At 47.4% G+C, this 122,091-nt stretch overlaps 3 protein-coding genes across 6 annotated transcripts in view; 1 reads left to right on the top strand and 2 right to left on the bottom strand.

Moving 5' to 3' along the window:
- Positions 1-37,451: 37,451 nt before the first annotated feature.
- Positions 37,452-61,454, top strand: Ankdd1a (ankyrin repeat and death domain containing 1A). 4 transcript variants are annotated; one of them, XM_057769057.1, is made up of 15 exons: positions 37,452-37,501; positions 40,447-40,550; positions 42,527-42,625; positions 44,703-44,801; positions 47,105-47,209; positions 47,886-47,984; positions 48,951-49,049; positions 49,716-49,814; positions 50,016-50,114; positions 51,623-51,721; positions 52,639-52,737; positions 53,881-53,976; positions 54,492-54,696; positions 56,077-56,279; positions 58,259-61,454. In XM_057769057.1, exons 1-15 carry the CDS (start codon positions 37,468-37,470, stop codon positions 58,415-58,417), a joined length of 1,698 nt encoding a protein of 565 aa, XP_057625040.1. In that variant the 5' UTR covers positions 37,452-37,467; the 3' UTR covers positions 58,418-61,454. The 4 variants fall into 4 exon arrangements, with proteins under 4 accessions (XP_057625040.1, XP_057625043.1, XP_057625041.1 ...); XM_057769060.1 differs by having other exon boundaries at positions 56,148-56,279; positions 58,259-58,425; XM_057769058.1 differs by lacking the exon at positions 51,623-51,721.
- Positions 61,455-72,485: 11,031 nt separating this feature from the next.
- Positions 72,486-106,092, bottom strand: Spg21 (SPG21 abhydrolase domain containing, maspardin). Its single transcript, XM_057767230.1, has 9 exons — positions 105,873-106,092; positions 101,254-101,340; positions 98,165-98,326; positions 94,959-95,039; positions 92,188-92,333; positions 80,787-80,895; positions 78,961-79,068; positions 75,269-75,409; positions 72,486-73,127 (listed from the first exon to the last, which is right to left on the bottom strand). The coding sequence occupies exons 2-9, from the start codon at positions 101,314-101,316 to the stop codon at positions 73,011-73,013; spliced, it is 927 nt and encodes a 308-aa protein (XP_057623213.1). The 5' UTR covers positions 101,317-101,340; positions 105,873-106,092; the 3' UTR covers positions 72,486-73,010.
- A 7,600-nt stretch (positions 106,093-113,692) lies between these two features.
- Positions 113,693-122,091, bottom strand: part of Mtfmt (mitochondrial methionyl-tRNA formyltransferase) — an 18,942-nt gene continuing 10,543 nt past the window's right edge. Inside the window, 4 exon segments of the mRNA XM_057767734.1 lie at positions 113,693-114,124; positions 114,127-114,288; positions 117,324-117,406; positions 118,233-118,311. Coding sequence (XP_057623717.1) covers positions 114,092-114,124; positions 114,127-114,288; positions 117,324-117,406; positions 118,233-118,311 — 357 coding nt within the window. The 3' untranslated portion in view covers positions 113,693-114,091.

Below are 122,091 nucleotides of genomic sequence, written 5' to 3'. Positions count from 1 at the left end.
ACATATGGGCCAGTATACCTGTTGTGCCCTAACACCTCAGGCTTTTTTGTTTTCTTTTTCTTTTTCAAGATTTATTTATATGTACAGTGTACTGCCTGCAGGCCAGAAGAGGGCACCAGATCTCACTGTAAATGGTTTTGAGCTACCATGTGTGTGCTGGGAATTGAACTCTAGACTTTTGGAAGAACAGCCTGTGCTCCTAACCTCTGAGCCATCTCTCCAGCCCTTGTCTTTGTTTTTTTTTTGTTTTTGTTTTTTTTTTTTTTTTGAGACAGAGTTTCTCTGTTTAACAATCCTAGCTGTCCTGGAACTCACTTTGTAGACCAGGCTGGCCTTGAACTCATGGAGATCTGCCTGCCTCTGCCTCCCTAGTGCTGGAATTAAAGACATGTGCTACCAGTGCCTGGCCCCTCAGGCTTTTTTTTTTTAACATTAACTCACTCTGACATTTTAACTCAGCTTGTAGATGAGGATGAGTTTAAAACCCTGGCCTTCTGCCTCCACATCAGAAGTGCTGGGTTTACAAAAATGTGTGCTGAGATGACAGCCACTCCTCCCCCATTAGTAATAGACCTCTTTTGGGTTTGGGATTTTGTCATGATTAAGTGGAAGTTAGAATTCCCAACTGCAAAATTATGTGGGTGCCAACAGTCTTTCTCAGGGTATCCTGTCTGGAAACCCATGACATCTGGTGCCTTTCTCTCTCTTTCATGGTGTTGGGGGTTTGCATATGTTTATGTGACTTCACCTATGTTGTAAGCGTCCTTTCCACCATGGAGCTCCATCCCCAGCCTCAATGTTTATTTTGATCACCTGGACTATGAGTCTGATTTTTTTTTTTATTCCCTGCTGTGTAATTGGTGTTTTTCTTTGTTTTAATTTTTCCTTTTGCAACTAGCAAAGTGCTCTGGGAGGTATGGAAAAGCAAGCACAATATGTTGGACCTCACTGCAAAGTCCCCCAGTGTCTACTGATGATGCTTGCAGAACAAGTGTTTGCCCACAGTAATTCCAAAATGCTGGTTCTGTTTAACCCTCAGAGCTTGGGCCTGGTTAGGGATGAACCTGGACCCCTGCCGTCATAGCCCCTTTGTGTTTAGGGAAGCCCTCTGCTAGATCTCAGGTCAGGCTGTCAAGGTGTAAATCCTACCCAGGAACTGCCCCTGAGCCTCAAGCTTTAAGGAGGAATCTCGTTTTCCTCACCCACAAAAGGAGCTTGCGAAGCTCTCCCCCTTGTGTGGGAAGCACCACTGAGCTTGCCAACGCTCGGCTCCCGTCCTCCTCCGTGACCCTACTGGACAGGCCCTGTGGCCAGCATAACAGGAAGCACCTGACCAGGGATGTGTGAACTGTGGCCATGACCCTTGTGAATTCCCCAGCCACCAGCCTGGCATGTGACGGCCGTGAGGAGTCAGGGGTCTACAGGTGCAGGAGGCCTCAGATGACACTTCACACGTAGAGCCCCTCAGTCTGGGAGGGGCTTCTTATTGATGGGAGTCTCTGGTTAACCCTGACCCAGGAACTAGCTTGCTGGGATGGTGCTGGTGGCTAAGGAAGGATGTGGTAAGAACTTACTTTCCCTCTGGTCTCGGGGACTGGGGCCTGTGCAGAAAAGGTGAGCCTTTCTTTTGAACACATTCTGCTGTCACCTTGGGCGCCTGAAGTCCTGTGGGCAGCTCTGCAAACCATGACTTGGTTTCTTTTGCATAGAACCCAGCAACAAGAGGAGGTCCTGGTGAGCGGGGATGGTCCTCTCCATTTGCACGCACACTTAGGCCCTGGAAGCCCCGTGTCTGGAGCCACACAGGTTTTTTTTTCCTCCAAGTCTCAGGCCTAGTCAATTGGGCTGTCAAAATGTCAAAACAAAACAAAAAAGGCCATAGAAAATTCACTCTAACCAAGCATGTTGGTAACATATCTTTGTTGGTTTTGTTTGTTTCTTTGTTCATTGAGACAGGATTTCTTCTGTGTAACAGCTCTGGCTGTCATGGAACTCGCTCTGTAGACCAGGCTGGCCTCGAACTCACAGAGATCAGCCTGTCTCTGCCTCCCTAGTACCAGCACTGCCTGGTCAATAAAGCGTACCTTTGATCCCAACACTTGCAAGGCTGAGGAAGGCAGATCTCTGTGAATCTGAGGCCAGCCTGGTCTACAGAGCAAGTTCTAGGACAGCCAGGGGTTTTACACAGAGAAACAAACCCTGTCTCGAAAAACCAAAATGACAAAAACAAAATTCTGGAGGAAACAGGGTCTAAGGAGAACAAAACAAACAAGGATTTTAGATTTGGAAGTGAATATACCTGGATTCAACTTCCAGGAATGAGGCTGAGGATGTAGTTCAAGCCTTCAATTCTATCCTTGGCACTAAATAAAACCCAGCCAGGTGACATATAATCCCAGTGTTCAGGAGGTGGAGACAGGGATCAAGACAAACTGTATCTCAGTTCAAGGCAGAGACCCCAATTCTTCCTGTCTGTAATGTGGATGATTCTGGGGGTGCTAAGTCTACTACAGAGCACTTAATAAACCCCAGCTCTATCCTCACAGAGCACCTATGTTTGCTGAGCCTCTTGAATTTTTCTCATTGCAGAACCCTCATGAGAAAGACATAATGTTATCCCGCTTGACAGCCTACATTAAGGATTAAGCAATTTGCCTAGGAGACCAGTTATTAGGACCAGGGGATCTGACCCTCTCTCTGGCAGGGCCTAACCTGGGCCCACGACTGGAGGCTTCCTTCTAGTTCTCTAGAGGGTCTGTGCTTCAGGTGGATGCTCGGCCTAGACATTTGGGCTTGGGCCATCTTCATTTCCCACATCTGGAGGATGCCCTAAGGCCCGGCCTGGCTCTTCACCAGCAGGCCACGGGCAGAGAGTGTGCTGCTGCGGCTCAGTGGGCCTTCCCTTATAAGGACAACAACTTAGTTGTGATGAAACCTCACCGTCTCCAGCTGGGTGGGCGGGGGAAGGGAAATGACTGAGAGCCCCAAGCCTCTGCAGGAACCCACCCACAAGCCTCTCTTGTCCCCATCCTGTGTGAGCTGCTCAGAGTGGGGCTTTCCACCAAGTCCCACTGGTAGGACTGGGGATGAGAGGAGGGTCCAGGCAAGGCCTGGGAGACTGGGAGTGGGAGGGTTGGCTCAGAGAAAGGAACGGACATACTAAACTGAAGCAAAGAGAAGTAACAGAACCCATCTGGAGCAGAAAGGTGGGGGTCCGGACCCCAGGTTTTAGGCCTGGATGGCTGCAGCCCACTGATGCTTAGCTGGCTAAGTTCTCATTAGAACTTAGCCCCGAGTAGGGTTCAGGGAGGTTCCTTGGCCGGGAGAGGGCGGGTACTGGTCAGATGATAGTTTCACCCTGTAGCCCTCCTGAAGTTCATGTCCCCAGAATTCACCAGCCCCACTGTCCAGCTGAGAAACCAATCATGGAGTCACAGGATGTGGGGATTGATAAACATCTTACAGACCATCTCGTCTCAATTACCAGTTTTAGATGAGGAAGTAACAGCTATGAGGGAGGACCCAAACTTGCTTATCTGGTGTGCTAAAAACGTGTGTGGTATGTGTGTATATTTGGCTTTTCTTTGGTTTCTTCAAAGTTCCTTTTAAAGAAATCCCAAACCAGAACGAGGCGTGATGGTGCATTCCTGTAATCCCAACACTTGGGAGGTAGAGGCAAGAGGGTCAGGAGTTTAATGTCATCCTAAACTATCCGTTGAGTTTGAGGCTGGCTAGGGCAAAATGAAGCCATGTTTCAAAACACAAGAAAAATAATCCCCAATTAGGTTACACATGGGTGCCAGTGATAGAAGGCTCACCTCACTTGTAAAGAGACCCTGGAGTTGATCCCCAGCACTAAACAGAAAAGAAAGAGGAAATCCCAACCTGATAGCTACACAGAAGCAAAAGGCTTTGCACACTCAGCTCTAGTTAGCTGCAGGAGTGGTGTGTCCTTGGAGACTACATCTGGGGGTCAGGGGGTCAACATTGGCATGAGGCCATATCTCAAGGGAGAACCATGTGTGACAGAGGATTGGTTTCCAGCAGCAGTGTTCATAAGCTGCATGGACAGGCCTGGCTGCTCAGCCCCTCTGAATCTGTCTTATTTCCCAAGGAGGGATTTTTTTTTTTTTTTTTTTGAGGATCATTTTAGTAAGGCATCTAGCCTAGGGTCTCTCACACAGTAAGGACTTAGTAAATGGATAATCATATACTCAGTACCAGCATTGGTGTGTAGATGCCAAGTACGAGAAAATAGGGCCCTCCTGAATATTGCTTCCTGCCACTCAGGAGACGGTAAATGCAGTGGGGCATGTTCTTCATTAGATGTTCAAATGCTATAGCAAAGGGCAGAGATCCTTGGCTGCTTTGGGTGGGGGAATGGGATGTGGCCTCATGGAGGAGGTGACCTTTTCCTGGGATATGTAGGATGACTAAGAGTTCACCCAACAGGAGCAGGGAGAACATCTGAGACAGGTGAACAGGTTCTAGACCTACGGTGAGTTCACTGGGAGGCATCCTGTAGCGGAGGCCTCACTAAGGGATGGAGAGGGACCAGACAGTGCAGTAGGAGGAGGCTGAAGGTTAAGATGGTCACCCAGAATGCGTGGACTTTATCCTCGAAGGTGTCAAGGATGGCAGGTAAAGACGGAGGGGTGGAACCTGGGCAGAAGGAAACCCACTAGGAGGCGGCCAGAGTAGAGTGGATGAGGGGCGGTAGACCTCAGTGGCGTGGCTGTCTTGGAAGTGGCGTTGGGAGGGTCCTCTTAGGAGCAGAATTCGGTTTGCAAGGGAACTTGGATACTCTATGGAAGTAGAGGGGATTGAAGTTAGAAATGCCTATTCCAGTTCTGAAGGGACGGGCACTACTTTTTTTTTTTTTTTTCTGGGATAGGGACTCTGTAGGAGAGCGAGATAAAGGATGATGGCCATGTGGAGGGGTCTGGTGGCACCAGAACTGGCCTAGACAGGGCGGGCAGTCCCAGACTTCTGGACAGTGGGGAATAGCACATTGAGTTTTGTCTGTTACTTAGGGCGACAGTGACCTTTGGCTCCTGGAGAGTTAGGCCAAGCTCATGTCTCTCCTCTGCAAATCCAGTTGTCTCATGCCAGCCAGATGGCTCAGAGGGCAAAGGCCCCTGCTGCCAAGCCTGAAGGCCAGCATTTGATCCTGGGAACCACATGCTGGAAAGAGAGGTTGTTCTCTGATCTGCACACACGTGTGCTCCAAGTTCTCTCTCTAAATAAATGAAGGCTACAGGAATGCTTGCTCAGTGATTAAGAATACATCGTGCAAACAAAACAAAACCAAACAAAAAACAAACAAACAGAAAAAAAAATACATTGTGCTCCATCAGACAACCTGAGCTCAGCTCCCAGCATCCACATCAGGTGACTCATAACCACCTGTCACTCCAGCTTCGTGGCGTCTGGTGTCTCCTCAGGGCACCGCACTTACGTGCACATACCCACACACATTCAGAAACATTACTAAACATAATACAAAATTTTTAAATATTAAAAAATGTCAGAGCACGGTAGCCTACACTTGTTTTTTTATTTATTATTTATTTTTATTTTTATTTTTTTGGTAGCCTACATTTGTAATCCCAGCACTGGGGAAGTAGAGGCAGGAAGAGAGCCCTGGGGCTTGCTGGCCATCCTAGCTGCAATCCACAACCTCTGACCTAAAATGTCAGTAATGCTGAGGTTGAGAACTGTGACCTACACGGGCAATGTATGGTCCCTTTGCCATAACTGGACGGATTGTAAAGTGAATGGCTCGTCTTGTCTCTATGAACTGGCAAGATTGTCCCCCGCAGGCTATGATGTCAGGATTGTTCAGCAGCCGCTCAGACCATCAATCTGGGGTTCTGTCAGATTTGTCCCGGCTTGACTGGTTCCCGCTCTCCCACAGCAGCAAAGAGGCTTCGTTTGCTCTCTTCCTCCAGCCTGTGCACACTGCACAGCATGCGCACACACACTTAAAAGATTTTTTAAATTTAATTTTTATTTATTTATTTTTTGAGACAACCCTTCAAAAGAAGATTTTAAAAGATTCAGGCAACTTGCATTGCCTTGCCTACCAGCCATCCCATAGCTGCTGGTAAAAACAAAGCCCTGTATTGTATGCAGCACAGCAAGTTCGGCTCCAGTCAGCCTTCCTAGGTCTATACTCAGGACCCTCCTTGCCCCTCTCCTGTCCACAAGCTGGCCTAAGCAGCCACAGGATCTCTGCGGCCCTGAATTTGCAGAGGCCAGGATAGCTAAATGGGCTTTGCCCAAGTAAGGCCAGCCCTTCTGGTGCCTCCCTCCATGAAACCTTCTAGCCGAGTCAGCATTCTGGGACCCACCCACCTCCATTTCCTTCCTTGCCTGTGGCCTTGGGTCTGAAAGGAAGCTGGCCTGCCCTGCTCTAGTCAGTGCCAGGTTGCTCAGAGGCTGAGGTCTGCATGTCCTCAGAGTCCCTGGGGCCTGATGCGGCATTGAAGTGTGCCGTTCTGTGGGCTAGGGAGCATGTTGTTGGCTCAAGAATGCTGAGAAGACCCACAGTATGGAGGGTCTCTGGTGTGGGGAAGCAGAGGACACCCCAGGCCCTCTGTTCTTCCCTGAGAGGAACTCAGCTCAGAGACACCCATCAGGCCGGAGCCAGAGTCAGCCATACAGAGGTTCTGTGAGGCAGGATCTCTGGGAACCCAGGGTTCAGTCCCTTTCGGGGGAGCCCCAGGGGGATCCTTGGAGTTCTTCAGCCTTCTTAAAGTGTTCAAGCTCTTCCACAGGACTCAGTGGCAGGTTGAATTTGTGGCATGGACCTTCCAGCTCTGTGATCTTTGACACTTTACCCAACCTCTCTAGTCTAGTTTTGTTTTTCTTTCTGTAGAGTAGGAGAATAATATCCACCTAAGGCTTGAGGACAGAATGAGACCATACCTGATCAGCACCTCGGCAGTGCTGGCCCCAGGGCTTCAGGAAGCCGTAGTTGTCTCTTTTGCCACAGTATTATCTTTTTTGTTTTGTTTTCTGAGACAGGGTTTCTCTGTGTAACTGCTCTGGCTGTCCTGGAACTCTCTGTAGACCAGGCTGGCCTTGAACTCACAGAGATCCACCTGCCTCTGCCTCCTGAGTGCTGGGATCAAGGTGTGCGTTACCACTGCCCAGGCATGCCACTGTATTTATGAAAGCACCTCTCTGGAGAGCCTGTCCCTCTCGGGCGGCCTGGGCATCTCTAAGACGCTGTCCGTACTCTAAGACAGAAAGTCTACAGGCTGCAGAGGGAGCGTTATCAGGAAGTGCTACAAGCCCGTGAGCTCCATTTCTAGCACCGTATTATATAAAACCACAGGTAGTGATGAGCAAGCCCCGTGATCCCAGTGCTAGAGAGGTGGAGAAACACACAAGACAAAGTGTAAGGCTGGACCTCAGAGGCCTGCACGCCACAGCCTAGGACGAGGCCCAGCAGAGACACAGTGATGAATACTTACTTTACAAGCATGAGACCCCAGAGGTGGTGGGTGATCCCTGGGTTTAATCCCAACATTGTGGGGGTAGGGGAGAAGAAATAAAATAAATGAGAAGAAGCAACCAAGCTACATTTTACGGATGGAGAGATCAGGGAAGGGTCTTGGCTAAGGTCACACAGAAGAAGCCAGAATGCACCCTTTGCATTCATCTCTCTTCCCATCAGGGCATTAGCCCAGCCCTGACATTTGTACTTTGGGAGTAAGAGCCCCAGATACCAACCGGCTGTTTCCCTCCATCCAGGCCTGGAATCAGGAAACAAGAGATAGGAATTGTCCTTCCTGACATCCACTCACAGGCCTTGGCTTCCTGAAACACAGCTGCGGGATTTGGCAGGGCAGTTAGCGTTCGTTTAAAAACAGTCTATGGAGCTGGCCGTGTGGCTCAGTTGGCAGGGCAGTAGGAATGCGTGGAACTCAGGGTTGGATAGCGCAGCACAGCATAAAACTAAGGGCGGTGACTCTGTCCTGCAGTCCCAGCACTCACGGAGTTCAATGTCATCGTTGGCTGTGCAGCAACTTGGAGGCCAGCATAAGACCTTGTCTTTAAAGATAAAACCAAAACCAACAAAAAAGCCAGGGGCAGCAGGGCACTCATGAAATGCCCCGGGATAACTGGTGGGAGGGCCTGGAGTTTTCCGAGCCTACAGGAAAGAAAGCTAATGAACTTTCTGAAAGCAAAGGAAACGCAGACACACAAGTCTGCATCTTTCAGGGCCTCTGGTTCTGCCCCCACAGTAAGTTCTAGATTAAAAGTTGCCCAAAGAGATGGGCAAGGTTGCCTGTAGCTGTGTCAGCTGCAGACATCTGTGCCATGTGTAAAAAGACCCCGCTGAGTTTGTGTTGCTGCAGCCCAGGGAAGCGCAGGCCCAGAGAAGACCTGGGATCTCCCCACAGGCAAGCAGCAGAGAGAGGAATCCAGGCATCCCAGAAGCCACAGGCTCTGCCCGGCAGTGCAGCGTCCACTCTCAAACAGTTTTCCTCTCACATGGCCTTCTGAGCTCCACTGTGGTTGCCAAGACAAAGTGTGCAAATCACATCTAAAGCAGAAGCAGGCCTGACGCCTGCTTCCCCAGGCAACTTCCTGTTTGGAGTTCAGTGGAGTCATATCCAGCTTTTACCCAGATCAAGTGGGCAGAGAGCCTGCCTCCACGGGCATACCTTGGTGTGTGACTTAGGGAAGGGGTGAGGCCGAGTGTGTGGCAGGGCCTACGGCTTATGTGGTTCTCCCCATCTGCCTGAACTCTCACCACTGAAGCTCTTCCTCTGTATCATTTCCCCATTGGATTCCTGAGAACTGAGACACATCAAATCATGTAGCTATGAGTCCTAAGATGAGCTATGAAAATGCTTTATAGAGCCGGGCGGTGGTGGTGCACTTTCTTAATCCCAGCAATTGAGAGGCAGAGAAAGGAGCTCTGTGAGTTCAAGGCCAATCTGGTCTACAAGGCCAGCCTGTTCCAGGACAGGCTCCAAAGCTACAGAGAAACTGTGTCTCAGAAAACCAAATAAAATAAAATAAAAAAGAAAATGATTTATAGTTCCTGAAGTACTTTCACACCAACATGGGAAGAAGGTTGTTTTTGTTTTGTTTTCTTCAGGCTACCCCTCAAATTTACTACATAGCAAGGATGACCTCAAAGTGCTGACCTTCTGGCCTCTGCCTCCCAGTGCACCTGTTTGCACTGCGCTGTAGTTCAGGTCCAGGGTGTCCTGCATGGCAGCTCTTTCCCAGCTGAACCACATGCCCCATTCCTAAACACAGTTATAAGCGTGTTACAGCTGGGCTTCATAGTGTGTTTATAAGCTGGGTGTGGTGGCTCGTGCCTATTATCCCAGAATCGGGGCGGTCAGTTAACTCAAGGCCATCCTCTCCTACAGAGTGAGAGCAGCTTGGGCTACATGTGAATGAGACTCAGTTTTTTGTTTGTTTTGTTTTGTTTTAATTTTTCACATCTTCTCAGACATGATGGTGAAAGTATTTAATCCTAGCACTGGGAAGACAGAAGCAGGTGGATCACCGGTGAGTTCAAACCCAGCCTGGTCTACATAGAGAGTTCTAGTCTAGCCAGGACTATGTTGCAAGAGCTTGCCTCTAGTGAATAAAACTGTATAGTCTTTCTGCAGGGTTGGGGATCAGGCACAGGCGCGTGAGAGTGCTGGATACGTTGTCTGTCACCAGTCCATCCCTAAAACTCTTCTAATTTCTAATTAATACATAATAATCGATGTTCTGACACGTGTATAATATGCGATGATCAGATCATGGTAATTAGCTTTTGTTCTTAGACATTTTATTTTATGTGTGTGAGTGTTTTTGTCTGCATCCGTTTGAGTCACCTCATTATGCTACAGAACAGTGGAACATCTAAGCCCTTCTGTGTGATTAACCACCATCTCTGTCCCCCCTGCCCCCAGCTCTGGTAACCTGGTCGACTGGGTTGTTCGTTTGTTTTTAATATTTATTTTCATGTATGTGTATTTATTTATATCTGTGTGGCTGGATGCCCACAGAGGCTGGAAGAGGGTGTCAGAGTCCTTGATTAGACAACTGTGAGCTAGCTGTTCAACCCCAGTGCTGGGCACTAAACTCAGGTCCTCTGAAAGAGCGTTATGTGCTCTTGAGCCTTGGGCCGTCTCTCTGGCCTCTTTGAAGTCAACTTTTTTTTTTTTTTTTAAATATTTATTTATTTATTATTTAATATTCTGTCTGTGTATATGCCTGCTGGCCAGAAGAGAGCACCAGACCCCATTACAGATGGTTATGAGCCACCATGTGGTTGCTGGGAATTGAACTCAGGACCTTTGGAAGAGCAGGCAATGCTCTTAACCTCTGAGCCATCTCTCCAGCCCCCTGAAGTCAACTTTTAAGAATTTCATTTTTATTATTTTTAATTACGTGTATGTGTGTGTCAGTGTCCAGGTGTCTGTAGAGGTTAGAGGTGTCAGATCCCCTGGAGCTGGAGTTACAGGTAATTGTGAGACATCCTGTGTAGGTCCTGGGAACCGATCTCTGGTCCTCTGAAAGATCAGTACTCGATCTTAACCATCGATTCATCTCTCCAGCATAAAATCAACTTTTAAAAAAATATTTAGGGTCAGGCATGATAGTGGACATCTTTAAATCCCAGCACTCAGGAGGCAAAAGCAGGCAGATCTCTATGAGTTCAAGGTCAACCTGGTCTGCAGAAGAGTTCCAGGTCAGCCAGGGATACATAGTGAGACCCAATCTGAAAACAAGTATTTTTTTGAATTATATTTTTATTTATTTGCGTGGGTGGGTGGGTGGGGAGGCACCTGTGCCATGGGTACATGTGGAGGTTAGAGGACAGTTTTTGAGAATCAATTCTCACCACATAGGTCCCAGGAATGACTTTTGTCGACAGGCTTGGTAGTAGACACCTTTACCCACTTGGCTATTTCGCTGGCTCTAAGAGGAACTGTCTTAGCTTCAGATAAGAGACAGGTGATTCTTTCCTTCTGTATTTGGCTTATTTCACTTACTATGCTATCCCTCGGTTCTCCTTGTTATGGTTGGCATTTGTTCGGTGTGTGTGTGTGTGTATACGTATACATGTGTACTTGCTCACCCATGTGTATATATAAACCAGAGGTCCACACTGGGTGTTGTTTACATTACCTTTTGAGATAGGGTCTTAAACTGAACCTGAAGGTCACTGATTGGCTAGGCTAGACAGTTGATCCCCGGAGATCCTCTTATCTCCATCTCCCAACACGGGACACGAGGTCATGCCATCACAACTGACTTTTTCCTCCTCTCTGGGTACCAGTGATCAAACGCAGGTCCTCAAGCCTACACACCAGACACCTCAGCCTCTGAACTATCTCTCCAGCCCGATGCCCTCCAGTTCTATCCACGGAGCTACAAATTATAGAATTTCATTTTTTTATGCTCAAAAAATGTGTGTGTGCATGTGTGTGTGTACGTGTGTGCATGTGTGTTTGTGTGTGTTCCATTTTATTGTATCCATTCATCCATGGATACCTGGTTGATTCTGTAGCTTGGCTCTTGTGGATAATACAGTAATTCATGGGCGTGTAGCCATCTCCTTCCTTCCCTCTGGGCACACAGCACAGTGAGATAACTGGATCATATGATGTCTATTTTTAGTTCTTGAGGAACTTCCATACTGTTTTCCATAGTGATTACACTAATTTCCATGTCCACCAACAGTGTACGGGAAGCGACATCTCATTGGTTATCTATTTACTTTGGTGTTAGTCGTTCTACCTGGTTCGAGATGATTCCTCCTTGTGGTCAAACTATTTCTGGTTCTCTTAACAGCAGTGAAAGGTAGAGAGGCAATTTCAGCGTGGCCATGGGACAAACGAGGTCACTGAGGAAGGCAGAGGCCTCTCTAGCTAACCAGTGCCCAAACTTAAACGTGGCTCTTTCTGCCCTTGGTCTGTACCATGTGCTGCAGATACTGATGGAATCTGACAGACAGGTCTGGGAGGGGCAGGCTCTGGGGCTGAGAGGATGGCTGGATGACAGAGCTTGGCCAAAGGAGAGAGAGCCTGGGTGCAGGGTCTGCAGGGTCAGCTAGGAGGAGCTGTATGGATAGAAGCTCTTCTCCAGCTTCCAGCTGTCTTCTGTGCTCTGAAGACGCCACCTCTGTTGGCTGACAACAGCTAGGCGCTCAGCAGGCTCCTTAGTCTGAGCACTGGCTGAGTCATGGGCTCACAAATGTGCTCCTCATGTGACCTGCGATGAGTCAAGAGGGGAAGTGGTGGGAGGGGATTCCCAGGATACAGGCAGCTGAGGGCCTGGGGGGGCGGGAGTGGGGGGAGGCCTTGAGATGTGCTGGAGGCGGGGCCTCTGTACTGCTGGGCTGTGGACCAAGGCGAAGGATATGAGCAACTTTGAAGTGATAGCTCCCCTCATGGGCAGCTTCAGTGTGAGAGAAACAGAAGCCACTGGTTATGGAGAAAGACCTGGCTTGGTGCCAAATGGTATAACCACAGCAAAAGTCCAGGCCCGGGCACATGGGCCCCATTTCCTGAGACCTTTTGCTAGGCGCTTCCTATTTGCTAGGCATCTATGTGCATAGACATTCAAGCAGACTCTACATTTGATATACTCACCTATAAAATAAATCATAGGACTGGCAAGATGGTTCGTCAGGTAAAGGCACTTGCCACTCGGCCTGCAACCTGAGTTTGCTCCCAGGGACCCGCATGGTAAAAGGAGAGAACGGATTACTTCAAGTTGTCTTCTGATCCCCACAGAACACAGACACATCATTGTACATGCCCCTCTTCCACCATAAATAAGATAACCTAATTAAAAAAATAAAATAAAATAAAAAACAGTAGAAGCTAACCATGATGGCCCAAACCTGTAATCTCAGCACTTAGGAAATGATGGCAAAAGGATCAAGAATTCAAAATAATCCTCAGCTTCACAGTGAGTTCGAGGCCAGCCTGGGATATATAAGAATCTGCCTCAAAGAACAAACAAACAAACAAAATACATGTTTGGGTTATGAATTAACTCAGTGGCAAAGAATTTGCTCAGCGTGTGTAAGGTCCTGTGTTTGAACCCCAGAATTCCCTCCAAAAACAATAACAACAACTAAAAATTCCACTAATAATTGTTGGATGACTACATTTTATTTTATTTATACATTTATTTATTTATTTTTGTTTTTTCAAGACAGGGCTTCTTAGTGTAGCCCTGGCTGTCCTAAATGCTTGAATTCACAAAGGTCCAGTGTATGGGTTTGGGCATGCGAGTTCAATACCCTCACAGATCAGAAGTGGGATTCCCTGGAAATGGGATTAACAGGCAGTCAGTTGTGAGCCACCTGGCATGGGTGTTGGGAACTGAACTCCCATCCTCTGCAAGAACAATAAGCAGGGTTGGAAAGACGGTCCAGTGGTTAAGAGCACTGACAGCTTTCCCAAAGGACTTGGGTTCAATTCCCAGCAACCACGTGACAGCTAACAACTGTCTGTAACTCCAGTTCCAGGGGACCCAACACCCATGGCAAAACACCAATGTATATAAAATAAGAATAAATAAACTTTTATTTTATTTTATTTTTTTATTTTTTTATTTTTTTTTTTTTGGTTTTTCGAGACAGGGTTTCTCTGTGGTTTTGGAGCCTGTCCTGGAACTAGCTCTTGTAGACCAGGCTGGTCTCGAACTCACAGAGATCCGCCTGCCTCTGCCTCCCAAGTGCTGGGATTAAAGGCGTGCGCCACCACCGCCCGGCAAATAAACTTTTAAAAAAAGAAATGAACACACGCCTTTAGTCCAGAACTTGGGAGGCAGAGGCAGGCCGATCTCTGAGTTCAAGACTACCGTAGTCTATAGAGAGTTCCAGGACAGCCAGGGCTACACAGAGAAACCCTGTCTCAAAACAAACAAACAAACAAACAAACAAACAAACAGTAAGCACTCTTAAGCACTAAGTCATCTCCAGTTCAGGTCCTGATTTTCTTTTTTCTTTCTTTTAGTTTTTTAGTTTTTTTTGAAACAGGGTTTGTCTGTGTAGTCCTGCTGTTCTGGAACTCTGTTTGTAGACCAGACTGGCCTTGAACTGACAGAGTGCTGGGATTAAAGGCCATTTTCTAGTCACCAGAAAGCTGAGAGCATTCTGGTTAGTGAAATGCAGCTCAGCTCCGAGACTCTCAGCGCTGACCAGTGAGCAATCCATGGCTCGACTCTCCAAGTGCCTGCTGCTAACAGTCCATCCCAAACCTTCCGCAAAGCATTGACATTGTTTAACTTCGCATTGGAACAACCTGGAGCTCTCCCGTGTTTTTCTTCATACACATGCAGTCACCATGAAACAGTGCCGTAAGAGGAAGAGTTAAAGGAAACGAGGAATGTTGGCCAGAAAAGAGGTGGATGTTGAAGCATTTGGAGGAGAGGACGTCAGATAGTCCCCACCCCAGCCCCTGAGCATAGCTTGCTTAGAACTCACTCTGTAGCTCAGGCTGGTATTGAACTCATGCCGGCACTCTCGTTTCAGCCTGCGTTTCTGAGTGCTGGGATTCAAGGCATGAGTTGCCATTTGGGAAAAGGGATGTGAGATTGGAAGTGAGGACACCTGGGGAATTTCTCAATGGCCTGCTTTATCCTGTAGCTTCCTGTACCTGTGTGAGTCCAGGGTCCTCACCCTACTGCCCATGCTGCTGTTGGAAAATGGGGTGAGAGAGGCTTGTGGTGGGGACAGAGTGGCTGGGAGCAGTTTCTGGCGGAGGCACCTTTCTCAGTCTCAGTTTCCTCATGTGAATGGGGAACAGTGATGTGTGTTCCTCTTGGCATGGACTAGATGATGTGGTCATTGGGGAAACATTTGTGATCTGAGGCCACAGTAATCATTAGCTCGCTGACACCGGGTACCTGCAGCCAAGAGCACTGTGGGGCTGGCATCTCCTCCAGGGGTTCTGGGCTTGTTTTGAAACTGGCAATCAAGTTTAGATTGGAACTGGGTGTGGTGTCCCAGGCCCGCACTCCCAGAACTCAGGAGGTTGAGGCAGGAGGATTGGTAAATTCGTCCTTGGCTATAGAACAAGTTCGAGGCTAGCCTAGGCTATATGAGACCTTAGCTCCAAAAGAAAGAAGGGAGGGAGGGAGAAGAGGGAGAGAGAAGGAAGGAGGGAGAGAGAGGAGAGAAAGAGAGAAAGGAAAGAAAGAAAAACCCAGATGATTCACTCCTTTTGAGACAGGGTTTTTTTGTGTAGCCCTGGCTGTCCTAGAACTCACTCTGTAGACCAGGCTGGCCTCTAACACACAGAGATCTACCTGTGTCTGCCTCCTGAGTGCTGGAATCAAAGTTGTGCACCAATACCAACTAGTTGTTTTTGTTTTGTTTTGTTTTTTCTTTAGACAGGGTCTCATTGTGTAGCCTTGAATGGCATTCAACATACCAAGTAGATCAGGCTACCTCAAACTCACACCCTTTTGCCCCCTCCTCCCATGTGTGGGATTAAAGATGTGTGTCATCACTCAAGGAGAGCCTCCATCATGAGCTTTCTTTCTGACAGGCAAGGCACTTCTCTGGAGGCTCCCCTTGTGTCAAGCCTTGGAAAGAGTGTGCCTGACATTCCCATTGGCCTGTCCCTCCAGGGATGACCGAAGACTGCAGGGTCAGAGGGTCAGGCTCTGGTTGAGCCCTGAGTCTTCCCTCGGTCCCTGGGGCCCAGAGGTGGCTGGCTGCCAGTTTTGATGTTCAGCTTCATGCAGTTGGATTTCTGACCAGGCCTCGAGTCCGGTGTAGGAGGCCTAGAAATGACCTGCCTCTTCAGGAAGGCCCAGTGTCTGTCCCTTGCCTTTGGTGTCACAGTGAGCAAAGTTGAAACTAAGCCTGCCAAGAGACTAGGAACTGGGACCCAAAATGAGGAGCTCAAACTGAGAGAGGAAGGGGCACCCACACAGGGCAGGCCAGGAGCTCCCACCCCTTTCCAAAGCCAAGTCTGGGTAGCCATACTTTCAGCCCCAGAGTCTAACCCTTTTCCCCTCTGCCTACCTCAGGGCAGCAGCTGGTTCTTACCCTGTCTCCCTGGGCTAGCATTACCAAGGATGACCTACCCCCACATACAGGTTGACCATGTTTTCGAGCCACTGTGCATGGCAACTGTAGGGCCCAGACAGGATCAGGTAAGCTGCCTCGGACTCGATGGGTTCTAAGCACCATCGTGAAACTTGAGCCATTCATTCACTGCTTTCCGGATGTTTTGCTCCCTAAATTATTATCCATTTAATATGTCCCCCACAGCCAGCTCTTTGAAATAGCTTAGGTGGAACACGGTGTGTACACCTGTGATCCCTACAGCCTGAAGACCTCAGTCCTCAGGAGGCTGAACTAAGGATTGTGGAGGGTTCAAAACCAGCTTGGGCTACATCATGAAACTGTCTTTAAAATGCTAACAATAATAATAAAGACCATCCAGGGTGGTACATGAAACATGAACTCTCAGCACGCTGAGTAGAGTCAAGAGAATCAGAAGTTCAAGGCCAGCCTCTGCTACATGAGATCCTGTGGTTTCCCCCCAACACACCCCAGACAAATTTTGGGCAGGCAAGAGAGCTCACTGTTGGGTAGAGGGCCTTGCTGCCAGGCTTGATAACCAGAATCTGACCCTGAGACTCACAAGGTGGAAGGAGCCGGCTCCCACAATTGCCCTCTGACCCACACACGTAAGGACTCCCGTACACACTCATAATTGCACTCACAGAGGGCTATACAACATCTGAGCCCATAACCCCAAGCTATGCTGTCTGTCTGTAAAGTCATTGCTTAAGGAGCTGATTTGTTTTTTCTGATTATCGTTTGAATCAATGTATGGTTCACCCACAAACTTGCTTTGTGGATCTTCCCCGCCTCTCCCCCATTTATTTGTTTGGAGCAGAGTCTCAGGCAGTCAAGGCTAGTCTTGAACTCACTACTTAGTTGAGAGCAACCTCAAGTTCTAGATCCTCCTGCCTCTACTTCTCAAGGGCTGGGCTTACAGGTATGAGCTACCATACTTGGTTCACTGTCTGTCTTTGCTTGTTTTGTTTTAAGACAAAGTCAAATAATGTAGCTCTGGCTAGCCTGGAACTGTATGTAGACCATGCTGGCTGGCTTGGAACTCAACAGAAATCTGCCTGCTTCCTTAGTGCTAGCGTTGTAAGGATTATGTGCACCTACAGGCCTTGTTTTAAAGTTTACCTTTTTCTTCTTCTTTTGACTGCTGGGAATTGAACCCAAGTCCTCTGGAAGAGCAGTTAGCGCTCTTAACCACTGAGCCATCTCTCCAGCTCCTTTAAAGTTTATCTTGTGGTCCATGCTTTGGGAATGAGTGGAGAGAATAAAGGTCCTGGTGTCATGCCACATAGGTCCCTCTGTTTTGTTGTGTGATCTTGTCTTGGGAATGTTGCTTGGACTCTCTGGAATTCACTTTCCCTCTCTCTCTCTCTCTCTCTCTCTCTCTCTCTCTCTCTCTCTCTCTCTCTCTCTCTTTGAGACAGGGTTTTTCTGTGTAGCCATGGCTGTCCTGGAAGTCACTCTGTAGATCAGGCTGGCCTCAGACTTTCTTAATTTACACAATGGGATCCTTTCTCCCCCTTCTGTGGCAGGGTACAGTGATTCTGAGCACACAGCTTGGCCATGGGTGCTTTCCTCCTGCCTCAGGCTCCTGCCGTTGTCCCTGCAGGGCATGTGAGCTGGTAGCCATTGCATTCCTCTGAGGTCCTGCTCTACAGTATGCCAGCAGGAGGTGAGCATGCCTCTGCTTTTGTGCCCAGGTATACCAGTTCCAAGGGGAAGTGCTTCCTGGTGTCCTCCCTAAGTGTCCCTGCTGCAGCGTCAGCTCCTGTCCTAGTGTTCCTGTTCTCACTGGACGTGGGATTGGGTCCGGCCTTTTCTCAGGTGGGTTGACTGGAGCCCCGCCCTACGCTGGCTCTGTCTTGCCGGGTGCCCTTGAGCAAGCCACAGCCTCTCTCTGGACGTAGGTTTTCTCATGTGTAAATGAAGGAGCCAGCTGTATGAAATGGGCCATTCATCTTCCACCACCTCTCCCTCCCTGCAGAGGCAGGGGAGTCTGGGTAGGGCTCTAACTTTTTCCTATTGCACTGCTGGTTTCTGTTTCTCTTCCGGTTGAGGATTGGGGACCCAGATATGGATGGGGTGGAGAGGAAGTTGCTGCTGAGGGTAGGAGACTAGCTGCCAGGGAGCCCTCCCTGGCTGGAAACTCCCTCACTGTCTCTTCCTCAGACCTCAGAGAGAAGAGTCTAGGTGTCTCCAGAGATGGTGGGGGAGGGCAACACGCCTGGTGTCTCCATCACCAGATGCCCTTCTGGATCCAAATTTGAGTCTCCGTGGAGGGAAGAAGTCAGAGATCATCTGGTGTATACGCGCGTGCGCACACACACACACACACACACACAAGTAGAAGTAGAAACTGAAGCCCAGAGTGTGGTCAGGCAGGTTAGGTCATGCGGTGACTTAGCAGTATTGAGGGGCAAGAACCTAAGTTCCTGACCCTGCTCAGGGGAAACCGTCCTCCCTGCCACCACCCCCTGCATGGCACAAGGAGAGCGGGGCTGCCGTGAAAAATGCTCTGACTCTGAACAGGAAGTGTGGGTTCTTCACGCTGAGTTGACAACCACAGCAGCTACACACACACACACACACATGTGCGCACGGACACGCGCACTCACACACCCTACTTTGAACACAGCTGCATGCACATGCGCAGAGCCACCTGTTGTTCTTAGTGAGCAAGCATACCATAGATGGAAACACAGCTGTAGCTCCCGCTGGTTCCAGATGCCCTGCTGAGGCTGACACCCTGTGCCCTCTGACCCACAGCACATTTCATGGTAGAGAATGGCTTTCAGGAGAGGAAGTGAAACCAGGACACCAGGCCGGCCTCTCGCGGGTTGTCATAGTTTAGAAAGGTCCCCACACACCAGCCAGGCCCTGTGGCTAGTGTCCTCCCATCCTGGAACCTGGAGGATCTTCTCCTGCCCCAGTAGGACAGACTGGCAGGAAAAGCACCCACTGAGGACTGCTCAGGGTGCATACTCATGACCACTCAGTGCTAGACACTGCTTTTGATCCATCTGATAAGAGAGGCCAAAGAAATGGGGGGCTTGCCTGCAGCAGCTCAGCATGTCAGTGGCAAAGTCTGGATTAGACCCTGGGGCCAGATACACTCATCTTTACAGTAAAGCAGCTGATCCAAACAGTGGCACTCTGTGAGCCTACGAAATGTGACAGGAGCAGGGTTCCTGGGAGTCTGGGTGGCTGGGAGGAAAGTCCCAGATGAGATGATATTGGAAGCTGCTTTAAGAATGAATGGAGGGAGCCGGGCGGTGGTGGCGCACGCCTTTAATCCCAGCACTTGGGAGGCGGAGGCAGGCGGATCTCTGTGAGTTCGAGACCAGCCTGGTCTACAAGAGCTAGTTCCAGGACAGGCTCCAAAACCACAGAGAAACCCTGTCTCGAAAAACACCAAAAAAAAAAAAAAAAAAAAAAAGAATGAATGGAGGGCTGGAGAGATGGCTCAGTGGTTAAGAGCACTGTCTGCTCTTCCAGAGGTCCTGAGTTCAATTCCCAGCAACCACATGGTGGCTCACAACCATCTGTAATGAGATCTGGTGTCCTCTGGCGTGTTGGCATACATGGAGGCAGAATGTTGTATACATAATAAATAAATAAATCTTTAAAAAAAAAAAGAATGAATGGAATTGCTTTCTGAGGAGTGGGGTGGGAGTGGGGGGGGAGGAGAACTGTGGTTGGTATGTAAAATGAATGAAAGAAAAAGATTGGAATCGGACTGGGATGTGGCTGAGTTGGCTCACCTAGCATGCATGGGGCCCTGGATTCAATTCCCATAATGTGTAGCAAGATGGGACATACCCGTAAATCCCAGCACTCAGAAAGTAGAGGCAGGACGTCAGCCTGGGCTACATGCGAGCTCTGGGGTGAGGCTGAGGTTTTTTGTTTTTTGTTTTTTGTTTTTTTTTTTTTTGGTTTTTCGAGACAGAGTTTCTCTGTGGCTTTGGAGCCTGTCCTGGAACTAGCTCTTGTAGACCAGGCTGGTCTTGAACTCACAGAGATTCACCTGCCTCTGCCTCCCAAGTGCTGGGATTAAAGGCGTGCGCCACCACCGCCCGGCAAGGCTGAGGTTTTAAGGCATCCTAGTAGGTCCTAAAGGAGGGGTGTGCGGTTCTGTCAGCCCCATGTTCCAGAGGTCACTCAAGGAGGAGCTGTTGATGTGTCTAGGACAAGGTCACGTGGCTAGAAACAGGCCTTCGGGAGTAGGAAGGACAGAAAGGAGCGTGGAAGAACAGGGCTGAGAGCAGAGAAGCTGAGGGGACTCCGGTTCCACCAGACAGGGCTTCTGAGACGACAGTGTCCACCTCTAGTCCAGCGCAGGACCCTAGGCTCAGACTGAGAGAAAGTTCCACCCAGACCCCCTCTGTCTGTGTGTCCTACCCTCCTTCCTAGTCACCCCTCCTTCCAGGCAGGGCAGGACTTTATTCTTCTTTCCTAGTTAAGGTGCCACTCTCAACCTCCCCCACAGAGCGAGAGGGACAGGCTGGCTGCACGAGCAGGGAATGAAAAAGCCACAGGCTGTGTTTTCACTGCTCTAAGCCACTGGTCTAGATATTCACAGGGTCTGGGGTCATCCTGGTGATTGACACACCTGGGTGCGTGCCTTAGCTGCAAGGGCAGCTGGAAAGGGGGTGTGTTGTGGTATGGCTCACCTCCAGGGTAGAAGCTGGATTCTTCCTTGAACTGGGAATTTCCCACACCCAGGAAGGACTTTCAGAATCCTTTAGGGCCTTGCCTCATAGGGATGTTGGTGAGAATTAAGCCGTAGAATCCATGTAATGTGTTTTTACACATTACTGAATGTGTAAAACTACTGCTTTAAAAAATCGCTTAAGGGACTGGAGAGGTGGCTCCCTCTGTAAAGGACTTGCTGGGCAAGCTTAAGGGCCTGAGTGGATCCCTGAGACCCTGCACAAAAAGCTGGAGTTGTGTCGTGTGTCAGCTGCTCTTATGTGAACAGATAGGAGCACAGACAGGCAGATCCAAGGAGCTCGCTGGCCAGCCAGTCCAGCTAAACCAGTGAACTGTGGGTACAGTAAGAAACAAAACAAAATAAAACAAGGGACTGGAGAGATGGCTCAGTGGTTAAGAGTACCGACTGCTTTTCCAGAGGACCTGGGTTCAACTCCCAGCACCCACATGATCGCTCACAGCTGTATGTAGCTCCAGTTCCAGGGGACCCAACACCCATGCCAAAACAGCAATGCACATTATAAAAAAATAAAAAAAAGCTGGCCTTTAATCTCAGCACTGAGTCAGAGGCAGGTGGATCTCTATGAGTTCAAGGCCAGCCTGGTCTACAAAAAAAGGTCAGGCTTGAAATGAGTAGTCAAGATGTCCCATGGGGCCAGGATCTACCTTTGATATCCTGGGTCCTTAGTTGTTTGGGCTAAAATGCATTTTAAAAACAACTTGGGCTGGGTAGTGGCAGTACTTACCTTTAATCCTAGCACTTGGGAGGCAGAGGCAGGTTGGTCTCTGTGAGTCTACAGAGTTCCAGGACAGTCTCCAAAGCTACACAGAGAAATTCTGTCTTGAAAAAACAAAAACAAACAAACAAAACCCCAAACCCGTCTTAGGAAGATGCCCTACCTTAACCTTTGATCTCCAAAAGTATAAGTAGCCACACCTGCATGCAAACAGGTATCACACACATTCATTCACACACACACACACACACACACACACACACAGAGAGAGAGAGAATGTTCCATAAATGCAAGTCATCATCCTAGCACACTCTATGTATACTTGCCAGTCATCTTGTCATTTGGGAGGTGGAAGAGTTTGAGGATAACCTGGGCAAGACATAAACTCTCCCCTCCACATGGGCAAGAAATAGACCTGGTTTTTCCCCTGCTTTATCTCAGTGCCTACAATTGTGCCTGGCACACAACAGCTCTGTCCAGCCTTTCTGTGTTTTGTTTGCTTTTATTTATTTATATTCATTTATTTATATTATTTGTCTATCTTCTATCTATCTATCTATCTATCTATCTATCTATCTATCTATCTATCTATCTATCTATCTATCTATCTATCTATCTATCTAACCAACCCAGAGTCTCATGTTCCTCTGTTCTCTTTTTTGGTGTCCTGACTGTAAACTTAGTGGTTTCTGAAAAGGAGACAGATGCTGGGGCACAAGTCAGAGGCCCCCAGCTCAGCTGGACTGCCTGTTTACCAAGTGGTCTCTGAGTCACCTCCCTGTCTCGGCCCAGGCACAACACCCTCAGCTGGCTCAAAAAACGTGAAACTAGCTGCAAATTAGCAAAAGCCTTCAGCCCTCAAGCTGAGCCAGAAGCAGTCGATCAAGCCGCCCTGGGAGATCTGCTTTTGAGGGGAGCCAAGGAGAAAACTTCCCTTTTCCCTCAGTGGGGATGGCTTCCTTCACATCCTATATCCCTGAAGTAGTGTGTGTGTGTGTGTGTGTGTGTGTGTGTGTGTGTGTGTGTACGCACGCACGCACGCCGCCAGGGCCAGAGAACAATGTCAGATATCTTCCTCAATTGCTCTGAGTTGTTTTTTCGTTTACCTACATTTATTTTTTGGTGTGGATAGGGGCCGCATCATGATGCACACACGGAGCTCAGAGGACAACTTGGAGGAGTCAGTTCCCTCTTTTCACCATGTGGGTCCTGGGACTCAAAGCCAACGGAGCCATCTCATTGTTTTGAGACAAGATTTCTCATTAAATCTGGAGTTCGCTAATTTGGTTAAATTGGCTGGCCTGCAAGCTCCAGGGACCTTCCTGTCTCCATTTTCCAGCAATGGGATTACAGTTCACATACCACATAAGCCGTTGCCCCTGCTGCAGATGCTCTGCTCAGGTAAACAACTGCGGTGACCACAGGGCCTCTTCATGAGGGGCGGGTAGGGAGCTCACCTGAGTCCCCAGCTGCTAGGTACACAGGCTGGCACAAGGCTTCGTGAAGGAGTCAGGCTTGTCCCTAGAGATGACTCTCTGCCTTCCACAGCACCTCCTAGAGGGGCTAAATAGTCTTTGGGCCCTAAGCGTGTTTGCTCATCAGGGAGCCTGAGAGGCTGCCTGGCACGCCGCGTTCTCCACTGCGCAGGCTTAGGTGGCTGAAATGCCTGACCTACCCCGAGTTTGGGACTGCGAAGGGAGTGCTGCCTGGTCACTTTGACTCCTGGCCCAGTTACCAGTTCTACCACCGTGCTCCTCAGGCTGTGAGACAGAGGCATCCACAGAGAAGCTCTTTGCTCGCTGGTAGGACAGGAGGCAGCTTCCCAGAGAAGGTGGCATCTGAGTCAGCTTCTAAACAATGCGCAGGGTTTAATGCTTCTGAGGAGGGAGGGAAGGGTGGGCAGGTGACCCGGAGGAACTGGGACTGGCAAAGGCAGTGTGTGGCAGGTTCAGAGGGACACCTGGGAGCCAGCTGGGAGGCCTTGCCTGCTATCCAAGGCTCCAGGTCCAGTTTTGTGGCACCTAGGTGACCTTGGGTCACAGTAATTCTTATTCCTTTGCATATTTGTGAGAGCTCCTCTCCTCTCTGCCTTCCCTTTTCCTATTTAATCCCCTTTGTCCCCTAGATAACTTTACTTCTACTTTCCTTTAACACACACACAACACACACATACACGTATATACATACATGATTGTATATGACTACATAAAAATCTAGAAAATCAGTAGCGGGGGTGGGGTGGCACACACCTTTAATCCCAGCACTTGGAGGCAGAGGCAGGTGGATCTCTGTGAGTTCAAGGTCAACCTGTTGTGTTCCAGAATGGCCAGGGCTGGACTGGAGAGATGGCTCAGTGGTTAAGAGCATCGCCTGCTCTTCCAAAGGTCATGAGTTCAATTCCCAGCAACCACATGATGGCTCACAACCATCTGTAATGAGGTTTGGTGCCCTCTTCTGGTCTGCAGACACAGAATGGCCAGGGCTACACAAAGAAACCCTGCCTCAAAAAACCAGAAAAAAAAATCTAGAAAATCATGAAAGAGAGAAAAACGAGGACTGGAGAGATGTCTCAGTAGCTAAGAACACTCACTGCTCTTGCGGAGGACCAGGGTTCTAATCCTGGCATCCACACTGGACAGCTCACAGCTGTCTGTAATCCAGGTCCAGGAGATCTGATGCCCTCTCAGGCATCCTCAGGCACTTGCATACATGTGGTGTGTGTGCATATATACATTCAGGTACACACACACCCCACACATCTTTTTATTAAAGTGAGAGAAAAACCAAAAAGGGGAGAAAAGCTACAATATTTATCTTTCTGAAACTGGCTTAGTTACTTAGTATGATTCCAGTTGTGTCCACTTTCCTGGAAACAATATAACATTATTTTCCTGTTGTGTACATTTGGTGCATTTTCCTTATTCAATGCTTTGTTGTTGAACACTTAAATTGGTTCTGTAAGTTAGCTATTGTCCCCGCTCCCCAACACTCTTGAGACAAAGTCCTGCTGTACAACCCAGGCTGACCTAAAACTTAGACCTGCTTTGCCTCAGCCTCTCGAGTGCTGGAGTTACACGCATCCCCCACCATAGCTGGTTCTTGTGCCTTTTTATAAAACATATTTATTTATGTGATTATTTAGTATGTATGTGGGGGGAGGGAGGGAGGAGAGAAAGAGAGAGAACAACTTGTTTTTTATTCAGTATCTTATATATATATTATTGATATTTATTGAGCTCTACATTTTTCTCTGCTCCCCTCCCTGCCTCTCCCCTCCCCCCTTCAATCCTCCCCCAGTTTGCTCAGGAGATCTTGTCTTTTTTCTACTTCCCATGTAGATTAGATCTATGTAAGTCTCTCTTAATGTCCTCATTGTTGTCTAAGTTCTCTGGGATTGTGGTTTGTAAACTGGCTTTCTTTTTCTTTTCTTTTCTTTTTTTTTTGGTGTTTCGAGACAGGGTTTCTCTGTAGCTTTGGAGCCTATCTTGGAACTAGCTCTTGTAGACCAGGCTGGCCTCGAACTCACAGAGATCTGCCTGCCTCTGCCTCCCGAGTGCTGGGATTAAAGGCATGCGCCACCACAATCCGGCTAAACTGGCTTTCTTTATATTTAAAAACCACCTATTAGTGAATACATGTGATAATTGTCTTTCTGTGTCTGGGTTACCTCACTCAAAATAATGTTTTCTAGTTCCATCCATTTTCCTGCAAAATTCAAGCTGTTATTATTTTTTCTGCCGTATAGTACTCCATTGTGTAAATGCACCACAATTTCTTTGCTTTTTTTTTGAGACAGGGTTTCTCTGTAGCTTTGGAGCCTGTTCTGGAACTAGCTCTTGTAGACCAGGCTGGCCTCGAACTCACAGAGATCCGCCTGCCTCTGCCTCCCAAGTGCTGGGATTAAAGGCGTGCGCCACCACCGCCCGGCGCACCACAATTTCTTATCCATTCTTCAGTTGAGGGGCATTTAGGTTGTTTCCAGGTTCTGGCTATGACAAACAAAGCTGCTATGTCCTTGTGGCACAATTGAGCATCCTTTGGATATATACCCAAAAGTGGTATTGCTGGGTCTCGAGGAAGGTTGTTTCCTAATTTTCTGAGAAATCACCACACTGATATCCAAAGGGGCTGTACCAGCTTGCATTCCTATAAGCAATGCAGAAATGTTCCCTTTTCCCCACAACCTCTCCGGCATAAGTTGTTATCAGTGTTTTTGATCTTGGCCATTCTTACAGGTGTAAGATGGAATCTCAGAGTTGTTTTGATTTGCATTTCTCTGATGACTAAGGATGTTGAACATTTCCTTAAGTGTCTTTCAGCCATTTTAGATTCCTCTGTTGAGAGTTCTCTGCTTAGGTCTGTACTCCATTTTTTCTATTGGATTATGTGATCTTTTGGTGCCCAATTCCTTGAGTTCTTTGTATATTTTGGATATCAGACCTCTGTCTGATGTGGGGTTAGTGAAGATCTTTTCCCATTCTGTAGGCTGTCATTTTGTCTTGTTGACCATGTCCTTTGCTTTACAGAAGCTTTTCCATTTCAGGAGGTCCCATTTATTAATTGTTTCTGAGAGAGAACAACTTGTAGGGATCACTTTTCTCCTTCCTGGTGCTCTCATCGTAAGGCTTGGTGGCAATGTCGTTACCTGTGAACCATCTTGATGGTCCTTCTTGTGACATTGCTGATTCCATGGCCAACAGTGAACCTAGAGGCCTTCCTGCATGCTTCAACTTGCAAGAGCTTCACCTGTATGGGAGAGACGATAGCCACACCCCTCTCCAATTGTCTCCTCAGGGGTTCTCAGAGAGTTTAAACTTTGGCTTCTGCATTCTTGATCCTGGGCTGAGAACACGTGTGCTTGCCTCCCGGGGTCAAAATGACAAGACAGATGCAGGGAGGGTGGATGATGAGTCAGGACACAGCAAACGGGCCTTATGGTTTCCTGGCTTGTAGTCCCTGCAAGCTACAGCGCTCCCTGTGAGCCCCGCGTCGGCATCTGCAGGTGGAGATGAGTAGCTGACTTTGTGCATGTGCTCCAGGCAAGGCTTCCTGTTAGGCAATACAGAGAGGACTTACGAGGGCCTCTGGTGTGCTCGGGATGCTATCAGACAGGTGAGGATGTGGAGAAGTCATGTGATCGGCCGAAGCCACATACAGATGAGTGGCCGAGCTCATCGTACCCACCGTCCACTCTCATTTACTTTCTTACTTAGGTTTTTTTGCTTGTTTGTTTTGTTTTTGAGACAGCTCAGGCTGGCCCCAGCTTGCTACGTACCTGAAGACAACCTTGAACTTCTGATCCTTCTGCCACCACTTTCTATGTGCTGAGGTTATGGGCATGCATCACCATGCCCAGTATATACAGTGCTAGGGCTCTAACTCAGGATATGGTGGGTGCCAGGCAAGCACTCCACCAACGGAGCTCTGTCCTCAGGTATTTCTTTATTGTGTTATTGACTTGCTCAGGTGTGTGTATGTGTGTGTGCTCAAGCTGTGGTGTATATCTGAAGGTCAGATGACAACTTGGTGGAACCGGGTCAGTCCTCACTTTCCACCACTATGGACCTTGGGGATGGAGCTCAGGTGGTCAGACTCTGCATCAGGCACCTTTACCCTCTGAGCTGTCGAACCAGATCCTTATTTACTTTTGAGTCTTGTTAAGTAGCTCAGGGTGTTCTCCAACTCAAGATCCCCTGACCTAGGCCTTGTACAAGTGCATGCGATTCCACCAGACCCCAGAACCTTCTGCACAGACGCTAGCCGGCCTGAGAGGATCGGCTGTGTGGAGCTGAATGCAGAGAGCCAGTTCTGAGAAAGAGCAGAGTGGTAGTGCTGTTATCAATGGAGGCCAGGCCCCGCCAACCGGAAGGCACTGCTGCCCTGAATGCAGGGTCTCAGGCAGTGGGAGTCCAGCCAGGGTGCTCTAAGCAGAATGCTAAGAAGGAGGGCCCCCAAAATAGGGTTCTGAAAGACTGTATCCAACAAGAGAGGCAAGGGCTGCCCAGGGCCTTGAAATAGGGGAGCTGGGCCACCTCTGAGCAGGTTCTTCATACAAGGCTCAGGAGCAAGTGGAACAGGAAGCTGGTCACACCCATAGATCTAGGCTCGAGGGTAGGAGTTTGGGATTCCCAAAGCAGGGCACTAATGCAGCGGCCAGTTACCTGGGGCAGCCTCTGGGATCAGATATAGGTTCCTTTCTTAGTACCCACCAGGCTGAGTCCATGCCCCATCCCAGACTAGAACCAGGAGGCAGCCAGCCACAAGTAGCGAGGACTGTGGCCCATGGAAGGATGCTTTCCTGGAGAAGGCTGGTGCCTTTCTAGACCTGCGAGGGCGCTGGTCTGGAGAACATAGTCTTGTACATGTGTATACATGTAGACATGTGTATACATAGGTCCCAGAGAAAGAGGTGTTGATTACTGGGCTGGGTGGATACAAGGATGATAGCTAGCAACCGTGCTAGCAGTCCTGAGCCTCGAAGTCACCCTTGCCTCCCATCCCCGCTCACAGCAAAGCCTGTCGATTCTACCTCCACACCAGATGCTTCTTATCCCTTCACACTGCCCTCTGAGCCCCCACTGCCTCTCTTGGGGTACCTCAGCACCACCAGCACCTCTATCCTTGTGCCCACTGTCTGTCCTTACCTAGACAAACTCCGAGTTATTTATAGTTAAAGCTTTGTTTATTTTATGTGTACGATTGTTTTGCCTGTATGTATGTCCGTGTACAAAGTGTGTTCCTGGTGCCTAAAGAGGTCAGGAGAGGGTGTCAGATCCCCTAGAACTGGAGTTATAGGTGGTTGTGAGCCACCATTCGGGTACCGAGAAGCCCACTCAGGTCATCAAGAGCAGCAAGTGCTCTTACCCGCTGAACCATCTCTCCAGCCCCGATCTGTTTATTTTTGATGTAAGGTCTGGCTAGGCTAGAGACAGCATCAGGTTAGTCTATAGGCTATCGAACTTCATATTAGGTGACGATGACCTTGAAATTCTGATCCCCACCCCCCCACCCCTTTCTCCACTTCCTAAAGACCAGATTACAGGTGCGCACAGATCTGTCCTGCCAAATCCATTATCTGATTGTGGAAGGAGAGAGCTGACGTCTTCAGATTATCTTCTGACTTTTCCATATGTACACCATGGCAGCCAGAGCTGTATAGAGACCCTGTGGGGGGTGGGGAGGAAGAAAGGGAGGAAGGAAAAGAAAAGAGTAATGGAGGAGAGACTCCCCCAGCACTTCCTGTGCTGAGTCCCCCATCTCTAAGCTGTTCTAGCCCAGCAAGCACAGACCCGTTCCTTTTTCTTTAGTAGCTGCCCAGCATTGCCTATGTGGCCGCACCTCTCTTTATTTGGATGGGTTCTATTGATGGACCCTTGGGCTGTTGCCAGTTCTTTGCTACAGTTAACAAAACAACCAAGCCAAACCAAACACCTCCTCCCCGCATACACCTGCAGAGACGCAGATTCTCAGGGAGATGTTGTCATAGGAGCATGCATTTTGTTTTCTTTTTCCGGGGATGGGGATTGAGCCTAGGGCCTTCAGCGAAAAGACTACCACCAATCTCAGTTCCGAACACTGGTATTTTCATTTGCACATTAAAAAAATAAAAACATAGACCTGTGAGCCCCTCTCCAGGTGTCAGTACCTGGCACCACCATCTCCTCACCCGCTTGTTTTCTGATGTTGCTGTCACTGACTTGTTTCTCTTTGATGAGTTTTAGGATGATTTGGCTGAATCTGACCAGGCTGTGTAACACCATGACCAAAAAACAACTTGAGAAAGAACACATTGGTGAGTCGGTCATGGTCTTCATCTTAAAAAGGTCACATTCCGGCCGGGAGTTGGGTGGGGATCCTGCTGCTGGGATGGGAGGACAGTGAGGGCTACAAAACCGTCGTATGCAGCAGACTCCAGGCCAGGAGCCTCCAGAGAAGAGCTGTGTCTTAGGTTTGGAGCAATCCGGGAGGAAGCCTTCTAGGAGAAAAAGTTCCGCCTCAGCTTTACGTGGGCTGCAGAAGGCTTTCTGAAAAACTGGGCCATTGAATTCTCCCACAACAACTTCAGGTATTGTCTTAGGGTGTCCATTGCTGCGATGAAACACCACGGCCAAAAAGTAACTTGGGAAGGAAAAGTTTGTTTATTTGGTTTACACTTACCAATTATGGTCCATCACTGAAGGAAGCCAGAACAGGAACTCAAGCAGGGCAGGATCCTGAAGGCAGGCACTGATGCAGAGGCCATGGAGAGGTGCTGCTTACTGGCTTGTTCTTCATGGCTTGCTCAGCCGGCTTGCTTACAGAACCCAGGGCCACCAGCCCATGAATGGCATCACTACAATGGGTTCAGTCGGCCCCTGATCAATCACTAATTAAGAAAATGCCCTATAGACCTGCCTACAGCCTGGTCATTGGAGGCATTTTCTCAGTTGAGGCTCCCTCCTTCCTGATGACTCTAGCTTGTGTCAAGTTGATATAAAACTAGTCAGTACAGGTATTATTAGCATCATTATTTTAAGATTTATTTTTTTGTTTAAAAATAAAAAAAAAATGTCTATGAGTGTTTACCCGTGGGCATAAATGTATACCATGTGCATGCCTGGTTTCCACGGGGATCACAGGAAGAGATTAAATCCCTTGGAAATGGAATTATGGTTACTGGGAACTGAATGGTAAGAGCGATCTGTGCCTCATAATCACTGCACCGTCTCTCTAATCCCTCATTTATTTTTTTAATTTTTATTTTATGTGTATTTTCAAATTATGTGTATGTGTCCATGTCAGCTCATCCATTTTCTAGAAGCATCTCTTTCCCTCTTGCTTGTCAGTATTAGAAATTAGGCTTGTGGCCGGGCGTTGGTGGCGCACGCCTTTAATCACAGCACTTGGGAGGCAGAGGCAGGCGGATCTCTGTGAGTTCGAGACCAGCCTGGTCTACAAGAGCTAGTTCCAGGACAGGCTCCAAAACCACAGAGAAACAAACCCTGTCTCGAAAAACCAAGAAAAAAAAAAAAGAAAGAAAGAAATTAGGCTTGTGGGAGGTTCATTTGGAGCCAGGCATGGTGGTACAGGCCTGTAATCCTAGCTACTCAAGAGGATAAGGAGTCTAAAGCCTGTCTGGGCTAAGGAGTGAGTTCAGGAGCAGCCTTAGTAATTTAGTGAGACGCTGTCTCGAAAAAAAATTAATAAAGGGCAGGCTAAGCCAGGAATGGTGCAGCTATGTAACCAGAAGGAGACCAGCCTGTTCCATGAGAAAACCTATCTGAAAAAGAGCAAAGGAACGAATGAAAGAAAGAAAAACAAAAAATAACAAACAAAAACCAACACAGGACTGGGGAGGAAGATCGGGTATTAGATGAAATCTGGGTCTCAGTCTCCTGTACTCACAAAACCCAGGTCTGGAATCTCAGGCCTTACCATGAAAGGAGGAGGCAGGGGAACCAGAAGTTTGATGCCATACTTGGCTACATTGTGAGATGGAGGTCAACCTGAACTACATGAAGTCTTGTTAAAAACAAAAAACAGGGCCTGCAGATAAGGCTGCCAAGCCAGAAGACCTGTGTTCAATTCGCAAGACACATGTAGTAGAAAGAAGAAACCAAATCCCTGTAAGATGTCCTCTGACCTCCACCGGAGTCTCCTCCTTTACCGATTGATCCATAGCTTCTCCCTCCTCGTGTCCCTGTGGCAGCCCGAGTCACTGTCTTATTAGTGCTGAGGACAGATCCTTGTATGCTTGCTTAGGCATATTACAGCACCAGCAAGCTGCCGCGGCGCTACGTTGACTCTGGCTCCCCCGTGTGTCCAGGACCTGAGCTTCAGCGGGCCTAGCAGGTTCCGCCCTGCTGTGTAGAGTTCTTAGGGGAAATAAGCGCCCCCAAACCCACAGAAGCCTATGGCTCCCAGATGCTCCGGCCAAGATCCTGCACAAGAGTTTATGCTTTTATGTGGTGCTAGAGATGGAAGCCATGGCTTTGTGTACAGTAGACAAGAATTCTACAACCAAGCTATGTCGTCAGTGATTTTTATATTTATGAAAGTAGAATACAGGATTTATTATTTATCCTACAAAACCATAATGGGAGGCCACAAAAACAGTTACTGTGTCAGTTGGGCGAATCAGAATCACCTTTAGGTTATGAGCTTGGATACTCCTGACCTGGCATGGCCTCACACCGTTGTGGACACAGCAAGGAAGAGTGTGACCAAAGGAGGCTTGAGGCTGGAGAGGGACTCAGTGGTCACTGCCTCATCTCCTGAAAAGGATGCAGGGGGATTCTCCCAGAGCGGTCTCAGGGATGTCAGCAGGTAACCAGTAAGCAGCGCTTCTGGCTTTTAGCTGAGACTGTGATGGCCCGAAGTCACTGTGGGTCAACAGTGTCCTCTGCTGGGAAGTAGACCCAAGGAAAGTAAGACCAAGCTGGAAGCCACCCATCACCTCTCTGTTCGTCATCACAGTGGAGGATGACACTTTTTTTTTTTTAAATATTTATTTATTATGTATACAATGTTCTGTGTGTATGCCTACAGGCCAGAAGAGGGCACCAGACCTCATTACAGATGGTTGTGAGCCACCATGTGGTTGCTGGGAATTGAACTCAGGACCTTTGGAAGAACAGGCAATGCTCTTAACCGCTGAGCCATCTCTCCAGCCCCGCCGTGTAACTTTCTAAAAAGTGTCATCCTTGGGGGGCTGGAGAGATGGCTCAGCAGTTAAGAGCATTGCCTGTTCTTCCAAAGGTCCTGAGTTCAATTCCCAGCAACCACATGGTGGCTCACAACTATCTGTAACGAGGTCTGTTGCCCTCTTCTGGTCTGCAAACACACACAGACAGAATATTGTATACATAATAAATAAATAAATAAATAAATAAATAAATAAATAAATATTAAAAAAAAAGAAAGTTACACGGTGAAATTCTGTCTCTAAAACAAAACAGAAGCTCCACTCTGAAGCATGCGGGTATTCTGTATTGTGTGACAAGTAGAGCTCACGTTCCCAAGTATCTAGGACTCGGCATGATACTGCATGGTTGACTTCTGGCCCTCGGGAGACTGAGACTGGGGGATCTTGAGTTCGAGTTAGCTTGGTCTTCCTAGAGAGATCTTATCTCCAAAATAAAATAAAAAGCTAGGCACTTTGGGGGAAGCCTTTAATCTCAGCACTCAGGAAGCAGAGGCAGACGGTTCTCTGAGTTTGAGGGCAGCCTGGTCTACATTGTTAGTTCCAGGACATTCAGGGCTATGAGAGAAACCCTGTCTCAAAACTTAGTTAATTAATTAATAAAAAATTAAAAAAAGGGCCGGGCGGTGGTGGCGCACACCTTTAATCCCAGCACTCGGGAGGCAGAGGCAGGCGGATCTCTGGGAGTTCGAGGCCAGCCTGGTCTACAAGAGCTAGTTAGTTCCAGGACAGGCACCAAAGCTACAGAGAAACCCTGTCTCGAAAAACAAAACAAAACAAAACAAAAAAACAAAAAAAAAGGGGGGGGGCTGGGTCTTTGGCTCAGTTGGTAGAGTACTCGCCTGGTATGCAGGAAGTCCTGGATTTGATCTCCAGCACCACAGAAACTAGACATTGTGGTACACACCTGGACTCTGAGCACTTAGTGGTCAAAGGCAGGAGGATTAGGAGTTCAAGTTCATCCTCAGATTACATAGGGAATTTAAGGCCAACCTCAGCTACAGGAGAACTTGTCTCAAAACAAACAAACAAAATTTTAAAAAAAGGAAATGGAGAAAATATGTGTTGGAATATCACCTCTGTGAAAGCTTCCCAAATATCACCAAGCCTTGTGATTGGGCCACCAAGTTAAGGAGCAGGCAGGGGAGCACAGTAAGTGGTACATGGAGAATGAATGACAGGATCTAGATTGTGGGGTTGGCTATAGGGCGAAAGACTCAATGCCTTTAACAGCCAGGGAGGCTGGGGTGAGGGGAGGACTGAGAGATTAGAAGGAAAGCGAGGGTTGCGGATATAGTTCAGCGGCAGAGCATTGAACCACTGTGTCTGAGACCCTGGATTTGGTCCCAAGCCCTGGAGAACGAGCTGGGGGTGGGGAAGAAGTCAAAGGACATTGGGATAAACCAGGCAAAGGAAGGCAAATAGGACATGTTTTTATTTTCATGGAGAAGAGACAAAGTTGGTTTTAAAGCAGGGACAAAAGTGGTGGTTTCTCGTAGTTGGGCCTGTATTGCTGAGTGCCAGGGTTATACGCGTACACACACATATATCAGATGGAAAGCGTGGATTATAATGTCCTATATCACAGCAGGACAACTATGGCTGCCATAAATAAATCTAGAATGTCAAAATAGCTAGTATATGGGATTTTTAAAAAAATATTTATTTATTATGCATACAATATTCTGTCTGTGTGTATGTCTGCAGGCCAGAAGAGGGCACCGAACCTCATTATAGATGGTTGTAAGCCACCATGTGGTTCCCAGGAATTGAACTCAGGACCTTTGGAAGAGCAGGCAATGCTCTTAACCACTGAGCCATCTCTCCAACCCCTAGTATATGGGATTTTGAACATTTTTAGCACAAAGAAATGATTAGTGTCTGAGGCAAGGGATTTGCCAGACCTTGATCTGACCATGATACACTGTATAAGCTATTGAAGTGTTACAGTGTCCCTTGTAAATTCACACAACTACCATGTGTTTTCTAAAATACACTTAGGCAATTGTGGTGGCTCACACTTTTAATCCCTGCACTGAAGAGGCAGAGGCAGTTGCAGTTCTAATCTGTGAGTTCAAGACCAGTTTGGTCTACACAAGCTGGTTCTAGGCGCGCCAGGGCTGTATGTAAGATGCTGTCTCATATATATATATATATATATATATATATATATATATATATATTTGCTATAATTTTAAAGGTGGCAGATGAAGAGACGGCTTAGTACTGCTCTAGTAGAGACTCTGAGTCAGTTGCTACTTCCCTCATTTGCTCTCCGAAGTCACCCACATACACATGTGTACACACACACACAGACAGACATATGCACATAAATTAAAATTTTTTTTCTTAATTTTTTTGTTTTGGTTTTTTGAGACAGGGTTTCTCTATAGCTTTAGAGCCTGTCCTGGAACTTTCTCTGTAGACCAGGCTGACCTCGAACTCACAGAGATCCGCCTGCCTCTGTCTCCCAAGTGCTAGGATTAAAGGCATTTGCTACCACTGCCCGGCTTAATTTTTCTTTTTTTTTTTTTGGTTTTTCGAGACAGGGTTTCTCTGTGGTTTTGGAGCCTGTCCTGGAACTAGCTCTTGTAGACCAGGCTGGTCTCGAACTCACAGAGATCCGCCTGCCTCTGCCTCCCGAGTGCTGGGATTAAAGGCGTGCGCCACCACCGCCCGGCAATTTTTCTTTTTCAAGACAGGGTTTCTCTGTGTAGATCTGTCTGGCCTGGAACTCACAGAGATTCACATGCCTCTGCCTCCTGAGTGCTGGGATTAAAGGCATGCATCACCACTGCCTGGTGTTGTGGTTGTTTTTAAAACACATTTTGTCTATAGATATAGATAATGGCATTCAGATAAAATGTTTATTAATTTTCTGGACTTGATGGTACACACGATGGTACACATCTGCTCTTCCAGAACTTGGGAGAGCAAAGCAGGAGGAAAGAAAGTTTGAGGCCAGCCTGCATGACATAGTGAGTTCCGACTTGAGTCCAATTTCCAGCACCCATGTCAGTTGGCAGATAGCTGCCTGGGACTCAGCTCTAGGGAATCTGATACCTCTGACCTCACATGCACATAACCACACAAACATACATCAACACATAGTTAAAAACAATAATATGTATCTACACAATATTAAAAATAACAAGAGCAAATCTTTAAAGAACTGCTTTAGGATAACTGGGGAGGAGGAAAGGAAGCTGTCCTTGAGCTGGAGCTGGGTGGCGGCTGGCTGTGTGTGCTCACATTTTGCTCTTTCTAATTTTTTGCACATTTGTCATTTTCTATAACTAAAAAGGCAAGACAGAACTCAAATCTGGGGCTGGAGAGATGGCTCAGCAAGTAAGAACATTTGCTGCTTTTGCAGAGGCCCCAGGACCACCACCCTCCTGGCAGCTCACAACTGCCTTTAACTCCACTTGGAGTAGAGGTGGCCGGAGTCTGTGCCCTCTGTTGGCTTCCACAGGAGCTGCATGCTCATGAGGCACACACACACACCTACCTACATGCAGAGATATAGTCATATATAAAATAACCTTTTAATTAAAAATAACCTTAGACCTGAAATGTGGAAAGTGTTCATGTGTGATACTATTCTTTTATCTCTTCTGTAGATTCGATCTTTTCTAAACAGAACAGTGCAAAAATCACCCCTCTCCATATAGAGACCTTGTCTCAGCACCCCCAAACCATTCGTTTGTCTTTAATTCATCTGTTCAAGAGGGAGGTCCCAAAGCCTAGCACTTGAGGTCCCTAGGGGCCATTCTGAGCAGTCCTTTGGGGCTGGAATAAATCTTCTGGTCACACATCACGAGTCAGAGCATTCCCTCCAGCAAGGGCAGGGTGGGACGAAAATCCAGAGACATCTGGACAGTGTCCAAACGTCACGTGAACAGTGGAACTGCAAACATCTGCATCCGGGCTTCCATCAGGGGGCCATCTAACATCCCCTAGATTTGAATTTCACTTTCCCTCACCCCCGTCCCTTTTCCCCTTCCGTTCATCTAACAGAGAACAAAACAGCACAAAGAGAAGCAAGGAGGAGGGGTCATGAAAGAACTCAGTAAAATACTGCCATACTCAAAAGTTTAACTGGTGTGAGTTTCTGGACTTCTGGGGAAGACAATGAATGGACCAGGGTATCCCAGGATCCTGCGGGGTTGTCAGGGAGACTACACACACTTGTCTCCGGAAGGAAACTGAGTGAGAGATCACACAAGGCCATGTGTTGGAGACCATCCTGGGCAACATAGCTAGATTTGATCTCAAAAGAAAACAAAATACACCCACCAAACACCAATAAAGAAAGAAGAAAAAAAAAACTTCTTTTGTTTCTTTTGAGCATGACATTACAGGGAAATGGGCTCAAAGTGGGGAGCGGTGGGCCTAGTCACAGAATTGTAAGATTGTGGCCATGCTGTAGCAGTTAAAGGCCACTGCGAGTTGGAGAAGTGAAGGCGGGTGGCACCATTAACACTGGGAATGTGACTTCAGCTGGTCTCCATAAAGAATGACCAGGAACTAGCCCGCTGGGGAGTAAGTGTTGGAGATCCAGTTCACGCAGAAAGGAATAGCAGTTTCTTAGCTCAGAGGATGGTTCATTTTGCTGGAGGAATTTTTACAACGTTAATTTTATTGATTTTGTTTAGCTTTGATTTATTTTTCTTCCATCTGGTGAAGAAGTATTACTCCCTCTTATTGCCAGACTGGATTCCAGAAAGTCAGCCTGGGGCTGCTGCCCCCAGCAGAGCACACTTGGCTGGGACAACTGCACCTTCTGCCTTGGCATCTGGCCTTGGTCAGCTTTCTTGGTGTTTTGTTGCTGTTGTTGTCATTGTTTGTTTGCTTTTAGTTTTGGGGCAAGTTAAGTGATGTAATTGATACCCCTTGTCGCTGTAACCTGGTTTTTTTCTCTGATCGTGAATACATCTAACGACTCTTGTCTTATGCCCACAGGCTTGATGGGGTAGCGGGGTCTGAAGAGTCCAGAGTGCTATTGCGACAGACATCAAGGCTGGGAGGGTCCCAGGGGAGTTGCACGCAGGGGACTTAGGGCAGCTTGAAGGCACAGCGGGAGTGGGAGCTAAAGGTGAGATATGGGTGTGCAGATCAGACTCACAGCTGGGCTGACAGCGGGCGGGATCTACGGAGAACCTCTGCCGCCCACTCCCCCCGCCCCCTGCGCGCTCCCGGCTCCGTGCACTCCTAGCCCCAGGCAGCTACGCGCCCAGCACGAGCACGAGCGGAGCAGCGGAATGGAGGAGGAGCTGGTTTGGGAGACCCACGGCTGTGAGTCCCGGTGCCGAGGGCGGGTGGACATGGTGGAGGTCCCAGGCCCATGGGGGATACCACGTTCACAGAGGGCGGCCCAGGGAGAGGCTGGCCCTTCACATGGCCATCTTGGTCCCTGTGGGTCACCTCGGGGTTCTCTGTGACTCCGTGACTCCGGGAGGAACGATGCACAGGCATAGTGGCCGCACATCTGGGACTCAGGGTGTCCTGGGCGGGGCAAGCCAGGGGTGACAGCGATCCTTGTTAATATCTTGCTTTGTGTGACTGGCTTTGAGGCACAGGTCAGGCGGGTCTTTTACCTTTGCGACTATGTGGGTAGGGCCTACTGTCATCTCCATTTTTCAGATGTGAAAGCTGAGGGACAGGATGAGGTCACATGACTGTATAGTAGTAGAAATGCTGAAATCAGGCATGGGGCACAGTTCAGCAGGTAAAATGTTTGTTTAATACCTGCAAGGCCTTGGGTTCCATCTCACACACCATGTAAACCAGGCACGGAGGCACACATCTGTAATCCTAGTACTAGGGAAGTAGAGGCAGGAGGATCAGGAATTCAACATCATCTTCTATACTTGGCTACATGGGGAGTTCAAAGCCAGCCTGGGCTACATGAGACCCTGTCAACCCCTACCGCCCCTACCACCACCCCCAACGACAAAACGAAAACTTAAAGACCCCAGTTCACCTATAAAATGGACTGTAGACAGCATACCTGTGGCCATCTGCTCTCCTGGGAGCCCTTTGGTGCTCTGCCTGGGAGAGGAGAGAAGACTGCGTCACTGTCTCCTCTGAGGCTGTCTAGGCTAAACCCTGACCACTGATCCCAGAGTGCATTCTCAAATCCCCAATCCTGCCCACTGGCTTTCAACATGCTGAAGCCCGCTGTTACTGTCTGCCCAGATGAATGAGAAATGGGTGCTGGGCTCCACTAGGCATAAGTGTTGCTTTTAAGACCTTTACTTTTTAATTAATTAATTAATTTTTGGAGACAGATTCTCTCTGTGTATTCCTGGCTGTACCTTTACCTACATTTGCCTACCACCGCCTCTGAGTGCTGGGTTTAAAAGCATGTGCCTTACTTTATTATCTTTGTGTGTGTGTGTATGCACGCGCGTGTGCACACGCGTTAATGTGTGTGCATGCTTGTGTGTGCTTGTGTGTACCTGAAGATGAAGCCAGAAGGGAGCGTCAGGTTTCCAGGACCTGGAGTTATAGGCAGTTGCTAGCCACCAGATGTGGGTACTGGGAATTGAACTCAAGGGCTCTGTAAGAGCAACAGCTACCATCTCTGCAGGTCATCTCCCCACACCCACCTTTATGACACAGGGTCTCGCGTAGCCCAGGCTGGATTTCAACTTGCTAAACAACTGAGGCTGCCGTGGAATGCACGTGTCACGGCACCCAGAAAAGAACTGGTTATTTCAGAGCGACAAAGGAGCGTTAAGGACTCTCACGATCAAAGGGAGAATACTGAAGTGTTGAGGGTGTGTTGAGGGATTTGGGGCTGAGAACCCAGCGCTGATAAATGCTCAGATGTCAGAGAGCCTGGTGTGCATTATTGAGGCTGGAAATGTGTGGGGTGGAGTGATGGAACAGATAAGGTTTCATTCTTAACTTTGTCACTTCTGAACTTGCTGGCCCTGCTAAGATGCTGGCACCTGTCCCTGGGTGCCCAAATGTTCATGTGTGACGGTCAGAGGACAACTGTCAGGAGTCGACTCTCTCCTTCTACCTTGTTTTCTGTTTGTTTGTTGTTTTCTGATTTCCACATTGTTTTGAGGCAGCATCTCTCTTGCTGTTTCTGCCAAACTGTGGTGCATACTCCAAACTAGCTGGCCTTCAAACTTCTGGGCAACTCTCCTGTTTCTGCCCCCTTTCTAGTGACAAAATTACAGATGCAGTTGGTTCTTCACATGGGCTCCAGGAATCAAACTCATGTCAACAGGCTAGCTTGGTAAACCCTTCACCTTCTGGGCCAGCTTGAGCCTTTCTTTTATATTTATTTATTTATTTGTGTGTGTGTGTGTTTGTGTGTGTGTGGTGTGCCTGTGGTGGTCAGAGGACAACGTCCCAGAGTCAATTCTTTCCTCTTGTTATGTGGGTCTTGGGGATTGTCAGGCTTGGTGGCAAATGTCCTTACCGACTGAGCTGTTTCACTACTCTCCCCCCTTTTAGACTTTCTTTTTGTTTTATTGTGAGTGTGTGTGTGTCTGTGTGTCTCTGTGTGTGCATGAGTGGGGCCTGCAGAGATGGAAAGAGAGCGTTGATCCCCTGAAGCTAGAGTAACAGACAGGCAGTTGTGAGTGGCCCAACATAGGAACTGAACTCAGATCCTTGAAGGAGCAGTAAGTACTCTTTACCTGTTGACCCATCTTTTAACCTACATATTTATTTATTTATTTATGTGTGTGTGTGTGTGTGTAGGTGTGCTTGTGCCATGGTGCTCAAGTGGATGCCAAAGGGCAACTTGCAGGAGAAAATTCCCTCCCTCCATCATGTAGGTCCTCGATCAGGCTTAGCAGCAGGAACCTTTACCCTCTGACCCATCTTGCCAGTCCTGTTTTTTGTCTTTTAAATTGGGTTCTAGGGATCTGAACTCTTGCCAGATCACACAGTTTATGTAAGCCTTCTCCCCATGCCCTGGGGGTGCTTTGAGGAAGGAGAGAGAAGCCTTCAGCTGGGCAAAGTGGAATGGGCCCCAGACTTGGAGGTGAAAAGGTTTAGAATTTAGGGTGAGGAGAGAGGAGACAGAAAAATGAGGGATAGGAAGGTCTAAAAGAGGGAGACCCCACCTCTGGCCCACTAACTCCTCACTGTCTTCTACACTGGGTAGATCTTAGCAAGGTGGTCACTGGCTCCACTGGGAATGAATTCCACCCTTCCCCAAGTGCAACCCCAAGTATGTGTTCCCCTCCTCTCACCTGGAATCTCTTCCTCTCCAGTGCTTCCCCTGGAGAGACAGCTCCATGAGGCCTCACGCTGGAATCAGGTGGGGAGGATGAAGGAACTGTTTGAGAAGAGGGTTAACATCAGGGCGAGGAACCACGTAAGTATGAGTACAGAATGGTGCTGCCGCCAGTGGGACAAGTCACTGCATCTGAGGAGGTGTGTTTGTGTGCACTGACTTGGCAGAGGGGGAGGCCCATGCTCTGTCTTCATCGCTGGAGCTGGCCTAAGGGTCAGGATCCTAATCCAGGCTTTGGCAAGTCCAGAGCTCAGACTTTGAGCCTGTGGGGCCCATCTGGAAGGCCTATCTAAGAGACAAAGGTGGGGAGGTGCATGTGGGCAAGATTCTGAAGACCACGAGGGACCAGACTCCAGACACTGGGGCATGTATGTGAGGTAGCGGTTGAATTCAGCTCTCTTAACAAGCCGTCTCCACTTGTGTGAAAAGCTGCAGGAGACCCACGCTGAGAGTCTAATGATCAGACAGGGAAGCAGGGTCCCTGCTGGGGATGGGGATAGAGGAAGAAGCATGTCTTCTAAGTGGATACTGAAGACAGGCCCGAATACCATGCAGGGTGACCCTTCTCTGACTCAGAACTTCTGGCTTGGAGGAACTTCTTGGATGCTATACTTGATTAGCAGGCATTGAATGCAGGACCCTCGATTGCAGCAGAGGGTACCCTGTCTAGAGGGAGGGGACAGGGGCATGACTTCAGTCTTCAGAACCAGCTTGGGAGGTGTGGGAATAGTAACAAGAATTATAAGTGTGTCTGGTGTGTTCTGGTCTTCATAGCACTCAGTCACCAGCTTCTCGGTGGCTGACATTCAGCCCTGGAGAGCTGAGGAGAGTAGGAAGTATTGGCCCTGTGTATAGTTCAAGGCTATAGTGGGGCAAAGGCAGGTCACTTCAGATCACACAGCACGTGCTTGGTAACTGAAGCTGTGGTCTCAGTTCCTGAACAAGTAAGTACCTGCAGGGAAGCATGGCCTAGTAGTATGATAGTGCTTTGTCTGTTTGTCCATCCATCCATCCATCCGTCCATCCATCCATCCGTCCGTCCGTCCGTGCGCCCATCTGTCCGTGCGTCCATTCATCTACTAATTATGTTTACATGCATATACTCATTGATGTCTTCATTCATTCATTAAGCGTGTTCTCTCATGAACACTGGTTTGTTTATTCATTCATTCACTAAGAATTTATTAAGAACATACCCTATGCTAGTTGCTGGAAACAGAGCAGAACCCATGACAGCTGTGATCCCAGCCTTTATGGAGTCTGGTGGGGGAGCAAAGCCCACAAGCTAACTGTCTCATTCCCACAGTACAGGGTGGGGACCAAGGGGCTTTCTTCCACCTGGAGGTGTTCCAGAAAGCTTCCACGGGGTGAGCTGGGGTGAGGCAAAAAGCAGTGTTCCAGGTAGAGGGGATGGTGTGGCAGAAGCCACGAGAGGAGAGAGCTGGCGTCCAGAGATTGCACTGAAAAGTAGTGTTTCCTTGGCTGCCTCTCATGAACTGAGACGGCAGAGAGGTGGACGATCCAGAGGAGGCTGGTGGCCCAGTCTGCTCAGATGGACAGAGAGCCAGAAACCAGGATAAACTTCCAGGGTGGTGGAGAGCGAACCAGACAGTCAGGCCCTTTCGGCTCATTGTGAGGGAAGAACCAGACACTCGGTCTCCCTTGGGGACACTGAGAGCTGTCTTAGGTCACATGTGGCTTCCCAGTAGGAAGAAAGATTTGGAGCTGGGAACCATCTGGCCCCTCTGAGAAGCAATGGGGGCAGTGCCAGGCCACACAAAGGCTTGTAGGCTCAGGTTCAGGTGTTTGCCCCAAGAGCAGTGGGGAGCCATGAAGAGTTTCAGGCAGGGACAGATGGGTCCAGTCAGTGTATCTTCTATTTGTTTTGACTGTACCATACCAGAGAAAAGGGACCCCAAGAAGGGCTGGATTCCCCAGCCAGCTGGTCACCAGAGCCACCAACAGCCCTCCCTCCCTGCAGGCCAGCTGTCTTGGTAGGGAGGTGCTGGGGACCGGCCAGGCAGGGTGGAATGACAAGTTCCCTCCCCTCCTGGCAGGTGGGGAGAGTGGCCCTGCACTGGGCTGCAGGTGCTGGGCATGAGCAGGCTGTGCGGCTGCTCCTGGAGCATGGGGCCGCTGTGGACGACGCGGACTCGGTAAGGAGTTCTGTGTGACGCGCACCTATCTTCCTGTCTCGGGAGCAAGGACATCCTCATTCTGTCTGGCCTCTGAACAAGTTGTCATTGGTGAGATTGCCACCGACATGCAGATGCTTAGGTACAGCCTGGGCCTAAGTCGGTCTTAGGAGTCGGTGAGACTTTGTCCCATTCCTTTTCCCTGGCGCGGGAAGAAAGGGCTCTCTATTATCAATGGCCTTCAGTTCTGGGAACGTTTTCCGTCCTTCACAATACTACATGATGAGGGAGACTGGTAAGTCATAGAACAGACAGTCACGTGGATCAATGAGGGCCTGCTTAGCAAAGGGGCCAAGAAGAAGGTCTCCTGTGATAGGCCGTGGGACTCTGCCCTGGTCAGCACCTAAGAAACTGTGTCCTGGGTCAGATTGGGCAGATCAGTAGATGGCGCTCTGCTTGAAGGGGAGGGAGCCCTAAGACAGGATCTGCAGAATTGCCGCCACAGGTTTAGAAGGACTGAATCTGGCAGCGCCATTTGGTACGGATATACTCAGCAATGGATACTTAGGACTGGAGGTGTGACTCGGCTGTGGAGTGACTGTCTAGCACGCGTGAGGTCCTGGGTTTTATCCTCAGCACGGGGTGGGGAGGAAGGAATAAAGAAAGAGGAAACCATAGAGTCTCTCGGGGAGCCCAAGCTGGCCCCAAACTCAAGAAAGACCATGAACTTCTGTTTCTGCTGCCTCCATTCCCTGAACGCTCTATAGGGTTGGGACTCCAAGTGTCCAGTTTATGAGGTGCCGAGGATTACAGCCCGGACTTCACGCGTGCGAGGCAAGCTCTTTACCAGCTGAGTTACACACCCAGCCCCCAAGCTAACTTTAAACTAACTCACTAACTAAACACCACGGGGTGTTGTATCTCACGCCTTTAATCCCAACATATACGAGGCGGAAGCAGACGACCTCTGTGCGTTTGAAGCCAGCCTGGTCTACAGAGTGAGTTCCAGACCAGTAGCGAAACCCTATTCAAACAAACAAACAAACAAACAAAGGCAGGTGAGATGACTTAGTGGGCTGTGCAGCCTGGTAACCTAAACCAATCATTCTGTCCTTGGAAGCCACGAAAAGGTGGAAGGAAAGAGCTGAGTAAGTAGAAGGTTCTCTTTCAACCTACACACGTGCTCCACTGCACGTACGTACAGTAAATGCAAGCTGGACGTGGTGACGAACAGCCATGTTTGCAACATTTAGGCGGTGGAGGCAGGAGGATCAGGAGTCCAAAGTCATCTTTAGCTACATAGCTTAAGGCCAGCCTGGGCTACGTGTGAACTTATCTCAAAGCAACAGTAACAACAACGACAGCCAAGCAAACCTGAGGTCTTTTCCCTCCAAGTGGTTTCTTTTAAATGGTCCTTCTACGGAAGTAGCAATGAGAGTAGATGGCAGCTACTTTAATTTTAGGTTTCATCTAGCAAGATAAAGTTTCCAACAGTTTATCAGCCTGGATCTCTGTGAGTTCAAGGCCAGCCTGGTCTCTGGAGAGAGTTCCCAGGACAGCCAGAGATAAACAGAGAACCCTGTGCTGCAAAACAAAACAAACTAGCAAACCTAGGGTTGCAGAGATGGCTGGGTGGTTTAGAGCGCTTGTTACTCTTGCAGAGGACCCACATTTGATTCTCAGAATCACATGGTGGCTCACAACCATCCATAGCTCCAGTTTCAGGGAAACTGTCATGTTCTTCTGGCCTCCTCTGGCACCAGCACACATGTGACGGATGCACTTACATATACATAGCAAAACCCCGCACCAGTACACATGTGGCGGATGCACTTACATATACATAGCAAAACCCCGCACCAGCACACATGTGACGCACTTACACATACATAGCAAAACCCCTATAAATATCTATAAATATAAAACAAAATAAATACGTCTTTTAAAAAGCCAGCAAAACTTCATGGTTTTTAGGTGCCTACAGCTTGGGGCTCTCCGGACTGAGTGGCACCTATAAGATGAATGGTTTGGCCATGTGGACACAGTCACTCCTCTGTCTCCTCCCTTTCTCCTCACTTCCCTCTGTCCTCTCCCCTAGTTTGGGATGAATGCGCTTCTCCTGTCTGCCTGGTTCGGCCACTTGCCAATCGTGCAGATTCTCGTCAACGCTGGGGCCAAGGTCTACTGTGAGAGCAAGGTAAGGTCTCAGCTGGCAGCCCCGCCCCCCAGCTCCCCCCCAGCCCCCTCCCCACCTCCTTCCTCCTCCCTCCGTCTCCCATCTGCTTCTGTCACTGGCCGCGTGCCTGCCCCCTGGAACCTTGCAGCCCCGCTGAGCTGAGCCCTTGGAAGCCCCTCCTAGGCTAGATAGAGAAAGGGCGGGAATATTTTCATCAGACGATTGTCTCTCATTTGGTTGTTCCAGCCCTCCCTGCTCTGGGGTGGAAATTCTCCAGCTGTCTGGCCAGCTGATTTCCGTATTTACAGACAGGGTTGCCCAACACCCTACAGGGCAGTTGGGAAGATGCGCTGAGGCTAGAGGTCTTCCTTAGGAACCCCCAGAATCTAAGATGACAAAAGGAATTTTGCAAAAATAAGATAATAGATGTTGAGATGGGAAGATTTTTTTTTCTGGGCCTCTGTGATCATAGGAGTTCACACAAGAAAAGAGAAAGGCAGAGGGAGGCTGGAGTTTGGGTCCCAGCACCCACATGGCAGTTCGCAACCATCTAGAACTCCAGTAACCATAACTTAACCTTCGCTCCAAGCCTCTAGAAAAAAAGTGCCCTAAATTGGGTGTCTTGCTGTATTGCCCAGGATAGCCCTTAACTCCTAGTCTCAGGTCCTCCCCACCAGTTTCTTGAGTAGCGAGGAGGACTATAGTCATGCGCCATACCTGGCATTTTTCTAAAGTACTTTAGTTGGTGAATTTCTCACTGATGAGCTTTTTGGGGTTTTTACGTATTTTGGATACATTCAGTGTGAATTTCGAGCGTTGTTTATCGCCCTCTAATTACTTCGGCGCACTTATCATTATCTAGAGTTTACTTACAGCAAAAGCCACAGACCTCAAATTCAGACTCACTGAGCTCACAGCTATCAAGATGTAGACCAGTGTTCTGCCGATTCTTAGGCTGCATCAGTGGTTGGTGAGCACTGGAAAACAGTGTTCCAGGGCCCCCCCCCCCCCCCCCGAGAGATGGCTCCATGGTTACGAGCGCTCTCTGACCCAAGCTCATTACTAACTATAACTTCAGGTCCAGGGGGATCTCAGCCTTTTCTGGCCTTTGAGGGAAGGAAGAGCAGGGTAGAACACACACACACACACACACACATTTCTTAAAAAAATCTTTACTTTATGTGTATAAATGTTTTGCCTGCGTGAATGTATGTGTACCACATGTGCCTTTTGAATCCCCTGGAGCTGGAGTTAGGCATGGCTGTGAACTGCCATGTGGGTACTGGAAACCTGGGTCCTCTGCAAGAGCAATAAGTGCTCCTAACTGCTGAGCCATCTCTCCATCTCTAAAAGTATTTTTTAAAAAGAAAAACAGTGCCCAGGGACTCCAACCTTAATGTGGCAGGGGTGGAAGTTCTGGGTCATTTGTCCTTCGCAAATCTCCATCATTTAAATATCACTCAAGGGACCTCTCTCTTCCTACCTCCCCCTCCCTCTCAAAGACCTCTTGACTCCAAATCCAGGGGTGCACATCTGGCCTTTTTCACCCTGGGAGGTCAGGTCTTAGTGACTGTACACTGAGCGCTCAGTTGCTGGCTTCATTTTTTATTCATTTTTACGAATGTCTGTGTGTGTGAGAGAGAGACAGAGAGAGAGAGAGAGAGAGACAGAGAGAGAGAGAGAGAGAGAGAGAGAGAGAGATTATTCGTACCACAGGCATTTAGATACCCTAGGAGGCCCTGGAACTGGAGTGATAAGCCTGTATGAGCCGTTTGATGTGAGTGTTGGGACTTGAACCCCGGTCCTCTGGAAGAGAAGCCTGCTGAGCCATCTCTCCAGCCCTGTTCTTTACACACTGCTCTGTGGGATGTTCTTGGGGCTGCAAGTGCTGCGTCAGCTTACAGTTTGGAATCAAACTGTTTGGTGGCACACACCTGTAATCCCAACATTCAGGAGGCAGAGGCAGGAGGATTTCTATGTGCTCGAGATCAGCCTGTCTACATAGCAAGTTCCAGGCCAGCTAGAGACACTTAAATACTTTTCCTATGCTCTGACTTGGCAAAGACTGAGGCAATCTGTGTGTAATTGCAAACTCGGAGAGGTGAAGGCAATGGGTCCCAAACCAGAGTTGATGAGCGTGGAGCCAGGCTTTTGGCTTCTAGCATCCTGATTGGTGGCTGCCTCCCTGGGTCATGCATGGGCTCTCTTCACCATTGACAGCATTGTTACCATGGCAGCTGTATGCTGGGAAACAGGCAGTGTATAAGAGGGGCCGGCCCTTCACAGACTCCAGCCTCCCCCCCTCCCCACTGGCTTGTTTCCAGGATGGTCTGACCTTACTGCACTGTGCGGCTCAGAAAGGACACATGCCTGTGCTGGCCTTTGTCGTGGAAGACCTGGAGGATGTAGCCTTGGACAATGCAGACAAGGTATCACCCATTTGCAAAGCTATTCAACTCTCCCATTGGCCGGTACTTCACTGGGTGTACCCTGTCAGTTGAGACACTCTTTGGATGTGTCTTATTGGCTCAGGCTCTACTAGGGACACTGCACACCTCAAGTCCATTCTTAGATCAGCTAGGAAAACTATTCTACCCTGAGTGTCCCCGGAGGGGACATGACAGGTATACAGACAGGCAGGATGAAATCAGAACATGGCTGGCTCTCCCCTCCATCAAGGACTAGACAGGTTAGAGAAAAGAGCCTGTCTCTGTTTCCCGGAGAAGGGACGGGGCGGTTAGGGAGGGAAAGTAATTGGAAAGGCTTGGAAAGCATCCTGGAACTTCAAGGGCAGGAAAGAGTTCTGAGTGTATGATTTCTGGCAGGCCAGAATCATGAGAGGGGAAGTCCAAAGGGCAGGGGATCCCCATGGAGCTCTGTTTCAAACCTGAGGATTCTCTCTTCATATGACTGGCAGCAGGGAACCACTGAGGAACTGTGGCAGGAGGAGGATCTCCTCCCAACAAAGGGGCTGCTGTTCAGAACCTGGGGTCCAGTGGCAGGAAGGATGGGGCGCGAGAGGCGAGGAAAGCCCAGGCCTGTGGGCAGGGGCGGTGTGTGCACGGGCAGCCTGCGGAGGCTCACTGGCTCTTGCCTTCTGGTCAGCTGGGAAGAACAGCATTTCACAGAGCTGCGGAGCATGGACAGCTGGATGCTCTGGACTTCCTCGTGGGCTCTGGCTGTGACCACAGTGTCAAAGACAAGGTACCGTGTGGCTGAGAGGCACACTGAACCCCTGACCAGCTGCACTCCCTGTCCTCCTTGGTCCTGGCACCTCCTAGACCTACCTGTTTTTTTGTTTTTTGTTTTTTTTTCAGATTTTTTTTTTTTTTTTATGTGCATGAATGTTTTTCCTGAGGTCAGAAGAGGGTGTCAGATGGCTGTGAGCCACCATGTAGGTACTGGGAATTGAACCCAGGTCCTCTGGAAGAGCAAGTGCTCTTAACCACTGAGCCATCTCTCCAGTGTCATAGAGCCTACTTCTGACCCGAGTTCTGCTTGGGGGAAAGGCTCCGGAAGGCAAAATGTGTCTTGTGTCTGATGTTCTTCCAGTGGGCACAGAGCCAGCTGGTGAGCTGTGAGATGTCCAAGATGAAATTTCTTCTCTTTTTCTCTCTTTCTCTCCATCCCACCCCTTCTTTCTTTTTTTTTAATTGATTTTTATTGAGCTCTACATTTTTCTCTGCTCCCCTCCCTGCCTCTCCCCTTCACCCCCTTCTTTATTTAAGACAGTCTCATATAGTCCAGGCTGGCTGCAAGCTCAGTATGTATCAGAAAATGATCTGGGACTTGTCCTCTTGCCCCCAGCTCCCAAGCGCTGAGTTTCTAGGTGGCACTGCCATACCTGATTTTTATAGTCCTGGGGACTGAACCAAGGGCTTTGTGCATGCTGGGTAATCACTCTACAAACGGATGTACATTCCCAGCCCTTATTTTGTTTTTAAAATAATGCAGCTGCCTTGAATCATAAGGAGCAAGAGTATGTGCAGGACTTTCCTGGTTGTGGCTTTTGGTGGTGACAGGCATGACGCTCGTCAGACTTGTCCTGTAACCCTGGACATGTTGCTCTGACCTTAACTTCTGTATCTGTGAAATGAGGGGGGCAGCTCCAGTGGGGGTTCTGTGACATACTGAAATCTGGGGACTCTGTCATCTGTCTTCTTCCTGCAGGAGGGGAACACGGCCCTGCACCTGGCTGCCAGCCGGGGCCACACAGCTGTGCTACAGAGACTTGTGGACATTGGACTAGACCTGGAGGAGCAGAACACAGTGAGTCATCAGCTGGGGACACAGACAGAGGAGGTGCTTTCTGGCTCTGTCTTTGGAGAACCCCCAGCCTGCGGGGCAGTGTCCTTTTTCTTGGTAGAGAGCTGGGGCAGGGTATGTTCTCACACTGACACCCACCAAGAGGAAGTGAGCAGCCGTCCCAGGGACCTGGCTGAGCAGAGAGCCAGATAGGATTGTCAAAACATGAGCAGGCATGGTGGTACACACCTTTAATCCCAGTACTTGGGAGGCAGAGGCAGGTGAATCTCTATGAGTGAGTCTACAGAGATACACAGCCTGGTCTACAGAGTGAGTTCTAGGACAGCTAGGGCTGCACAGAGAAACCTTGTCTCAAAAAAACATATGCACACACAAAACAAACAAACCAACAAACCGTGAGAAGTCACCACTGCCCGGGTGGTTGGGGTGGCTTTCTGACATAGGAGGGACTAGACTAGTGAGGGCGAAGTGGGTCAGAGGGCAAGGAGAACATGGGTAGAGGCGATGATGAGGTCAGTAGTACATTCAGCGCAGGCTCAGGTAACCGAGCCCTTTGTCCTCACTTGTAGGTGGCTGAGAGCTCAAGGGGACAGAGATAGGTTGTGTGCCCTTAACTCCAGCTCTGGCTTCCGCTTCCCCAGACTCCATCCCTTTCCCTGTGTGTTTCAGGAGGGTCTGACCGCTTTGCATGCAGCCGCTGAAGGGATCCACACGGACTGTGTGAGGCTACTCCTCAGTGCCGGGAGCAACGTCAATGCCCTCACCCAGGTAGCCAGCCCTCCGAGATTGGTGAATAGAGGCTTCTGGGTTCTGGTCTTGGCTTCTCCACAGTTTAGCTATGTAGTAAAGGCCACAGGCCTGGGCCAATCACCAAGGATTCCGGCCATGAGACTCGAGTGGAATATGAATCTCGGTGCCTGTCACATGAGAGATCCTTGAACTAGTGCCCTGATGTCTGTTTCTCTCCAGAAAAAGCTGAGCTGCCTTCACTACGCAGCTCTTGGTGGCTCTGAGGATGTGTCCTGGGCACTCATCAAAGCAGGCGGGTGCACAAACATGGCAGACAGGGTAAGTGTTGGGCCTGGGTTGAAGGGATCCCTACTGAGTCTCCCGTGATTATATTAAACACAGAAGGAGAACTAGGCCCTTCTTGTCCCTTGTGGTTGGGGTGGGGCAGGCACTAATAATAGTGGCATTTCGTTTCTGACGCTTTGTCAGGGACAGTGTTGAAACCGAGCTTGGCCATCCTCCCAGCTGGACTGCCTGCGCCTGGCAATCTTTAATGTTTGCCAGTACAGCCACTGACCACTTAATTATATTCTCTGTCTTTCTGGTGTTTGTGTGTGTGTGCATGAGTGTGTATGTGCATGTGTGCATGCGTGAGTGTGTGTATGTGTGTGTATGTTCGTGCGTGCTTGTGTGCGCGCGTGTATAGAGGCCAGAGGTCAACATTAGAGGTCTTCCTCAATCACTCCCCATATTATTTTTTGAGTCAGCAGGGTCCTTCTGACTGTGCTCCTTAGCCCTGTGGTCACAGGTGTGTCCTGCCACCCGTGACTTTTTATGCGGGTGCTGGGATCTGAAGTCAGGTCCTCATGCTTGCATGGTGAATACCAGCTGAGCCGTCTCTCCAGCCCCGGTGTTCACCCTTTCCCTATTAGAAACCTTCAGGGGCTGTGTAATCCTGTGGTCAGGACAGACGCTGTTATCAGAAACCCCAGATCCTCCTATCTGGTAGTCTTCTCAGCTTTGCTAAATAAATTGGTTTGCTCTGGGGGCAGAGGTTGGGGAGAGACAGAGACAGGAAATGGAGAGAGACAGAGAGAGGCACACAGAGAGAAAGAGAAATAAAAAGTGTGTGTGTGTGTGAGAGAGAAAGAGACAGAGACAGAAACAGAAAGAGAGAAATAACAAACCTGTGTGTTACTGCATGGTGGTGCCGCACGCCTTTAATCCCAGCTCTCAGGAGGCAGAGTCAGGTGGATCTCTGTGAGTTCGAAGCTATTAGCCTGGTCTACAGAATGATTTTTAGGACAGTCAAGGCTGCACAAAGAAACCCTGTCTTGCATAGACCAAAATAAATAAATAAATAAATAAATAAATAATAAAGGAACCTGTGTGTGCATGGGTGGGTATGGGTGAGTGAGAGGGAGAGAGAGAGAGAGAGAACCTGGCCCTGAGGCCCTGGTACTATCTACCACTTGCAAACTGTTTTGACCTTACTAAGCCTGCTTTCATTCATATATATAATATATATAATATATATATAATATATATAATATCATGATATAAAGAAGGAGATATATATTTCAAAAATATACATTTCTCTTTTAAATCTTTTAAATATGCCCTGTACATATACCCAAGGCTGGCACAGTAGGGCCTCTAACCCAGCATGAAGACTACTCCCCTTCTGTGGATCAGTTTTAGGCCTCCAGTTCCAAGCATTGTGGCTGTGCCTGCCTTACGCCACCTATATTGTTTGAGAGACTACACTGGCCAAGTTAACCCCACCCCACCGCCAATCTGCAGTCCTGGGAGGGACTTACTGATTGATCTCCATGTCTCTCCCATAGCAGGGCACTGTTCCTATACACCTTGCTGTGAGGCACAACTTCCCTGGCCTGGTCCAGCTCCTCATAGATGCCCACAGTGATCTGGATGTCATGGACATTGTAAGTGACCTCGGAAACCACTCAGACCCAGGGGTCTCCCAGCATGGCCTAGAGTTGAGAAATTAGTCCCTCTTTTTAGCTTCCCAACGTTGTTGGTTTTTTTTTTTTTTTTTTTTTTTTTTTGATTTTCGAGACAGGGTTTCTCCGTAGCTTTTTGGTTCCTGTCCTGGAACTAGCTCTTGTAGACCAGGCTGGCCTTGAACTCCCAGAGATCCGCCTGCCTCTGCGCCCCCCCCCCAGTGCTGGGATTAAAGGCGTGCGCCACCACCGCCCGGCACGTTGTTGGTTTTTTAAATTTGTGTATGTATGTGTGTGTGTGTACATGTGAGTATCTGTGTGAGTATATGCTACGTGTGTACAGGGGCTCTGGGAGGCCATGGGGGGGCGTCAGATCTCCTGGAGCTGGAGGTACAGGCAACTGTGCGCTACGCATTGTGGGTGCAGGGAACTCAAGTAGGATCGTCTGCAAAAACGGTGCCTGCTCTTCCTATCTATCATCTATCTATCTATCTATCTATCTATCTATCTATCTATCTATCATCTATCATGTATACAGTGTTCTGCCTACATGCATGTCTGTAGGCCAGAAGAGGGCACCAGATCTCATTATGGATGGTTATGAGCCACCATGTGTTTGCCGGGAATTGAACTCAGAACCTCTGGAAGAGCAGCAAATGCTCTTAACCACTACACTATCTCTCCAGTCCCTGTTTATTTTATTTTATTTTATTTTATTTTATTTTATTTTCTGAGACAGGGTCTTTGTGTAGTCCTGGCTATTCCAGAACCACTATACAGACCAGGTTGGACTTGAACTCACAGAGAGCTCCTGAGTACTGGGATTAAAGGCATGCACCACCATGCATGGCTCCCATATGCTTTCTGCATGCTTCACCTTCCCCCCGTCTTCTCTCCAGAGGCAGCAGACTCCCCTCCACCTCGCTGCCGAGCATGCCTGGCAGGATGTGGCTGAGATGCTTCTCGTGGCTGGAGTTGACTTAAGCCTGCGAGATAAGGTACCTCTGCTCTAGGCAGCCTCTCTGCCAGGCTTCCACTGCTCCCTCGGGGTCAGAGACACTGCTACCAATTCCTCGTCCCTGCTCTCATAGTCTCAGTTCCTCCTGTGTAACTCAAAAATCTGTCACTACACCCTTTGTCCTGGGAGTCCTCAACTGTGCCCCTACGGTCTGCTCAGGCTGTGGTTAATTTCTGTTTCACCCCTCGCCCACCAGACTGTTAGTTCTGTAAGTCATGTGGTGGGTGTCAGGGGTAGCAAAACCAGCCAGCATTACACTGCCTAACACCTCCCTGGTCATGCAGCAGAATTCAGGGTGACTCAGGGTGGCCCCTTCCTTAGATGGCTGGAGGCCATGGTGTGGGGTGAGGCTGAAGTCAGCCTTGGGCGGAACTCACGGCTTTGAGCTGAACCCAGGAAGCTGGCTACATCTAAAGAGCAGCTTCCCACGTCCCTGCAGACCCCTGCAGGTGATTGGCCATGTGGGAGGCCTGGAGCAATGGGTCTGGTGCCTGGGGATTGGTAGGCAGGTATGGCAGGATGGGCCGTGCCAACTCTAGGCTCTGATTTCCTCATCTGAGAAACGGGAGTGGGGACATCATGTCGTTGTGGGGTTGAAGAGGGAGTGAAGGCTGCTTGGCTTGATAGGCCCTAGGCCAGTGGCTCTCAGTCTGTGGGTCGCGACCCCTTTGGGTCAGATATTTATGTTATGATCCATGACAATAGCAAAATTAAACTTATGAAGTAACAATGTATGGTAGGGTGCCACCACAACACGAGGAATTGAATTAAAGGGTCACAGCAATAGGAAGGCTGAGAACCACGGCTCTAGGCTTGTATATGCCTATGCTTGTGTGAGTGTATATATCCACGGAGGCCAGAAGAGTGTGTGTGCAGATCTTTGGTAGTCAGAAAAGGTGGAGTTGCAGGTAGTTGTGATCCACCCAAGTGTGGATGCCAGGATCCAAAGTAGTCCTCATGGTAGAATGGCAAGGGCTTTCAACCTCTGAGCCATTTCTCCAGCCCAGCTCTGGGCACAGTTGGTCCTGATGAAAATGGAAGTGGTTGCTGGAATAATAGTAAGTCTAGAGGCTGCCCTGCACTGCCCTGCAGGAGCTCCAGCTTCTCTGCCTCTTCTTTGCAGCAAGGAAAAACAGCCCTGGCAGTGGCCGCCCGCAGCAACCACGTCGGCCTGGTGGACATGATCATAAAAGCTGATCGCTTCTACAGATGGGAGAAGGTAACACCTCTATTCATCTCCTGTTGGAAAGCTTTGGCTGTGTGTGGAGCCTCAACCGATTCTGGGGCCCTGTCTCTAAGTGGGTGCTCATCTCTGCCTTGGGTACCACTCAGATAGTGAGGACCTGGAGATGGGCAAGCACCTGGACATGTTGAAAGGAGGCAGCCCCAATTCTGTGCTGGTGAGACCCTGGCCAAGAATTGAATTGGTTTGGATACATTAATTTCATGGGTGATAGAGAAGTGGGGTGAAAACCGGGAGGTCTCTGGCCGGAGGCTTTGTGGAGGAGGTGCCATGGTAGTGCTCTTTTGACTATGGCATCGGGTTAAAAGTCAAGGAGGTAAGTTCTAGAGGAAGGAACAGTGGTATCCAGTGGTCAAGGCAAGACACATACAGGGTGGCAGATGTGAAGCCTCAGGCCCATGCTGATTCGGCTTCCTGGTCTCTATCACCTGTGTTAAGATCGTGAGGCAGGCCCCAGACGGCTCCTGTACTTTTGGGATCTGCCCCCACAGGACCACCTTTCATGCAGGGACACCAGCGACCCCGCTAGAAAGAACCTGACCTTTAAACAAGACCACCGGCAGGAAACACAGCAGCTCCGTTCTGTGCTTTGGCGACTGGCCTCTCGGGGTCTCAGGCCCAACGAGTGGAAGAAACTGGCATATTCCTGGGGGTTCACGGAGGCTCACGTCTGTGCCATTGAGCAGCAGTGGACAGGTACTGCCTTACCCTGCCCTCCACCAGGGAAGCCAGGTGTGGGGGCATGTGAGATGAGCTCTGAGTTCAGAAGCTCGTGCAACCCACAGCCCACGCTACTTCCAAAACGCTCCTGGCTTTTTGCACAGGCTGTGCATCCCTATTCTATTCCCCGCCTTTATGATCTTAAATTTTGCAGAATCAGCTGGAACCCATACCCCTGGGTTCCATACCTATGGTTTATGCACTCAGCTAACGCTGTTCCCTGTGGGGAAAAAGAGAGGCCACTGTTGGCAGTCTTATTTAAAATCACTTGAGACATCTAGACCCTGGTACAAAGGCATGAAAAAGAAATAGACAAAAAGAATATCACATCAGGGCAATGACTCAGTGGGTGAAAGCACTCGGTGTGCAAATGTGAGGACCTGAGTTCAGATCCACAGCACTCACGTAAAAGCTGGGCGTGGCTCTGTTATCTTTAACCTCGGTGCTGTGAGTGGCGGATGTGCAGATAAAGAAGGATCATTAGGGCTCATTAGCCAGCCACCCTAGCACAGCACAGCACACTTCGGCTTCAGTGAGACCTGATTCACGCGAGGAAGAGAAAGAGTAACAGAGCAGGACACGCGAAGCTCAACTTTGGCCTCCACATGCAAGGACACAGGTGCTCACACCATATACATCACACACCCATGCAGCACAAACACACACACGCAAACACAGACACAGAGACGATAGAGTCAGAGAGAGAAACATAAATACTGGAAAAGGAAAAGAGTAAATTCTTCATTTCAAATGCTGTGATTCCTATACATGAGGAAGTCCAGAAGATACAAACACTATGCATTGTCAATGGATGGGTCAAAAGTAGATAGAATTTTTAGAGATTTCTAGTGAGCATCTAAGGCTGAAAACCATAAACCAGTGCTGGGGTACAAAGACGGCCAGCTGCCTCTCACTAGGCTGCTTTTTATGTTAGATCTAATCTGTATGTTAGACCCAACATATGCCCGAGGTGTAGACTGTTAGAAAGGAAGCATATAATTGGGTAACCCAGTACCTTGAAGACATAAGCATTTTTTTAAAAAAAAAATTCTTGAAAGGGTTTCTCTGTATAACATTCCTAGCCGTCCTGGAACTCGCTTTGTAGACCAGGCTGGCCTCAAAACTCACAGAGATCTGCCTGCCTCTGCCTCCCAAGAGCAGGGATTAAAAGCATGTGCCACCCCTGCCTGGCTAACATGAGCCATTTTTTAGAGTAGGCAGGTAGATGCCTCAGAGAAAACCTGAGGCTGTGGAAGTTCTTTGACCTGAGACACCAATCATCCGCCCACCCGATCTGAGAAGCTGTGTGTACTGTGACCCTGACCTCCAACTCTCTCTCCTGCTGGGTGCATTTAGGATGCAGTAGAGGGCAGCATATACATGCTCTGGGAAGGTGCCATGGTGGCCTCTACTCTCATCATCTGCAGGAACCAGGAGCTACCAGGAGCATGGTCACCGGATGCTCCTCATCTGGCTACATGGTGTGGCCACAGCTGGGAAGAACCCCAGCAAAGAACTGTTTGAGGGCCTTGTGGCCATCGGCAGGAGAGGCCTGGCTGGTAAGTGAGCCCTGGCTGGAATGCTTGGCCCTTGAAGGACCGCTCAGGCCAGACCTCTGTGGGACTGGTCTGGGGCAAACTAAGGCCTCCTTACCCATCATGTCTTTGAGTAATATTGCCAGTGAACCCTTGTGTCCTTCACAATCACTGAAGTCACAAATAATACTATAATCTTTACCTCCCCAACTGTCTCTGCCTTCTAGTTTGGAATAAGTCTGAAAACAGCCTTGGGACTTTATTTTCATTAGGGGAGAAGAGCCACAGACTGACTTAAACATTGAGTTGAGCCTTCTGAGGCCAGCATAAGGTACTTAACCATATCACTCCCAAAAATTTAATTTGAGATTCTCATAGTGACTTGGGACTTTCAAACAAGCAGGACCAAAAGCTGTGGAACTAATCCCTCATTAAAGCCAAGTTGGCTAATGAAAAAGCCTTATGCAATGGAGTGTCCATCAACATGGGCAGCAGGGGCAGCCGCAGTATGGGCTAGTAGGCAGTTACTGGCAGCCACAAAGGCTGCCTTAGCTGTGAAGCAACAGGAAAAATAGCTCGTGCATGGTGGCTGTCGGCTGTCCCACACGTCCTCTAGGCCACGTGAGGAATTTAGGCATTTCAGGGTGGAGGGATTAGGGAATAGCTTTTTTTTTTTCCAAGAACTTTTTTTTTTTTTTGAGACTTGGTCTCATGTAGCACAAGCTAGCCTCAAACTCAATTTGTAGCTCAGAATGACTTTTGTGATCGTCCTGCCTCTGCCTCACAAGGGCTGGCATTAGAGGCGAGCAACAGACAGCACACCCCATTTTATATGTTACTGGGGGAAGATCTCAGGGTTTGCTGTATGACAGGCAAGTATTCCACCAGCTGAGCTCTATCCTCAACCTCATTTTTCAAAATACTCTTTAAACAACCACCACAACCAAAACATCTGGGTCTTAATTCCATCACTCAGGAGGCAGAGGCAGGAGGTACACTACTGGTTCCAGACTGGTCTGCTCTACATAGCAAGCTTTAGGTCAGCTAAGGCTCCCCCCCCCCCCGATTTATTATGACGCATGCGCACATGTCACAAGCACACACAGACACACAGCAGCCAGGATTCGAACCGGTGACCTCTGCCTCCGCGGGCGGCGCTCCCAACCACTCGGCCAGCGCTCAGACCGTTCCAGCTAAGGCTTTGTAGTGAGACTCTGTCTCCAAGTAATCCACACATAAGTGCTTGGAAAAAAATTCAAGCTTGTAAAATTACTTTATTATTGCCCTCAGGTACTTACATAAATAATAAAATAAGATGTTACCTTTTTTATTGTTGTTTGTTTTGTTTTGTTTTTTGAGACAGCGTTTCTCTGTGTAGCAGTCCTGGCTGTCCTATATCTAACTTTGTAAACTAGGCTGACCTTGAACTCACAGAGATCCACCTGCCTCTGCTTCCCGAGTGCTGGGATTAAAGGTGTGCACCACCGCCACCCAACTCAAGCTTTTTATTGTTATTTTTGTTGTTGTTTTGGGATTCTTTGCTTTTTTGAGCCAGGGTCTCATTATATAGTCTTGTCTGGCTTGGAGTTTGTTATGTTGACCAAACTGACCTTAAACTCACAGAGATCCCCCTGCCTCTCCCTCCCAGTGCTGGGATTAAAGGCGTGTACTTCCATATCTGCCCCCCAAATAGTCTTTTTTAAAACCTTTAGATATTTATTTTATCTGTGTCTGAGTGTTTTGCTTGCACGTGTATTAGAAGATGCTGGATCACCAGGAAGGGGCAGCTGTGAGCCACCATGCCGGGGCTGGGAACAGCTCTGGACCTCTGGAAGAGCAGCAAGTGCTCTTAAGCACTGAGCCATCTCTCCAGCCGCCAAGTATTCTGAAGAACAGCAACTGAGTCTTCCCTAGCACAAAGCTCCACAGGGAATTAGGACACAAACCGACTCTGGGGGGCAGAGCTGATGCATCTCAAACAACTGAAGTCTTGTGTTCCGCAGAAAGCACCAGGAAGATGGCAAACGGAGAGCCCAGGGCCCCCAGGAGGTGCACAGCCATGTGAGCTGTGGGAATGGTGCAGGACCACGGTATGGAAGAGGATCTCCATAAGAGCTTGCGGAACAGTGCCTGCACACAGACCTCCAGCTACTGGACTGTAGACACCCTGCCCCCGTGAGGAAACTCCCAGACTTTTTGGAGGATGGGGGATGTGTCTGTTCTAGGTTCTCTGGGTCATCCTATCTCAGGAGTGTGGCCCTTGAAGCTCTCAGCCCACTTTGTTGTGTTTGTGAGGTACATATGTGTGTACATGCATTACATGTGTGGAGGCCAGAGGACACTTGCTGGGTATTCCTCCCCAGACCCTGTCCATCTTATGTTTTTTTGTTTTGAGACAGAGACTCTCGATATTCCTGGGGAGTCTTGGATCAACCTTTATTTGAACAGCCTGTGTGTTTTGAGACAGGGCCCCTCATTGCCCTACTTAGACTGGCTGGCCAGTGAGCCCAGTGATCCTCCTGGACGGACCAAGCATGTGCCCCTGGGCCCTGGTTTTTATGTGGGTTCTGAGGGTTGAACTCAGGTCCTTCTGTTGCATGGCAAGTGTACAGACTGAGCCTTATCCCCAGGCCTCTCACTGTCTCTTCGTTATCCTAGAACATCACGAAGCGCCCTCTGGAGGTGCAAGGGTGTCATTACAGCTAGGGCACCGAGGTCGGAGGAGGAGAAGCAGCTTGTCCAGGTCATAACACAAATCAAATGGCATCCATCCAGCTTTCCTCCAACCCAGCCTGCAGGGGGGCTGCATTCATCACCTTCAAACCAGATCGTTCTTAAGTCGTTCAGGACAACACATTAATCTCTAGTGCCAAACAGACAGAAGCGGCCATGCTGATACCACAGCTGTACTTAAAAGTCCGATTGTATGTGTTGACAGTCCGGGAGGCATGTCTCTCCTTTCCTTCCCTCCAAGTGAATAGTTGGATATATAATTTTAAATTTTTTTTATCTTTTTTATCTTGAAATCATTTCAGACTTAGCAAAAGTTACAAAACAGTGCTGAGAATGTTCAAGTTTTCTGCACGAAGCTCCTGTAAATGTTAACTCTTACACAACTACAGTGTGGTTTTGTGAAAGCAGGAAGTTAGAGGCTGGAGAGATGGCTCAGTGGCTGAGAACCCTGCTTGCTCTGTTCCCAGCACCCACATGGCAGCGCACAGCTGTCTCTAACGCTGACTCCAGGTGATCTGGCGCCCTCTGCTGGCCTCCAGCATTACTGCCTGTATGTGGTGTGTGTGTGTGCGTGAGTGATTGCGTGCCTGCGTGCGTGTGCATGCTTGACTCTGTGTGACGTGTGTTCAGGCAAACACTCATACACAGGAAATCTTTTTGAAAAAATTAGGAAACTAACAATGTTTACAAACTATTCTTTAATCTCAGACCACATTCAAGTTTTGTCAATATTTGCCCCCTCCTGGATTACTATCTGGCCCAGGATCACAGAGAACATTTAGACACTTTAGCTGTCACTCTGTTGTGCTTCTCTGGTGCTCTGGAAATCGAAGGCAGGGTCTCACACTTGCTAAGTACATGCTATTCCACTGAGTCAGCCCTTTAGCATTTGTTTTTGTTTTAGCTAATGTCTCTCTGGAAGCCCAAGATGGCCTCAAGCTTGAGATCCTCCCACCTCAGCCTCCCAAATACTGGGATTGCAAGACGCACACCACCAAGCCTGCCCCCTGCCGCATATACTTACGTGTGTGTGTCATAGGAGGGAGGTCAGAGGGCAGCTTGCCAGAGTCAGTCCTCTCCCTCCACCTTGTAGGTCCTGGGCTTGAACTCAGGCCACGAGACTTGATGGCCAACACTTTCGCCCACCGAGCCATCTTGCTAGACTCCCCTTCTCTCTCTTAAAAGTTTTTCTTTACAGATTTAAATTTTTTATTCTACGTGTACGTTTTGCATGCTTGTACGTACGAAGCTCCGCATCTGCGCCTGGTGCTCGAGGAGGCCAGAAGAGGCATCGGATTCCCTGAAACTGGAGTGACAGAGGTCACGAGCCACAGTGTGGGTACTGGGAACTGAACCCCAATTCTGTACAAGAGCAACAAAGCACCCTTCACTGCTGCGCCGTCTCTCAGCCTCCCACTTCATCTCTAACAGTCGCGCGAGGAGTAGAACATGCGGCGTTGACGGGGATGCTGATAGCTGCACATCCAGGATGGCCCCACTGGCCACGGTGGCCACTGAGACTGTGCAGTGGGCGAGGCTGAGGAACTGAATTTTCTTTTTCTCTTTTTTCCTCAGTTTTTCAAGAGGGTTTCTCTGTGCAGCCCCAACTGTCCCGGAACTCACTTTGTAGACCAGGCTGGCTGGTCTCGAACTCACAGAGATTCACCTGCCTCTGCCTTCTGAGTGCAGGGACTAAAGGCTTGCATGCATCACTGCCACCAAGTCTATTTTATCCAGTTTTAACTACTGAAATAATAATAGTGAATGATGGTCTTGTTTTTCTTTCTGGCAGTACCGCTGAGGAGATTGCCCCTGGTTTTGCCTTGTCATTTGCCACTTCCATTTCTCCAGTTAGGGGCTGTGACTGAGATGGGGTTGGGGTGGGGGTTCCTGGTCTCAGGTTGTCTGGAGCCCGGGCCAGACCAAAGGCCAATATCCGAAAACTGCAATGGAGCAGGTTGGTCATTGTCACCTCCTGCAGCTGTTCTGAGCTTTTCCCGCCACCTCCCCCAAGGTCGCTTTAGCCACTAACCCACTAACCTTCCATTTCTAGCCTGTTCTTTCTATAACGTTAGTGGTTTAGTTTTGTTTCTGAGACAGGGTCTCACCGTGAAAACCATGCTGTCCTGGAACTCTCTGCAGAGACCAGGCTGGCCTCAAACTCACAGAGATCTTTTTCCTTCTGCCTCCTAGTACTGAGGCTTGGGACACACCCCAGATTTTTTTTTTTTTCTGGATAAACAACCGGCTGTCTTCTGGAGATTTCTAAAATAAAATCTGGTTTGTCTGCATATGGAGCAGGACAACAGCAGTGGAAAGGGGGCAGCACAAGTCTTGTTATGGAAAGAACTCCAAGATCAATTAAATGGGAAAAAATCAATGTGTAACTGTGCTATTGTTTGAGAAATGAAAGTGAACTTTTAATTGTAATGTTTGTATAAATAAAAGCCAGATGTATAAATAAAAGGCTCAGAAACTAATAGAAGTGGTGTCTTTGGAGTAAGAACCCATAGGACTGGGGAAACGGTTGAAGAAAGAGGTTTTTTGTTTGTTTGTTTGTTTTAAGTCAGGGTTTCTAACTGTCCCTCGCTGTCCTAGAACTCTCTGTAGACCAGGCTGCCTTGAACTCAGAGATCCACCTGCCTCTGCTTCCCAAACGCTGGGATTAAAGGTGTGCGCCACCACTGCCCGGCTGGGAGAAAGAACTCTTAATGAAATGATGCACTGTTTTAGCTTTTCAAATGTTCAGGTGCGTAAAAGAATATGGTGTCTGGAAAAGATTAACTGGTGGACAGCATAAAGACCAGCCGTCACTGGGACTCGTGGGAGGATGGAGAGGAGGGATGGGGAGTTGGCATCCAGGGCACTGTTGGGACAATGAAGCTGTTCTTTCTGGTAATAGTGGATACATGACATTGAACGGTGCTCAAAACCCATGAGGCGTACGGTACTGCGAGCCCTGATGTGAGCTCTGGACTTTAGTTAATAATGTTTAGTATGAGCTGGTGGTGTGACTCAGCTAGTAGAATTCATGAAGTCCTGGGTTCAATCCCTGGTTCGGCATAATCCAGGTGTGGTGGCGTGCTCAGAAACATAGTGAGCTTAAAGCCAGATGGAGCCACATGAGACCCTGTCTAAAAATAAAGGAAGGCTGGGCAGTGGTAATGCACACCTTTAATCCCAGCACTTAGGAGGCAGAGTTAGGCGGATTTTTTTTTTTTTTTTTGGTTTTTCGAGACAGGGTTTCTCTGTGGTTTTGGAGCCTGTCCTGGAATTAGCTCTTGTAAACCAGGCTGGCCTTGAATTCACAGAGATCCGCCTGCCTCTGCCTCCCGAGTGCTGGGATTAAAGGCATGCGCCACCACTGCCTGGCTAGGTGGATTTATGAGTTAGAGCCAGCCTGGTCTATAGAGTGAGTTCTAGGACAGCCAGGGCTACACAGAGAAGTCTTAAAAAGATCAATTAATCAATAAATAAAATGAAGGAAAGGAAGAAACAAAGAAAGGCAGGCAGGAAGGAGCGTCAGTGTTGGTCCATCAATTGTAACGTCCTCCACAGATGCAGAACAATGACAGGACAGACTGTGGTAGAGAAAGAAGGGAGTTCAGCTCTCTCGGTCACTCTAAAAGTCAAATCTCAGCAATTGAGAATGCTTGCTGCTGGGACCAGAGTTCAGTCCCCAGACCTAACTCAGGCCCCTCTGGGGGATCTGAAGTCTCTGCTCTCTGAGGGTACCTGCATGCACGTGTATGTTCACAGACACATGGCTAAAAACAAAACAAATCTTTAAGAATAATGGGAAAAAAAAGAGGCTCTAAAACCAGCCATTTGGGACAGGTATGATGCCACACACCTGGTGTAGGAGGGTCTTCTTTCTATGTGTTGCTTTCATTGGTTGAATAAAGAAAACTGCCTTGGCCTTTTGATAGGGCAGAAACTTAGGCAGGGAAGACAGAACTGAATGCTGGGAGGAAGAAGGCAGGCAGAGAGAGCCGCCATGGAGCTAGCTGCCAAGTCAGACATGCTGAATCTTTCCTGGTAAGCCACGACCTCATGGTGACATACAGATTATTAGAAATGGGTTGAATCAAGATGTGAGAGTTAGCCAAGAAGAGGCTAGAAATAATGGGCCAGGTAGTGATTTAATTAATACAATTTCCATGTGGTTATTTCGGGGGTTAAGCTAGCCGGGCGGTAGGACAGGGCCTACCGCCGTTCCTCGTTACTTTACACACCTATAGTCCCAGGTACATGGGAAGCCGAAGCCAGACACTTGCCTGGGCCCAGGTGCTGCTGTTTGCTGAGTGGGCGTGTCTGCACGTGGCACAGCTGTGGTCACTTTAAGAGCTCAAGGGTTGGTACTGCACCTGGGGAGGGTTAGGAACCTTTAGAGGCGTGGCCTAATAGAAGTTACATCACTAGGTGCATGCCATTGGAAGACACAAGGACCCTGGGTGCCTACGCTTCCTCTCTCTGCTGCCATGAGGTAAGCTGAGCTCTTGGGCATGCTCTTCTGTGTAACACTGCTCCACTGCAGGCCAGCAGCGACTGAGCAAGAGATGCAGGCTGAAACCTTGTGTGGAGGTCTTTTCTCCTGTTTTATCTGTTTGTCACAGCATAAAGGTGACCAGGAAAACGGGGTTCAAGTCCAACCTGGGCAACATAGTAAGACCCTGCCTCATAAAAACAAAAACAGACTGGAAACTGTGTTTGGTTAAGAACAGCTATGATCCCAGCTACTCTGGAGTCTGCGGCAGAGGATTCCGGAAGCCCAGGGGTTTCTGTGGCCGGTATGAGCAACGGAGACCCATCTCACATACACTCACCTCTTTTATCTGGGAAAGGTATTTCGTACCACACAGGAGTGAGATGACAGATCTGAATGTTTATTAAGCGAGGTTTTTTTTTTTTTTTTTTATGGATTTTCGAGACAGGGTTTCTCTGTAGCTTTTGGTTCCTGTCCTGAAACTAGCTCTTGTAGACCAGGCTGGCCTCGAACTCCCAGAGATCCGCCTGCCTCTGCCTCCCGAGTGCTGGGATTAAAGGTGTGCGCCACCCCGCCCGGCTAAGCGAGTTTTTTTTAAAACAAAAGTTAAAGTCTCCATTCTGTAATAGGTGGGGGCAAAGAATGGTCAGATTTCTTTTGCCTCAGGGAAGGTGGAGTGGGGTATCTGAGACACCTACAGAGAAGTCGGAAGTCTGGGTTCAGGGACAGATCAGGTAGGGAAGGACAGATAGAGCTAAGGGTGCCTGAAGTCTGTGCAAGGCCATGGGGGGTGGGGAGACAGGCTCATCTGGGAGTCCATCCATATGCCTGGAACACAGGAGCAGAGAGGAGGGGGAAGGCGGGAGGGCCACAGAGGGCATGCAGGGAATCCATTTCCTGTTCCATAAGTGAAAACTTGGCAGGGCACGGTGGTGCGCATCGATAGTCCCAGCGCTTGAGAGGCAGAGCAAGCAGAGGGTGGGTCAGGAGTACCAGGCCAATTTAGACTACATAGTAAGACCCCCACTCAAAAAACCCAAGGGCTTGGCATGAACCTCGCTGGCAGAACACTTACCTATGGCACACAAAGCCCTGGGAAGTGTCTCACAGGCTGAACCACCCCCACCCCCGTCCCAGAACAGACTGGTGTTACTGAGCCTGCTATGCCGGACACCTATGGCACACACCTCAGGAAGTGTCTCACAGGCTGAACCACCCCAACCCCGTCCCAGAACAGACTGGTGTTACTGAGCCTGCTATGCCGGACACACAGAAGCCCAAATCAAGACTCTTAGTTTCTCCAAAAAGAGCATTGTTGTCAACTGTCAAGAGGACAGGAGGCAAGCTAGAATGATCTCTGGTCTGCAGCGAAGCTAAGGTAAGTGGCGTGGGCCAGGGGAGCTGGGATGAGGGCTGTAAAGGGGAAGCAGCGGCCCTGCTTGTGGTTCACCTCAGTGATGCCCAGTGTCCCCACCCCTTTGTGTCGGGCTTTGGTTCCAGCAGGCTGTTAAGCTCATGTGAGGTCAGGTCTGTGGATTCTGTGCCTGTGAACTGAAAACGCAGCTTGTAGGATTCTGAGGGAAGTTGTCCTTTTGTGACCTTTCTCTCCCTCCTGGGGAACAAATGCTAATCTGCCTCAGAGTGCTGGTCCCCTTGCTAACTGTGACTCTCCTTGTTTTAAAAACATGTATTTAGCTTGGCAGTGGTGGCTCATGCCTTTAACCCCAGCACTTGGGAGGGAGAGGCAGGTGGATCTCTGAGTTCCAGAACAGCCAGGGCTACACAGAGAAACTCTGTCTCACCCCAGTCCTCAAAAAAAATACTTAAATCTTTTCCTGACTGGGTTTGCACCTCAGAAGTAAAGTGTTTGCCTAGCAATGTGCAAATGCCCTGAGTTCTAGCAGCTCCGGGGCTGGAAGGAATCTAATGTGTATGCATATAATACATATACGTTACAACACAAATACAATACAAAATACAGACAAGATGCAACCTGTAGCATGAATTCTAATAATAAAACCCAGAGTCATATATAGGGGTTAATGTTGAAGATCAAAGAAGCAGAGCAGCCAGCCACTAGAGAGGTCTTCTATCTCTACCAAGGCTCAGACAGAAGGGGCGGTCCTCAGACTGCATCTCCAGACTCCATCTGTCTTTACCAAGCCTCAGACTCCCCTGCCTCCTGTCTCCTTCCACCTTATATTCCTCTCTCCACCCAGCCATGTCCCTCCTGGCTCCACCTCCCGAGTGCAATCTATTCAAGTATACTCTATACATTCACCTTCTTACAGTTGGCCACCTTTCTCCTGTGGGTCTCAGGATAGGTAATTTATGGAAGGTAAGGGACAGTCCTGGGGCACATTATATATTGAAGAACATTCGTATAACTCCTTGACTGGGGTGAAGGCATGGCTAGTTATGCTTTTTTTTTTTTTTTTTTTTTCCCCAAGACAGGGTTTCTCTGTAGCTTTGGAGCCTGTCCTGGAACTAGCTCTTGTAGACCAGGCTGGTCTCGAACTCACAGAGATCTGCCTGCCTCTGCCTCCCGAGTGCTGGGATTAAAGGCGTGCGCCACCACCGCCTGGCTGCGCCACCACCACCCGGCTAGTTATGCTTTTTAATTTTTTCCTCTGCAGTTTTTCAGTAAATAGTAAAAAGCCATATTTAACGTCTTAGTTTTTAACCTTTATTTTATGTGTATGGGTATTTTGCCTGGATATGTTTATGTATATGCAGTGCCCACAAAGGCCAGAAGAGGGCATTGGATCCCCTGGGATCAAGTTAAAGTTATACACTGTCCTTTGGGTGCTGGAACTAGAATCCTGGTCCTCTGGATTAAGCCAGCGCTCTCAACAGCTGAGCCATCTGTCCAGCCCAAAATAGGGCTCTATTTTAGAATTTCAGAAACTGGTCTTATTTCTACAATATTATATCACGTTTAATTGTTCCAGCCGTTTTCTCGAGCAAATGACAAGATCAAACCAGTGTGAGGAGGGCATGGAGGCTGGAAGAGGGCAGGAGCTGGGAGAGCCAGTGAGGGGCCACTGCCATAATGTGGGTAGAAAATGTCACGTCCTGGCCTGTGGCAGGAAGGGTTGGCAAACCTCTGCGAGTCTGGGGGATACAGTAGGTTGGAGTCCTGGGGTCACAGCTACCCCCCTCCGTCAGCCTGGCTCTCTCACAGAGAGCTGTCTCCACCCACAGCCATGCTGCGCCACAGCAGCAGGAGGCAGGACCCGAGCAAGGCAGGTGAAACGAAGACCCAGCCATTTCAGTCCCGTGGCATCCCTAACTCCACAGCTTCCTGTCTAGTTGGCTGGGCCTGCCTCAGTTCCCAGCATCTCCTCCTGCCTTGTCTTCCTTTCGCATCGTGTGCACCAGATTTTATCTTACTTAGCACTGGCTTCACTCTGACCCTCACAGGCCTGGGTAGTCTGGGTGGGGGTTTCAGAGGCTCCGTGATGCCTGGGAGAAGGGGGGACAAGTTTGACGAACTTTTTGAGGAGTGATTGTAGTTTTGCCTGGAGTCTGAGGCTCCAGTTGAGGCTGCTTCAGCGACAGGCCTGAAAAAGCATTACACGCCAGGGCCCAGACTAGTCAGAACTGGAAATGGTAGCTCACAGGAGCAGGCAGGAAAAGCTTGAGGAGGAATGGGCTCGTGCAGCGAGGATTAGGAAAGAAAGCACAGCTGTACCGTCCTTCATCTGACTCTGCAACAGCTGCTCATAGCACCTCCACGTGTGGCACAGAGAAACCGAGGCGTGCCTGGGGCCCTAGGTGCAACCACTTAAGATGCTAAGCCCCGCCTCTATGGCTTCCTCGTGCTCCCTAGCTCACAAGCAGTGTCAACCCACTAGTCAGAGGAAGCACTGTGGCCTCCGGCTGGACTACGTCATGTCGCACACCGGCCACGCTGAACTAGGAGCCTGAGCAAAGTACCTGGAGCTGTCCTGTAAAACCAGCGTGCCCAGAGCTGCGGTGGACAGAAGGCTGAGAAGGTAGAGATTTCAGTATTCTTTAAGACATAGGACAATTTTATTTGCTCTCTCTGTGTGTGTGCGCGCGCGCGCGCGTCTGGGTTCCAGAGGATACTTCCTAGGAACTGGCTCCCTCCTTTCACTATGTAAGTTCCTGGAATTGAACTCAGGTCTCTGGCTTAGCCATAAGTTCTTTACTTGCTGAGCCGCCTCATTGGCCTTTAACGTTTATGTTTGTGTGTGGGTATAAGGTTGGGTATGCAAGTGTGGGCTATGACACATTGTGTAGGGTCCGAGGACAGCCTGTTGCTGTTGGCTCTCTTCTTCCATGGGGGCCCCAGGGACTGAACTCAGGTTGCAGGCCTGGCTGCAAGAGCCTTAGTCCACTGAGTCATCTCAATGCCCCTTAGTGGCAGTCTCCTTTTTAAAAATTTATTTATTTTTCATCCCAACCACATTCTCCCTTCCCTTCTCTCTTCCCATTCCCTCCCCTTCCCTCTCCTTTGCCTTGTCCCCTCAACCCACTCCTCCGTTCCTGTTCAGAAAGGGGCAGGCCTCCCATGTGTATCCACATAGCATGGCGTATCACGCTGTGGTAAGACTAAGCACCTCCCCTGTATTAACACTAGGCAAGGCAATCCGGTATGGGGAATAGGTTCCAAGGGCCAGCCAAAGCATTAGGAGCCCACGAGTAGACCGAGCTACACAACTGTCACACACATGTCGAGGGCCTAGGTGGGTCCCGTGCAACCTCCCTGGTTGTTGGTTCGGACTCTGAGCTCCTATGAGCCAGGTTGTTTTTGTGGGTTTTCTTGTGGTGTCCTTGGCCCCTCTGGCTCCTACATTCCTTCCTTCCTCTCTTCAGGATTTCCTGAGCTTGGCTTTATGTTTGGCTGTGAGCCTCTGCATCTGTTTCCATCAGTTACTGGCTCTCTGATGACGACTGGGGTAGTTAACAATCTGATCACAGGCCAGTTCAGGCTACGTATCCACTGTTGTTAGGAGTCTTAGCTGGGGGGCCATCCTTGTAGATTTGTGGGAGTTTCCCTTGCATCAGGTTTCTAGCTGACCTCCAAATGCCCCTCCCCCAGTTATCTTTCTCCCCTTCCATCCAGCCCCTAGGCCGATCCCTCAAGTTGCCATCCCCACCTGGCCCCCATTTCACCCAGGGGATCTCTTCTATTTCTCCCTCCCAGGGAAATTATGTGTCCCCCCCTTCGGCCCTCCTTGTTACCTAGCCTCTCTGGGTCTGTGGGTAGTAGCATGGCTATCCTTTATTTTACAGCTAATATCCATGAGTGAGTACATACCATGTTTGCCTTTCTGGGTCTGGGTTACCTCACTTAGGATGATTTTTTTTCTAGTTCCATCCATTTGCCCGCAAATTTCCTGATGTCATTGTTTGTAGCAGCTAAATAATGCTCCATTGAATAAATGCACCACTTTCTTTATCCATTCTTCGGCTTATCTTAGTGCTGTGGAATATTCGTTTAAGATGTGTTATATTCGTGTGTGCTGTGGACCATTTGTTTAATGATGCAAAGATGTGCTGCATTCTTTTATGTTGCATTTGTTTAACTCTGTGAAGCTGTGTTACTTTGCCTGTCCAAAACACCTGATTGGTCTAATAAAAAGCTGAACGGCCAATAGCTAGGCAGAGGAGGGGGATAGGCAGGGTCGCAGGCAGAGAGTATAAATAGGAGACCTCTCCGGACATGAGAAGAGGAGGAGAGGAGGACACCAGGGGCCAGCCACACAGCCGGCCACAAAGTTAGAAGAAAGATTATAGAATAAGCCCAGAAGCAAAATGAGGTTAAAGAGAGATGGGATAATTAAAGTTAGAAAAGCCAAGCTAAGGCCAGGTGATCATAAGCAAGTATAAAAATCTTTGTGTATTTATTTGGGAGGTGGGCCTCCAAAGGGTAAACACACACACACAAAGCCAAAAAACCAACTACACTTTAGTGGCGTTCTTAGAAAGTGGCTTTCTCAAAAGGAAGTGTTGGGGTTATCAGTCTGTTACAGTGTTCTATTTCCAGCTGGATATGGTAATGTAATCACGCTTTAGCTGTGATTAGTGAGTCTGGACACAGTCCATATGGTATCAAGTTTGAATAGGCTTGCTGTGTGCAAGGAGTGGGTTCATTGAGGCAGCTCAGGCAGGTGTGGTGTAGGGAGTGTGGGGGTGAGCTCTGATTTTTCCTACAATAGGAGTGGTGGGCTCTGTGGAGCGATGGGGATCTCCTAGGCTCTGCTTCAATGTGTCTCCTTAGAGCCTGTTCCAGAGGTGGCCAAGGGTACATGTCCACTGAATTGGCTACTGGTTTGGGGACAGATACTTCACAAGGAGAGAAAGGCAGGGGTAAGAAAATCAGCTCCACCTCCGTGGGTGGGACCTCAGCTCCGTGGCAATGTACACCCAGGATAGGGGGGCAGGATGGGGATGGAGCAAGGCATTTATGGCCAAGGGAAGGAGTTTCTTTCTAGACCTTCTTAGGCCATAGGCTTTGGAGGTGGAATCATAGCCAGAGCCAGAGAGGCATTCCCAGCACTCTGTAAGTGGGGAGCGATGGAAACTGAGTTCCTTCTCTGAACTGCTGGCAGCAGGCGTCATGGGTGGGAGAACCACAGGTGAGCCAGTCACATCCCCAGTCTCAGAACCCCTGGTTCTATGGCCAGCACCTTCCACACCCCTCTGTATCACACTGCCAGCTTCCCGACACACGACATTCTCAATATGCACTGATTACTTCAAGTCAAACCTGGCTTGTGAGGTTGCCATATCCTAAGCCTACTACACGCTGTGGAAAATGCATGTATTTCTGACCTCCAATGCAGTCCAAATTCGGGAAGTACAGTTCCTTTCCAAGATGGCTGCCAGCACCCTGGGTTTGGGGCACTGGGAGTTGAGTGAATTCGGGTCATCTGCTGTCACTCACCTCCGCACACAACTGTAAACCTGCTGTCCTGGAGCAGTCATTTTGCTGGTCAAGAGCCTTGGCTTTTATTGATTTGAGAAAGGGTCTCATGAGTCTGGACTCAGTGTAGACTAGGCTGGCCTCGGAGTCAGAGATCTGCCTGCTTCTGCTGTGCTCAAGATTACAGGTGTGTGCCAGCCTTTTCTTTTCAGGGTGCACTGGTGTTTGCCTGCATGCATGCCTGTGTGAAGGTGCCAGATCCCCCGGAACTGGAGTTATAGACAGTGTGAGTTGCATCCAGGTCCTTTGGGAGAGCAGCCAGTGCTCTGCTAACCGCTGAACCAGCTCTCCAGTCCAGCAGCTTATTTTTTTTTTTTTTTTTTTTTTTTTTTTTTTTTTTTTGGTTTTACGAGGCAGGGTTTCTCTGTGGTTTTGGAGCCTGTCCTGGAACTAGCTCTTGTAGACCAGGCTGGTCTCGAACTCACAGAGATGCACCTGCCTCTGCCTCCCAAGTGCTGGGATTAAAGGCGTGCGCCACCACCGCCCGGCAGCAGCTTATTTTTTTTTTTTTTACATTTATTATGTGTGTGAGTGTGAGCATGCACATGTGAGGGCACACATGTGGAAGGCAGAGGACAACTTGCAGGTATTGCTTCTCTTCTTCCATGGTGGGTTCCAGGGACTGAAGTTGGTCATCAGGCTGTGACCAGGGCTTCTGCCTGCTGAACCATCTTGCTGGCCCGAGATCTTTGTTTTTTGTGTTAATTCCTTCTAGTTTTATATAGATAACTTCCCACAACTTATTTCTTTCCAAAATGTTAATTATAGCTTTCTAATATGTGATTTGAACACAATCTTATATACAGCCATTTCAACCTGTATAATCAAAAAAACCCTTCATGTGACTAATGTGTATATACATATGCACATGTGTTTGCATACAGTGTGAGGGGCAGAGGCCAGAGGATGCCCTGCACTCAGTGTTGAGGTTATAGGCCTATGCGGACGCTTGTGACATTGTAATGGGCACTCGGGGACCTGTTTATACAGCAAGCACTTTTACTCACTGAACCATCTTCCAAGCCTCTCAAATAGTGTTTTATTTATTATGTGCTGGGTGTTTGGCCTGTATGCATGTCCGTGTGAGTCAGATGTCCGGAACTGGAGTTATAGTCAGTTGTGAGCTGCCATGTAGATGACGGGAATTGAACCTGGGTCCTCTGGAAGAGCAGCAAGTGCTCTTAACTACTGAGCCATCTCTCCAGGCCCTCAAATAACCTACTTTATCTCTTGAAAGTACATATAGAAATTGTATGGTATCAGAAAAGGCTTTATAGTAGTCCAGGGTAGGAATGTATGTGGGAAAGTGAGGGGAGATAGAAAAGGCCATCCATAGGCTGGAAATCTTTCTTTAAAAAAATTTATTTATTTAATTAATTTATTTATTATGTATACAATATTCTGTCTGTGTGAATGCCTGCAGGCCAGAAGAGGGCACCAGACCCCATTACAGATGGTTCTGAGCCACCATGTGGTTTCTGGGAATTGAACTCAGGACCTTTGGAAGAGCAGGCAATGCTCTTAACCTCTGAGCCATCTCTCCAGCCCAAGGTTGGAAATTTTTTAAGCTGGATCAACAAATGGGGACAATTTATTAAACTATTTCCTCCCTATGTATTAAAAACATGTTGGGGCTGGAGAGATGGCTCAGAGGTTAAGAACACTGACTGCTCTTTCAGAGGTCCTGAGTTCAATTCCCAGCAACCACATGGTGGCTCACAACCATCTATGAGATCTGGTGCCCTCTTCTGGCGGGCAGGCATACATGCAGACAGAACATTGTATACATAATAAATAAATTAAAAAAAAAACAAAACAAAAACAGCACTTGGGGGATGGAGGCCGAGCCTAAATTAGGCCCTATCTCTCTTCTAAAAAGTCCATTAGTGAGGAAGATGGAGAGGAACGCATGTGGCATACAGTGGGAGTCGGCGGCGGTAACAGCACCTCTGACTGTGCCATCAGCGCCAGGATGATGGAGCAGTTTCCCCAAAGTCACACGGCACTGGCCAGCAGCCAGCTGTGCAAGCAACAGTAACCACAAGAGTCATTCACTGAAATTCAGTTTTTATTCCAAATGACTGTAATGTCTAGAAATACAGCCGCTAATACTCAAAATGGTGTGCTCAGCTGGAAACAAAAGTAGCGGATTTGGAGGCAGTGGCCAGTAGGCTGCCAGCCTTGGCACCCTGGTTTCCCAGGAAAGCATAAAATAGGTGGTGTTCCTCTTCCAGTCTGGAGGTGCAGCCTTTACAGCGAGGAACACAGGGAGTGGGAAAAAACAGGGAAGAAGAAAACACCACATGATCCCAAGCCTTTGAAATGAACACACAACAGGGGAGAAGGCTTTTGGTAGCAAAATGTTCACAATTCTTAAAATGGGAGTCTCCAAAAGTTCTTAAAATTCAAAAGTTTTAAAAAAATAAAACGAAACAAACAATCCTGGAGAGGGGACAGTCACACTGGCTTAGAAGAGCTGACGCATGTCGTGAAGATGACCATCAGTCCTCCTTCTGAAACAGTAAGGCCCAGTGTGCCTGATGAACCTGAACTGATTGTACTCTGCGTGTTGCGAGCCCGCCTACGGCTCCTCCTGGCTGAGGCCGAGGCGGCTTTTCTGCACCTCTAGCTCCTCTGCACTGACCACTGACGGGTCGATGGCGGCATATTTGGTTCCATGGAACTGCAGCAAATGTATCTGGGAAAGTGCAGAAAGACTTGGGTTATTATTAGTGTTGTCTTGTTTATGGTGCTGACATGAAGGGGGCTTCAGGGTGCTAGGCAAAGTGCTCCATCACCAGGACACCCCATCTCAGTCCCGAACCTTCTTGTTGTGTATGTGGAGGCCAGGGGTCAACATCAGTGCTGCTCCTCAGGACTCTGAAATATTACACTCTCCTTATTTCGTGTGTGTAGGCCAGGGACAACCTGTGGGATTGGCTGTCTCCTCCACGTCATTTCTGGTCCTGAACTAAGGTTGTCAGGCTTGGTGGCAGGTCTTTCACTTGCTGAGTCCTCACTGGCCCTCTCTTGTCTTTTGAGACAGTCTCTCAAAGGCTTCAAGTCTGACAAGTAGGCTAGGCTGACTTGCCAGCAAGCCCCAGGTGCTGTGCCACCATACCCAACTTTTTAAAAACTTATGGGGACGGAACTCAGGTCCTCATCCTTGCATGGCAAACACTTTACCAACCGAGCCATCATCTCCCCAAGCCCAGCACCTTCATTTCTCAGTGACTATATTACAGAAGGCGTAGCACGTTATGAACAAGCGTGGTGGAAAAACATAAAAACTTCTTAGAATTACACACCAGTACAGGGATTGCATTGAATCTATAGATTGCTTTTGGTAGAATTGCCATTTTTACTATATTGATCCTCCCACACCAGTACAGGGAACTAGAGAAAAGCTGGAAAACAAACAAGAATATGAGTTTCACTATGTCACTGAGACCAGCCTCGAACTTACAGCAACTCCCCCCCCCCCCCCCCGTTGGCCTCAAAGTTCTATGGTTATAACTATGCATCACTGTGCCTGACCAGAGAAATGGTGGGACCTTTGGCGTCAAATTGTTTTGTTTTTTCAAAGCCAGCTTCTCTATGTTCCTGACAACTTCTCATGGACATCCTCACTCCCACGGCTCCCATATATAGAGTATACATGCACTTTACATTTGTGGGCACATGTGGGGCTTTCTGTAGAGGATCAAGGTCGATCACTCCATCTTACTCACTGAGGAAGGTGGTCACAATCAAATCCAGAGCTCTCTAATATGGCCTGTCTTTTTAATGGGTACAGGTGATTTGCCTGCATGCATGTCTAAGCGTTGTATTCATGCAGCACCCATGGAGACCAGAAGAGGTGGATCCCCTGGACCTGGAGTTTCAGTAGTCAGCGGCCACCAGGAGCTGTGAGTAGAACTGGGGTCCTCTGGAAGAACTGCTGAGCCATCTCTCCAACACCCTCGTATGGCTAGTCCCCAGCTTGCTTTGGGGAATCCCCAGATGCTACCTTCCCAGGCTTGAAGTCCAGGTAGGCAACCATGTGCACCAGGCATTTGAGTTCTGGAGAGTCTGAACTAAAGTCCTCACGCCTGAATGCCAAATGCTTTAACAGACACATCTTGCTAGCCCTTCATAGACATCTTTTCTTTTTAAAAATTATATGAGTACTTTACTCACATGTGTGTATATATGCCACATGTATGCCTGATGCCTGAGGAGGCTGAAGAGGGTGTTAGATCTCTTGAACTGGAGTTAGAGATGGCTGTGAGCTACAGTGTGGGTGCTGGGAATCAAACTCAGATCATGTGCAAGTGCTCTTAACCACTGAGCCATCTCCCCAGCCCTTCTTAGACATGCTGCTCTACCAGCGGGATGTCTGCCCTGCCTTCTGCGGTGGTGGGAAGTCCTTCCAGTCTTTCCTACTGTGGTCCATGGCATGATGAGCATCCCCGGGCACCACTATTCTCTGTTTAGGATCACCTCCTGAGGATCTACTTCCATGAGTGCACGGGAGCACTAAAGACAGGACTCGCTGTGGAAGGCACCTGATGCTTCTTGCCAAATCATCAAGGCAGTCACTTGTCACCCTATTCTATAATCTCTTGAGAGAATGGAGTGTGTTTCTATTTTTGCCAATAGTGCATAATCAGATCACCTCATTTTCTGAGACTCAGACTGTTCCCATTCAGATGATGTCTTGCTGTAGCTGAATTCCCTGTCTCCAGGAAGCAAGGTCACACAGTGCGGGAATGCAGGCTGCTCATCCTGAAAAGGGCTGCTGAGGGAGAGTCGCCTTGGGGTTCTCTACAAGTGCTGTGGATCCCAGGCTGGCCTTACCTGCACATAAAGATTGACCTCTGCACTCCTGCACAGGTAGGGGAAATTGCCTCCTGTCTTGAGGTGAGCCCTCCGGGCATTAGGGTACAGTTTGTACATCTCTTCCTTGGCTTCCGTTGACAGCGCACTCTGGTCAAACACCTTTGAAAGCACACAAGGCTGAAACCTCATGGTATTTTTAGCACAGGACAAAAGTATCCCATTCCTGAGTGCCAGAGCAGCCAGCGCCCACCTCCTGGTGCTGTGCCTGGTCTCATTCAACTCTAACCCAATGGTGGGAATATAGCTGTGTGGTAGAAGGCTTGCCTAGGGTGTTCTAGGCCCCATTTCCACACCAGAAGAAAATCCTAATTCTAACCGCAGCTATAGATTTCGCTGCCAAATGTCTGTTGCATCTCTGACCTGTAGCTAATTGACAAAATATTAATAGTGAATAATCACTGGAAATGTTAATTTCAAAAAAGATGAAATCTTGGGACTGGAGAGATGGCTCAGTGGTTAAGAGCCCTGGCTCCTCCTCCAGAGGACCCTGGTTAGGTTCCAAGCCACATGGCAGCTCACAACTCTCTGTAACTCCAGGGATGCAACACTTGTGGCCTCCGTGGGCACTGCATGACACAGTGCACTCACATACACGCAGGCAAACACCCATACACATAAAGCAAAATAATCATTTATTTAGGTAGGCAGGGTCTCTCTATGTAGCTCTGGCTGTCCTGAAACTAGCTCTGTAAACCAGGCTGGCCTCAAACTCAGAGTTCTGCCTGTCTCTGCCTCCTGAGTGCTGGTATGAAAGGCATGTACCACCATTATCTGGCTAAAATAATCTTTTTTAAAAATTAGAGATTAAAGGCAGGAAGTTCAGACTTTCTGGGAACAGTGGCTCTGGCAGCTGAGCACATGTGGTTTTTAATGTCTTTCAGATGCTTTCAATATAAGCATTGCATACAAGATATTTTTGAAAATATTTTAAAGGATATATAAATTTTGTGTGTATACGCATGCATGTTTGTGGTATGTGGGGGCCAGAGGTCAACCTCAGGTGTCATTTTCAAGAATTCGTTTTTTAAGACAGGGTCTCCCAATGGCCTGAAACTTTCTAAGCAGGCTAGACTGGCAGTCAGCAAACAGGACTCTGCCTGTTTGCACCTCCCCAATGCTGGTATTACAAGCATGTGCCATGGGACTGGAGAGACGGTTGGGGCATTAAAGGTTAGGCTCATAACCAAAATGTCAGAATGTTCGGTAAAAGAACCAGAACCCTTGTGCACTACTGGAAATATAAAATGATACAGCCATTGGAGGACACTGTCAGTTCCTCAAAAAGTTTAAAGCAAAATCACGTGTGTCACTGTGTGTGCGCGTACCCGAGAAGCCAGAAGACAGCACCGGGCCTCTGGGAACTGAAGTCATGCATGGCTGAAGAAACCATGTAGAAGCTGGGAAGAGAACCTGTGTTCTCTACAAGAGCTCTCTCTGCGGCCCCAAATTACACGATTCGAAAGCAAGGACCACGATCCTTTCACACCCATGTTAATAGATGTGTAACAGTCGACATCACAAACCAGCATGTCATCAACAAGATGTGAAGTTTATGTTACAGAGTATCATTCAGCCTTAAAGGAATGACATTCAGATGCATTGTGGGGCTAGTGAATCTTTTTTCATTTTTTATTTTGACGTGTATAGGTTTTTTGCCTGTATGTATGTCTATGCACCACAGGCATGCAGGCCAGAAGAGGCTCCTCTGAACTGTAGTAAAGAAGGCTTGTGAGCTATTATGTGGGTGTTGGGAATGGAAACCAGGTCCTCTTCAAGAGCAGACACTGCTCTTAACCACTGAGCTCTCTAGAGTAATTTTTCCCAGATTTTTATTTTTAATTATGTATACATGTGTGAATCTGTGTGGATATATGCATGTAAAATCAGTTTCTCCAGAAGCGAAAAGAGGGTTTCAGATCCCCCGGAGCTGGAGTTATAGGTGCCAGATGTAGGTGCTGGGAACTGAACTCAGGTCTTCTGGAAGAGCAGCAAGTGCTTAGCCACTGAGCCATGTCTCCAGCCCCACTACAGACAACCTTAAGAGCAATGTGCTAAGTGGAACAGTCTAGACTTGAACAAATGGTGTATCTAGACCAAGCAAGTTCACAGAAACAAAGTAGATGGTTGATCATCAGCCAGGACATGGAGCATGGAGAGCTACTGGGCTCAAACTCAGACTCTTGGCTTGGCAGCAAGCAATATTTTTTTTTTTTTTCGAGACAGGGTTTCTCCATAGTTTTTGGTTCCTGTCCTGGAACTAGCTCTTGTAGACCAGGCTGGACTCGAACTCACAGAGATCCGCCTGCCTCTGCCTCCCGAGTGCTGGGATTAAAGGCGTACGCCACCACCGCCCGGCAGCAAGCAATATTTTTAAATGTGATTTTAAAAAAGATTTATTTATTATGCAGGCATTTTCTGCCTGCATGTACACCTGCACACCAGAAGAGGGAACCAGATTTCATTATAGATGGTTGTGAGCCACCATGTGGTTGCTGGGAATTGAACTCAGGACCTCTGGAAGAGCAGCCAGTGCTGTTAACCTCAAACCATTCCTCCAGCCTGGCAGCAAGCAGTTTTAGTTGGTGGAGCCATCTTGCCAGTCCTACCTTACAGAAATTTACTCTTGCAAGGCAAACCTCTTTGGCTTGATGTATGGCTGAGTGGGGAGTGTCTTCCCAGCACACGGAAAATCACGGGTTCTGTTCCTACACCCTAAACCTCCTCAAATCAGGTAAAGACTACTAGGCTTACTGAAATTTGTCTCTTGTAGTGGGAGCCGCGGGCCTCTTCCCACAGCCCGGCTCCCGCATGGTTAGCTTTATACCCGAAATAACAACACAAGCATTGTATTCTTTTAAACACTGCTTGGCCCATTTCTGTTCATGTATGTAGCACCCCAAGGTGCGCTTACCGGGAAGATTCTAGCCTACGTCCATCCTGGGTCAGAGCTTCATCGTGTCTGCTCTGGAGAGGAGAGCATGGCGTCTGTCTCTGAGAGGAGCTGCCTTGCATCTGAGCTCACTTCCTCTTCCTCCCAGCATTCTATTCTGTCTACTCCACCCACCTAAGGGGTAGCCTATCAAATGGGCCAAGGCAGTTTGTTTATTGACAAATGACCTTCCTCCATCAGTCTCTATTTTATGTATCTTACCTGTACCACATTCATATATGATATCTACGGTGGTCAGAAGAGGGCATGAGATCCCTTGAACTAGAGTTACAGATGGTTGTAAGACACCATGTAGATACTGGAAAACAAACCCAGGTCCTCTGCAAGAGCAGTCAGTGCTCTTAACTGCTGAGCCATCATCTCTCCAGTCTGTTTTTTTAACTTTTGGTGAGGGGAAGAGTTGACACAGTCTTATTACTTATCCTGGTTGGCATAGAGCTTGCTGTGTACACCAGGTTGTCTCCAACCTGAGTATTTCCCTGCCTCTGTCTCTCCAGAGCTGGGATCACAGGCATTCACCAGTACACCCAGCACAATGGTGTCACTCTTAGGAGGAAAACTCCAGGCTAAGCAGTAGATTTTGGAACTGAGCAAACCAAGGTATGTTTGCAGAAAGCAGCATGGTTAATGTCACAAAATAATGACATCTTGACATATACATTTTAAATGAGCACCTAATACTACTTCAAAAGAAACTTACATCCATGATGGTTACAGGGATGTCCCGAATTTTATGAGGCTCCACATAAGAATTCTGACAATTGAGAGTTAGTCTTGAAGCCAGTTCACTCTGACCCAAACTCTCCAGCTGCAGGAAGAAAGACAGGTAATGGTTGCAGTAATTTTGTTTGTATGCTTACAGTAGGTCCATAGATAACATCTATGCTTATGGTGCTGGGAATGTGTATGGTGGAAGATCCACCAATGAGAAAACACACTGCATCCGAGACACTGATCTGGGACTGCAGGGCAGGGACCTTTCCTACCGTGGCACCTAAGTCGAGCTCTATAACTGGAACGTGGTTTTACTTTGGCTTCAACCTGTACCACCTGCTTAGCCCAGGTGCCTATGGGACAACGCACTGATCTGTGCAACTCAAAGGGGAAAAATGAGTATGTAAGGATGTTCTGTGCCTTGGTTCTGAAACACTAGTTGCAGACGTGTTTGTCAGTTTGACCTGAGTGGTACAGGAGCTCAAGGGAAGAGATTCCAGCCGGCATGACAGCACACCCCTGCACCCCAGCACTCAGGAAGTGAAGTTTGAGGCCACAAGATACCTTGTCTCAAGAAACAACAAAACTTAGCCAGGTAGTAGTGGCCCATGCCTTTAATCCCAGCACTTGGGAGGTAGAAGCAGGCAGATCTTTGAGTTGGAGGTCAGTCAGGGCTACTTGGAGAAACCCTGCCCAAGGGGTGGAAAAAAAAAAAGAAACAACACAACCTCTGCCCACCCCATAGGAACTAGATTCTCAGATGCCCAAGAATTGCAGACGTATTGTCTAGTGTGAGGTCTCACAAGGTTTTGTTTTTGGAGACAGTCTTGCTGTATTATCTAGGCTGGCCCCAAAGTGGAGACCCTTCTGCCTCGGCCTCTCAAGTGCTGAGATTACAGGCATAATTACCATAGCCAGGCTGAAAAAAATTGTAAACAAAGATTTAATTTTATGTTTAAATTGTATGTGTATAGGTGCCTGTGAGGCCAGCTAAGGGTGCTGAATCCTCAGAAGCTGTAAGCTCCTTAACATGCTGGGACACAACCCACACCTTCTGGAAGCGCAGTACATGCTCTCAACCACTCTATAATTTTTATTTAAGGTTTGTTTTATTTCTATATATGACAAAGACAACTTGTGTGCCAGCAGTGGGTATGTGTGCAGGTACCCTCAGCGACCAGAGGTGTTGAATACTCCTGCAACTGGAGCTACCAAAGGTGGGTGCTGGGAACCCAACTCATACCTTCTACAAGAGCAGCCAGTGCTCTTAGCCACTCAGCCACATCTACAGTCCCTTAAATTTTATTATTCATTTGGTTTTTGAGACAGGGTTTCTCTGTATATCCCTGGCTGTCTGGGAACTCACTCCGTAGACCAGGCTGGCCTCAAACTCAGAGATCCGAGTGCTGGAATTAAAGGTGTGTGCCACCACCACTTGTTCCTTAAATTATTTTAAACTGATTAATAAACAATGTACATATTAGTAGGTACCTTTCCAATGTATGTTACATCAGGTTAAAATGATCTATTTCTTTAAATGCTTACAGTTTACCTTTAAAGAATCTATAGTATTTTACTATTACTGTACGTTGCAAAATTAAGTGGGGTCTCACTCTGACCCTCACTGTCCTGGAGCTCCCGGGATCGCTCGCCTCCGCCTCCTGAGCTGCTGGAGACACTGGACACTGGCGGAGCTAAGCCTCCTCAGCGGGGTCTGTCTGGAGGTCTTGACGCAGACGACTGCTTAACAAAGACCTCCCCGGGCACAGAAGAGTCCCAGCACGAAGCGTTTGGCAGGATCTTGATCCTTACCCTGTCCACCATGAAGTCAATGGCATCAGCCATCATTGGGTCCACTGGGCCAGAGGAGAAGTTCCCGAGAACTATTTTCTTGAGCATAAATGCTGGCATCAGCCAAAAGCTGCAAAAAAAAAAAAAAAAAAAAAAAAAAAAAAGAAGAGGCTGGTGACTGACACTGAAGTCTGCACATAAACAGCGAGCCATCTTTAGCGCTGAAGCTCCGTCGTGACTGGATGCCTGGAATCCAGGAGGTGGCCCACAGCCAACTCCTATGGATCCCCCAAAGCTCCCAAGAGCGACACTTCAACTCGGGACTCAGCAATACTGCAAAATACCTCAGCACAGGCAAGAATTCTGATTACAAGTTTGTTTTTTCTAACTAGCTTCATTTCCAGTGGGCATTTAGAAAATTCAGCATTAGGAAAAATATTCTTGGCCAAGCAGTGGCGGTGCACACCTTTAAATCTCAGCACTCGGGAGACCAAGGCAGGAAGATCTCTGTGAGTTTGAAGCTAGCCTGGTGTACAGATTGAATTCCAGGACAGCCAAAGCTACACAGAGAAATCCTGTCTCAAAAAACAACAACACATGGGGGGGGGGGGATTTTCCTTCCCTTTGGTTGATAGCATTTTTTGATGTTTTGTGACAGATTTCAAAATACCAAAATGAAAGCTATTTTCTCTACTGAAATTTGCCACTATTACATTAACATGGGCTAATTTGAGAAATTCAATCTTTATGGATTTCTGCATATGATCTTTATTATATTACATTTTATTTGTGTGGGAGCATATTGGCCACAGCATGTGTGTGGGAATGAGAGGACAATTTGCAGGAGTTGAGGTCTTGTTTCCCGCTATGTGGTTTGGGGACACTGAGTTTGTCAGGCTTGGAGACAGCGCTTACCTGCTGAACCAGCTCATCAGTCCTCTAAACAGGACTTGTATGTGTGTATTCTGCCTACATGTACCATATACACGCCTGGTGCCCTCAGAGGCCAGAAGAGGGCGTCCAGTCTCCTACTGGAGTTACAGGTGTTTGTGTGCTGCCACATGGGCACTGGAAACCAAACCAGGGGCCTCTAGAAGAACAGCCACTGCTCTCAACTGTTGACCCACTCTCTAAATTAAAAAATATATATTCTGGGCTGTGGTGGAGCACACCTTTATCCCAGCACTCGGGAAGGAAGCAGAGGCAGGAAGATCTGAGTTCAAGGCCAGCCTGGTCTACACAGAGCAACCCTGTCTCAAACGTCACCCCCCCCAAAAAAAATTAATTTATTTATTGTATGTGTGCACTCATAGTACACATGTGGAGGTCAAAAGAGAACTTGTGGGAGTCAGTTCTCTTCCACCATATAGGTTCCAGAACTGAACTCAGGTTTGTAAGGTTTAGCAGCAAACATCTTCATCTGCGGAACCATCTTGCTCACCTTCTCTATGTGCTCCTTAATGGACAGGTATTCCACGAATTTCAAATGCTGGGTCCCCGTGGAGCACAAACACTCACTCCTCTCAACTGTGCTGACCTTTCTTCCCGAAGGTCCAGGCTATCTCCTGACGCTTACTGCTCAAAGCTGAGTTCCCTCTTGGAAGGACCACCGCTCAATGTCTGACAACCTCGTAAGCTCCTCCCACCCCAGCCACTTTCTGAGCTCTTAGAGCTGAGGATGCCCTCTGTGCTCTTTTGCCCTGACAGCATCTTAATACGTAGCCCAGGCTGGCCTTGAACTTGTAATCCTCTTGCCTTAGCCTTCTTAGTGTTGTGATTGCAAGTGTGCACTGTGATAGGCTTGGTCATTTTATTTGCCCCGATGCTGGGATCCAGTCTAAAGCCTTGTGAATGTTAGGCAAGCACTGAGCTACACCCCCCCCCCCATCAGACTCTCTGTTTGGAAAAGGGAACAGAGCTGGACTTTATTTCCATTGCAAATTAGTTCATTTGTGTACATTTTTCCTCCTTTCTTTAAAAAGGAAGACGTGTTTGTTGGGACAGACTTTAAAGCCAAGTGTGCTGGCACATGCCTATCATGCCAGTGCTCAAGAGACTGGGACAGGAAGATAGCGTGGGCTACAAAGGTGACCCCAATCAAGTTTCCATAGGCTGTGTTTATGTATTTACCCTTATGCACAAGTTACAGCTACATGATTCGATCTCCTGAGGCAGCCACGTATAGGAACACATGCTGAGAATCGCAGCACTCTGCAGGAGGCGCAGGAAGAACAAGAGCTTGGGATGAGCCTGGGTTACACAGTGAGTTTGAAGCCCTTCAGGGGAGCATAGGGAGATGACGACCAAGAAAAAAAATCATGTAAAATCTCTAGTTGGTTTACAGATGAATGAATGCTTAAATAGAACAGAACTGATCATTAAACTAGAGGTCTTTAGGCTTACATGACTTGTGTGAATTTCAGTGGTGACCTATGTATCCTGAACTCATTAGCAATAGTGGGGTGAAAACTACATCTGGGGCTGTTAATAAATGGTTTCCCCAAACTGATCACACATAGGTCGCATTACTCTTTTTCTCTGAAGCTTTTTTTTTTTTTTAAAGATTTATTTATATATACAGTGTTCTATCTGTATGCTTGCCGGCCAGAAGAGGGCACCAGATCTCATTACAGATGGTTGTGAGCCACCATGAGGTTGCTGGAATTGAACTCAGGACCTCTGGAAGAGCAGTCAGTGCTCTTAACCTCTGAGCCATCTCTCCAGCCCTCTCTCTAAAGTTTTTGGAACCTGTCCTGGAACTAGTTCTTGTAGACCAGGCTGGCCTCGAACTCACAGAGATCCACCTGCCTCTGCCTCCTGAGTGCTGGGATTAAAGGCATGCGCCACCAATGCCCGGCGGTCGCTTTACTCTTGATCATCACCCTGAGTATGGTCCTGGGTGCTAAAACTGGAATTTTCATGTAATCCAATAAGCAAATGCTACAAAAAGAAACCAAGCTGAATTTTGATGAAAAAAAAAAAACCCATAAAATCATAAAATACATTTTACTGAGAAATATTTTCCTGAGAAATATTTTGCTGAGAAAATTTGGAGATTCTGTAAAGTTTGAGACTGGGTCTCACCATATAGCCCTCGCTGGCTTGAACTTGCTGTAGCCTCAAATTCACTTCCTCCAGAGTGCTGGGATTAAAGGCGTGCACCCCACACATGGCCTGAAGACACATTTTAGGGAAGGAACTGAGGCAGGAAAGGAACCAGCGAACACGGAAGAGAGAAATGTGAAGAGAAGTGTAAGGATGAAGGCAGACTTTGTGGTCTGATGAGAAAGTTAAAGACCTTTTTTTAAGAAAGGATTTTTTGGGGGGAAAATAAAATTTTTGTCCTAAAGTAGAACAGCTGGATTGTTCCAAATGGTACAAGAAAGGAAAGGAAACACCATAGAGCCCGGAGAGTAGCAGGTTTGTGAAGGACAACTCACGGAAGGAAACTCGGGAGCCATGGAGTCGGACAGCGTTTGCCAGGCAGCCACCTTCCCGACAATACTATGGAGGTCTTTGGGTGGGGGGCACTTTAAGACATAAGGCTTGCTTAACTGACAGAACAATCTTCCCTACAGAAAGACTTCCTTCCAAGGAGTGAGTCCCCTCTATCTTTGCGATGCATCGACTGTACATGCGGTGCAGGAGAGGAATGGGAGTGATGGACAAGGCTGCCGCAGGCATGCCAGCTCCACCCAAGCAGCCCCCAGGGGCTGACAGAACCTATTCCAATGATGAGATGACACTGGGATCCAATCGAGGGTGGAGGGGTTCTCAAACGAGAGACCCAACAGAACTCAGGAGTTACAGCAAAGCTCCAAAGATCCATCTACTCCAGTTCCTAGAGAGGCTCCATCGGCGCTGACCATGAGGTGGTCAACAGCACATGGGAAAAGGTGAGCATGACCTCTTTTGTTTTCATACAAGGTCTCTTACCATGTACATACAAGCTCAGGCTGTTCTCAAACTCGTGATCATCTTGCCCCAGCACACACCACAACATGTGGCATGAGCATGATATTTAAGAACAGGGTGGGATGTGGCTCAGTTGGAAGAGAATGCCTTGGGTACATACCCAGGACTGCATAACTGGTATGGGGGTCCACACCTATCCCAGCACTTGGGAGGATCAAGACTTCTAAGCAACCTCCAGAGCATTGGAAGCCAGCCTAGAAAATATGAGAAGCTGTCATAAGAGACTGAGGAGAGGGCTCAAAGGGTAAGTGCTTGCCCTGCAAGCATGGGGACTGGAGTTCAGATCCCCAGTGCCTGAGCCAATGCTGGGAGCACATGGGAGGTAAACGCATGGGATGCCCAGAGCACGCTGGCTAGCTAGACTAGCTATTCAAAAAGTCCTGGAGTTCCAGGGAGAGTTCTACCTCTACGAGGGATGGAGGAAAACGTGTGCTGTCGATCTCTGGCCTCCACACACATGTACAATACCCTCACCGTACCCCCCACAAAAAGCTGAATAAGGGAAATCTGTAACAGACTGAGGGAGCTTTAGGTACAAACCTGTTTTGGGGAAGCTGATGTAACACTTAAAGTTTAACAATGCACAGCAGCCGCTGGGTGGGGAGCCAGACACAATAGGCCAACTGGAGGTAAAGGTCTCCAAAAATGTAAGACACCCAAGGCAAAGGACTGGCACCCCTAGTGCAAGGAGGAGGAACGGCAGAACAGAGTGTTCTAAAGTGAAGGTACAGGAGAGGAAAAGAGTAACTTAGATACAGAAAGACACTATACAAACTGCCCCATAATAGGAGCCCGGGGTAAACCTGACAGAGGATAATGAACTGATTTCCTATTGGAGGCCAGTGCTACTTGATCAGAACCAAAATACTAGGTTGACAAGAACAACACTTTACAGACCACTCTCCTCATGGAGTCTTGGGAAAGGCAGGGGACCCATTTTTGTAACCTCCGGAATGCCATCCTGGAACTCTCAGCATCTATACTGATAGATGCCAGAGTGCCTGATTCCCCTTCAAGGACAAGACCACCTACAAACCTCACATGCTCAGGAAACCACCTTTCTGCCAGGACAACCAAGCATCAAGGTCAGCTGAACAGACCTGAAGTCGCCTGTGACAGGTAAGGCCCTGGGAGGAGGGGAGACAGGGCTCACGGCGAGACAAAGTTTAATTTCCCAGTAAGAACTGCCTTAAAAGAAGGGGCAAAGAGGGCTGGAGAGATGGCTCAGAGGTTAAGAGCATTGGCTGTTCTTCCAGAGGTCCTGAGTTCAATTCCCAGCAACCACATGGTGGCTCACAACCATCTGTAATGAGATCTGTTGTCCTCTTCTGGCTGCAGACATACAAGCAGGCAGAACATTTTATACATAAAAAATCTTAAAAACGGGGGGGGGAGGGGACAGATATCCTCATCACAAACAACACCCCTTGGGAAGAAGGAGGGATAAAACCTAGCCTCTTTTATAAATTAGATTTATTCATGTGCTTGCTTGATGCCCTTTAACACAAGACTTATTAGCCAGGCATGGTGGGATGTGCCTTTAACAGCAGCACTCGGGGGCGGGGGGCGGGGAGTGAGGAAGCTAGCAAATGCTGAGTTTAGTAAAATCTCTCTCAATAAATAAAAAGTAGAAATTTTAATATATAAATAAAATCCTGCCAGACTCCATATAATATTGGCACTAAAAAAATCATCTTCAACTGAGTATCAAGGTCTAAGGGAACTAGAACTCTCCAGAATCTGCACCCCTAAGGCCTCTCACTCTACGGACAAGTCGATTTGTGTTTAAGCGGCAGAGCCTGCCAACACAGGAGCAACTGCACAACAGACTGCCACGTGCACACACTCACCTCCTAATGATCTCTTTGTCCTAGAGCAGAGGGTCTCACCTTCCTAATGCTGCGGCCCTTTGACACAGCCCCTCGTGTTGTGTTGACCCCAACCATAAACTTATTTCGTTGCTACTTCATAACTGTAATTTTGTTACTGTTATGAACTGTAACTATGATGTTACTTTACTCCTGTGGGGTTGTGACCCACAGGTTGAGAACCACTATCTAGAGGCAAGGAAACATTTGCCAGTGTATAAACAAGTCCAGACAGCACTTGCCTGGATCCTGGGGTAAATGGCTATCTTTGTTTTCTTCCCTTGCAATTATGGGTTTAATGTAAAACCACTGTATGGGCTTTTGTTTTTGTTGTTTGAGACAGGCTCTTGTCATGTAGCTCTGACTAACCTCTTTGACAACTTCTACTTCAGTTTTCTTAGTGTTGGGATTTCAGGTATCTACCACCACATCTTCATGCTACCATGTCATTTTAAGTGACATTAGTCTACAAAGGGCTGGGGCTGTAGTTCAGAGGCTGAGCGCTTGAGGGCACGCACCAAACCCTTGGGACAACCTTTGTGCATGCTCCCTACACATCCTTTATTAAGGATGAGGAATGGGAAACTACCCAGCCATTCTACTGACCAGTCCCAGTGTGAGATATGAGCTACCTTGTAGTGAATTGTACCACTCTGCTCCCAAATGATGTCTGATGCCCCTACCCCAGGTATAACTGCCTATAGAATATTGAACTAGTACATCCAACCGTCTGGGCCTCTCTGATCAGGCTTTGCCTACTGCTGAGCTGGGCACAAGGTAAAAGCATGAGAAACGCAGAGGCAAGAATGGCTCAGGAGGCAAAAAGCATCATATAGGGCACTAGGCTCAGCCAAAGGAAAGCAGGTTGCTAAAATCCTGCAGTTCCTGCTCACAGCATCCCTAGGTGATCATAAGCTATGGTTATGGCCACCAGAAGGGACAACCTAGTGAGTGGAAGCTGGCTCACTCAAGGCTGCTGGAGTTGATGACAGCTCAGTTCTGAGTCTCTGGTTCCTCAAATTGATTTATCTCAATATAAACTTTCACATACTGATAAAGACCTGAAGAACAGGCCTTTGCTTTGTGTGTGTGGTGCATGTCAGAGGACACAGCTGTCTTCTATCACTGCCTTATTTCCTTGAGACAGGGTCTCACTGAAATTGGAGCTCACTGTTTTTAGGCTAGGCTGTCTGGCGAGGAATCCTATCTCCACCCCTACCCTACCCAGCACTGGGGTGATAGTGTGGATGGGCCCTGCTTATACACGGGTGCTGGGGACCTTAACTCAGGCCCTTATGTTTGCTGCACAAGCACTCTTACCAAGCCCCTAGGGTTTCACTTTTGACCACTAGTCCTAATGGAAAGGCTGTGCTCCAGAGGTGACTCTGACCTAGGAAGCCCTTGCAGAGACTGTGACACAGCATCCCCTCTGCACAACAGTCTCCCAATGGGTAGGAATGTCCGCTGGCTCATTTTATGCAGGGCTGTTTAACACGCCACCCTGAATTTCCTGGTCTGCACCAGTTTAGTGATATGCCTGTAATCCCAGCACTAGGGGAACAGAGGCAGGAAGATTTTGAAACCAGTCTGGACTACATTTGAGACCTTGTCTCAAAAACTCAAACACAGGGGGCTGGAGAGATGGCTCAGCAGTTAAAAACCCTGGCTGCTGTCCGGCAGGCAGTGGTGGCACAGGCCTTTAATCCCAGCACTTGGGAGACAGAGACAGCAGATCTCTGAGAGTTCCAGGCCAGCCTAGTCTACAAGAGCTAGTTCCAGGACAGGCTTCAAAGCTACAGAGAAACCCTGTTTTGAAAAAAACAAAACGGAGAAGGAAGGAGGGAAGAGGAGGAGCAGCAGCAGCACTGGCTGCTTTTCCAGAGATCCTGAGTTCAATTCCCAGCAACTACATGGTGGCTCATAACCATCTATAATAGTATCTGATGACCTCTTCTGGCTTGCAGGCATATGGGCAGGCAGAGCACTTGTACCTTAAAAAAATAAAATTTATATGTGTGTATATATATATATATCAAAACAAAACCCTCCAACATCAGGCGTGGGGATGCACACTTTTTAATCCTAGCACCCAGGAGGCAGAGGCAAGAGGACTTCTGAGAGATCAGGACTATACAATTACACATTGAGTCCCTTCCCAAGCAACAAAACTAGTATGTGTTAAAAATCTGAAGGGAGATACAATCAAACCTCTGGGATCCAGCAAAGAGAGGCAAGTTAGTGTCCCTCCACTGCTCTAAGACCTCTGTGAGTTTTGTGGATACATTTTCTATATGGCTAAAGGCCTATTGGACTTGTATTGTTAAAGAACTTTTAAGGAAAATATCCTGGAATTTGGTTCCTTATAGCCAGTGCCAGGGTGGGGGGAATGACTTGGCAGTTAAAAGAACCCATTGCTTTGTTCCCAGCATTCATGTTGGGGACTGTAAAAAGGCCTGTAACTCCAGGGGCTCTGATGACCTCTTCTGGACTCCATGGGCACCTGCACTCACATGTGTGCATGTAGTATTTTTAAAAATAAAATCTTAAAAGAACAATGGACCTTCTTGCACCCCAGCTGTCACATAACTAGTGTCTAAAATATATTACTTGAAAATTACACTCTTCTACAAGGCCCTAGGCAATGAAAAAGGCCAAGAGAAAACTGTTGCAAAGTCTATCAAGAAACCAACTTGGAATAAATAGCACCTGCGCAACCTGAGTTCTGGTCTAAAACCCATGAAAAAGTCACACATGGTGGCAAGCACCTGCTATCCCAGCACTCCTACTGTGAGACGGGAAGCAGAAGAAGCGTCCAAATGCTTGCTGGCCAGCCAGCCACAAGTATGTAGCTTTACAGAAACAGAGACCCTGCTGTTGTAGAATATTTTTTTTTCTTTATGCAATAGCTCTGGCTGTCCTGGAACTTGCTTTGTAAACTATGCTGGCCTTGAACTCACAGAGATCTGCCTGCTTCGGCCCTCCAAGTGCTGGGATTAAAGATATGCACTATCACGCCAGGCTGAATATTATTAAGATGTGTTTATGTTTCTTTATGCTGTGGAACATTTGTTTCAGAATGTGTCACATTCTTTTATGTTGTGTTTGTTTAATTCTGTGAAGCTGTGTTACTTTGCCTAAGATACCTGATTGTCTAATAAAGCGCTGAATGGCCAATAGCAAGGCAGAAGAAATGACAGGTGGGGCTGCCAATCAGAGAGAAAAAGGAACAAGAGAACAAGGAGAGCAGGATGCTAGGGGCCGGCCAGTCAGCCATGGAGTAAGAATGGAAGAAAAGGAAAAGCCCAGAGGCAAAAGGTAGATGGAATAATTCAAGTTAAGGAAAGTTGGCTAGAAATAAGCCAAGTGAAAGCCAGGCATTCTTAAGAAAGACTAAGCCTCTGTGTGTATTATTTATTTGGGAGCTGGGTGTCGGGCCCACCAAAGAAGTAAAATAACTACCAACAACACTGCCTCGATGAAGTAGGAAGAACAGATTCCCGAAAGTTGCCCTTTAACCTCCCAAAGCACTCTGGATAAGTGCCTACACTCACACATATCAGTAATAAATGTAACACTGTTCTATGTGATAGGTCACTTGAGATCTCTCCCTTTGTAGGAGAATATGCTGACTTAGTCAAGGTCAAGGACCATGGGTGACTGGGTATGCAAAACACTGGGGCGATATTAACCTTTATCCAAGTTTGCCTCTAGGAGGCTGCATAAACTACAGCCACCCACCCATTTCTGCCTGGTGAGCAGGTCCTACAAGCCTCCCAGGAGCAAGAGAAGAACATGAGCATGCAGCAAAGTGAACCAGCCCAACTCAAGTGCTTTCGAGAAGCCATCTGTCAAAGGGCCTAGACCTAGATTAGACTGTGGATCCAGCACTATGGGGCAAAATGTTGGCACCAGACTCTCGTGTCCTGAACTGTCACGTGGTAGAGGTTGGTGACAGACACTGGTAGCACTTAGCCTTCCCTCTTGGCGGTTGCACAGAGAGGTAGCCCCTTGCATTCTGACACAACCTCCTGTGTTAGGGGAAGATGACTAATCCATTCAAAATGGCTGAGTCCTACAAGACTTCTGTTCAAGATTTTTCCCTTTAGCGAGGAATTTACTAGATATATTAAGTAAGACATAGAGATGCGGCCTGAGGTCTTACCCAGAAACTACACAGGAAGGCTTTTATCCTGTGGTACAGTGAATGGGGATGGTGCAAATCCATCCCTGTCCTGGGCTAATTCCAAAGAGTAACAGTGGGTGTGCCCCTAGAACAAGGAGGAAGGCTGACTTTTCACCTTTAACCAGGTCTGTAGTTAAAGCCCCAAGCCAGAACGCTGCTCAGTATACAGCCAAAGCTGGTTTTGCTGGGATGGTTACACAGAAGTTCACCAGAGCAGGGCAGGATTTCTTCAACAAGCAATTCCATTTTGAAATCACCTCTCCTCATTAAGAAAGCCCCGGAGCAGTGCCCTTGTCCCACAGGGCTATGGACTAGATATCAACACAGCAGGAAGAACAGCTGGTGCCCTTTGCTGGGAAGGCCTGGGCTTCCTTGAGGACACAGATCTTTCTCAGCATTTAAAACAGCTAGCCCTTCTAATCAACACATTACTAGGTCTCCACAATAAAAGCTTAAAACCTGTTCTAACACACAATAAAATAAAAGTCTCTGTTAAGGTGATCGTTTGGGACCCTGGTCTTCTGGGTCTTGCGACTTACCAAATCCTTTCCCTTACCCCAACAACTTGTCCTTAATTCACTGGGTCTTTTTCAAGTGGGAAGTAAATGGATGTGTGTTCAGAGACTAGCCTTCCTGCCGAGTACATGTTTGCCTGAAGAGACCATCTAATTTATCAAGTAAAATGTTAAAGCCAGGCTGGGAAGATGACTCAATGGAGTAAGTGTCTGCCATGAAAGCGGGTTCAGATCCCTGGAAACCACACAAAGCCGGAAGCAGGAGCATAAGCCTGTCATTCTAGAACACCTACAGCAAGAAGGGAGACTCCCTAGAAGCCCATGGGGACAGTTACCAGGGCATACACAGTAGTGAACGTCAGGACTCACACCCAAGGGGTCCTGATTGCCCCATGGCTCGCATTCACACAGGCAAAGATTAAAAATAAAATGTTAAAATCAATGAAAGGATTGTTGAGGGGAACCTGGTACCTTACTGGTAGCTCCTACAGAAATTCTATGATGTAAAATTTTCTGGAGAAGGGACATGAAGTGCCATGATCACACCACCGTGAACTGAGTGCTCTCATCTTTCTCCATCACCCCTCAGGGCAACAGCCCAGAAAAGGAAAGCAAACTATGAAAATTAATAGCAGAGCGTGACAGAAAAATGGGAAAATCCACACGAAACTGTCCATCTAGAGAACTGCTCTTACAAGTAAGGACAGAACACCATCTGTGGGGCTCCAGAGAGACTGTGAAAACACATGACTACACGCTGAGCCCAAACCGAGTAAAGGAAGAGCTGAATGTGGCGTTCACGGCATTCTTTTCCTGGTCCACCTTCTATTGCCACTGAATCAAAACTCCCCCAAAGCCAACATTTAAAACTATGTTCTTACCTGTTTGCAGTCCACGTTTGGTTGAAAATAGATGTGTCACTGAAGGCATTGCAGAGGATGAGGGAGTGGACTCGTGGAGACTTGTGAGTGTATTCAGCAAATTTCTGAGCCAAAAAGCCTCCCAAAGATGCCCCAAACAGATGGACCTAATTATACACAAACACAAGGCGGATCCTAAAACACTGAGTTGCTTCAATTTTTGTGAACCACAGAGTATGCCACCACTACCTAGCAGGCTGAAACGGCAACAACAGTTAGAAACGTACAGACATTAAAATAAATGTGTACACCCCATCAAGAGAACAACACAGGGAAGGTTAAAGACATGGCTCAAGCCTGGTCTACAAGAGCTAGTTCCAGGACAGACTCCAAAACCACAGAGAAACCCTGTCTCGAAAAAGCAAAAAAAAAAAAAAAACCATGGCTCAGCAGTTAAGAGTGCTTGTTGCAGAGTTTGGATCCCAACAGCCATGGGACAAGCCAGTGTACTGCCCATACGTGTAGCCCCAGACCCTGCCTCGGAGGAATAGATGGAGAGTGACGGGACACCCAACCCCCTCTGCGACCTCTGCAAGTACACATAGCTGTGTGTACACTAATACAAGTCTTAAACAAGCAAACAAAAACCCCAGAAAATCAAACTGGACACGGCTGTGGAAGCGAGTGGATGTTTATCACTGACATGTGCACAGCCATGTCAAGGACCCATGGGACTAGTAAAGCCTTCCCTCGGACCAGACAAGAGTGCTGATGAACAACGGACCTTCAGCTAAAACCAGTGTATGCAGACACTATCAACCACAGCTTCCTCCTTCTGGATGACTGCAACCTGAAACTGCTCCCCACTACCTCCTGAGACTAGCAAAACCCGCCTCCTTGTTGAGTGGTTTACAATAAACTCGTTGAGGTTTCACTGGTACATCTCCATCAGAGCGCATGGCTCACCCAAACCCAGCTTTTCTGTATACGTGCCGGTCCTTTCTTCATGCTCTTGTCACCCCAGTCAGGTTTCTAAAATCCAGCCTCATGGATTGCAGATCACACCTCTAATCCTCCAGGCACTGGGAGGTAGAAGACCTAGAGTTCAAGGTCATGCTTGACTATACAGTGACCTTGAGGCCAACCTGGGCTATGAGGCTGTCTCACTGAAACAGAACGATGATCTAATGCCCTGTTAGAGTTTCGATTGCTGTGACGAAACACCAAGACAAAAAAAGCAAGTTGGGAAGGAAAGGGTTTCTTTACCTTACACTTCTATAGCACTATTCGTCACCGATGGAAGTCAGGATGGGAACTGAAACTGGGCAGGAACCTGGAGGCAGGAGCTGATGCAGAGGCCATGGAGGAGTACTGTTCACTGGCTTGCTCCTCATGGCTTGGTCAGCTTGCTTTCTTATAGAAAGCAGGACCACCAGTCCCAGGGGTGGACACACCCACAATAGACTGGGCTCCTCCCCCATCAATCACTAATTGAGAAAATGCCTTATAGCTGGAGCTCATGGAGGCCTTTCCTCTCTGATGACTCTAGCTTGTGTCAAGATGACACACAAAACCAGCCAGTGCATGCCCTAAAACCAAAATCTTTTTGAGGACATAATTCTGATAAAATCTCAGATTATACAGCATTTTGGATCTTCAGATCAGGGACACTCAACAGATAAACTGTATGTGACTACTCCAAAATCTGAGCCACCATCTCAAGCATTTCAGACAGGGCTGCTCAACCTGTGCTGACCCATGCTGCATTGGAAAGGACCTCAGACACACTATGCTAAGCAGAAAAAGCCAGTTCTCATATAACTACACTTAAGTAAAATGTCCAGAGCAGATAAGGTCATAGAGGTTGCAGAGTTAGGAGGAAAGATGGGGGACAACTGATAATAACTTTCCTGTGTTAAAAAAAAAGTGTGTGCAGGTGCACATGTGCCATGGCACGCTTGTGGAGGTCGGAGGGTGGAGGAGGCACAGAGGTCCTTGTGCTCACAGGAAAGCACTAGGGAAACCAGGAATGTTAAACATGAAGGGCTGTCTCTTCAAAGGGAGATGTGTACATTTTCCTCCCAGAAGGCTGGAAGGTGGTTAACAGCCTGGTGCCCTTTGTGCTATCTGTGTGACAGAAACCAGATCAGATCCTCCCCGAGACCCTTATGATGTCACACGTGGTCAATCTACAGAACACATCGTTATGGATGATGTCACATGTACTCCAGGAGAATTTTGATATGCCTTAAGCTCTATTGCGCACACAGCACAAGATAATTATCACCAGAAACGTTTCGAATGCTATGCTTGAATATGCCTAAAATACACCACGGTGTCACACTCTCCACTGGCTACTAGTTGTGTTGACCCTGACTGCCTTCTTATCTCACTTGGACTGTTGTTCTGCTGGCCTTGGCAGTCACAGAGACCCCCACAACTGGCGCCCAATGTATAACTGGCACCAGGGCAAGCCACAGTTCTCCACCTACCATGTGGCCCCTTGGTGACTTTGGTGACAAGTGCCTTTATCATCTCATCAGCCCAATCTCTACCATCTCATTGGTTCAAAAAATTTCCTTTGGTGGGGGGTGAAAAAAGGCTCCAAAGTTGACAGTGTTGACAGCTACAAATATATCTTGGAATTTTAAATATGTGACTTTCTACTTTAAAAACAGTACACTGTGTGATATGTGAATTGTATCACAATAAAGCTATTACTAAAAAAATAAAAGACAACCTAGCCTTTATAAGATGCACAGACATTACATGTTATTAGTGTAGGTACTCACTTTATCCAACTGTAAGTGGTCTAAAAGTTTTCTGAATCCATCACAGAATTCAAGATGATCCCAATAAACTGGATACTGCAACTGAAATAGAAATTTTATGTTAAAAACTTCAAATGCCACTAATTAATATTTGAATAGTTCAGGAATCACATGACAACATTTCCCATTGCCCGCCTTTGCTTCTTTTTCAAAGTGTGTATCTTTAGGTGTGTGCTTGTGTCTGAACGCCACATGCATGTGGGTGCCAATAGAGACCAGAAGAGCTGTCAGGTCTCCTGGGGCTGCCGTTACAGATGCCTGCATGCTGCCACGTTGGTTCTAAGAACTGAACCCAAGCCCTCTGGAAGAGCAGTCAGTGTGCTTAACCACTGAGCCATCTCTCCAGCCCATATACAAAAATCTCAATACATAGCCGGGCGGTGGTGGCGCACACCTTTAATCCCAGCACTCGGGAGGCAGAGGCAGGTGGATCTCTGTGAGTTCGAGGCCAGCCTGGTCTACAGAGCTAGTTCCGGGACAGGCACCAAAGCTACAGAGAAACCCTGTCTCGAAAAACCAAAAAAAAATAAATAAATAAAAAAAAATCTCAATACGTATCAATTTCCTTTTCAAATAGACTGAAGGGCAAGAACAACTCCTGCAGAATTCCTCCAGGTAAAGAAACCCAATTTCATTCTTGAGAACATGAGGTTCAAAGAGCCAGGAGAACTGGAGATAAAATCTTTCCTTAAGAAAGCCCCTCCCCTTAGTAGGATTCTTTAAGGAACTGTTCAATAAAATGGTCCTTTGCAATCTTCTTAGTTTTTCCGATTTCCGTACTTTCACTATGACAAAAGACCCTAAAAAGCCTGTCTGGTAGCACTGCTGATAATGAAGACAAAAGTATAAGCAACAAACGCATTTCTAGGGACTGAGCCTTGTCCCCTAAGAATTTCTTTGCATGCAGCGCGCACGCACACACACTCAACAAGTCCTTTATCACTGAGCTCTATCTCTGGCCTCATTTACAAATACATAAACCCTACCAACAATCTTGTTTTGTTGTTTCAAGCCCTCAGATTTTTATTTTTATTTATTTTTTTTGGTTTTTCGAGACAGGGTTTCTCTGTGGCTTTGGAGCCTATCCTGGAACTAGCTCTTGTAGACCAGGCTGGTCTCAAACTCACAGAGATCCGCCTGCCTCTGCCTCCCAAGTGCTGGGATTAAAGGCGTGCGCCACCACCGCCCGGCCCCTCAGATTTTTATTGTCATTTTAAAAAAATCAGTAGGATAGATCCTGCTATGTAAATTATAGGATAATTTTGGACTTGATATAATATATTTTATTATACAATTATCTTTGTGGAGAAGGCTTCTCGATAGGATGTAGATGGCACCCTCAAAGAAAGTGTATTTATTTATAAAGGCTTTCATTTGAAAGTCTTCACACTAAGACCAGGGCTTGACTCAGTGGTAGACATGTGCCCAGCTTACATAGGTTCTGAGTTTAATCCCCAAGACCAAACCCAACTACATTTAAAGGTAATAAAGTTGTACACAATTTAATACCCTCTTCCCACATGCACAGTTAAGACAGTAAAGCTGAGTAAACTGACAGACTGTATTACATTCTTCAGAGCTGGAGACGGCTCAGTGGTTAAGAGCACTGGCTGCTCTTCCAGAGGACCCAAGTTTGGTTTCCAGAATCCACTCTGGTCAGCTCACAATCGATGACAGGTTCAGTTACAGGAGTACAGCTCCTCGGGCACGCACACGTGCACATACACAGATGCACAGACAGACAGACACTAAACAAACAAGCAAGCATAATTTTCAAAAGAATCCTGCAGGGTGTGCTGACTCACACCTTGGTTCCTGGCACTGAGAAAACAGAGGCAGGTGGATCTGTGAGTCTGAAGCCACACTGGTCTACAGAACTAGTTCTAGAACAGTCAGGGCTACACAGAGAGAACTTGTCTCAACACCACACCCAACCCCGTCACCCAAACCAAATCAAACTAAACCAGAAAGGAACCTCAAAGGCAAAGAAAATCAGAGGTAAGGCCTCTGAAACCGGCCAGTGTGAGGCAGGAAGCCCTGTCATCATTTGCTTTCTAGAGGACAGACTCCTGAGGGCAGCTCAGGCTCCATGCATGGCTGTGGAGGGCTTGGGTGCTCACTCTCCTGGTGTGTATGTGTGTGTGTGTGCTGTGTGTGAAGGATGACCGAGCACCCAGGACACAGGAAGTTAACCCAAGACTCACACCATCTGAGGAATGGTGGAAGATGTGAGAGATGATGCCAGAGAGCACCTGGAGCAGCGCTGGAAACAATTGTTCTCTCAAGAGAAGGGCTGTCAAGACAAAGAGCACTCGGATTTTCTAATGGGACCCCCATGTGTAAGCCAGTTTCCTTCCATGATGGTTAATATGGACAGTCGGCTCTATAGGAGGTGTGGTGAGGGACTATCCAGATGAGGCTGAGGGACTATCCATCACACGAGCTGGGGTCACAGACCGAACACAAAAGCAAGCTTTCTCTCTGCCGCTACCTGCAGTCGCAACACAACCACCTGCCCCAAGCCCTCGCAGCCCTCACGCCCGCCATGATGATCTGTACCCTTGACTGTGAGTCATGCAAACCCTTCCCTCCTCATGTTGCTTCTGTCAAGTGCTCTGTCCCAGTAACATGCCAAGTAACTAATTCCCCTTCCAACAGAAGGTAGCTGACCGCTTTCTCTCTCCCTCAGACAGTGACCGACTGGATCACAACAGCGGCACTCCATAGGGAGCTGGGGAACGGAACACCACAGGTCCCAGAGGCCACTGCGGCTATACAAAGCTGCAGACAGGCTCTTTCTCACCAACCTGTGTTGAGGCATGGGCATCACAACCTCTGTCACAGGCAGCAGCATCTTCCACGTAAACACTCTTACTCTAGAGAGAAAATTCAGAAGGAACAGTGGGAGATAAGAGCAAGCCCTAACTCTGCTAAGGAATAATACTTGGGAACAAAGCCTTTCCGATGACACCTTGAGGATACTTTAAAAGAGGAAACAAGCGCAGGGCGCACAGCTTAGTGGTGCAGAGCTCTCGGCCATGACTGAAAAATAAAACAGGAGAACACAATCTGACTCCAGATAAAAAGCTCCCATTACTATAGTTAGTGAGAAGCAGAAGGGCCAAGGGCCACGAGCCCGAGTTTCAATGCTGAAGCGTCATACTTACAGCTATCACCCGATAACCCCAGCCAGTCAGAGCCAAGACCTGCTGGAAAAACACATCTGCCGTCCCGCTGACAGGAGGGAGGAAGATGAGAGGGCACCGGATGCTTCTGGGGCCAGCGTCATAGAGTGACCATATCTTACTGTCGTCGTCATCTACGATTATCTGGAGGGAAAGTTAAAAGGGGACAAAGGAAAATCTTGTGAACCGGGGTTTGAAGGTGCTGGTTTTAATAGTCACTGACAATGTTAACAGAGCTGCCACGTTTGTTCCAGGGTAACATGGGGGTCACAGATGGGCACCCCACAGTAAACTGCTTTGGTTTCCTTTTCTTTCTTCAGTGTGTTTTGTCAACTTCCCAAGAGTCACCTTTTCTCTTTTTAACTGACCTGCCTACCCAGAGTAAGAGCAAGTCTGTTTTGTTTATCACTAAACAGTAAACTCTACATGGCATTTTATATTTTCCGTGTGTGCGCATGCATGTGTGTGCGTGCGTGTGTGTGTACACAAGAGCAGTTTGCAGTCATTCTTAAGTGCTGGCCCAGAGGACTGGCGAGGGTCAGCAGGGTCAGAGACTGAACAGGGCAGGCCGGGAGGAACTGAGAACCCACTCTGGGGAGAGGCTAGACAGATCCCAGAAGCTTCAGGATCCAATCTCGAGCAAAGCCGAGAGGGAGGGAGGGATTTCATCCACGGATGAGGACCAGGTAGGTGTGTGTGTCACTGTCCTAGGAAAGGCTTCAACATTCACTTGAGGATGGGAAGGGGGAGAAAGCAGTTGTTTTAGGGATGGGAGGAAGACGAGGTCACCAGAGGCCTTTGTGATTCCTGACAGGGAAGAAAGGATGAAACGAGGCGAGTCAAGCACATCACCCAGAAATGCAGACAGTGGGGGTTACTCAGTGCCGGCTAGCTGTTACTATACTTCACTGCGCCAACATTCAACAGTAAAAACAATATCCATCTTTTTTTTTTTTCTGTTCTGAATTCTAGCTAGCAGGACTGTGGACTCGTGTCCATCTGTGGGGAGCAGCTGACTAACCGGGGTCACTGGGGTCACTAAGAGCTGACAAATGGGACAAGGTAAAGTCCAGGGACTCCAAATAATTTCCACCTGGCCTTCCCCAGATGGTGACAATACTTGACCTTTGTGTTTGCCATTTGTTTTGATTCCTAGGTCCCCTTGTGATTGTGGTTTAAAAAAGCACACAACAAAACCAATGACCTTTCCAGCCCGCACAACGAATCCCAATCTTGCAAAATCAGGTAAGACGAGCACAGACCTCAGTCTTCCAGGGATGGACTTGTTTGACTGATCGAACTTGGAAGGGGAGTAACACAAACATGAGGGTCTGAAATAGCAGCTCGTGCACACTCTGAAACAGCGTGCTCTGAAGTGACAGAGGCACTCTGAACATGAGCCAGAAATACCACGAGTATTTAGCTTCAACTTCCCCTGAATTCTCTGAATGTCAGTTTCATCAGAGCTTCTTCAGAACACACAGAATCTGCTTGACAACCTTTTTGTGTTTTGTTTTTCAAGACAGAATTTCTCTGTGTAGCCCTGACTGTCCTGGAACTCTCTCTGTAGACCAGGCTGGCCTCGAATTTAGAGATCTGCCTGCTTCGGCTCCCAAGTGCTGGGATTAAAAGCATGCGCTACCACCATCGGCTCTGCTTGACAACTTAAAACCAAAGTACCATGAAATTTCAAGCAAATTTATCCTGACAGATAATTGGGGGGTGGGGGTAACAAACTATCAATGAAATGAAATGACTTCTAAGACTATTTAGTTGGTTTGGTGTCTTGGGGCTGGCAATCAGCTTGCTGAGGAAGTGAGTCTATCAAGAGAAACTCATGGTAGTTACTTGAAGGGAGGGGTGAGGCAGAAGGACCCTACTTTTTCCATGATGGCAACAGTCTCTTAGGAAGCAAAAAGGGAAGGGGGTTCCCCTAGTAAGCAGCCCGAGGTTGTCTAACTTTGAAGCCAGATTAATCTGATTTTCAAGCCAAAGTCTAGCAGGCTACATGATCTCTAGTATGCTAATTAACTCCACGGACCTCAGGTTTCTTGTCTATAAAATATGTACCCTAGCACCCGTCTTGTCTCACTGTTGGAAGAATTAAATAAGATGCCCGAGGAGTCTCCACAACAGTGCCTGGCCTATTTGCAGGAAGCCTATGCCTGAGCAAAATGAAGCTCAGATGTCTATATGAATTCATACTTGCACAATACTGTCTTAGCTGTCTTGTCTTGCTAAAATGATTAACACACAACACAGATGATCCTGAGACCACAGTATTCGAATGCTGCTGCAGGGGGATCAGCCCTTTGTCTAGGAGTAGCATGGGGCTTATTCATAATCAAAAACAAATTTCAATTGAACTGTTGAGGATTTACAAACATCCCAAGCAAATGGGCTCCGGAGGATGACCAAGGCTGAGTAAGTATACATCTGTGGTGTGAGATGAGACATTTCAATACTTGGTCTTCAGTTAGGGGAACTGTTTGGGAACGTGTGGCCTTGTGAGAGGGGATGTGTCGGTGGGCGTGGGCTTTGAGGTGTCAAAGGACTCCCAGTATGTCTTTCTTCACCTCGAGCTTGTTGATCAGGACATAAGTACTCAGCCACTGCTCCAGCACCAGGCCTGCCTACCACATTCCTTGCCGTGAGAACCAGAGACTCGATCCTTCTAAAACCGAAACCCCCAAGTAAAGTCTTTTAAGTTGCCTTGGTCACGGTTTTTGTCACAGCATCACTGCACACACAGTTCTATGAAGCTTACGTTTCAGGAACGGAAACAGAAATGACTGTACTTACCGTATAGATGTTGCTGCGAGCATTTCACTACATTATCCAAGGCTGAGGATGTAAAAGGAATTGCAAACAAGAAAATCATCACACTTGATCCCACTGCAGTCAGTCTCCAAAGATACTGCATATGACAGGGAAGCAGTGACCTTAACACTCTAAAACACCCAATCACAGCATTCAGCAGTAACCTTCGCTCTCACACAGTACTGAGGCACAGCTTCTGAACCACACACATGACGATTAGTGACTACGAACAGCAGTAAAAGCATACTTGCCTTCTTAAGGGGAACTGTGCTTCTAAACCAATTGTAATCTGGAGAGACTTTGATCTCCCCCATGATGAGTGGAAATGGAGGTGAACCCTGAAATAAAAACAGGTAACAGTTTCACAGTGAAAATTCTTATCACATCTGAACTCAATGCAGAGGCTGGTCTAGCTGCACCGACAAAACTTTAACCAGCAAAAGGGGCTGTTTACCTCATCAGTACAGACTTAAACTAGAGAACCACCTCCCGGCTTCTGACAGCATCTTAAGAATCCATTTTAAGCCGGGCGGTGGTGGCGCACGCCTTTAATCCCAGCACTCGGGAGGCAGAGGCAGGCAGATCTCTGTGAGTTCGAGACCAGCCTGGTCTACAAGAGCTAGTTCCAGGACAGGCTCCAAAACCACAGAGAAACCCTGTCTCGAAACCCCCCCCCCCAAAAAAAAAAAAGAATCCATTTTAAATGGGGCGATGGTGGCACACGCCTGTAATCCCAGCACTCAGGAGGCAGAGGCAGGTGGATCTCTGAGTTTGAGGCCAGCCTGGTCTACAGAACTAGTTCCAGGACAGTCAGAGCTGTTACACAAAGAAATCCTATCTCAAAAAACAAAACAACAAAAGAATCCATTTTAATAACTTCCTATCTGTTTATAGGATATATATGATAAAGGGGTTAGTAAGCTTGTAATAATATGCCACAAATCTAACTTTAGTTCACATGTAGTTAATACCCAGTGGGGAATGCAAATATATCGTTCTCACCGATACTAAAAGGCACATAAGCTGAGATGTAATTGGGTGTAATAGAGCACCTGCCTGGCATGCATGAAGCCCTGCATTCAATTCCCAAGTGCTGAAAAGTTACAAAAAGTCTCTCTGAAATACCTGTGCCATAAATGCAAATATGCTGTAACATACAACAAAATGTTTGTCTCTAAGGAAAAAAGGTATGTCTTTTGGTTTTGATGGCTCCATGACCTATGCACTTGTTTCCTCTGTGGGATTCATCTTTGCTTCCCCAGAGTCAAGAATGGTTTGGCAGTCAGCCCACCTGATCTGCTGACTGAGGGATGACTAAGTCCTAAAGAGATGAACAAGGCCCCCCGAGAACCCCTCCCTAATCCTGTTACTGCCGGGCTGTGAACTGGGTATCCTCTGCTCCACCATATAATGCCGTAACAGGAACCTGAAAGTAAGGTTCCCTGCTGAAGATTCTTATTGCCAAGACAGGCACTTGTGCCCACCTACCAGAGAAGATGAAGATTCAAATACTTGCCTTGCATGATGTTCCCTGCTTCAAGAGCAGGACTTAACTCTAGGATGCCTTTGAATCTCCATTTTAGAAAAAGCTCTCAGACTGACACAGGGCAGAGGATTGTAAACTCAAGGGAACACTTCCTCATTCTCTGTGCCTCCCTCAGGGACACAACACTGAATGCTAACTTTGAGAATCACTAAACTGAACATCCAGGAGACTGTGAATGTAGACAGTGCAGTATTAAACTCTAATTACAGTGCTAGCAGGACAACGGTCTCTCATCTCAAAGCAAAGGGAGACACTTTTTTTTTTTTTTTGGTTTTTCGAGACAGGGTTTCTCTGTCGTTTTGGAGCCTGTCCTGGAACTAGCTCTTGTAGACCAGGCTGGTCTCGAACTCACAGAGATCCACCTGCCTCTGCCTCCCGAGTGCTGGGATTAAAGGCTTGCGCCACCACCAGTTTTAAGAGAGGGTTGTTAAATTGTAATTTTGTTTTCTTTTGTTTTGTTTTGAGGAGGGATTTCTCTGTGTACTCCCAACTGTCCTGGAACTCACTCTATAGACCAGGCTGACCTCAAACTCACAGAGATCCACCCACTTCTGTCTCTGGAGTGTTGGGATTAAAGGTGTGTGCAACCACTGCTCGGCTAAAATTGTTAAATTATTTAAAAATGCAAAGTAGCCGGGCGGTGGTGGCGCACGCCTTTAATCCCAGCACTCAGGAGGCAGAGGCAGGCGGATCTCTGTGAGTTCGAGGCCAGCCTGGTCTACAAGACCTAGTTCCAGGACAGGAACCAAAAGCTATGGAGAAACCCTGTGTCGAAAAATCAAAATAAATAAATAAATAAAATAAAAATAAAAATGCAAAGTAAATCACCACCAATCTGATGCTGAAACCAGTGTGCTCAGAATTGGTTAATAACACTAAAACAAAAAACACAATCTTTAACAAAATCCATCTTATCTTAAATATTAACATGTTTAAAAATATCTAAGTCATTTAAACTGTTTTTGCAACATGACTGCCACTACTTTTAAAAATTATTTTTCTTTTTTTTTTTTTGGTTTTTCGAGACAGGGTTTCTCTGTAGCTTTGGTGCCTGTCCTGGAACTAGCTCTTGTAGACCAGGCTGGCCTCGAACTCCAGAGATCCGCCTGCCTCTGCCTCCTGAGTGCTGGAATTAAAGGCGTGCGCCACCACCGCCCGGCTTTAAAAATTCTTATGATTTGATAATTTCATGCATTTATGTAATAAATTTTAGTCAATCTACCTCTTCTGTCTCCTGTAAACTATTACTTTTTAAATGAAAGCAACCAGCAGCACATACAGTTAATTAGGGAATATTTCATACTCTGACTTGAAATACCCCACAGATAGCATCTACGCACTACCACTGGAAACATTTTCTAGAAACAATTTCTGCAGGAGGGAATATTAAAAATACATGAAACAGTCAGGTATTATGGCGCACATCTTTAATCCCAGCACTAAGGGAGGAAGACAGATCTCTGAGTTCAAGGCCATCCTGAGGTACATATACAAGTCAGCCAGGGCTATACAGTGATAGGTGAGACCTTGCTTCAAAATATCAATCAGCTTGTTAAAGTTTACTTCTAGAATCAACAAACTTACGATAAAAACTGTTCATAGTTTTGGACTCAGAGGCAATCCGTAACCCAAACTACAGCACAAACACATAGGCAGACACACAGCGCACTGAGTTATCCACTTTCCCACAGCAGTGGGTAGAAGGGAAGTCCTTACCAAAGCCTTCAGTGTAATTCACAACCGCCTCAGGATTGTAAGGTTCATATCTAATCTTGATAGATAGGAGGTTTTACCCCGCTGTGAGGACACTTTTGTGAAGACGAGTGATCCTAACACTTGTGCCGAGACAGATGCTGCATGTGGCCAGCTGACGGCTAGGAAGGACGAAAGGGGCACCTGCTGCAAGGGACGGCAGCTGTGGCGGTGTGAGAAGGAGTCTGTTCTAGCTCTCTTTCATTCGCCCAAGTCGGATGCTTTTCCAAGGCACAGGAGAAACATTCTGTCCAGGGCCCAGAAAGTTAGCTGAGATTGTGACCAAACTGGTCGGGATGAAGAGAGAATGTGGGCGGTGAGCTCGGGACAGGCTTGATCCAGTTCTTTATGAAACAAAAGCACTTATTCACGCCAGCAGGGAAAGGGCCAGAGATAAGCTTCAAGCACGATTAAGGAAACCCCTCCTCCAGGATGCTGAGGACACCCCGTCCTTTCTGGACCTTGTATTGCTAGACAATAAATCTGCTATATGAGCATGCACTTGTCCTTCAGGGTTTCAGTAAAACCTGTACCTTACAGCTGAGGAAATCACCTTTACAATTGTTTACTTCACATGGGCAGTCACATATTGATGGCCCTTTATCTCAATCTATAATGGGCTTACATAGGGACAATCTGTGATTGTTATTACAACCAATAAAGAAGTGTTGGAACTTGAGAGCCTTCAGGTGACACAGCTATAATTATCAGTGCTGGGGATTGAACCTATGGCCTCGGGAATGCTAAGCAGGAGCTTCTGCCACTAAACTACACCTAAAGCCCTGCAGCTGGCTATTTACTGCAGATCTTCACCTCTCGCCACACCTGTGTGTATTAAATAGCTATCTTTCTTTGGGGGCGATTTCTTCAGGAAAGATTTATCCCTTTCTCCAGGAACCTATCCACTTATCTCTAAATGTCAGCACAGGAGACACTGCCTGCATGGCATCTTCTGATGCCTCTTCTCGAGGTCCTATTATAAAAGCGTTTGAAAATTCAGACATAGCTCTTAGATAACTTCCTAGTCTGTGGAATCATTGCACCAAGAGGAGCTGGACAGTTGCAGATAGAGACAAAGTAACTGCATGAGCACATCTCTCTGGGAAAGAAGAAAATGAGACACTCCTGCCGTTTGTCATGAGTCATTAACAAACCTCACACCTGGCGTAAGGCAGGATCTCTGAACAACTAGCCTCTACTCAGTCCTTAAAAGTTTACTGAAACCAAATGTTCCTGAGCTTCTGCCCCACGGCCCCACTCGTCCCCTTGAAATACGGACGTCTGATTAAGACTTCTGTGCACCAACCCCCGTAGGGGCCGCCCTGAATCCCACTAGTTACAGCCAAAGCCACACAATAGGGGGCTCATAGGCACACCGACCATCCGCAATGAACCAAGGCTGGGCCTTAGACACAGACACATACACACACGGTTATGGATCACGTGCATGGTCACAAGGACCGGCCCACTCGTGGACTACGCTCATAAGTCACGCATGTTCGATACACACCCACCTACAACCGTACACGCACCACACACCCACACTCCGGCTTTCCAAGGCCTGCCCCTCACCTGCCGTGGCCACCCCCGCGTCCGTTTCTCTCCAGCCCAAATGGCTCTTCGCCCCAGTTAGGGCGCTGCGGAGGCAAGCGGCGGGGAGCGGGTGACACCGGCGGCTGCAGAGAAGAGGTTCCGCGGGCGCAGCAGGCAGAGGGGGCGCGCGGCCGAGCAGCCAGAGGCTGCCGCCTCCCAGGTCTGAAACCCGTAGCTCCCTGGGCGCGCCTCCCGCTTCCGGGTTCTGAGGGGCGGGGCCGAACGGCGAGGAAGGGGTGGGGCTCTGGCGGTAACTATGACGACAGGGCTGGCGTGGAGCCCCGGATGAGAGCCTCCTTGCAGGCTGAGTGCAATTGGCTTGGAGGGATAAAGAGGCTGGAGCCAGGGTAGACGCTGAGCAAGGGTCGGTCCTAGGTCACCTGTCTGACGTGAGCACCAAGAGGAAGCTATGGTAGTGAAAGTCTGGCCGGCAGGCTCCGGGGACCTGCTTCTGCCTTCAGTTTTCGAGTGTCTTCATGCTTTAGGGGAGACACCTTCGGGTCCTAGCTTTGGTGAATGGAGATATATATATAGATATAGATTTTTTTTTTTTTTGATTTTGGTTTTTGGAGGCAGGGTTTCTCTGTGTAACAGCTCTGGCTGTCCTGGAACTCACTTTGTAGACCGGGCTAGCCTCGAACTCACAGAGATCTTTCTGCCTTTGCTCCTGCCCAGCCTCGCGTGTGCACAACCACCGCCCGGCTATATATTCTTTTCTTTTGTAATTAGTATATATCAATTAATTCATAACAATAGCTTCATTAGGACATTTTCATATTGCTCACCACCCTTTTAGTCTCTGTCTCCCTCTGCTCCCTCTTCTCAACTACTTACTTTTTCTCAGCAAGCTTGTTTTTACCTTTGTGCAGTTACTGGGGGCCTCCTCAGACCTCCTTTCAAAGACCTGTCTCCTTCTGCGGCTCTGTGCTGATGTTGAGGGGAACATAATCACCACTAGGCTTGCCCTCGGACACAGGTCCTCTTCTGTAAGGCACGTTCTAATCACTGTTCTTACAAAAGATGTTGCAAACATCATGACTCCTTTCAGTAAATACAGTTTTGCTCTGAAATAATGTATGATCATATTGAATTACCTGTAACTCTTGTTTAAAAATTTGTAAGAATTGTAAAGCAAGACCCTAATGTTTTAGGGAGTTCTTAAAAATATTATTTTTAATTGTGTGTGGGGGAGAGTATGTGGTCCACGTGAGTGTAGTGTGTAAGGAAGGCAGAAGAGGTATGGAGTCCCTAAGAGCTGGCATTCAGGCATTTGTGAGCTGTCCAGCTTGGGTGTAAGAGTAATATACACTCAACGTCTGAGCCTCTCAGCTCCTTGGCTTTACTTCCCTACCCTCGTGTGTGTGTGTGTGTGTGTGTGTGTGTGTGTGTGTGTGTGTGTGTTGGTGCCTGCAGAGGCCAGAAGAAGGGCTTTGGATTCCCTAGAGCTGGAATTGCCTATGGTTGTGAGCAGTCTGACTTGAGTACTGGGAACTCAATTTTGGTTCTCTGGAAGAGCAGCTAGTGTATTAACTACTAAACCGTCTCTCTAGTCCTAGAGAGCACTTCTATGAACTTTGCCCTTACTCAGACAACTTTTTTGAAATTACTCTCAAGAAGGATGCCTAGTGAACTGCATCCTTAGTCATGATTGGCTAGGAGTGTTAGTGTTCACCTTGAATCCCAGCACTTGGTAGGCAGAGACAGGTGGATCTTTCTGAGTTCTAGGCCAGCCTGGTTTCCACAGCTGCACAGTGAGACCTTGTCTAGACAAAACAAACCACTGATCTATGGCTCACAAGTCCTAGGTCCCAGTCTAGAACTTAGATAAATCCCAGACACATTTCCCCCAAAGCATCGTGATATCTCAGCCCTCAAAAGGCTAAAGCAAAATGATCTCAAATTGAAGCTTTAGTGATTCTGTATCTCAAAGCTACCTGAATTGCTCAAAATTATAGCAAAAAGTGGCAGAAACAGAACTTTAAAGGAAATTCTACCAGCTCTCAAAACTGAGAGCTCTTCCCCAAGCACATGGTAGATCGGCTTTGCTACATATTTGATTTTATTATAATAGGAAAGACCTAAAATGTGTTGTGTCCCTTAGAAAAGTCCCATAGGGTCATTTGGACCTCAGTTGTTCTACAACACATGGCAAGCACACTGTCCAGTCCTGACTCCACACAGAGCGTTTAACATCTGTGTGTCCATCTGTCTGGTAATCCACAAATGTGGGCGGCAGACTTCTGAGCCAGGCGGGCCATAGAGCAGACAGACCTGGTGGGCAGAGTGCTAAGAACTTGCAGCTGTCCTGAGTGGCATGTGCCGGATGTTCCCACATCTATGCCTGTGTGAGGATAGAAAGTTAGATGTTCACAAAATATGCTGCGAATGCCAAGCAAAGTAAACAGAGGGGCAAGTGGCTTGTGGAATTTCCCAAACTTTTGGTGGGTGGAATGAGAACAGGGTGTGTGTCTTAAGACAGTTTTATTCTGTAGCCCTGGTTGGCCTGGAACTCAATGTAAGGACCAGGTGTAACAGGGTGCCAGACCTTAGCACAACTGACTCCATGATGGAAGTGCCATTCAGGCTGTAAAATTCAACATGTGCACAGCACCACTGCCAGTCACTAAAACAAAGACCTATTCCATCACAGTCCATAGCTATGGGAAAGTTTCTAAATGTACTGACCTTGCTCTTTGGCATTGTAGCTCCACTTCTGACTAACTGTTCTTGTTAACTGGAGAATGTCACCCCAGATCATGGTTTTTGTGCTTAAAAGCTCACCCTGAGAAAGGCTTGGGGCTACACTGGGGTCCTGAACACTCAGTGTAGTCACACCAGCTGATAAAGACTTTTTATTGGCTTCAGCCCATGTCTGAGCAGTTTTCTCTGGTGCATACCCCCATCACACAGGCTTGACTCAAACTCATAGTTATCCTTCTGCCTCTGCCTCCTCAATTGTGGGATTACAGGTGTGTCGCGGCCCCCTCGGCCAGCAAGAAGAACACACGACACATCGGAGCTCTTCTTGCTAAGCAGTTTATTCAGGACCTTTTGACAATTGTAAAATCTCTCTCACTCTCTCCCTCTCTCCTCGGGCAAAACCTCCCAGCCCTTAAGTAGGCATGGGCAACCAACCCCGGATTGCCAGGTGGGCACTGCCCATAGGTCCACGCATATGCAAGCAGCTGACAATCATTGCATGATCACAGCATAAGTCAGGCCTAGTTGATATTAGGAGTTGATTATCACAGAGAGCACTCGCTTTTGGGATAGCAGAGGGCGGAAGCCAGCACCATCAGGTGCGACTCCACGCAGCTCTCTACACATAGCCATCAGGTGTGACTCCACACGGCTCTCTACACAGGTGGGTGCTATCACACTGGGCTTATTTCTCTTTTGACAAGATAACGTTTGTTTTAAATCACACAGAACAATCATATACATATCTGAGAAAGAGAGACATAAAGGGCTGCAGGGATGGCTCAGTGGTTAAGAGAAGTCATTGGTCAATGTCAGTATCTTCCTTGACTGTTCCCACCTTATGCCTTGAGACAGTTTCTTACTGAACCTGGAGCTCACTGAAGAGCTGGCTGGCCCAGGACCTTCCCGTCTTCATCTTCGAATTGCTAGGATAACCGGAGGATAACAGGAGGACAATAGGATAACTTTCTGCATGGTTGCTGGAGATCTGAACTCGGTCCTTATGCTCAAGAAATCACTGTCCACTGAGCCATTTCCACAGCAGCCCTGAAAATCACCATCTTTTTACAGTTCTCCAGGATACTGACTGCTATGCTAATATACTAGAGAGTGCTGCTTCCCCATTGCTAGGTGGATCTGTCAGAGTGCAGTGGGTTATAGGGACCAGACAGTAGACAAGTCCTCTAGACCTGCCTGAGAAACATGCTGGCATACTACGCTCTAGTTTGTGATTTAAAGGCCCATAAGACAGAATATTGAAGATGAAGTTATTTGTGATTAATAATTTATTAGTTGCCATCTCTGAATTAAGATCCCTGAATTTGGGGTTGAGGCTATATAGCTCAGTTGATAGTGTGCTTGCCCAGCATGCATGAAACCCTGTGATTCTATCACTGACAAACAAGACACACACACAAACAACTCACAGCATGGGTTCTGGAAACAAACTCAGATCCTCTGTAAGAGCAGGAAGTGCTCTTAACCACTGAGCCATCTTTCCTATTCCCTGCTCCCTGTGAGCAGGTGGAGGTGGTAGTGGTGGGTGGTGGGAGGAGGAGCATCCATCACTTGAGAGGCAACGGCACGTGGATTTCTGTTCTAGGCCAGGGGTATATAGTGAGACCCTGTCACACACAAAAAGAATGTTTGCTGTGCCCGAAGACCTGAGTTCCAATCCCTAACACCACATAAAAGTTATGCTTTTGAGACATGGTCTCATTATGAGGCTTTGTAACTCACCACGTAAATCAGGCTGGCCTTGAACACAGACTCAGCTGCTTCTGCCTCCCAAGTGCTGTGATTAAAGGCATGCACCGCCACGGTGGACTCTAGATCTATTCTAATTATGTGTACATGTCTGTCTGTCTGTATGTATACATGTGTGCAGGTAGGTGTTCAGGGAGTATAGAAGAGGGTACTGAATCCTCTGGAACTGAAGTTATAGGAAGCTGTAAAGCTGCCCAACATGGATGCTGGGGACTGAGCTCAGGTCCTCTACAAGAGCAGCAAGTGCTCTTAACACCTGAGCCATTTCTCCAGGCCCCCATCACTAACTTTTTTTTTTTTTTTTTTTTTTTGCTTTTTCGAGACAGGGTTTCTCTGTGGTTTTGGAGCCTTTCCTGGAACTAGCTCTTGTAGACCAGGCTGGTCTCGAACTCACAGAGATCCGCCTGCCTCTGCCTCCCGAGTGCTGGGATTAAAGGCGTGCGCCACCACCGCCCGGCTCCATCACTAACTTTTAACAATTAAAGTCCCTAAAGCAAAATCTATTTTCTCTATCATCTGCCAACACAGTATCTCACTGAGTCAATAATAATAAAAGCAGTGTAAGGCTAGCAAGCTATTACAGAAAGCAGTAAATGTCAGTTTTTTTTTTAAGCCACAGTGAAATACAAACTAAATGCTTTTTAAAACTATCTCATACCAATTGTCTGTACTTTGGTATAGACAATTAAGTTCTATAACCAAGCATAAGAATCACTGTGGTTAAAGGCACTTGCCACCAAGCCTGAACTTAAATGGAAGGAGAGGACCAAGTACTGAAAGTTGTCCTCTGACCTCCACATGTACACAGTGGCACACACAAACACAAAATAAATGTTAAATTATGTTTTAGTCACGTGCAAATGGATGCATGGTAATGGATGGTTCCGGAGAAATGATGGACTATTCTGTTTTACAGGATTGCTGTGAAGGCAAAGAGAGTTCAGGTCATTAGACAGTTGGCAGGCACTCAGCAAGCATGAAGTTATACTAAATATACTGAATGATCTGGAAGACCCAGGTTGTGTGTGGGGCGCATTACGTCTGTGTTCTGTGCCTCCTGATCGTCTCTGCAGAGCAGACGGTTGTCATTTCACAAGCAGGAGACAGATCAGAGAGGATAAAAGAGCAGCTTAGGCTCAGTTAGTGTAGGGCCAAGGCTAGGTTTACTGACTCCAAGTTTCTGCCACTCAAAATTATGACTGCATATGGAAATTGTTTGATGGATATAAAGAAATACAGTTAAAGCACATTGTATTTCCCTAAATATAAAGTATAAAAGCAGTAAGGAGGGCTGGAGAGATGGCTCAGAGGTTAAGAGCATTGCCTGCTCTTCCAAAGGTTCTGAGTTCAATTCCCAGCAACCACATGGTGGCTCACAACCATCTGTAATGGGGTCTGGTGCCCTCTTCTGGCCTGCGTACACACAGATAGAATATTGTATACATAATAAATAAATATTAAAAAAAAGCAGTAAGGAATCTTCCAACAGCTGTTTTCAAGGGCTAGATTTTGTGCTCGGAAACATGTCTCCCAAATCAAATAAATCCTTAGAAAGAAGTCTAGGGGTCTAGGGCTGTCAAGATAACTCAGTGGACACATACTTACCACCAAGTCTTGCAACCAGGACCTACATGGTGGAAGGAGAAAACTGACCTCACATGGATGAATATAACTATTTTTAAAAAATCTATGGCCTTGGGTTCTGATTCCTCACAATGTAGCCACCTGAACTCGGCCCCTCATCTATGAGATGAAATTCTGAGTTACACAGATCCTTTCTCATTCCAAAACCATTTTCATCCTTTTGGGGTAAACGGTCCCTCCAGCTGTGGCTGCCTCTAGCGGAAAAGTACTGTAGAAGGTCTAAAAGTGGAAAACAGCAGCACCAGAATGACATATGTAGTAAAAGTTCTGCAGAGAAACGGAACGGATTTATAACAAGTAGCTGGCTCACAAGGTTATGAAAGCCAGTGAGTCCCCAGCCAAGTAGAAAACCACTGGTTTATGACATCAGTTCAAAGGTCAACAGGGTTACGTGTCAGAAGAGCAAGTTTCTATTCAAGTCTAAAGTCTACTGTACCCTCTTAGCTCTTCCTTTTTGAGATAGTTTCTTGGTGAACCTGGAGTTCACTGAGCTAGACTGGCTAGCCAGTGAGTCACTGGGATCCACTTGTCTCTGCTGCCCCCGTACTGAAGTTATGGAAGTATGCCACCACGTTCAGCTTTTATGTGGGAGCAGTGGACCCAAACTCAGGTTCTTATGTTTTTGCAGCAGACACTGTACCCCTAATCTATCACCTCAGCCAAGCCTTTCATCTTTAACTGGATAAGGTTCACATTAATGTAATCTGCTTTATCAGTTTACCCACTAAAATGTTGTTAATCTCAGAGACACCTTCAGACATACCCAGAGTGTCTGACCAAGATAAGGGCACCCTATGGTGTAGTCACCTTAAAAGGTGACAGCAGAGGGTACTAATTATCAAGTATCCAGTATGTGCCAGGTACTTCCCTGGGCGTTCCCTGTGTAATACCATTCTGCAAGGCAGTTGTTTATTTCCTACGTTACTAAGTTGAGGAATTGGAGTTTTAAAGATTTAGGTAACTTGTCCCGAGTCACTCAACTAGAGACTAGCAACAGAGTTCTTTTTCCATTTGCTTTTGTTTATAGACAAGTGATCATGTGTCCCACGCAGGCCCCAAACACGCTTTGTAGTGATGGCTTTGACTTTCTGGTCCTGGGATTACAGGTGTATACCACCATGTCGCATTTGTGTGATGATGCAGGTGCAGCTAGTGCTGTGCACACAGCAGGCAAGTCTCCTACTAGCCGAGCTACATCCCCCTCAAACCTGAGTTCAGTTTTAAATATGAGGTAAAGCAAATTTTTTCCAGCAATGATAAAAATCCAAAGAGGAATGTCTGGCAGAACTTGCTATGTAGCTGAGGATGACTGAACTTCTGATCATCCTGCTTCCACTTCTTAAGTGCTGGGACTCGAGGCGTGCACCACTATGTGGTTTGTGTGGTGGTGGGGATCAAACCTAGAACTTAACACAGGCTAAGCAGGGCACTTTACTTAGCTAGGCCCTCAGTCTTTGAACGCACCATTTTTGTTTGCTTGTTTTGCTTTGAAGACGGTTTCTCTGTGTAGCCCTGGCTGTCCTGGAACTCACTCTGTAGACCAGGCTGGCCTTGAACTCAGAGATCCACCTGCCTCTGCTTTCTGAGTGCTGGGATTAAAGGCATGCACCACCACTGCTGGCTACATGCACCATTTTTAAATACCCTTTTAGACTATAGACATACCATTTAGTTGCTTTGCTCTTCAAAACACAGAATCTCCTTTAAGCTGAACATTATAAATACAAATTTTATTAAATTTCTTTTGTTATTCACATAGAAAAGGCTGCTTTTAACTTACACACAAAAAATGGAGAGCTCAGAATTTCCACCATCTTGATAACCATTTTCCCTTTCTCCAACAGTATCCACCATCTTGATAACCATTTTTCCTTTCTCCAATGGTGTCTACCATCTTGTTAACCATATTCCCTTTCTCCAATGGTGTCCACCATCTTGATAACCATATTCCCTTTCTCCAATGGTGTCCACCGTCTTGATAGCCATTTTTGCTTTCTCCAAATGATGTCAACTTTCAAAGTCGGTTGCTTATAAATAAAGCTTTTAAATTCAAGTGTGTAATAGGTCCTTGTCCATCTCCTTTCTAGCTACTTAATGCACTGTTGCATAGCAACAACTTGGTTTTCTGATGCATCTTTGTTGGAAGTCTGAGAGTCTGAAATCTGCACTGGCTTGGGTGAGCATGGGGATTCTTCTGGTACCACGCATGCAAATATCCATTGTAGAAATCAGTAGCCGTTAGTGTTTTCTTAAGCATTACTGATCGTACTCCGATCCAGCTATCCTAAAGGGCAAAGGACAGACAGTGACTAGACAGTGGGGGCAAAACCTGAAAATGAAATAAACTGTACTTTATAAAATGTATCAGGCATGGTGGTGTAGCCTTTAATTCTAGCACTGGAGAAATAGGCAGGCTAGACAGATCTCTGAGTTTGAGGCAAGCCAGGGATACAGAGTGAGACCCCATCTTAAAAAAACAAAACAAAAAACCCCAAAACCCCCAAAACATAATAGAAAGCATTGCTTTTACTAGATGAAAAGAACATACCTTGTCTCTAAAGGTTCCTTGTGAAGGAATAACAACTGCCCTGACCTATTTCAACAAAGGGAATAGAATAAAAAATTCTATTTGCAAGGTGCTTTAGTCTTCTGAGTAGGTCCACATATCTTACTGTGAATAGTTATCAAATCATAACAAACCAAGGCCCAAGAGCTGGCTCAGCAGTTAAGAGTGTGCACTGCTCTTCCAAAGGACCAAGTTTGATTCTCAGGACCCATTATCAGGTCGCTCACTACCTGTAACTGCCTGTAATTCCAGCTCTGGGGGAATTCAACACTCTGGCCTCTACGGGCACCTACACTCATACTCATACAATATTTTTTTCAATTTAAAAACAAATAATCTAAGAGGTAGGCAGAAGATGTCAGTGCTAGCTGTTCAATGTCAGCACTAGATTAGAAAAAGGATGCCTGAACTGGGGAGGCTCTTCCAGAGTACCCAGGATCAATTTCCCAGCATCCACAGGGCAGCTCATAACTGTCTGTAACGTCATAGAAATGGGTTAATTTAAGATGTAAGAGCTAGGGCTGGAGAGATGGCTCAGCGGTTAAGAGCACTGACTGCTCTTCCAAAGGTCCTGAGTTCAATTCCCAGCAACCACATGGTGGCTCACAACCATCTGTAATGAGGTCTGGTGCCCTCTTCTGGCCTGCAGGCACACACACAGACAGAATATTGTATACATAATAAATAAATAAATTAAAAAAAAAGATGTAAGAGCTAGCTAGAAATATGCTTGAGCCATCAACCAAACAGTGTTGTAATTAATATAGTTCTGTGTGATTATTCGGGTCTGGGTGGCTGGGAAACCAATGCACAGTCTCTGCCTACACAAAACACCAATGCACATAAAAATAAATATAAAAAAGAAAGAGAGGGAGAGAGAAGAGAGAGAAAGCAATGTCTGAATGTCTGCAGCTGGAGGGTACTTTTCCAAGGTAACAAATGGTAAGAGTCAAATTCACAAGTTCCCCAGCCACAGCTGCTTCTGTGGTGCTTCCTCACAGCAACAGAACATGATGAGGACAAGGCCCTTGCTAACTGTTGAGGGTTAAAGTGGGACTCAGGCCGTGTGGTCACTCAAGAAGATGCTCTGATGACTAATATCAGATAAGGAGCTTATTAATAAATTACTAAAAAATCACTCTTTCAGAAATCCATTGTTATGGGTAGCAATGATAAAATTTATCACTTTCAAAAATTATGCTGGAGATTCCACTGTTTAAGAAAACTACCTATTAGCTTAATCTGATAAGTCATTAATTAAGTAATGTGAAGAGACTCTATAACCAATGCAATTTTTTTTCTTGGTTTTTCGAGACAAGGTTTGTCTGTGTAGTCCTGGCTATCTGTAGATCAGACTGACCTTGAACTCAGAGATCCGCCTGTCTCTGCCTCCTGAGTGCTGAGATTAAAGGCAAGCACAACTACTGCCACACAACCAATGTAATCTTTTTTTGTTGTTTTTTTTCAAGACAGGGTTTTTCCGTGTAGCTTTGGAGCCTGTCCTGGAACTCGCTCTGCAGACCAGGCTGGGCTCGAACTCACAGAGATCTGCCTGTCTCTGCCACCTGAGTGTTGGGATTAAAGGCGTGCGCCACCACCACCTGGCCCAATTTTTTTTTTAAATATTTATTTATTTACTATGTATACAATATTCTGTCTGTATGCCTGAAGGCCAGAAGAGGGCGCCAGACCTCTTTACAGATGGTTGTGAGCCACCATGTGGTTGCTGGGAATTGAACTCAGGACCTTTGGAAGAGCAGGCAATGCTCTTAACCACTGAGCCATCTCTCCAGCCCCCAATGCAATTCTTAAAGCATTTAATTTAATGCTTGGTGCTGAAGTAGTTGATCCATAATCAGAGAGAGCTCTGGGCCTAACATAGGCTTACAGCCCATCCCCCATGACATACTCCCTCCTAATCCCTCAAATCCTTTCAAAAAGTTCCAAGCATTCAAATACATGAGCTCATGGGGGCCAATCTCATTCAAACCACCACAAATGGTAAATGGAAAGCTTGGTGTGGTGGTACATACCTCTAATACTGAAAGACTTTGAGGCACCTTAGCATCACTGCACCCCCTTTCCTGGGAACCAGGCCCTTAGCATTACTGCACCCCCCTTCCTGGGAACCAGGCCCTTAGCATTACTGCACCCCCCTTCCTGGGAACCAGGACCCTGGTAACCAACCACGCGTGCACGGGAGCTTAGAGTACTTTCCATCCCCTTTGTAGTCTTTCTTCAATAGACCCGGACCCTGGAACTGGGGTGAGACGACCTGCAGGTGTTCCTCCTTGTTATCGCCATAACATTGATCAAGTAGAGTTAGCTGACCATTGAATGAACTAGTCAAAATAGTTGACAAATGATTTTTGGACTTTCCCTTTGATTCTGTACTACCCCCTCCCTGATTTTGAGGTTTTTCCTTTAAAAGAGCTTGTGATAGACAAAGCGGGCGTCCTTCTCCTCTAGGGGCTGAGGGACCTCTGCCGTGTCAGAATAAAAATTCCTCTTGCTATTGCATCAACCGTGCTGAGAGTGTCTCTTGGTCTTGGGGCGACCTCCTCCTTGGTGGGGCTTTAGGGCCCAACAATACCAACACTCAGGAGGCTGAGGCGGGAGAGTCAGTTTTAGGCCACACATTGAGTTCAAGGCTGGCCTAGACCACTTAGTAAGACCTCATCTCAAAAGAAAAGGAAAAAGAAATTGCCAAGTCAGTAAAACAAGCACAGTAACTGGAAGCCGAGTCAGCGTACCTTGCAGTGAACCAGCAGCATCTGCGATTGTCTGTGGTATACCACTGATCCTGGAGCCACTGTTTGTCCTGTTAATTTGGGGTCTAACAGGGGAGACAGGGAAAAACACAAGAGAAACAGAGAAATAAATCATGGTACTTCCTAAAAATCAAAAACATCTTGGTAGTGGGATAGAACAGGTATGGCACTTGCAAGACCCTGGGCTCCATCTCCAGCACTGATAACAAAATTTAAAAAATGAACAAAAAGAATCTTCAGAGGCAGAACTAACGATGGAAAGGACACACTTACTGAGGTCCCAACTCTGCAAACCCAAACCTAGAGCCAGGTGCTCTGGCTACATTACGGACCCAAAGGAAGTGTTCCACACATAAGACGCTACAGTCCTTTGCTCTGTCTCCCAAGGATCACCTTCAGTGCCGAATCTGTTTAGCACTGTCATTTTGACAGATGAACTGCCTAGCAGTGGAACAACTCACAGGATGTCGAAGACTTACAATGGGTCCACCCACTGCCTCTGGACTAGAACAGTGCCCACTGCAGCCCACAGACAGAAGAGCTGAGGGACCTCAGAAGGAACTGTAGGCTGGGATGCTGTGCTCTCGCTGCACTGTCCATACGTTTTCACTATGATATTCACCAGCACGAAATCAACTAAGTCATTCCTCAGCTCTCCAGTCCTGTGCAAGAGGACACAGAGCTCCAACCTCCAGGGTTCATGTGATGATTGCAAAGGGTAAGACAAAGGACTGTGAGTGTCTGTGAGGTGTTATTACTACTGCACTAAAAAACCAAAACACAAATCCTTATGTTTAGTGAATATCGAAAATTAGAAATATGGGTGGAGCGGCAAACCTGACACAGTTTTAAATGGATTGTAGTGAAAATTTGCCAGCTATTCAAAAGTACCTGTGAGGATGGAGTTGTTAACTTCTACTAGATCCAGAAGTTTAACGGTGTTCTCCAACCAGAGTGTCTGCAATGGAACCTGCAATTGGAATGGAAGGACTCATGAAGGAATGCATTCAGCTCCCAAGGCCTTTTGACACTGCTGCATATTAACTCACTCTGACTTTCTTCCACAATCTGATGCTCAATCGCTAATCTGCTGAAACAGAGCCTGAATATGACAGTCTGTTTCGTTTCTGCAATATGTATAAGATCTCAAGTTTTATGTAAGTAGCCTTAATAGTTCCACTTAAACATTTATGCTCAGCCAGGCACAACTCTAATCCCAGTACTTGGGAGGCAGAGGCAGGCGTTTCTCTCTGAGTTCAAGGCTAGCCTGGTCTACATAGAGCTAGTTCCAGGACAGGGTCCAAGCTACAGAGAAACCCTGTCTCAAAAAACCAAACCAAAAAGCCCACCCCCAAAATAATTTATGCTCAATATGAGGGCAAGAATTAAAATATTTGTGTTAAAATTTCAGAAAGTGATAGGATTTTATATTTTCACCACAAGAGGAAAGTGCTGGCAGGCGGTGGCGGCACACGCCTTTAATCCCAGCATTTGGGAGGCAAAGGCAGATGGATTTCTGTTAGTTTGAGGCCAGCCTGTTCTATAAGAGCTAGTTCCAGGACAGGCTCCAAAGCTACAGAGAAACCCTGTCTTGAAAAAACAAAAACAAAAAACAAAAAGGAAGGCACTGTTGACAGTTTGATGTGTATTGTCTCCACATCATTACTCTCCTCGCATCAAATGTTATTAGCACAAAGACCTGGAACATGGCTGTCAGTGTATGTGTGTCTCTTTCACCTGAGCATTTGCTCAGCATCCTATCTACAATACCTTTATAAAAGACATTTCAGTTATTTCTAATTTCTTGCTATTTCAGACAGCAGCTTCTTGCTGCCAGTTTCTAAACTGCAGAGCTGGCTGGCTGAGTAGAAGACATTTGCTATTAAGCCAGATGGCCTGAGTCCTGTCTGACGGCCACTCATGATGGAAGGAGAGAATTGATTTCTGAAAGTTGTCCTCTGAACAACACACGCATGCCATGGCAGACACACGTGTGCACACATACAGAGACGGCTTTGTAGAGACACCTTTAGAAACATATACCTTTTTAATATGGGAGGTCCTTCTGTATATGTGTTGCTTTTATTGGTTAATGAATAAGGAAACTGCCTTGGCCTGTGATAGGGCAAAAGAGTAGAGCTAGGAGGGGAAAACTAAACTGAATGTGGGGAGAAAGAAGGCGGAGTCAAGAGAAGCCATGGAACTGCCACAGGAGAAAGATGTGAGTTGTAGCCAGAACCTTGCCAGTATGACATGAGCCTCATGGTAAAATACAAAATAATAAAAATGGGTTAATTTAATATGTAAGAGCTTGCTTGGAATATGCTAGAGTCATTGGCCAAGCAGTGATTTAATTAATACAGTTTCTGTGTGATTATTTTGGGGCTGAGCAGCTGGAAATGAACAAATTGGCATACCAACATGGTACTGACTAAATCCACATAAAACCTGAGAGGGCTTGGAAAGAAATTCTAGACACTAAAAAACAAAGTTTAGCAGCACTTTTTTTCAGATGGGTTCTGCTTGCTGGCAGCATGCTGCAGCTCTTTTAAGTGAGGTTTTCCTGATTCAGCGGTTAAGAAAAAAAAGCTGCGCAGTTTTGAAATGGTGGCTTCCTGGGCTGCATGAACTCTGGCTCTGTCAGGAGGCCAAGCATTTTATGGGGTTTGTGGGTATCATGCTGCAAGTTACTTGGTGGCAGCATGTGCCAACTGGTTGGTTATCAGAGTTGAGGTGGTGAGAGTGGCTCCCACTTGGCAGTCTCAGAGGCAGTGAATGGACATCCACCATGTTGGACTGGGTAGAGCAAGTAGGCAGGGCCCTAGCACTTAGCATTTTAAGATGCACTTCTGGTCAGAAAATAATTACAGATACATAATAAAGACAGATTCAGATATAAAAGACCTCTAAACAAGACAGAGTGTTTAAAAAATGTATATAGGCTTGGGAGAGAGAAGAAAAAGAGTAAAGAGAAAGTAAATGTAATATAAAAGAGTAAGATTAAAGGAGTAAAGATAATAAAATAAATATTAACTTGTAGAAAAAGTAATAGAGTAAGAAAAATAAGCCACGTAAACATGGAATATACACAGGGAGTCTGGATTATGTATATTATTGTGTTTTCTTTGAATTTTTTGACTGTGAAGGAGCTAACGACAGAGAGACATTTCATTGTATGGACTACAAAGTTAAACCAACATAATGGTATCCTGACTTCAAAATTTGGATCTAAGGATATGTTGCTTTGGAAAAGAGGGTCTTCCATTTCCACAGAGGATGAGAGTCTGTAGAATCCTTCCAAACAAATGTGGTTTGATAGACCAAAACCACCTGAAATGTCTCTGTGAACCCCCCTAAAAAATTACTTCACCCAACAAAATCAGGAAGCAATTTGAAGAGAACTACACCCAAATTTCCAAATATTATTTATAAATGTTTGTTTACATTTAAAAGGGGATATGCTATAGAAATGAATACTTTGCATTGGTATGTGTCTTGGTTTATTGATACAAATTTAAGGTCAATTTTGTTATACTGTGTATATGTATTTCTGATCTTGATTAAGGTACTGTGTTTGTATAGCTCATTTAAAAATGTAATGTATAATTAAGAAATATAGGTTAGGTGGGCAGTGGTGGCACATGCCTTTAATCCCAGCACTCAGGAGGCAGAGGCGGGTGGATCTCTTGAGTTCGAGGCCAGCCTAGTCTATAAGAGCTAGTTCCAGGACAGGCTCCAAAGCTACAGAGAAACCCTTTCTCGAAAAAAGAAAGAAAGAAAGAAAGAAAGAAAGAAAGAAAGAAAGAAAGAAAGGAAGGAAGGAAGGAAGGAAGGAAGGAAGGAAGGAAGGAAGGAAGGAAAGGAAGGAAGGAAGGAAGGAAGAAAGGAAGAAAGAAAGAAAGACAGGCTAATAGATAATCATCTATAATAGTCAAGCTTGTAGTCATGTTAGTTAGGTTTTCTAGATGTACAGAGATGTATTTCAGATTCTTCAAACCTTTCAAAAACTATAGAATGTGGCATTTAAAATGTTTTAAGGACTTAGGACTTTTCATGACAATGAGACACATCTCCTCCTGGCAGCACCAATTACTTCAATAGGAAGATTGAAGAGGCTCCTTATGGAGTTTGTTAGCCATTTGGGCAAGAAACTGCTCTTGCCTGGACTGCTTGATGGTATACTGTATGAACTGGACATGCAGGACCCACAGAGAAATGTCTGCTGAACTTGTCTAAAGGTAAGACTGTCCTTCGGGTTCCTGCTTCATAAAAGAGACATTCTGTAGGACACAGAAAAAAGTGACTGACAAACTGCCAACATAGGCAAAACAGTCTTTCAAATTTCCTGCTTCATGGAAAGGTCTGCCAGATGCTATGGGCCTGTAGGCTGAAGATTGGATGCTCCAACGGTACAGAAAAACTTTGGGTGACTGTCTAGGCAGCGAGATGTCTCTGTCAATTCTAAAGTTTTGGAAGTTGCTTACAATGAACTTATTTTTTACTTAGGTAATATTATATCCTTCTGAGGTCTTTGATGGAGTTGAAGAATAGACAGTTTAGTTTTCTTTAGTTATGATAAAAGATAAAGTAGATATAAATATTGTTAACTGTAATTCTTGCCTAATACCTGTTTTGTTATACGTATTTTTACTAAGTTAAAGTTAAAACTCTCCTTTTTATTTAAACAGAAAAGGGGAAATTATATGGGAAGTCCTTCTGTATATGTGTTGCTTTTATTGGTTAATGAATA

This window comes from Chionomys nivalis, chromosome 4 (assembly GCF_950005125.1).
Source record: "Chionomys nivalis chromosome 4, mChiNiv1.1, whole genome shotgun sequence".
NCBI classification, from domain to species: Eukaryota; Metazoa; Chordata; class Mammalia; order Rodentia; family Cricetidae; genus Chionomys; species Chionomys nivalis.
The sequence above is the reverse complement of the archived record's forward strand: the minus strand, read 5'-3'. Positions and strand labels throughout refer to the sequence as shown.

What these genes read in the sequence shown, in the direction of transcription:
- Ankdd1a (XM_057769057.1), top strand. Translation starts at nt 37,468, where the DNA reads ATGGAGGAGGAGCTGGTTTGGGAGACCCACGGCT. An exon ending in ACGTCAATGCCCTCACCCAG is followed by an intron (nt 49,815 to 50,015) that starts GTAGCCAGCCCT and finishes GTTTCTCTCCAG; the next exon opens with AAAAAGCTGAGCTGCCTTCA. An exon ending in CATTGAGCAGCAGTGGACAG is followed by an intron (nt 54,697 to 56,076) that starts GTACTGCCTTAC and finishes GGGTGCATTTAG; the next exon opens with GATGCAGTAGAGGGCAGCAT.
- Spg21 (XM_057767230.1), bottom strand. Translation starts at nt 101,316, where the DNA reads ATGGGGGAGATCAAAGTCTCTCCAGATTACAATTGGTTTAGAAGCACA. An exon ending in CAAACGTGGACTGCAAACAG is followed by an intron (nt 80,896 to 92,187) that starts GTAAGAACATAG and finishes TTTTTTTTGCAG; the next exon opens with CTTTTGGCTGATGCCAGCAT. An exon ending in TCCCTGTAACCATCATGGAT is followed by an intron (nt 75,410 to 78,960) that starts GTAAGTTTCTTT and finishes GTGCTTTCAAAG; the next exon opens with GTGTTTGACCAGAGTGCGCT.